This window comes from Perna viridis, chromosome 3 (genome assembly GCF_037379345.1).
Source record: "Perna viridis isolate PV_CMFRI_1.1 ecotype Kerala chromosome 3, ASM3737934v1, whole genome shotgun sequence".
Taxonomy (NCBI): Eukaryota; Metazoa; Mollusca; class Bivalvia; order Mytilida; family Mytilidae; genus Perna; species Perna viridis.
This window is the reverse complement of record NC_142447.1, coordinates 50,064,806-50,208,984: the sequence shown is the minus strand read 5'-3', so window position 1 is coordinate 50,208,984 and position 144,179 is coordinate 50,064,806. Positions and strand designations below refer to the sequence as shown.

The 144,179-nt window shown below is 33.6% G+C and overlaps 6 protein-coding genes, 1 long non-coding RNA gene and 2 pseudogenes across 22 annotated transcripts; 5 read left to right on the top strand and 4 right to left on the bottom strand.

Annotated features, from left to right (window-relative positions):
• Positions 1–1,231: 1,231 nt before the first annotated feature.
• Positions 1,232–16,393, bottom strand: LOC148622757 (tumor necrosis factor ligand superfamily member 11-like). The gene is made up of 4 exons (XM_088572929.1): positions 16,066–16,393; positions 5,369–5,432; positions 4,795–4,875; positions 1,232–4,385 (listed from the first exon to the last, which is right to left on the bottom strand). Exons 1-4 carry the CDS (start codon positions 16,300–16,302, stop codon positions 3,973–3,975), a joined length of 795 nt encoding a protein of 264 aa, XP_088429055.1. The 5' UTR covers positions 16,303–16,393; the 3' UTR covers positions 1,232–3,972.
• Positions 10,750–12,687, bottom strand: LOC148622758 (uncharacterized; annotated as a pseudogene).
• A 2,186-nt stretch (positions 16,394–18,579) lies between the features above and the next one.
• LOC148622756 (cyclin-dependent kinases regulatory subunit-like) lies at positions 18,580–25,726 on the top strand. The gene is made up of 3 exons (XM_088572928.1): positions 18,580–18,738; positions 22,664–22,791; positions 23,803–25,726. Exons 1-3 carry the CDS (start codon positions 18,677–18,679, stop codon positions 23,844–23,846), a joined length of 234 nt encoding a protein of 77 aa, XP_088429054.1. The 5' UTR covers positions 18,580–18,676; the 3' UTR covers positions 23,847–25,726.
• Positions 25,727–28,872: 3,146 nt separating this feature from the next.
• On the top strand, positions 28,873–38,426 carry LOC148622755 (kelch-like protein 31). 2 transcript variants are annotated; one of them, XM_088572926.1, is made up of 6 exons: positions 28,873–29,570; positions 30,012–30,266; positions 30,717–30,888; positions 35,444–35,626; positions 35,813–35,965; positions 36,774–38,426. In XM_088572926.1, the coding sequence occupies exons 1-6, from the start codon at positions 28,935–28,937 to the stop codon at positions 37,316–37,318; spliced, it is 1,944 nt and encodes a 647-aa protein (XP_088429052.1). In that variant the 5' UTR covers positions 28,873–28,934; the 3' UTR covers positions 37,319–38,426. The 2 variants fall into 2 exon arrangements, with proteins under 2 accessions (XP_088429052.1, XP_088429053.1); XM_088572927.1 differs by lacking the exon at positions 35,444–35,626.
• A 3,049-nt stretch (positions 38,427–41,475) lies between these two features.
• Positions 41,476–49,964, top strand: LOC148622754 (uncharacterized). 3 transcript variants are annotated; one of them, XM_088572923.1, is made up of 12 exons: positions 41,476–41,599; positions 42,591–42,776; positions 43,103–43,231; positions 43,561–43,624; positions 44,484–44,629; positions 45,805–45,879; positions 46,666–46,815; positions 47,116–47,185; positions 47,520–47,572; positions 48,427–48,608; positions 48,861–49,015; positions 49,492–49,964. In XM_088572923.1, exons 1-12 carry the CDS (start codon positions 41,512–41,514, stop codon positions 49,547–49,549), a joined length of 1,356 nt encoding a protein of 451 aa, XP_088429049.1. In that variant the 5' UTR covers positions 41,476–41,511; the 3' UTR covers positions 49,550–49,964. The 3 variants fall into 3 exon arrangements, with proteins under 3 accessions (XP_088429049.1, XP_088429048.1, XP_088429051.1); XM_088572922.1 differs by having other exon boundaries at positions 41,476–41,619; positions 42,485–42,776; XM_088572925.1 differs by having other exon boundaries at positions 41,485–41,599; positions 42,485–42,776.
• An 8,797-nt stretch (positions 49,965–58,761) lies between these two features.
• On the bottom strand, positions 58,762–98,712 carry LOC148622752 (semaphorin-2A-like). Of its 10 annotated transcripts, none has more exons than XM_088572919.1 (26): positions 98,494–98,710; positions 98,161–98,235; positions 97,663–97,786; positions 97,005–97,165; positions 87,811–88,077; positions 83,215–83,296; positions 79,590–79,641; positions 79,126–79,188; positions 78,362–78,548; positions 77,903–78,034; positions 77,519–77,640; positions 77,173–77,281; positions 76,881–76,932; positions 76,480–76,624; positions 74,476–74,656; positions 74,172–74,287; positions 73,742–73,941; positions 73,428–73,489; positions 72,731–73,036; positions 72,017–72,157; positions 69,869–69,897; positions 69,523–69,550; positions 61,412–61,537; positions 60,476–60,607; positions 59,332–59,400; positions 58,762–58,976 (listed from the first exon to the last, which is right to left on the bottom strand). In XM_088572919.1, the coding sequence occupies exons 5-26, from the start codon at positions 87,881–87,883 to the stop codon at positions 58,963–58,965; spliced, it is 2,421 nt and encodes an 806-aa protein (XP_088429045.1). In that variant the 5' UTR covers positions 87,884–88,077; positions 97,005–97,165; positions 97,663–97,786; positions 98,161–98,235; positions 98,494–98,710; the 3' UTR covers positions 58,762–58,962. The 10 variants fall into 10 exon arrangements, 9 of the variants coding, with proteins under 9 accessions (XP_088429045.1, XP_088429044.1, XP_088429046.1 ...); XM_088572918.1 differs by having other exon boundaries at positions 97,014–97,165; XM_088572920.1 differs by having other exon boundaries at positions 97,132–97,165.
• On the top strand, positions 80,967–87,482 carry LOC148622753 (uncharacterized). The gene is made up of 2 exons (XR_015920689.1): positions 80,967–81,033; positions 83,433–87,482. It is a non-coding gene; the product is annotated as an uncharacterized LOC148622753 (long non-coding RNA).
• Positions 98,713–104,105: 5,393 nt separating the features above from the next.
• Positions 104,106–106,687, bottom strand: LOC148622751 (uncharacterized; annotated as a pseudogene).
• An 11,848-nt stretch (positions 106,688–118,535) lies between these two features.
• On the top strand, positions 118,536–135,880 carry LOC148622750 (ceramide kinase-like). 4 transcript variants are annotated; one of them, XM_088572903.1, is made up of 12 exons: positions 118,536–118,665; positions 121,271–121,459; positions 121,752–121,880; positions 123,196–123,259; positions 123,811–123,956; positions 125,228–125,302; positions 126,825–126,974; positions 127,580–127,649; positions 128,527–128,579; positions 133,332–133,513; positions 134,981–135,124; positions 135,592–135,880. In XM_088572903.1, the coding sequence occupies exons 1-12, from the start codon at positions 118,581–118,583 to the stop codon at positions 135,679–135,681; spliced, it is 1,377 nt and encodes a 458-aa protein (XP_088429029.1). In that variant the 5' UTR covers positions 118,536–118,580; the 3' UTR covers positions 135,682–135,880. The 4 variants fall into 4 exon arrangements, with proteins under 4 accessions (XP_088429029.1, XP_088429031.1, XP_088429027.1 ...); XM_088572905.1 differs by having other exon boundaries at positions 134,981–135,135; XM_088572901.1 differs by having other exon boundaries at positions 121,271–121,507.
• Positions 135,881–144,179: the final 8,299 nt, after the last annotated feature.

Sequence of the window (144,179 nt, the reverse complement as noted above, 5' to 3'; positions counted from 1 at the left end):
GTACACGATTCAGATGGAGTCTTTACTTGGCACTATAACAATTAGTCATGGATTTGTCTACCAATGATCTCTTCCTTTTTACGCCAAATATATCAATGAAATGTTTTTGTCTATTGAACACAAATTTACTATATTTTTTTATACTTTTTCTGACTTTTACATTTCTTTAGAAAGCACAATATAGCATTTTTTTCTGAAGTAATTCCGTGTCATTTCATGTAGGCGTCAAACATAGCTGGAAATGTGGGGTTTCAGTAATCAACAAATCTGTATTCATTCTAACAGACCATAAAAGCGTACTGGAAAATTCCAAGAAAATGTGTATACTTCATTTGATTTGCACGGAAACCATAAACTAGTGTATTAGCCTCTGGAAAAAGTTTGAGAACAAACTGAATTTAACAGACGCCAGCGACAACACCGACAAGCTGATACCATTTTACGACCGAAAAATTTGTTGGCATTGTAAAAAAAATATTTCACCCGATGATTCGCCACACTCACACGTTGTCGGAAAACTTAACTTTCTTTACGCATACGCTAATTATACTAACTATGCATTTTTTCAAAATTTCCAACCAAAATTAGGCATTATTTGATATTAACACTTAACAATAATATATAATAAAAATGCAGTAATATTTTCCATTTTTTTATCAGTGTTTGGCAAGTTGTTGTATTTTTGACCAATAAAAAATATTTGATATTGTTGTGATTCTGCTTTCCTAACATTACCGTTCCCTAACTGATGGTCATATGTTATGAAGAATGAAACGGACGAATAAAATTGACGACGATCTAAAAAAGGTGGACACTTTGTCATTACCGTAACTGATGTGTTTTTATGTGCAAAGAAGTGGTGTACTTAGACGATCACAATTTTGATATTCATTTGTACCCGTATTTGAATCCCGGGCTTTTTCATATAGTTACATTTGTATCTGTGTTTATGATATTTTGTTTATGGAAAGAACTTTACCGCTCGGACTCTTTCCATAACAGATATAAGAACCAACAATCATATTTTTTATGCTTTAGAAAATATACATTAGTACCCTCCTTAAAATACCAATCCTTATATGTACTGGAAACACACAACATTTGAATAAATGGTACTAAGATACTGTGGAGATTGCAGAAAATGGCATATGTACCCTTGAAAAGATTTCCAACTGACAAGGACGCATACATGTAGTGGCAGGATGAACATTTTTTCGTTAAAGAGTACACCTCCAACAAACACACCTTTATTTTTTTACATGAAATAAATATGATCAAAGTACAAACACACACAAGCAATTTTAAATATGTAGAACTCCCCATTAATCTGAATTATCAACTTTTCATTACTGTTGATGCCAATAAAAAAGAACAGGAAACTTTAAAATAAATGGAAATTTGCTCTTTAATCTGTTCACAATCTAGTTAGTTTGTTACGGAACTTTAAGCATATGTTCTGTGTCATTTTTGCGAGAGAAAACGTTCTCTCTGACATCATTATGAGTTTCACATTATATTGGGACAAATAATAGGTAGGGTGACATTTTACACTATGGCATCCATATTATAGGATCTCCCTGATCTCTACATAGACAGTCTCTAAATCTGGCATTAAATTTATATGTTAATTGTAGAATTTATATATATATATATATATGATGTAATTAATAAAGAGTTATACATAATACCATATAGCCAGTACTTTTGGCGTATTTTAGCGGTCTTTATAGAACTGCCAAAATAAATTCCTCCAAATTTTACTCTGGGTTTACCACGTTTATCACTTAGCATCCACCTAAATTAAAAATCCAAAATTTTCGCACACCACTTTACCTCAAAACTGAAAAATTTTACACCCCCCAAAATAACCAGCTATATGGTGCTAGTCATCAGATGTTTGACATCTACTAAATTTTCTCTACTGTAACCTACTCTACACAGGGGTCTCCAAAATAATCAGTTTTTACCCCTCTTATTACAATCTAACATTGAGAGTATCAAAGAAGGCAGTTCTACATTTAAGGATATATTTAGGGACGTGCATATCTATCATTATAAACATTAGCTGAATTCACAAATATCTAAAAAAATAAAATAGAAAATACACAAAATTCAATCATAAAGAAAAGCAAATAAACACTAAAAATCTAATAAAAATTTGACTATAGTGAAGGATCTCACATGTTTCCAAAACATTGTCTGAGAAATTAAACATCATCAGTTTTCAGCAGCCTAATTTCAAGTACTGTAATAACATTGTGCCATTCAGTCATTACATGCTATGACCCCATTGAAGAAAAAGTAGGTCTAATTTTTAATAAAAATGTATTTCAAGCTTTAACATAAAAACCAAATTGTAAGAATATGCCATTATACTGGTATATACAACAAGACAACTTTAAGTAATAGATCTACTAAAACTATATTTAACCTGCATACACTTGTTAATCAATATTTTTAAATTTCTTTTCATTATAGGGTATTCCTGAAAGATTACAATAAAGCTGCCATTTTCAGCAACACTAAAGAAAATAATAGGCTCCCAGGAGCATGAATTGCTCACCTGCTTAAATTTTTGCCTTTCAAGGGCAATAACTCTAACAAGGAGTTGTTTGACAATATTGACTGAAAGAAGAATTTGGTAGTTCTTATAAAGATCATTTCATCAAATGAAAGCTAATTTTTATCTATTAGTTTTCAAGATATTGACTGAAATCTACTAAAAACATCATTTTCACCTTTCAAGGACAATATAACAAGGTGGTCCAACAACTGTGATCTCCTCAAACTTTTGTAGGCCTTATCATATGGACCACTTCAACAATTTTCTTTTAATCTATCATAGTTTTCAAGATGTTTGCTAATAAACTGTAAAAACATCATTTTTAACCTTTAAAGGGCAATAACTCTAACAAGATTTCATTTGACAACTTTGACCCAATGCAGTCTTTTGTAAGCCTTATAATGAGGATCATTTCAGCAATTGATAGAATTTGGCTAAACCAGTATTGGAGATATATGGGAAAAACTTCTGTCTGACCCCTGTATTCTATTTTTAGTAACGGCAGCCAGGTTTTTCGACGGATCAAAAATCCCCACATCTATTCTATGCTGAACACACTAAAGAACATTCAAACCAAGATTCATTCTGATTGGTCTAGTTGTTTCAGAGAAGATTTTTGAAAGAAATAACATTAAAAATAGGGGGGAAACAGTAAAAAAGGGCAGTAACTCTGAAATGGCTTATCAGATTAAAATGAAAAATTCACAAGTGATAGATTTTATCATGCCTAACATTTTTACCATATCAGTCGGAATTGGCCAAACCTAAAGGTTTTGGAGATACATGCAAAAACTTCTGTCTGACCCCTATGTTTTACTTTTAGTAACAGCGGCCATATTTTTCAACAGATATAATATCCCCACATCAGTTCTTTGCAGAGACATTCATATCATGTTTCATTCTGATTGGTCTAGTAGTTTCAGCGGAGAAGATTTTTGAAAAATTGTTAACGACGATGATGGATGCCAAGAAATGGCAATAACTCACATGGCTTATGGCCAGGTGAGCTAATAAATGTTACCCAACAATGGTTAGTGAATTATAATATTTTGCACATATACTGCAATAAAAAATCTACAAAATACATGAATATCTACATTTAACAAATCCACTCTCCTCACATAATGACATCATCATTTTTACACCATGCATATGGTCTTTTAAACATTAAGATACATGTTGTGTACTTGAGAAAAAGTACTGTAATACACACAAGTTTCAATTTCATTGATTTTTTGATTTTTTTAAACTGAAATAATTAATCAGTATAAAGTATCTGTCTTGACATACACACTGATTTTTATAAAAAATAAAATTTCTGACAAACATTATGACTTCTATAAAAGCAAAATTAGGAACAAAGTCTACTTTGCAGGTGTTCTGTGCATGTCAACAATCTGTTTCTTTACTTATATCATGTACATGCCAAGGACATTCTTGGGAGGACTATTAATGTATGAAATGTTGGAAACTTTAACGAAGACCTCATCACCGGCTTGCAAGTATATATCTGATCCTATGTAAGTGTCAAATCTGCCAAAAATTCTGTTTCTAGAAATCTCATATGGGTGACAGGTACTGATGATCTCTGTGTCACTATCTCCCTTTATGTTAGATTTATAGATGGAATGAACCATATAGGGAATCTGGCTTACAACTGTTACATTATTACCAGTAATCATATAATGGTAACTGACATCAAGCATGCTGTACACATGGTAATACCCATTGACAGGTACACGTAGACGACCATTGTACATTGACATTCCATTCAACAGCAAACAATTGTTACCTTTGTACCATTTTGTTACAGGCTTGTTTCCTAAAATAAAACAACAAACTTGTGTTACTCTATGGCAGAGTAAATTGAATTCTATTTAATATGTCAATATTACAGTTGAAGTACAGTATCAACATCAATAATTAGTACATTACTTTTAAAATGGAACTATTCTCCACTGACAGCAAAGTCACAGAGCTCCACCTAACACAGTGTGTGTAGTTTACCTCTATATACCTGGTTATATACCAAGATCTCTTTAATGATTCTGACAGCTTTATAACATTTAAGTTATGCCAGGAAAAATATCTGAAAAGAATTGAAAACTCCCATCACCCAAGTTTTTATGGAACGAATGAAAAAAAACAGATTCAAAATATTTTATGTATCCAAAAACAAACATTCAATTTCATCTGTGTTTTAAAGAGCTGGTAAAAGAAGGATAACTCACTTTCAGTTGATGGTTCTCTCTTCTCTCCTATCATGTGAGCAACTGGTTTGACATCACCAATGTACCCACCATATATCTTGGCTAAATAAAAAAAAAATGAATATTTACTGTACCCATTATACACTGAATAAAATATCATGTAAGCCAACTTTATCTAAACGCTTAACTCACTTACACACAAGGTTATTAACACTTGAAAAAATGGACAATATTGCTTGATAACACTTAAGTATTCAGAATTTCACAAAAAAATAAAATATAATTAAATGCAGGTCTATGATCATACTGACTTGAGATACGCAGTTAATTTCTATGATATGCTTAGTTTAGCCCCTTTTTGGCCCTTAATTCCAAAACACCAAAACAACCCTTCTTTTTATGGTTTGGAACCTTGAAAAATTTTGTAAAAATCAGCCGATTTCAAGTTATAATACAAAAACTATATGGCAATTATAACCACAGCACCAAGCAAACACACATTGCCTTAATAGTCACCAAAAAGCATCTTATTTCTGACTTTGACTTTTTTTAGATGTGGTTACAGGAACTACTACTAACTTTACATTGTACTTACAAATTCTACTATTGTAAATGTTTGTATATTCATCGGTTACGTGCTTATAGGAACTCTGGAAACTCTGAAAAATAACATACATGAAATTTATTTTGTACCAAGGCCATTGTAGAATTTCATTTGGAAATTAAATGCTTCACAGGGTGCAGCTTGATACAATAAAGCACTACATGTTAAAGTTTTAAAATGTGTAACCAGACAGAGGAAATGCATGTAATCAATTTATATTTAGTTTAGGAAACAAATAATAATATGGTCCTTTTTAGCTACAAGTTCCAAAATGGTTTAAGCAACAACTCTTTACATCAACAAAAACTTTTATTTTTTTAGGACCTTTTAATATAATTTTGTAGAGATCCATTCACTTTTACACAGATAACTAGCCAGAAGTAGTGGAGCGTTAAATAAGGCTGTCCCCTTCTCTCTCTAAGATCCCATTTAATAATATAGTATCTTTCTCTAAAGTGTCTTTGAAATAAGAAAAAAATCATTTCATTAAATACACCAAAAGTACAAAGTAATAAAAGACTATTCAATCCCACTGTAGATTTGATCAGCAATTTTTCAATCATTCTGGTCTCAAGTCAGAGTTTTATATATAATTATCCCCAACATCACTACTGACTGATCATATGCTGGAATACAAAGAATCTTAACTTCTCATGAGATGATCACATTATGATCATGCCACCTTTTATTCAAAGTGTTACATTGATGGCATTAAATTATCATTCCATTTTCAAATTATCTGCATTTAGAGATAGGTCACATCTAAACTACAACCCCGAAATCAATCCAATCCAAGTATGACACATTGTTGTACAATTTCAAAGAGATTGAAAATTACGAGAGTGAGACCCACCAAGACAATGAGCAGCACCTTCCCTACCCACCTTTTTTTGGATTTCAGTATCTGTCCTGTCCATTCACTTTTACTTAAGTTATTGTCAAAATATCTGACATTAGGTAAAAATGTACAATTTCACAGAAACTTTACACTTATACTAAATATTGTCTGGACACCACCTTGGCAAGTATCTTCAAATGACAACAAATTAATGGTTGATATCATTTGATGATTGCACAGGTATCAATTGATGGATAATAACTTGCATCAATATAAGAATATATATTTCTGATTTTATTTGAAAAAAGGCACCTCCAAATCTGGGATCACCCTTTTCATGTTTATATACTAGTTAAGACTACATATTTGATAGTAGCAGCAAGCCCCTGAGAGTGGACACTAAATGTGTTTTACAATTTCATTATTGATTTCCTATTAACCTTCAACCTTGTTTTCATTCTTAATTGGAGAAACAGCCAAAACTCAGAGGTAAATTATGGCAAAAGACATAAAAGAAAAATATTTTTAACTATTGTATTGTAACTGTCCTAAAGTTTAATAGTTTAAGCATATTTTACTTGTAACAAGCATTCTGACAATATTGCTGATGCAATACAGTGTCCCCTTTCGGTCTTTGAACTCATTGCCTTTATGAGATTTTTTTTAAATATGTGAACTAACAATGGATGGTGTTATTTTTTAACAATCAAGAGAAAATAACTCTTGAACAGCAAAAGCAAATTCCATCAAAATCAAACCTGATCTTCATTTTACAGTAGATAATAACATTTTTGTATTACAGAAAGCTGCATCAAGACATTCTCTTTCTATCACCTGGAAAGTTGAAAAAAACTTCCTTATTATGAATTAAAGGGTAAATAACTCTAGAATGACAGCAGCAATTTGCATCAAAATGATGAAACGTAAAATTTTATGTAATTTTCTATGTCAAAGGGCCATAAGTTCCATATAAACCATTTTGCCGAAATAATATTTAAATTTAATTTGAAACTTGTCATGATAAGACTAGCTAACAAATATGAAATCAATTGGATGAGGCATTACAAAGAAAAGTCTGGAAAACATAAAATTTTATGAAATTTTCTATGTCAAAGGGTCATAACTTCTGTAAAAATCGTTCAACCATAATGTCATTCAAATTTAACTTGTAACTTGTCATGATAAGACTATATCCCAAATATGAAATCAATTGGATGAAGCATTACAAAAATAAGTCTGGAAAACAAAATTTCATGAAATTTTCTATGTCCAAGGGCCATAACTTCTGTAAAAATCGTTCAAACATAATGTCATACTAACTTAACTTGTTACTTGTCATGATAAGACTATATACAAAATATGAAATCAATTGGATGAGGCATTACAAAAAAAAATCTGGAAAACATAAAAATTCATGAAATTTTCTATGTCCAAGGGCCATAACTTCTGTAAAAATCATTCTACTGTAACGTCATTCGAACCTAAATTGTAACTTGTCATGATAAGACTGTATACCAAATATGAAATCAATTGGATGAGGCATTACAAAAAAAAGTCTGGAAAACCAAGTGTGACTGACAGACTGACAGACTGACTGACAAACTGACGGACAGATGGATGGATGGAGTGCAAACTTAAGTCCCCTTCGGCATTTGCTGAAAGGGGACAATAAACAAAATGGATTAGACATGAGTAAAATATCATACTTATGGTCTTCTCCTGAAATAATAACAATTACAATAAAGTATAGGCATACAAATTCCATACAAAAATCTCTGTCTTAGAGACTGAAACATGTAATTAAATAGCTTCCAATGCAGTTTACAAAAGTATGTTGTCTAATGAAGTTTCATTTATGTTTAACAACTGTTATCATCATATTATCGAGTTGATTTTACTCTTCTAAGCAGTATACATGTGTATATAGTCGATAACAATAAAAAGCTTCGTTGAGGGCAGTATGATATAAACACAGTGGTCAAACAGTTGGGGCAATTGCGGACACAATATTAGTTTTTGACACTCTTAAGCATAGAGACTAACAATTTATTATGGACAAAACAAATGGTTTGGACACTATATTGCACATAATTTGAAATTCAATTAAAAATTTTCAAAAAAAAAATTGAAATGCACCAATGGATAGTTGCATCTCCATTTTAGAGAAAGAAATATTTCAGATAAATTAAATCAATAGGGTTCTCACTTACCTAGTATGTAACAATGTCCCAAAGTTCCATTTGAATTGGATGCATTTTGAGTTATCATCAGGAAAGTATATTTACTTCTTGTCTCAATAATTAACATGGTACTGGGTGCAATTATTTATTGCAAGAACACATGATTAACACAATACATAAACATAGCATTATAGGCAGGCTTAGACTAATAAAGTATGAACACCCCAGACCCAAGGAGCGATGTGGATATAAAGTAAAAAAAAATAATGATAATAAAAATGTACATTTCAAAGTTGCTAATGATGAGACCAATAGTGAAAGACTCAATAGCTCTTCTATGCACATACAGTTGTACAGTAATACAAAACTAATTGCTAGGGAGCTTCTGCCCAAACTTACGCATGATACCAATTTTAATGTTCAAGGAGGGTTCAATGTATCTAAGGTAAGCCTCGCTTTTCCACATACTGATGTCCTGAATCGCTTCACCAGGCAAACCAGCCTGGAACGCCCATGTAGCACCTCCTCTACAAAAAGAATGTCCTGTCAACAGAGACTTATTTCCTGACTTCAATAAAATAGAATTCACATGATCAAGAAATTTGTTGTAAGATAATGTTTTCACAACACTTCCACATAATAAGGGTGATTGTCCATTAGAACCTAACATAACATGTAAGCAAAGTAAATGGAAAATGGCTGAGGCTGGGCAGAGAGGGTGTCCTTGAATCAATGGCATTACAACACGAAACTGGATGGTCTTTGTGTAGTCAAACATGATAATGTAGTCCATATCATGAGACATATTTTGACAAATACGCAAAACCAGAACATTTGGGTCGTGAATAAGAAAATTTCCAGGTCTTAACATACCATAAAAGCCTATCAAACAAGCGCACCAAACTGATAGATCAAAGAGTCTAAAAAGATTTAACTGTTTCTTAATATCAAGTGCCATATCAGGAGTCAATAAAGTAGCACTAGTTTGTGCATCTCCCAAGGCGCGTTTTACTCCCTGTAGTACATGCTGAACGTGCCATTGGTCCTTCACTGGATCTGCCATACCGCATGGTTTGTGTAAATGCTTAACGATAACTAAATAATTTTCAATAGTCCTATAAGCAAAACCTTTAACATTGGCAAGAAAAGCAATGTATCTAGAGATGCCGACATAGGTAACGGAGCCAATGTATCTAGAGATGCCGACATAGGTAACGGAGCCAATGTATCTAGAGATGCCGTTATGGGACATAGGTAACGGAGCCAATGTATCTAGAGATGCCGTTATGGGACATAGGTAACGGAGCCAATGTATCTAGAGATGCCGACATAGGTAACGGAGCCAATGTATCTAGAGATGCCGTTATGGGACATAGGTAACGGAGCCAATGTATCTAGAGATGCCGACATAGGTAACGGAGCCAATGTATCTAGAGATGCCGTTATGGGACATAGGTAACGGAGCCAATGTATCTAGAGATGCCGTTATGGGACATAGGTAACGGAGCCAATGTATCTAGAGATGCCGACATAGGTAACGGAGCCAATGTATCTAGAGATGCCGTTATGGGACATAGGTAACGGAGCCAATGTATCTAGAGATGCCGACATAGGTAACGGAGCCAATGTATCTAGAGATGCCGTTATGGGACATAGGTAACGGAGCCAATGTATCTAGAGATGCCGTTATGGGACATAGGTAATGGAGCCAATGTATCTAGAGATGCCGTTATGGGACATAGGTAACGGAGCCAATGTATCTAGAGATGCCGACATAGGTAACGGAGCCAATGTATCTAGAGATGCCGTTATGGGACATAGGTAACGGAGCCAATGTATCTAGAGATGCCGTTATGGGACATAGGTAACGGAGCCAATGTATCTAGAGATGCCGTTATGGGACATAGGTAACGGAGCCAATGTATCTAGAGATGCCGTTATGGGACATAGGTAACGGAGCCAATGTATCTAGAGATGCCGTTATGGGACATAGGTAACGGAGCCAATGTATCTAGAGATGCCGTTATGGGACATAGGTAACGGAGCCAATGTATCTAGAGATGCCGTTATGGGACATAGGTAACGGAGCCAATGTATCTAGAGATGCCGTTATGGGACATAGGTAACGGAGCCAATGTATCTAGAGATGCCGTTATGGGACATAGGTAACGGAGCCAATGTATCTAGAGATGCCGTTATGGGACATAGGTAACGGAGCCAATGTATCTAGAGATGCCGTTATGGGACATAGGTAACGGAGCCAATGTATCTAGAGATGCCGACATAGGTAACGGAGCCAATGTATCTAGAGATGCCGTTATGGGACATAGGTAACGGAGCCAATGTATCTAGAGATGCCGTTATGGGACATAGGTAACGGAGCCAATGCATTCTGTTTACAAAAAGCCATATAAGAATTATAACACTTAAACTGTGACTTATAAACGAGTTGTGTACTCTCTGCCCATCCTTGCCTTCTGAACTTATCCACAGTCTTTTCGAGGGTGTGTGGACCTAGACCACCATCTAAAATGTACAAATTTATACATGTATGACATATGAAATAACAAATCAAAAATACAAAAGCTATCACTAACACATTGTAAACTCATAGGTAATAACTCATAGACTTTACTAAGTTTGTGTTCCTGGTGGTGCTTTCAAATGCTGTCCGCCAGGACGTTCCTCTTACCCGAAATAAAAATGGCAGTAATAGAAATATGCTTGAATGAAGAATAGAAGTCTCAGATATGTCATAACAATTGAATTTTTACTTGACATCTTACTGATTGTGCTTTTAGCTGTCATGTTGTCAGTGTACATTATTATCCTTTTATTTTGCAATGTAATTGACCATCTAGAAATTGTCAACACCATAACAATAATTTCTTTACATTTAATATGCAGGGGGTAAATATCTGGCATATCAATATTCCAATTGATGTACAAATAGTCTCAAGAAAAATAAGCACCACCCCTTCTGTACAAGCGTCACACTGAATGTTTGTAATGGGCTTATCATCCAGGATTTTTTTCTTGCCATTAAATTGTTTCATGAAAATCAACCACCATTTCAGATCAACAAAAAAATTGTCAATCGATAAGATCTTGTCCGAATGTGCCGTTAGAGAGTTTTTTAAATCAATGATGTGCCTAAGGAATGGTCGTCATCCTTTGAATAACTTGTGAAATACAATTTTTTGTGCTGGTCCATCACTTTTACTGTAATTAATATGAAAGCCTAACAATCTTAATACACCCAATAATTTATCAAGTGCACTTTTACCATTTTTCATAAGAACTCTCAATGATAAGAAAATCATCCAAATATGCTATCACAGTAAAATTTTGTAATTTCATAATTCTACAAACAGTGCTAGATAAAGACTGAAATATGCTCGGAGATTTGGCGGCCCCAAAAGATAGTTTTTATCGAAAAAATAAGTAGATTCTGAATCTCCCTTGAATTTCCAATGAAGGTCTGTGAATCGAATTATTCCCCTTTGGGACACTGCCTAATGCATTTGTAATCTGCAGTTTCACTTTTGTAACAACATAATTGCCATTCACAATCTCAGATTTTATTGCTGTTTCAACTAACATTTTGTTTGAAATTGCTGAACGATAATTTTCCCAAAAAACTATATCTTCTGAATCCGGGAATTGATCAACCATAGAAAACACATTTTTGACACCATCTATGATAAATTGAAATTCAGGATCGTCACACGGTAACAACAATTCCCAAGCTTGTAAATTAAGACAGTAGGTTGGCTTGGGTTGAATTGCTTTAACAAATGCTATTTGGTTGAATTTTGCATGATGGGGTTCTCCCTTTTTGAATGCTCTATCGCCTTATGATCCCTTGAGTAGCAAATTGCGCAATGATGAGCCATCCTACAATGTGTAAAACCACATGCTCCTAAGTTGAATTTGCGGCATATTTCACGACCATCTGGCACGAATGGGCCACGCCTTTTATTCTGTTGTTTAGCAGACGAACTTTCCTTGTTTGGGAACTTAGACATAGAATTCAACGTACGCATCGTGAGGCTATTCAGTTTTAGTACTAGGTGAAAATCACGAAGATCTTCCTGGGGTTTGCCCCACTTAAAGCCCTCTCTCGCCTGTGAATCACAATACTCCTTCTCATATTACAAGATGATGTGCCAAACGTGAACTGATGCTAAGCGGAAGATACTCTGTGTATCTACGATGTAACCTTCAATGTTTTGGGGGTCCAAATCTAGGTCTTTCATAATTCCTAAACTAGCATACCCCCACTGTTCCATTGTCACTTGGCTTAATGGAGTCTTCTTTTTATTGAATTTTAATTTAGCCCTGTGACCGATGTCTACCATGTATCCCTCATCGTCTATGGCATCAACAGAATTTAGGAACAAAAAATCGACAATGTTTTTTGCTTCTGTATTAGTTATGGCATTATTTTGATTAGTTAATGTGTTCTGCTGGACAGAAGTGGGTCCTGAAGTTCCACTGCTAGGGCACTAGCCAGGTCTGCCTGGTGTTTATCCAGCTTTGCTTTAGTCAATTGAAGTTCATGATTGTTACACTCGGCCTTCAGTGAGAGAATTTCAGCTTCAAGTTGGTTTTGGGCTGTTTTTGGCCTTAATGGCGTATCATATCTAACTTTGGATGAACTCTTAGGTCTCACTGGGTTTGGGCATGACTTGGGGATTGGAATTGAAGGCGTTAATGCCCAACACTGTTCTCAACTACGTTGAGGTCCTTGCTATCATCTGCATGCTCTGGTTGTTGACCGCATAACATGAAAGGGTTCAAGTTTGAGTCGCCATAGTCCCCTTTTAATGCCCTCAGTACATCGGCGTACCTATTGCCCACGTTTGGGTGAAGTTCCTGTGTCATTTTCTACACTTATGAGTCACAAAATCATGCTTTTTAAGGGATTTTTGCAAAAGCTAAGCAGAAGGCCTGGCCGTGGCCATAATGTAAATACTAATCATAAAAACAACACAGAGCGGACATGACAAAGATCCGTAAACATGAATTTACAAAAATTCTACATTAAGAAATGTTTTTTGACAGCTGTGACATTAACTGGAAACAAAATTGCACCAAAATCAATTGTGTTTTCATTCATGATCAGTTATGAAACAATATCCGATAGTTCAGATGTACACTTTTTAAATTATTGTCTAGAATCCTAATTTTTCTACAAAAATGTAAATTTTTCAGCATAACTGACCGTGACCAAATTTTTATCCAAATCAATAGGTATCTCACAATAAACAGGGATTGGATTTCAGAATTTTTTCAACTAGATTAATTTAGCAAATACTGAAAATTTATACTTACTAAATTTAAGTGTTTTTGGTTATTTCTGGAACTTGCCTGTATGACCTTCAGAATTTCACTAGAGAATTTTAGCAAGAGGAAATAATTTCTACTAGCAAAATTGAATTTCAACTTGCATTTAGCAAGAATTTTCCTTAAAATTTGATCACTGTTTTCTGGTACAAATGTATGTAACAATATCCTAATGTTTGATTTGAACCAGAGATAAACTATTAGAGTTATCATCCAGAAACCTCATATTTTTCCTGAGGAAGTGTTTTGACAACTGACCTTGATCTTAAACAAATTCTCCATAAACCAATAGGGATCTCACCTGGTATGTAACAATATCCCAAAGTTTGGTTTGAATCAGATGTAGACTTTTTTGAGTTATCATCTGAAACCTCAATTTTATGGAAAAAGTTAAATTTTTTGGTTGCTGTGACCTTGACCTTTCACGAAATTTACCTCACATCAATAAGGATCTCACTAACCTGGTCTATAAAAATATCACAAAGTTTCATTTGAATCGGATATAAACTTTTCCAGTTATCTTCCAGAAAACAATGTTGATTCCCGCCGCCATCATCAAACCAATAGCTGAGTTCAAGGTTGTTGCAACTCAGTTAATAAAAAAGGCAGAGATTTTTATGAGAAATCAATAACAAAGTTTTATTTGGAAAATCGAACCAAGTATTAAAATATTGATTTTTTAGGTGTGGCCCCTTTAACCCCTTATTACTCGAAACAATTCAGAGATATCTGAAATCAGATTGAAAAATGTAGGCAGGGATTTTTAAGAAGAATTCAATAACTGAAATATTTTTCGAAATTGGACCAAAAAAAAAAAAAAGTTAATTTTTTTTTGGTGTGGTTCCTTTGACTCCTTATAACTGGAAAACTGCAAAGATATCTGACATCTGATTGAAAAATTCAGGGATTTTTATGAGTAATCCAATTAAAAAAAATGTTTTTTTAAAATCGAACCAAAAATTTTTAAAAAGTTGAATTTTATTGACATTGCCCAGCTTTGACCCCTAAGGAACACAATAGAAAAGAGATTTATTAAAATAAAAAAAAAAAAAACAAACATTATACATAGATTTTAATAAAACACCTACTTTCACCATATTGGCCCCTTTTTCTAAAATGGTAGAAGCCATAAAATCAATATTAAAGGCTAGAAACCACTAATTCCACTTCCCATAGGCTTCATTGCTGGCTTATATATTCACTTCAACCTACAGAAGACTAATACCAACATGATTCTACATGTGTCAGCTCTCAATCTTCAGAATGGCAAATGTGGTTAGCAGACTAGCAATACAGCACTGGTCACCGGAAATGAAGGGTCTATAAACAGCAAGGGAAATCGTAATGCTTTCACAAGATAGGGGTATATTTAGAAATCATTATGGAGATTAGGCTTTACAGCACAAGAAGAAAATTGCACTTATAAAAATTATTAAAAATATGCAGAAATGATTTTCCTTTCAGAAACAGTTTTAAATTTTGAAATAAAATATAAACTTCTTTCACAGTGCTGTGAGGAACAGGAGGTAATTTCTGCCTAGAACTATTTTGGTGTACATTCCAAATGCTCATTGGTAGTGTGTAACATGAATAGGAACCTTCTTTTAGTGGTTAGTAAAATCATATCAAAATTTCTGAAAAATCAGTCAACAACAACTTAAGTTATTGCACCTTAACGAAGTGTCCCCCAGGGGTTTCATTAACTTTTTGCAATGCAGGTACATGTACATTTTGTACCTTTGGTTTTGTGGGAGGTACTTTTCATCATTTTCTTGTAAAATGTACGAAATTTAAAAATTCAGGAGGTACCTTTCAGTAGCTTAGGAGGGTAAAAGTACCTGGTACCGCCTCTTAATGAAAGGCCTGGTCCCCAGATGACAATGCCGATGCAAACAACTGTGCTATAACTTTATACGACCACAAATTTTTTGCAGTCCTATAAAACCTGCACTTTTTAAATATAAGTATATAAAATCCCAAAGGAAGCTTATTGGTTAAGAAGTTCAATAATGGTGAATGAAAGTTACAGATCCCATGTACTAAGCCCCCAAAAGTTTCCTCAAGGTTCCCTGCACATAAATTATTTATGACTTTGCCAATTCAGCAGGGAGTGGAAACCTAAACGACAGTTTCTGACATCAACAATACTTCAAAGAAAGCCTAAAGAAGCATTCCAGGTAGTGCCTGTCTCATATTTAAATGCTTAATACCTATTAATTTATACATAGTAAATGATACATGTACATTTTACTGAGTGATGAGTTGAATTATCAAATCAACCCTGGTTAGATACAAAATCGTACGCCATGAAGAAATCATACCTTCTGCAAGTAATCATTGAACAGTTTATCCCTACAACCACAGTTGATTTTTCCGTTTCCATTCTCAGGAAGACACATAAATCCACATTCTTCTCCGGGTGTTCTTGGCTCTGGCATGACCCATAATATAATAAGAACAGCGACTAAGATAACAACATCTGTAACGAACACTATTAAAGTTGTAAGTTTTGTTTTGTCTTTCTTAAAATTCGCAAATGCACCATTACTCCCTGCCATCTTTACTGGACTTGAAATATAAAGTGAAATCCGAACCAAAAAGGGATTTCGAAAACGAAAGTACAAAATTCCGAAGGAAATAAACGTCAACAAATAGATAATTCGTACCAAGGTTGTGACGGTCTAGGACCCCCGAACAATGTGAATCACGTGGTGCAGGAGGCTTTTTTTTTTTAACTATGAATGAAGTTTATAATGAGAACACTTCTACTAAAATTATTTTGACACAGGGACTTAATATACTCCCTTGTTTACCATTCAAAAAGGAAAATATATGTTGGTCAATATCCCTTGTATCATACAAACCCACGATAGACTTAATTTAACGAGCCTATTCATTAATAATTCAATGACGGATCAAGGGCCGGGGGAATTTAGGTGCAGGGGTTGGCAGTCCTCCTTCTTATTGGAAAATTTGTCATTTTCACATGTAAAATTGACACAAAAATGGCAAATAGTGTTCTAGCGCCCGCTTTTCTAAGGAACCCCGTCTGTCACATCCTTTTTAAAAGTGGCTGGATCCGCCCTTGTTGTTCATACCATCTGTGCTGTTTTGACTATTGATTTTACCTATTTTGGCTAGTGGCAGTTTTATCATGACTGCCTATTTATCTGTTGAACCGTAGTGGAAGTGTGGGAGTGCGCTATATAACCTGGTCGTTAAACGTACACACTTTTCATTTTAAAATGCCCATACGAAGTCGGGACCAATTCGGTGGTTTCCAACTTTTCCAACTTTTCTGTTTTTTCCCCTGATATTTCCTGGTCTTATACGGAAAAATATTAAAAAAAAACAATGCCCATAATTCCACCATCTTATAAAAAAATCAAATCGGGTAGGTCTTATAGTAAACTTTAATCTTTTTTATAAGATGGTGATATTATGCATTCTTTTGTGATATTTTCAAGTTTGTTTTATATTCAATTGATCTCAATTTAGATCAATAGAGGGAGTAAAGTATTGAAAATTACTACCCCAAAGAACTTGAGATAAAGGATATTACAGACACTGTGAATTCAACCTCATATCTTGACCTACGGGAAAGGAAAACGACCAAACTATACAACCAGCATGATGACTTTTCATTCAGAATTGTCAACTTTCCTTTCATCTGTGACAACATCCCTTGAGCACCTGCATATGCGTATGGAGTTTTCATATCACAACTCATAAGTTATGCCAGAGCTTGTCATTACTAAGCAGACTTTTTGTATCGCGCCAGAACAGGGTTATGTTGCTACAAGATTAAAGTCACCATTACATAATTTTTATGGTCGTCATCATGAACTCGTGGATCGTTACGGTGTATCCGTCTTCACCATGAAAACTGATTTGTTCTACGTGTCATAGTTTTCCTTTTCTCTTTCATCTATCTCGGACTTTTTATGAGCAACTCCGCGGTTGTTTCTAGAACAGCAGATGACGCTTAACTTGCTGGTGCACAAGATCCATGCTTCCAGTTTTTAGTGGAGTCCAACTTGCTCGTTTACTTCTGTTACTTTTTATTATTTTAGTTACTTTATGTTCTTTGTTGTTATTTTCTGTTTTCCATGTCTGGTCGTTGTTCTTGGATTACATTCTTTTGGTTTCCGCTAGAATCTTGGTTCCCTTGATTACTTTTTCAATCAATGGGCCTGGCGAAAATACGAATTTTAATCAAATTAACGAATTGAAAGAAATAAAAGCTCTCGAGAAAAAAAGGGGTCAAATCAGTGCCTGTGATTTTTTTCCGTCAGGAAATATACAAGTAAACAAACAAGTCATCAGGGGCGGATCCAGGATTTTAGATGGGCGAAAAAAGGCGAAACATTTTTTTTATGTTCATTTTTTGAAATATTCTTCTAAGAGTGTGTGCAATGTAGATATCTTTTGTGGTAAAATTAGAGAGAAATTAAAGTTTCAACCTAAAACCGCCTAAATCTACCCTGACAATCCATACTTTTTTGGGAGGGCCACACCTGAATCCGCCCTTGGTCATAATATTCAATTGTGCCGAATATTTACTTGACTCTGAGTATTTTGCATTGTTTAAAATTGAAAATACTTAAAAAAGCATGTATTCAAAAGATTGGTGATATACTAGGAGGAGAGAATGGAATTTCTAAGGGTAAGTAATTTTCAATACTTTTCCCTTCTATTGATGGAAAGACCTTGACATCGATCGAAAATAAAACAAACGTACAGATTATTTTTTGACGATGTCAGTGGTCAAATGGACGAATAAAAGTGGGGCGATATGAACAACCTAACCCACGTGACTTAGCCAAGCTAAGCCAATCAAAGCTGTGTATTCAAATTGAAGTTGTCAACACATGTCATTTTGGATTTTCTTTAAAAAAATCGAATTTAATTATCAGTTATAACCATTTGGTCATGGCACATACAAAAGACATATTTTATTCAGACAAATATAAGGACGACCAATATGAGTATAGGTTTGTGTCAAAATAGAAACTTCGTTTATTGTATTTTCGAGGAACCATATTCTTGATGACTGCAGGAATTTAGTCTTAGAGCACAGTAATCCCTTTTGGGATTCAGTGTCTGGCGGCCAAATCAGAAAACAGTTCCGGACACTGAATCCCAATAGGGATTAAGAGCACAGGGGCTTGCTTTTTTCCGAGAATCCCATTGCCTAGCGAGCATATAGTTTATTAAAAATACATTTCTCGAAGCGAGAGGCGCTTGTTTCTATAATGTTGAGAAACACTCGTCTATGAAAAGGGGGTTGACAATCAAATAGATAGAATTAAGCCTCTGTATGTAATAAGGGGGGTAGGATCTAAAATGTGTAACGGTGATCGTACCAACTAACTATTCCCTAGTCTACTCCTAGTAGTAGTATTATGCCAAGCTGAAAGTTGGTACACATGTAGCAACTGACATGATGGCTATGCTGGAATTAATTATTTTTAAAATATTTTTTGAAAAACTTGATTTTCTACTTTCAAAAAGTCGAAAATGTGTTATCCAAAATTTCCTGTATCCAAATCAAAGTAGTTTTGTTATCTGTACAATTTTGATGCATATTTGACATTAGTATGATTAGAACTGCATAATATTGTCAAAATAATATTCATTGACGATCAATTAAAATTGCGTAGGACTCCGTGAGGCTTTCTTTTTCGTCCTGGATAAGATTGTCTCCACTCTTTAGAAATTTGCTTGTGTGGGGATTGACGCTAGGTGCAGTACAGAATTCAAACCCAATCACTTCTTTTTTAAATTAATATGAAATCTTTCAAAACTTCATCCAAAGTCTTACGTGAAATTTTAACCTGGCAGTGTTTTCAGAAAAGCGTAAAATTAGGACAGGAAATTGAGTAATAGTCAAATATTAGTATGGTACGGTAACTTCTGGTGACTCATTTTATACCTTTTGAAATCAGAAAACTGATCAAACAAAAAATATTAGAAATATACATCATTTTCTTGACTAGAAATAAATTGAAATGGACTTAAGCACATCTCGTACAATTTTCAGTTCTTAACCTTACCCTAATAATGAATATTTTAGCAAAACATTATTTGGGTACAGGGAAAAGTTGGTAGGGGAACGTTTACAGGTTACACATTTTAGACCCTACCTAATATGGGTCCTCTAGATCTGAAGGAGCTAGTATAACATTTATTGATGCGGTTTTAAGCTACATGTAAGTATGGTTGACCTAGTCCAGCTAACCATGACATTCGCCGAGGCATTCTCTAAAATCTGAGGCGACCAAGCAAAAGAAAAATTAGCCTCCCAAGACGACATAATAATACAGCATATCAGCTACATTCAACCCATTATTATTCTGTTCAAGATTATTGCCTTTTATGATTTCATTACTGAGCCAGAGTTAGAAATAGTAGCCTGCCCGCCAGTCTGAGACTGGCTATTTTTTTGGCAGGGCTGGCTAATTTTAGCAAAAATCTATATAGCCATATAATAAATATTTTGAAAATTCTGTTCAGGAATGGCTAGAATTTGAGTCAGTTTCCTACCCTGACTGAGCTGTGGTGTACATTTGTAAAAAAAGTTTTTAATTATATTCTAACGGTATACTCCTATCTGTGTGGTTGTATTAAGGGGAAAAGCTCAGTCTGAAACGGGTACCTGTGTTCTGATCCAAAAGTCAACTTGTATTTGAATGGAGTCATAAATGTAGATCTGATGGTGCTAATTTACATTTACTGGCTTAACTTATTAACTTAATAAATTTATTATATTTTAACTGATTGGCATATAAACATTGCATCGGTTGTGTTGGCACACTTACAATGTATGACATTTTACAACATCACACAAAGGTGAAGGCTGTTCTTTGGAGGTATAAGAAAATAAACTGCCCCATATCAAGGCGGGGAGCCCCAGACTGACCTTTTGTAATAGTTGAGTGCCCTCAGAACAGTTCAATAACCATGCCTTGACAAATTTCTGGAAACAAAAATAAAATCACAATATATTGTTAAAGTGCTAAACATAAATTGTGTTACAAAAACGACAACTGTTTTCAAATCAATAAGTTTTGATGTCATTAATGTAAATAAAAAAAACCCTCTTACTAAAATCTTGATCAAATGGACCTATATGGTTTATTATTAGAAAGTTCTAAATATTTGAAAAAGGCTTGTTTCCCCCTTTGTACTCTCTTCTTTTATAGGCATCACTTCACCATCAAAATAAAAAGACCCATATAAAATGAAAACCCTGTTTTTATGTCTGTATCTGATTTTATAATATGAACAGTCACTGTAAATACAAACGACAAAAATATGATTTACATTATCATACAGCTTTATTCCAATTGTATTTATGTGTAACATTTTAAATGTTAAACAACATGACCGGTAACAGTCTACAGATTTATTGTCCAGAAATAATATTGTCATAACGTGTTAGCGATAACATTTTTGTAATGACAACTGGATTGCGCTAAAACATCTACCGTGTTAAAAACCACATGTTTTCATTACACCACATTTCAAAAGAGTACCATTACTGTCCTTATCTGTGAAATCTGGATGCTGACATTTTAAAGAAATGTTGTAAAATGGTTGTTAAAGATATTCAAGGTGTTGATTTGTCATAACCTTCCTCTCCCATTCCACACTCGATGGAAATATACGAAAAAAATATGTCTTTTTTGGGGTGTACCTAGTTTGACACATCGTTTTTCACAAGTTACTGAATCGATCCCATTGCTACATGGAACAGTCAAATAAGCATTCCTATGCGAGTTCAGAGTCGTATTAATTATCGTGAAAAGTGATGAATAAATAGCAGAAACTTACCATTTTCTGACAACATTTTTGGTTTTGTTTTCAAACATGTTAACGATATGTACCATGTTAACAATATCGCATTAACCCAGGTGATGCTGAACTATTTAGAATTTCACAAAATTAAAATATTTACTAGTTCATGTACATTTATCCTTAGTGTATATAAGCAGTTATTCGTACAGATATGAAAATACTAGCTCTATACCAGCTGTAACAAATTAAAATTTGAACTACATGTAGATGTACATGAATGTTAAGTTCCAACACGGCATTGGAAGACAGATGATCGACATGATTAGGACTAAGAATCACATTTACAACAGTGTTGCCCCAAGTTGAAACTACATGTATTGCTGTTTCTACAAATATCCAAGAAAATTAACAAATGTACATGATTAAAATGTAGATTGGTAGGATGTTCAAAATTCTCTGTCCACTCTACTGTATTGTAGAAACTGTAATGTTCCAAATCAAGGGTATTAATTGGAGGCTACATTTGTATATTAACATCCTTACAATCATGTATAAAACAGTAGGAAAATCATTGACTACATTATACACATACATGTATGCATGTATTTTTCACTTCTATAGTATATAAAAAAAAAAATCAAAAGTAAGATTTTTGTTGGAATATTTGAATTTTTTTGGCATGTTTACACATTTCTATTATCATATAAATACTGAAACTATTGTCCAAAAAAAAAAACTGTCATATACTATAAAAAAAGTTTTCCACTAGTCCTAATACAAAATGTATTAATTAAAAATTTTGCATTATGGGTAATGTGTTTTTTTTTCCAATTAAGTTTTGTCAAAAATCTGATTTCTTTAAAGAAGTTTTTTCATTATACTAAAGAATTTCAAATGGACTAATATACACACATTGGTTGTACACATGCATGTATTGCCATAAAACAGTTCCCTCTAAAAAATTAAACATTGACAAAGCATTGGTATATTATACATTGATACAAATAAGACAATTTTATGTTGAGTACATGTTACAAAATGCAATCATTAATGTACTATAGTAGTATTATTGTTGTATATAGTATACTAATACTTTATGTATTACTTGTACATTAACAGACATGTAATGTTGCCAAAAGAGATAGCAAAATTGGTACCAAAGACCCATTTGATGTCTGAAGCTGAATGGAGAGGTTTAGGTGTACAACAAAGTGTTGGTTGGATACACTACATGAGACATGAACCTGGTAATCTTTTACAGTCTTTATTTCTTAACTCTGTTTTCATCTTATATAAACAGTCCTCTCTTCAACTCTGCTTGGACAAACAAGATGGTCTCCATACATGCACAATATGTAGCTTTAAAGGTACATGTAGCCCTCTTACTTGGAACTATTCTGAGTAGGCTCCAAAAAGTGATTTTATGGGTTTTGTAAAAAAAAAGAGGCTTCAATCAGACTTGCTCTTATCAAGCATTGTAATTGAACTACATTTGTATTTACCTTATTTCATCTAAAACTGCTGAAAAGTAGTGAAGAAGTTGAATCTTCATGGTATCAAGTAAAATCAATGTGAAGGCACAAAGGACAAGAAACTGTTAAAAGCCCCTTTAAACAGTATTTAAGTTTAGCTCTCAATGTAGAATTTGAAGAAATCATGTTGATAGGAGACGTGACACAAAAACATATTTTTTTTTCAATTTTTGGTTTATTTGATCATTACATCTAATGTACAGGTATACATTAAAAATGTATAATTAAAGATAAATTGGTTCTTAATTCATAGATCGAGTGGTTGAAATAAGTAGGGCTTCTGCTTTTGTTGCATGAATTTAACAACTGAAAGCTGTTGAGAGTGAAAATATTTCAAGTTTTTGTTTACCAATGAATATATACTTACAGTTGTATCAATTTAAACCACTTCGATAAGATAATGATAAAACACTGTCAGAAATGTTAAACGGTTAATCAGAAACTTACAAATGTATAAGTATATGTCTATGAATACTGTACGTGTATGAAGACTGGACTGTGATATCCACGAGACATACCACTTCTGTTTGATTGAAGATTACATAGAAACATTTTTTGCTTTATGTTCTGTCATGTAAGATAGAACTATTTACATTTGATAAATTAAATTCCTATTCTGAGATTTTGAACTGTTCCGATCTGGATCTTCAATGAAAGAATTGTTTATTTGTCTTCATATTCAGATGACAATTAATTATTTAGTTATGATTTTGATTTATTTTGTAGAACCTCACATACTATTGTTCCGAAGACCCATTGCACCAAACTAACAGAAAAATGACAGTGATTGACACCAAAGAATCTACAGATTTCATAACAGTGACTTAGTCATGCTGTTGTGTGTATCATATCTGACTGTGAAAGGACACTTTTTGGGACGTGCATTTACCATGTTCTTTCAGGAGGTTAAAATTACGAGGTACTACACAACTTATCAAGGGATCATGTTTTGTGAAAAATTATGTTGCACTTTTCTACTTTCCTCAGTGCTGACACAATTAAGTAAACTTTTGTACATGTAAAAACCATTTTGTAGATTTATGCCTATGTTATTATAATAATCAAGTAATGTTACCATATACATTTGTATATAAAATCTGGTTAAAATTCTACTGTGATGTTATACAATGTTCATTTTAGAAGACTTTTTCTAGTTCACAGTTCATCATTCCACATGTTTGAAATGTAATTATCTAATTTAGAAAAAAAAACAGCATTTCACAATACATGTACATGTAGATTAAAAATTATGCCTTTTCCACTGTAAACTGGTCATATTGTATTCATTAAATATCAAAACAGTGACTCACCACACAAACCAGTTCACTAGTATTGAGGCTTATCAGGATAAAATCATGGCAGCCTGTATTTCATGAAAATGTAGAATTTTCATTACATAAACAAAGTTTACTTGTCTAGGTTTACTTCATGTACTCCAGGTTGTTATTTTTTAATGACAGATTGCCCTGATTTTCTTACCATGCAATGTTATAGAAAGATTAAAGAGGGAGATTATACATGTACATTACTTTCCTTTGGTGATAAATTGTACATGTTAATTTTATGTTAGAATGTTATTCCATTCATCTAAGTGCTTTGTTTTTTTACATTATTTTTACACAGACTATGAATTATGTTACATACATGTATAACCACATTACTTCTATTTGTCTATTATGTTTTACATGTAACTGCACCACCATTTCCATTCATGTTTGTACTACATGTATTCAATTTTTTATTTAGTCTTTTTACATGTATGTGGTAAAGTGTAAGAATAAGTTTGTACTATGAATGATTTGTTCATTAGCTATACTCTGACATGTAGGTCATACATGTACATGTAGTTCTTTATTATTTTTATTATTAAGTCCCATCATGATCAAACAATTTTTTTTGTGTAGGGGTGTATATAGGAATCACTATGTCTGTCCCTCCTTGAACATTTTATGCATTTCAATTTTTATACATTATGTATATGTATATTGCAAAGGGAGATGATCAAACTCCTGTTCCTAAAATGGGGTAAACTTGTTCTAAAGATTGTATTTAAGCCCAACTTCCTTAGATCCAATCAAAAGATTTTGAGAAAACTTTATACATGTTTCAAGTTTTGGCTTCATGAAACAGAATGATGTGTGGAATACTTGTAAAGGGAAATAATCCCAAAAATGTAATTCAGACTGCACCGTTGGGATTTTAATGAGACTCAGGGCTCATTGAGTTTGATGAAACACTTCTACATGGAATGGCATTCTCTTTTTTTACATGATGCTTTACTTTATTGTACAAAGACAAAAACAACTGATACTTTCCTATTCCCTTCACTTCAGGGAATCCCGTAAGTTGCAACCAGATGCTACCAGTAGTTTTTTGTTTTTTTTTAGACTAGCAAGATTCCCATATTTGTAACCTGAATTTTATTTCCCTTCAAGTAATTGAATCATTCAGATATCAATTTGGTTAAATTTTTTAACAAAACCATGATTAATAATTGAGTATCATAGTTTACTGGCCAGGTTTTGTAAAATTTATATATCTTTTCAATACATGGACAAACTCTGTTGTTATGTATATACATGACTTTTGTTATTGCTCTTTTTCTTTCCTCATTGCCATGTTTGAAAATGTCAATAAATTTTGTAAAATCTTTCATCGTTAGATCGTTTTCACGTCTGATATGCCAATTACTTGATTCAGAGGATGATGAATCAACAGTGAATAGGTTTATACCAGTCTAGATGAGGATTCCTGTAGTTATACTGGGTTGGAAATGGTTTGCTGCCACAGTATAATAAGTCACTAGTCATGTATCATAAATCCTTGATGGAAAGGAAACTGTTGATGATATGTTGTGAGGTACTAGTACATACATGTATGCACTCAATTATCTCCAATATTATTCAATTCACTTATCTACTATATAAATACATGTATGTTCAGCACCCTGCAAAAAGTGAGTCCCATTTTTTTATTTCCTCCTTAAAATCTATACAGAATTACTTTTTTCAATAAACAATAGTGAATCAATTTTATATACTTTTTCATGTTGTGAAAGAGAAATATCTAGACAATAAACCATTATTAGGGTTTTAAGTTTTTATTGCCAAGTTACAAAGTACCAGTGATTAAACAAGAAGAAAAATTATGGAGTCCCAATTTACCTAGAAAAGCATGTAAATTTGAACGTCATTTTTACTATGGAGTTTTCAAAGTAATCTTAATAAATTCAACCCAAATAGACATAAACTTTTGTTTTTTTTTATCTTTCTGTTGATGGAGATTGATGATAGGACAGCTTCACAATATTTTTCTTAAATGTAGATTTATATAGATTATGTGGGTAATTTTAAAAACTGGACTCGTAAGTTGACAAATGTTTCTAACAATGCATTTTATTTTGATCAACTATAGTCGTGTTCCGGAATACGTCTCTTAAATTCCTACTTAAACCAGGTCACAAATACTAGCATATAGAAATCATCCTATCTGTAGAAGTCATATATACTATTATCTATTTTCGATTTATGTGCATTTACCATACTATTAGTATATGGTGCCTAGTTTGTTATCCCTCACCTACCAAGTAATGTTAGTGTCTAATCATGTGCATGCTACATCACCTCAACATACCTCACTTAACCTCAGTAGATCTGACAAACTTTGGCACATACTTAGTCCTTCTTTACACGCTGCTGTGAAATGCTTTGTGTTGCCCTTGTCTATGTATACCCCTCGCTATAAAAAGGGGGTACATAGGAATCACTCCGTCTGTCTGTCCATCCCTGTACATGTTCACTTTTCTTGTAAGCGTATCTCTCCCTAAACCGCTCAAGGGATTTTGATGAAATAGTGTAGGAATGTTAGGCATCATACGTGGAGGAAGGAATGTAGTAACTGTTGGAGGATTTCAAAGGTAAATGATCCAATTTGAGGGTTTTATATGTTAATCTCGCAAGCACAGTTCCTCTTAAAACGCTCAAGGTATTTTGATGGAATTTTATAAGAAGGTTGGACATCATATGTAGATGTGCATGAAAGACTAAAGTTGCAGTCATAAGACTCCAGAGGGAGATAATTGAACTTATTGTTATACATTAAGGTTCACCATTACCTTTCGACAAATATGGCCTCATATGTAGGGGATACTATGCTTTAAAAGATATAAAGGTTTGTCTGCAGTCAAACGGAATTTAGTGATGAAATTTAGGCCATATTTGTCGAAAGGTAATGATGAATCTTAACTGCATTTGAGGCGGGGTATTCTTAGTTTTCTCACATTATTTCTAGTTACCGACCACCTTAGTCTTGTCATTCCTTGAATTCAAAACATTTACTTTCCGATATTGTTTCATTGACGGTTAAAAATGTCTGAATATAAACGCTATAAATTGTACTGTTTTTTTTTTTTTTTGGGTCAAAATTTATTAAAACACCAAACAAACACCAAACACTTTATTTCTCCTCTGACACCGAGGTGTGCAAGAGGTAAATCAGTTCTTTAAATACATCTTATAAATAGCAACAACAGACATCTTTGTAATTGGATGTCGAGGAAAAAACCCAAAACGTCTTCTCTCTATACCACCACAAGCAATTGCGTAAGGTAAATGATGCAGTCGTCATCTACATAGACAAGTTAAGCAAAATTATTCCTACACAAATTTTAATGTACTCCTCTACCTCTAAAATTTTCATAGCTATTATTAGTTTAAACAAGCAGCATTTGTCTTCTTCATGGTTAAACTAAATGAAATTAGCATTGGAGTCTATTGAAAGTGGCATTAGAGGTCTGTAGCCAATAGATATATGGATCCTTATAAAACAGTACCGCGAGGTTCGATAAGCTGAAAGTATTTTCTTTCACTTTTTAAAAGTAATCAAGGGAACCAAGATTCTAGCGGAAATCAAAAGAATGTAATCCAGGGACAAAGACCAGACATGGAAAACCATTTAGTAGCTGAAATAATACAAAGTAACAAAAGTAAATGAGCAACCCGTTATAACAAGTCTAGCGCGATTCAAAAAGTCTACGTTGTTCTGACATAACGTATGGGTTGAGATATGAAAACTCCATACGCCGGTGCTGAAGGGATGTTGCTATAGATGAAAGGAAAGTTGGTAATTATGAATGAAAAGTCATTATGTTTGTCGTAAAGTTTGATCAAAAGTTTTCCTTTACCATCGATCTCTAAGTGTAGGTCAAGATATGAGGCTGACTTCACAGTGTCTGTTGTATCCTTTATCCCAAGTTCTTTTGGTTAGATGCGATGTATCAAATCCCCGAAACTAGGATTGTTTAACGATAATACGTCATTAATATAGCGGAAAATGAGATCAAAGGATCTAGCTAAACGGTGTTCTTTCGGATCAGATCAGCTATAAAGTCAGCCTCATAAGAATGAAGGAATAGGTCAGCAAATAGAGATACACAATTTATTCCCATTGGAATTCCGACCATTTGTTTAAAAACGCGTCCACCACACTGGACAAATATGTTGTCGATCAAAACTTCAAAGTTCCTCGGCAAAGGGGGGGGGGTAGGCCATTATTTGCCTTTTTTGTCAATTTTACGCATGCAAATGACTAATTTTCCAATAAAGAGGGGTGCCAACCACTTTTCCACTCTGGATCCGCCACTGATTTACCTGTCAAGGCATTTTTTTTGTTTACCATTTTAGTTTCTAAATTTTATCTGTTACGTTCGAAAAATTACCGTGTGAAAAAATCAACAGTTGACTGAATGTATATACGTCAGGTTACCGATGATTTGAACTGACGTCACAAAATGATCCTTGACAGCCTGTGGTATGGAGGGAACTAATCTTGACGCCATGAGTTGATGTTGTAGGCCGGGGATGGCAACTGGGGGAACAGATAAGAATTATCCCTCTTCCAAACGGAACCCTGGCTACCTAGATCGCCTCATTCAGAAAAGGTTGAGTGTCAGACCAGAAACCGGTCGCTCCAGCACTAGGTCAGTTTGTAACTTATCAGATACGGTCTTAAATGGATTTGAGGTCTTGTGGCGACAAAAGCTTATGTGTGATTTAGTACTTACTTCACAAACAAAAGCTTTCAATGTTCACAAAATCTTATTAGTCACGTGTTCTGACTATTTTTATGAATTATTTGTTGACAAGAAGTATACTCCCAAAGAGATAGATTTTTCTGATATCCCACCCGATGTCTTAGAGGGAATTCTAGAATGCATGTATTCGGGCAAAGTTCGCCTCACAGATGGAAACACTGAAAGCATCTTATCAGCAGCAACAAAACTAGGATTTTTCATCGTCAAAGATGTATGTGAAGACTTTCTGGTTACAACAGTACTTCTAAAGAACTGCTTAAGGATGCTTGATATGTCGTTCAAATTTAATCTCAATCGCCTTGGAGAAACTAGCCTCGAGTTAGCAGCAAAAAGTTTTAAAATCATCACAAGACGTTCAAGATACAAAGAACTACCATTTGATCAAATTGTGGCGTTGCTTAAAGTAAGTTTTATCTGCCGAAGTTAATTATCAATTCCTATTCATTAAATGTCGATTTTAGTGGAATATGCATCAATATTTAAAAAAACTTTTGAAAAGAAAACAAACCAACATTCAATATAATCAACAACAAATTGGTAGTAAGTCATTTTCTGACTTAGTAACTGTATGTACCTGCAAACATTTAAAATTGATTTCAAGAAGATAAGATGAAAATGTGGATGTAGCGAATGGATTCAATGGGTTCGTACCATGTAAAGACGTTCGTCTTTCTTGCAATTTTAATGTTTCCATGATTTTATGACATGTACTTTATATTTGTCTTTGAAATTTTAATTAAATTCAATCCCTTTTTTTAATAAAACTAGTCGACAGTATCCCTTCAGGTATATACATATAAAACCTGTTTCATTTGTTTGTTTAAAACACTTTTTTCCAATGTAGAGAGATGACCTTGCCGTGGACAACGAGCTTGATGTTTTTCAGTGTATGCTACTATGGATTAACCACGACCGTGAAGAAAGAATACAACACGCACGAGAGTTAATGACCAAAATACGCCTACCATTGCTCCCCGCCTCTGTCATTGTTGATTCTGTAGAATCTGTTGAGTATCTGATGAATATTCCAGAATGCCAAGACCTTGTCAAGGAAGCCCTTCACTACCATTGTATGCCGGCAAGACAAAGTGTTCTTCAGGTATATATAAGCAAGGGCGGATCTAGAATTTCAGTTCAGGTTAGGGGGTCGTAAGTAGAATAAAGACCAAGCGAAGCAAGGCAATACCATTTCTTGGGTTAGAATTTGCGAAAAATCAAGACTTCATTTAATAAAAAAAATCTTCAGTTTTATGGGAGAGGGTGTACGCCCGGTACGCCTTTCCACGGATCAGCGCCTGATATGTTCAATATCTTGCAGAACCACGACACGTTTACAGAAGCATAAACATATTGTCGTCAAGAAATGTACATCGCGTCACAAATTTGAAAGTAAAACGATAGTTAAAATAGAGAGATGCGACTTTTTGACAACCTTTCCAGCCACAATATTATAATGTGGTGAGCAAATACATAACGAACCCGCTTACACAGATCTGATATTACTGGTACATGTATTTTTAATTTACTTGTACTTTGATTTATGCTTCAGTCACCAAGAACGTTACCAAGGAAACCACTTCATCTGCCATGCTTGTTGATATCTGGTGGAGCACCAAGGTTATTACGAGAAACGGTCAGCAACCATGTATCGAGGTACAATACTGTGAGTGATACTTGGGAATCTGTCTCATCAATTCCTGACGAACGACACCATCATGCAGGTATGTTATTTATATGATCTATACTGATTTAAAAAAAATATTTTGAATTGGATTTGAGTGTTTTTAATAACGTTTGGTTCCACTTTGACCTATGATATTCGACAAAACTACAGACCTTAGACTTAAAATAAATTGCAACAAAATATAACATCTTTCCGAACTTGTCTCTTTTTCGAGTACCTTCAGGTATTGAGATGATTTTTTTAACAGACAGTATAAGCACGCTCAAATTTAAATTCTGATTGAATGTTTTTTCCCCATATTTTAGTATTTTTTTTAATTTAATTTTGAAGCTGGTAAACGACAGTATAAATGCTTTATAACCTTGTTTACTTTGTTTTGTTTTTCAATGCTATTATACACGATTTTCTCTTTCACCTAATACTGTACTTCTTTTCAGTGCTTTATACAATCCGCCTTTGTCCATTGACATCCGAGTTTCGGAGATCACTGTTGTTGTTTTCCCGTTTTAAAATAATTAACTTTATTCCATATATCATAAGAACTACATCTTATAGGATTTACATAATCAAAATAAAGGTACTATAAATTCTCTTCCATTACGAATACAAGGCGACTGGTAGGGTAAACATGGGGAAATCCGGACAATTGGGAAATACGGACAAAATATTTTGCGAAAGTTTAAAAAAAAAAAACAAATATAAAATAAATAATAATTTCAAAACGAAATGATTTTCTTGGCATCCTTTAAAAATATTTCTTCTGTCGCCATCCGCGTCAAACGCGTAAACAAGAAAATATCACGTGACATTTCCGACTCAAGGCCGAATTCTTCCGTTGACATTGAAAATTAGAAGTTGCCGAGGCGGGAATTATAAACAACGACAATTTACACACTAGGTATGATAACTGCTATATATGAAACCTGATAAGTAAATTGGATAAATTGTTTAAGAATACATCTTAATGTTCTTGAAAAAAAAGCAACGTAGTCTTAAATCTTTTAAAAGTATAGATCGTTTTGATGTATTTTTATTTGTCCTGATTTCCATTGAAAAAAAAAAAGATTGGGGAAATCCGCACTCATCGTACTTACGCTAAAATATTTCTTAGAATAAAAAATCTGGGTATAAACTTAGTGGATTTGCAAAAAAAATAACCACGTGATTGTAAGCATTCATCTGTTCCAATTGGATATTATACAAGACCGGTGTTTAAAGGAGCGCTCTGAATGAAATACGCTGGTTTGTGAAACAGGCAAATTTCTGGTCGTTTTCGCATTTATAAATATGTTTGATTTCACGGAATCTCACCCACTATGTCTGCAAATAGGCCTTCCATCAAATGAAGGAATCTAAGCTCAATGCATGACTATTGACGGTTTTTTCATCTTTCAATTTTTACATCCGTTCTCAAAGGTATAAATATTGATCGACCATATAAAAGAGTAAACATGAGCACCAAGATTCTAGCGGAAGTCGAAAGTAATCCAGGAATAAAGACCAGTCATGGAAAACAGACATACACATAAAAGAAAACTGAAAAACCAGTACAATACATACAAAGAACAAAAGTAATTGAGCAACTTGACGGACTCCACTAAAATCTGGAAGCAAAATTCAGCATCTCTGGATTTAGAATCCGTTAAAAGATTCAGAGACAGAGCCTTACGTTTTTTTCTCGAAATTTAAGAATGTTATAAGAAAGGGTTAAATTATATGGTTTGTAGTTTCTCTCATTCGTTTTAACCAGAATTTGACATCTTATGAGCAACTAATTCTATCACGTCACCTGACACATCCTCATTTTACCTTTATCTAATTGCCGTTTTCCTTTCGACTTTTTGTGAGCCTCTTTTAGTTAATTGATGTATTGTTTTTGGGGAATCAAGCTCGTCTTCTCAATTGTTTTTACGACAATGGACACAAGAAAAGTGACAAAGATAAAACAGAAAGCTTAGATATGAAAGACTCGGAACCGCGATGGGACGCGGAGGTACGATGGTTGTGCGGAGGTGCGATGGTAGTACGCCTAAGTACGTTTATGATCATGCTGAACTGCGATGGTTAGACATGATTGTTGACTGCCAATAGCAACGCAGAAATGGTTGGCCACTACCAACGCACTTCCGAGCATTTGCGTTAAACATCAAACGCTTACTTCAGCGTTGACCATCGCAGATCAGCGCGACCATCGCACTTCGGCGTCCCCATTGCACTTCCGAGTCTTTCAAACATACAGAAAAAAAATATTAGTGCGTAACGGAAATTTTGTTTTGTTGTCCCTGTAGAAAAGCAAGATAATTGTTATTTAAAAAAACAAGATAAACTAACGTTTGCTGAAATGATTCTGTTTTTGTGAACTGAGTGGCATGTTGAAAATCTCTGATTATTGTTACCATATAAGTTTAAACGTCATTTTAGATGAAGTTACTCATAGTTCATAATTTCTGGTGTGTTGGAATGCACCACTGGAGGTCACGGAAATTAGTTGTGGGTGCAGGTTACAAACTTATCAGAGAAATAAAAAATTCCAAGGATCCAAATGCTGTCTGTATTTTGGATGGAATCAATATTAGAGCATACTTAAGAAGGGATGATGCCTATGTTATATCGAAAATTATAGATATGGGTCTGTCGCGTCAATGGTTGTTAAAACCGAAGGACGAACCCATCGTAAAGAATAGAAGAACAGGATCACAACAAAGATGCTCCATTGTTTGCAAGACATCAAGCCCTGAACTCGAAAAAGCTATAAATGTTTTATCCCAATACGGATATTCATTTGAAACTAATGATTGGTAAATCTTGAATAAAACTTTGACTTGGTGCAACCTGATTCGTTAAACTTCGTTATATTCAAATCAAACGTATAATAAAAATAAATTTCCATCAACGATTTCTTGTGAATTTGATATCCTTACAGTTTTATTACATAATGCCTCTCATTTTTCGACTCAAGTGGGATCAAAGCATAATTGGGTCAACATTACAGATTGGATTCACCGTAACACCAACAACATGTATACTTCAAACTAAGGATAATGTAGAACAATAAATAAACTCTACATTTAGGCTATATAGATATAGAAACTGTTTATATCTCAAGGAGGACCATAAGGTGCTTTAAAATTCGAATACCTAGTGTAGATCTATTTTGTTTTGTATATGTTTTTTTTTGTGTTCAATATTTCGTCCTTAAACTTTGAACTCATAAACCATATACAAAAAACAATATGGCGTAATATTCATGTAATGGGTCTTCCTTCTCTTGGCGAGTAAGAATAAGGTGACCAACGTTGACCAAAAGATAAAAAAAAAAAAAAAAAAAAAAAAAAAAAACGTTAGTGAGAATGGTCAAATTACCTCACGTGCCCACATTTACTCTTTTCAAAAATCAATTCTCTATACCCTTCCAAAAAAATAAGAACAATAAACAAACAAACAAACAAGCAATCTTCTTAAACCATTTAATGTAGAAAACAATCACATTTAACCTTTATTGCTACTATTCATTCACCTAAGTTTTACTAAAATCGGAAAAAAATGGAGGTGCAATGAGACAACAACATAACGGATGAACAGAAATAGACTTTAAAAAAATTCAGTATCCACTCGAGGGCACCCCTTTTTATTGGAGGATTTCTTATTTCCATGTGTAAAATTGACATAAAAATAGCGAATAATGTTCTAGCATCCCCTGAGGAACCGCGGCTGGCACCCATCCTTTTCAAAGTGTCTGGATCCGCCTCTTCGCCCCGATCTATGATATTTATAGATCTAGACTACGATTATTTCAAAATATCTATAACTACATACATGTGTTATATATCTAGAATAATTTAGTTTTGTGTGTATTTTTCAATCAATACAGTACCAAAACCAAGGGTCGAAAGACGTGAAACAATAGAAAAAAAATGCACTCATTAAACAAGGTATTGTATGCTTCGTTTATTCGTGCAGGGTGTCCGTTTTTCCCCATATGTTTGTCCGGATTTCCCCATCTATGTCCGAATTTGCGAATAGCTGATATATTTTACAAATGGTTCTTGATTCTCTAGCTAATCATAAGCAGGTACATGAAAATAGATATTTTATGCGCGGAAGATCCTCATCTTTCGCATGGAATGATTCGTCATCACCCGACGCCTTCCGAATAATAAAATTTGCATGCACAAGTGACGAATCTGTAAAACGTCCGAATTTCCCCATGTTTACCCTATAGCTGTCCATATATTAATTAATGTAAATGGAAATCGACATGCAATGACTCATACCATGCATGCATGCATATACGAAAACTAGATAGATACATTTATGGAAGACGACTGATGGTAGAGTAATATATAATTAGAAAAAAAAACAGTACTTTATGTGATTTGACATTGTTGTATTTTTGTAGTTGCTGTGCTAGGAGGGTTCCTCTATGTGATTTGACATTGTCTGTAATTGCTGTGATCGGAGGGGTGTCTTTATGTGATTTGACATTGTTGTATTTTTGTAATTGCTATGTTCGGTTTGTGTATGTTGTATTTTTGTTATTTGTGTGTTCGGATGGTTTGTGTATGTGCTTTGGCATTGTTGTATTTTTGTAGTTGCTGTGCTCGGAGGGTTTCTGTATGTTGCTGGTGGGGAAAGACGAAATGAGCACCGATCTCCGGAAAATATTGTACAAAGATATGACCCTCGAACAAACGCCTGGCATCAGGTAGCCTCCATGCTATATAACCGTCAAAGTTTTCAGCTTTTAGCACTGAATGGGATGTTGTATGCAATAGGTATGTACAGCATCGGTGTTTACACGGAGTAATTTAGTAAGAGAGATGTAACGAGTTAAAATACACATGATACAGAAACAAAACGGGTTTTCCATATTTGAGTCCTCTGTATTGAAGAAAAAATACGTAAACAAACATTTTACTGGTAAGGCTTCTATAATTACCGATTTTTTAATTTCATACTAGGTGGCAGAATGGATAAAAATGAATCTCTTGATGTAGTAGAACGATACAATCCTAACACTGACACATGGAAAGAAATGGCACCTTTAAGTAGTCCTAAAAGATGTTTGGCAGCGGCTGTACTAAATGGGAGAATATATGTCGTCGGTGGATCAGGTAATATATCGATCGGTCGACCTCAAGGTAGTATGAGTTATTTATTGCCCATCAAACGGGGTGCAGAAGGTCGACAAACCACTGTGTTTTCAAAAATATGCATATATATTGGTAATGTAACTATTTCTATCAAATCGACTACGGGTCTTGTCGTTTATTTCAGGATGGTCTGCATTAAAAGCGGCACGAAGGTTACTTGAATTATACGAAAAAAAAAAACCCAAAAAAACCAACGCTTTTGCAAATTGCTTAGTCGTGTCTTCTATCTTCATTAAATCACAAATATACACTACTACAGATGAAATCAGTTCTAACCTCTCAACTAACTACCCTAGAACTGTCAGAAGAACAATAATATTTAGAACAGTTTTATTACAGTTCTAGAGCTAGCTTTTCTGACAGTTCTATCAGAGCCGGCTCTTGTAGAATTGGTTCTAGTAGGAGATCTGTTCTCGTAGAAAAAACAAACTTCAAATTTACCTTTTTGTTCTCATATTTGAAATTTTCAAACAATGTTAGAGTGATCGCACCAGCATAAACTAACAAAGTAGGTCTAAATGCATTCATTTTATAGTTTTCATCCAATTTTGAGGTTTTAGTAGGAAAGTAAAATGCTCGATGTCATCAAAGGTGTTAAGAATTCAAATATTCCCCCTTGTCCGATAAAAATGATGACAGTGGTAGAACAGTTCTCGTAGTGCCGGCCCTTATGACAGTTTGACTGAGAGGTTAGAACTGATCTCATCTGTATCGTTTGTGTCTAGATTGTATTGAAAAAAAATATTAGTTCTTTTTATCGCTTCAAAAGGTAACAAGATGGTTTCCAGTCGAGTAGAACGTTACCATCCTGCAGAGAATAAATGGCAACAGAGGAAGCCTTTGACAGTACCAAGGTTCTTTTCTCAGCTAGTACAAGTGAAGGGCTCTCTACTTATATTTGGAGGAGCTACTATTGACCAAGAAGGTTCTATCTCCTGTGTAGAAGCGGTGGAGAAGTATTCCCCTACTGCTGACACGTGGTCTTTCGTCTGCAATATGCTAACCCCACGCGCTGAATTTGGCTGCGCACTTCTGAATGATATTGTCTATGTTGTTGGTGGATATGACTGGAACAGTGCTGAAAGGCTTACTTCTGTCGAGTGTCTAGATTTAGATACCATGATATGGTCAAAGATAAGTGATATTGACCAGCCACTCACTGGGATAGCCTGTTGTTCTCTAACAATGTTTTTTGATAAGGCAGATGAAGGGAGTACTCTTTTAAGAGTGCATAAGCCATCGAAGAGTGCTGACACGATATCGCCTTCAGTTGGTCAAGATGTCATGGATACTGCCGTGCCAAGCGAAGTCTAACTTTCAACATGATGGATGGGGCATATATAATTATATTTAAAAAGGCAAAGAAAAAAGCAAAAAAATTTTCTGAATGAAATCCCAGTCTTGTGCATATGGTCGACAATATTTTCTGCCGTAGAAATTTGTTTATTATTAGCTAGACTTGAATTGTGCAGTGCAAATTCTGTAGATATTGCCGATATCTATATACAAATCGTTTGCATTTAATAACATGTATTTGTAAATGGTTGTATTTATACATAGATGACCGAACGGATATGTTATACACGTAGTTATCTTTTTTTTATAAGACGAAATTATTCAAATTAGTAAACACTTTACTTTTATGTCAATAGCTATACGGTCTGAAGCTCAACATAAAACAACTTACTTGTACCGAAAGCTCTTATAAATTTGAATAGTGATATGCTAGGAAAGCTGGCAAATATGGTAGCAATGATGAATATGTTATATCTGATACCATATGCGGACCCAAAACGGGGATTGGTTGGATGGCGGCTCCTCACTAAGTTCAATATTTTTCAGAAAGTTTTTTTCTGTTTTTGAAAACAATGAATAATCAAATTCATTATTGATGATTGTATATGTATTATCAACACCAGTGAATGATAACGAGGAAAAAATTGGAACCCCGGGTTAAACCTCCCTTTTTTTGTAAATCTCTGGATCCGCCACCGGATGATGCTTTAAAAATATTTCGTTCATATATAATAAAGCGTTTTGAAACCGCAAAAATCCATAAGTAGTCGTGTCAGTGGGCAATGCAATATACAAAAAAATAAGGTTTATATACGCCAGTCTTACTGAAAGTGCGGGACGTACTACAGTATAACAGTGTCCGTCCGTCCGTCTTTCACACTTCTCACAGTAACTCAAAAGTGTTTCATCAATTTTGTTTGAAAATTTGGAGGTTGTTTAATTCTATTGACATGAGCTCTCTTTCGCTTTGTAAAACTTTCCGATATTTTGCTTAAATTGAATTATGGAACTTTTCGGATACTTGCTGTAATGTCTATAAACCGTAGATGAATTATTTATTTATTTATATCGTTCTAATCTCTCTTCCGATTTTTAGTCATTTCAAATTAAACAATTTTGAGTTGTGGGATCGACTTTGTTCATGCATAAAAAGGGAAAATTGTGTGCGTCCATTTTCATGAAATTTTTGGTATATAGTTTATATCTATTTATGTAAGCTCCCTTTTAGTCATTGGACGAGATGGATTTCCCATATTTGCGCAATAACTTAATTGAAAACGCCGCTTCTAGCAATTTTCATAAAACTTCAATACGCAGTTGGCTTCTATTAATGTAACCTCTCTTGATTTATTTTTTTCTATATATTTCGGATGATTCATTTTGAGTTATGGAACTACATGTGGCTACGTACGCTTCCTTTATATGTCATGTAATTGTGAATTGTTCATTTCCTTTGATGTTATGTTGCTACGTGAGTGAAGTCATCACTACAGAAGTTTTATGGTCGTCATCATGAACTCGTGGATCGTTAGGATGTATCCATCTGCACCATGAAAACTGATTTATTCAACGGGTCATAGTTTTCCTTTCCTCGTTTGTCTACCCCGGACTTGACTTTTTATAAGCAACTCAGCGGGTGTTTCTAGGAAAGCAGAGGGCGCTTACCCTACCGGTGCACCTGGTCCATGCTCCCAGTTTTTAGTGGAGTCCGAGTTGCTCATTTGCTATTGTTACTTTGTATGTATGATTTTAGTCACTTCATGTTCTTTGTTTTGTGTGTCTGTTTTCCATGTCTGGTCTTTGTCCCTGGAGTACATTCTTTTGATTATCGCTATAACTTTGGTTCCCATGATTACTCTTTAAATAGTTAATATATTTGTGTGCATTACTGATATTAACGCTACTGGACAATATTAAACATCTAAATATAGATTTTATAGAAACAACAATACATTTTTATACCACACGTAAACATGAATATATGTGTCAGTAATGAGATAATTTTTTTTTAAATTGATCATATCTATTACAGACCATTTTTTCCGACCGTCTTGCAAGGGTTTGAAAAATTCCCAACGATGTTAGAACTCAAATTTGCGAAGCATATTTTTGGTCGTTCCTTCCGCGGGACTCGAACTCGTACCGCTGTGACATCTATGGCAACATTAGGTTGCTAAATTTGACAGTTCTAACATCGTTGGGAATTTTTCAGACCCTTCTATACGTTTACGTTATCTTCCCTGTATCAATTTGATCCTATGGAGCAGTGTAGCGAATAGAGTCGTCACATTCTGAGACGTTATATATATATATATAACTGTATTACAAAAAAATGCAGATGTTCTATAGAAATTAAGGTAACGGGGATTTAAGTTCTTTTTTGTATATAACAAGAAAATAAGCCCAGTGCCTCCCAATTTCCTTTTTAGAATATGAAAGAATATCACTTAATTAATCTTTTTACATCATTTAAGAAATGAAATTAACAAGTAATTTTTTTATCAAAACAAGAATAGTAGATACTCTCCTTATAAGCTGTATGACCGCCAACATAAGGGCTCATTTATTCGGCAACATATTTTCAATCTAGATGTACAAAATATCAGATATGATATCCACCATGAAGAAAGCCCTAATTTTGCTGTACTTTGAAAAATATCATGAGATACTTTTCTCAACGCTGTTTGAGGAACAGAATGGGGACGAGCTAAAAAACAAAGACATCGATTTTTTTTTATTTTATCAAAACATGTTTCTATACATTGGTTTTTCATATGAGAATACTAGTAGTAAAAAAGGGTGGGAGACAAAAGAAAGGGGGTGGAAGAAAGGAAAAAGTGGCGGGAGATAGGAGAAGTAACCTCCTGTCCATCCCTCTATATTTGTCTGTTCATACCTACCTTTTACATCTTGGGAAAAGGGGGAGGGCACGTCCTAAATAAGGATATAGGACGAGCCGCTGGAGTTTTCTCGCTTGTAAATTTTGCAAATATGTGATAATTTGGTAGGGGAAAAGAAACATGATCGATAAGTCAATATATTACAAAGTTTACATTACAAATAATATGGATATATCTTAACATTTAACAGCTGCTGATGGGAGAGTTGATAAAACAGTATGTTAATTGTCCAACTACTGTCAGATTAAAGACAGTCACAAACGAACGTATTTGTAGAATAAACGCGTGATACATATGAATATGTCCTAGTGTATCATATTAAATCAAAGAAAATCCTTATATGGGGTTATGCTTTTTCCCCGTAACTAATTATGTGGACAGGTCTCCATTTGTTAAAAAAGAAAATATATGAATGGATAGGGTTACAGAATTTCAGTGGCACCCTTTAAAATGTAGTATTGGGGTGCCCCCCCCCCCACCCCTGAGTTTTATATTTAAATATTATATAAGTTATTTGACCATGCACACCAACTCTGGTCAAATTAATAAATTTCATCTTGTGTCAAACAAAATTCAGATCTATAATAGGTCGTATGGCAAGCCAAAGTGAACAAAAATCAATATCTTGTAATATTAGAAAATAATTTTTTAATATAACAAATCATTTTTTTTAAATATTAGAACATATTTTTTAAATATTAGAAAAGATTTTTTAATATTAGAAATTCACTTTGTAATATTAAACATTCATTTTCTAATATTACAAATTCCTGATTTAGTAATATTACAAAATATCACACATTTAGTAATATTACAAATTGAAATATTGCAAAATGAATTTGTAATATTAGAAAATGGATTTGTAATATTAAAAAAATCACTTTTCTCCATTGCAAAATCAGTAACATTTTTTTATATTACAAAATGATATTCTAATATTAAAAATAAAATCGTAATTGAATACAACAAATCCATTTTCTAATATTAGAAATTCGATTGAATTTTTAATATCAAAAAATGATTTGTTTTAATATTAAAAAAAGTTTTGTGGTATTAGAAATCAAATTTGTTATATTAAAAATGAATTTGTAATATTAAAAATCATTTTTTAATATTAGAAAACACTTATTTTTGTTCACTTTGGCTTGCCATAAGGTCGACTATTGTGTCTATATTTGCCCCAACTATTCAGGATTCGTCCTCTTTAGACGTATTTAGCTACGCCTCGCGAAGCATTCTATTTTTAATTACACGTGAGGACAAACAAGATTTCTCTCCCTTTCTATAAAACGTAAACAACATACACATAACATGAATTTTATAGTAAGAGTTAATGGAATTGACACTGCTATAGCAATAACGGAAACCGAAGTTGTGGTGTCTAAAGATAACGAAAAAGGCAAGTCTATTCTACATTCTGTAAGTACAATGATACACTAACTCATTCAACAATAAGTGGTTACTTAGACCGATGATGACACTACAAAAATATATAAATAATAATTATGAATGTTTATATAGTGAATAAATGCAAATTTCAGTTATTAATGATAGTTACATGGTTATAACATGTTGTTCATTGAAGTAATCTGAACAATATCAATTCAGAAACATCATCTAAATATCAATAATATAGAGGATCATGCACTCAGGTACATAAACATCATTGACATTGGAATGTGTGCCCCAGGTGGTTGAATGGGGTACCCCTGGCGTGTTTCATGCTGGGGTTGTCAGGCTATAATACGGAAAACCTGACCGCAAACCATAGTGGTGCACCGTGTTGGGAAAGATGCCACGTTCCTCGCACATTAAAGAATCATACTGTGGTATTCTCCCGGAGTAGGAACCATAGGGCTCCGTCACAGGAGGCTAAATTGCCCCACCCTACCCATCTCTCCCTATTTCCAGTGGCAATCAAAATTTGTCGACCCCATTGTCCTCGTGTCCCATCCCTTTTTCATTTCACCATCATTTCATGTTCATTTTATCATCAATTTCATGTTCATCATCATTTCATGTTCATTTTATCATCAATTTCATGTTCATCGTCTGAATATAGCTGAAATATTGCTGCTCGGACGTTAAACCCCAACAAACGAACAAACAAACATAAACATCATTAACACAATTCTATACATTCACACACTTATATGCTCTGATTTGGCCTGTTTCAATAATCTGCTTATATATCTTATTTCAATTCACTCATCAATAAAAATGGTGACATTATTTACTTATAAAATATGCAGTGTCATCACAATTTTACTAATCATACTTGCAGATAAAATACCCTGAAGGAGCATTAATACTATTACTGTATATGTCTACTACAAGCTTAAGTGAAACACTGAATTTTTCAAGGAATGTTGAAATTACTCTTGATTCAGAGTTGATCGCAATTGAAGATGTCATTGGATTGGAAGATGCATCCAACAGAACAGACTGTATTTTACACTATATTAAAGACCATCCATTCCCTAACCATAAACTGACCAAAGAGGTTCTATCCTTCAACACCGACAAGAAGACATTCTCAGATATCCAGACTGAAGTCAAAGATAGAATACAGAAAAGTAACTAGATTACTGTAGTGTAGTAACAATGATACATTGTACAATAAATGTGATAGGAGATATATCCTATTATGAAATATCTAAAACATTCTCCTCAGTTTAGGAAAAAGAGGAAAATTAATATTCTGTTAAATCTCGTGGATCACTGACATGAAAGCGGAATGAAATGAGAGCTATTATTGAATAGTCACCAGAACAAATACTATGAATGCATAATTCTCGATTTTACACTTAAACCCCTACCATTCACAATAACACCTGAATGTTCAAATTACACAACCGAATATATTATTAGCAAAATTAAGATATATACCCAAATATTACAGAAACTGAACGGCCCCGGAAACTGGCCGTCTTTGTAAATCCGATCAGTGGTAAGTGGAAAGGAAAGAAAATATGTGACCAAGAAGTTGTTCCTCTCCTGAACTTAGCTGGGATACAAACTGATGTGGTTGGTAAGATATCTATGAATTATAAATATTTCAAAACAGTTTTTGTTTTTAAAAATCAAACATGCAGATTAGTCTCTTGAGAAACACTTACTGATATATGTAAAGAGGACCAGAATTTTACAATCTTTATTAATTTCAGTATAAAGTGATTTTACGATATTTGACCAACAAAAATGCTTGAGCTGATCTTTTTTAACCTTATTGCCTAGCTGTATTGTCGTCGTGTTATTACCAAAAATTTAAAGACACTTATATACGTATCTTTTGCTACTTCACGCCATACTACTGTCTATGTTACACATTCATTAAAGAAACATAATTTATTTATATAGTGTCCGAAAGAGCTGGTCATTTCAAAGATGTAACTAAAAGTTATGACTTCAAAAATGTTGATGGGTAAGTATATGGGTGTAATAAAGAAGTATCGAAATCCCCACTCACTATATCACAGACAGTGATGCCCGTGCTGTTTATAAACGTCTACATGGTCAATCTCAGTCTATTCTGGAGATTGCACCACAACAATACACTTTGTAATTCTTAATGAATAGTTTTGTTCGTCTATACACTTATGAAACGAATTATTTAAACCATTCTAATTGTAGTTTCATTAAAATCTCAGCGTTAAACGCAGCAATTTCTAAAAGCAAACTTCTTTTACTAAATGATTAAGCTTAATGCTCACGATATCATAATGTATATATATTAAAAAAAAAAAAAAACAATTTAAATTTATTTTTATCTAATTGCTCACTATCCTATATTTCATAAATATCGGCATAAAAATACCGAAGCGTTAGTAGTCGGATGATTCAAATAAGTCAAATAAGTGACATAAGGTGCTCTGGAAGGGTAAGCATGTCCTGCTCCGCCAGCGGCACCCGTCATATTGCAAGTGAGTATAATCTGGTTTTAATCTAGCAACAATAATGCAGTTCTGCGACACAGACACGTGTCAAACACTTTTATCATTAGGGCAAAATCATTCATTTTTTTTAAATACAAATGGTCTTCTTGTAAACGTGATAGATGACTTGGAAATAGTTGACAAATATCCGAAATCGACAGTATTGGATATCAATTAAACATACGCCAATATGAATTATTTTTTTTTGAAACTGTCGGAATTTGATTGTTTTACAGGACATTCAGTATCCCTCAGAAATTCAAAGAACTTCCATTTACTACTTCAAGGTAGTGTTTCATGTTCGGACCCATATATGATAGTACATAATTTATACTTAATACCCGATAGATTGGTGATTATGGGTGGAGATGGTACTGTATCAGAGATCATGAATGTGCTTATGAGAGAGACACAGACGAAAGTTGGTATAGATTTTAATGACAGTAACAGAGAAATTAAAACAACAGAGTTTCCTATTGGAGTTATTCCTACAGGTCAGATTCAGGATACCACATGATCTAGATTTCTTAATAATTATAAAATCTTGAAACTTTATAGTGTCTACTGTATCATCAGATCAAAGAATGTTGCACACATTGTAGTCACTTATCAGAACTGGGAATCTGATATACTGACTGAAATTTGACTTAATTTAACCTGAGCAATTTTAAGTATTTATTTGACTAATATTGAGGTACATAGTGTTCATCCGTCAACTTTTTTGTAACAGTTTTCTCTGCAACTACATATCACAGCCACTTGATATTTGAGAGAAGTTTATTCCGTGAATGTCAAATCGTGAGATGCGATTTCAGACTTAAGTATGGCTCTGTCTGAAAACCATACAGGGGTGATTCATCATATCTCAAGGTAATTTATGAAACTGTTCAAATGCATTTGTTACATCCTAGAAACAACTCTTCCTATGTTCAATACCTCGGATCTGCTATAAATCATGAAATATTTTTTGACTGGTTATAGTGTAAAAATTCTATCGGCAAATTTTCCCGTCCTTATCTGTAGTAGAGCGTACCCCATTTAATACGTTAAGATTTTCATTAATCTTAGGCTCCTGTCTGGTCTTAAGGAAGAGGTACATGTACTTTAAAAGTGACATGAACTTCCTGTCTGACGACTTTGTTTTTATTTTGACCATATTGTTTCTGTGGTTGGGGGAGGGGTTGCTCTTTTACGCACAGCCTTCTCTTTTCTATTTATTTTGCTGAGTAAAATCGTAATGAATAAGAACAGTTGAACTGGATTTCTAAGGTCATTTACTTTGACACCTTCACTAAAGCAATCAACTGGTTTAAGGCAGGAAAATTTTAAGCCTGATTTGTAAAATGTGATGGTTGAAGATTTTTAACGTCTTTTTCTCATAAAATTCAATGAAATGAAGACACGAAATACATTTAAGTCATACTGCATTTGTATTTCAAATTTATGTTGCAATGCAAGGTCTTTTTATTTCATTTCCCTTGACTGTATCAATTTAATGCACATAGTCAAGCGATTGCTTTTACTTGAAGTGGTAGTCCGTTATGACCATTACAACACCCAAAGTCAGAGGTAGTGACGTTATATCCTAAACAACGCAAACACGCTTAAAATGCCCATCTAGATTCGGGTTTGCTGTACTGAATGTATTCTTGCATTTTCCTTGTTTTAGGATCGCAATGTGGAATCGTAAAGGTTGTTCATGGTGTAGGCGATGTGTTAACCTCAACATTACATATAATCAAAGGTAACTTCATTTATTTTGAAGTAACTTATATCAACATTTGATTAAGAAGCCGGTTTTTCACGGTTTTTAACTCGCATTTCTGATTCCGATAATTATGAAATTATCGAATGTGATCAAAATTAATAAAACGCAAAAAATAGGACAGTTTAGAGATCGCATAAACGTAAAATCAGGAAAAAGAGACGATTTACAGACATAAATTAGACAACAAAATACAAAACAAAACAAAACAAAACAAAAAAATAAACAAAAAAAAAAAAAAAAAAAAAACAAGAAAAAAAAAAAGAAAAAAACAAGAAAAAAAAAGAAAATTGAAGATTAAAGAAAACAAGGCAGCTCACAAAAAAAACTAAACACTTCCAATATGAACTCCTATAAAAATTCCGACACTAGGTGGTCGGGAAGTGTCCTGCTCCGCCATGATTAAAATAAGATGTTCAACATAAAAATGCAATGTTTTTGTTTCATGCTTTTCCCGGATAAATAACGATATCAGTGGTCAGACTTGCTGAACACGACCATATAAAATATAGTGAATAGTAAACCAAATTAGTGCATGAGGTCAAGAGATTTAGGATTTTATATTTTGTTTTAACAGGTTGAAATAGATTTGTTTTCAATCATTGCAAGTTGTATTTGAAGATTGTCTTTTACATGACCAATGCGTAATTTACATGCTTACCATGATGACACGTTCATTTCATTAGTTTCTGTACTCACTCAATTTGTTGACATGTAACCCTCCTGATTTAAATATTTCTAAAAAGACTACGTTACAACCAACAGGAAAGAAAGATCAATATAATGCTATAGGAGGTTTTAACAACAACACACTTCTTGGATATGGTTATATATGTTTTGGATATGTTGGATATGCAGACCTTATGTACGATACAGATGTTTATTTTAGATGGCTAGGAACAATACGATACCTATGTTAGTATATTATATTGTAATGTCATGACCATTGTTACTTAGAAAGTAATGCAAATATGATTTCAGTAGATTCATTAAAAAAAGAAAACAAACAAAAAACTAACAAACAATAATAAAAATAGTAATAGTAATAATAATAATAAGATAATATTAAAACGAAACTTAAATAAACACAAATGTGAATTGATTCCTTTCAATAAGAGGAGATACCATGTAAAAATGAAATAAAACATATATTGTACACTGAATGAATTTATGCAGTTTATAGAAGAACTTTCGAACTACTCATTTCTTTTATAGTTATATCTTTGTGGCATATTCTAATAAAGACGCAACGTGAAGTAGACTTAGAGGTAACTTACGAATATTTGTAAGTATCAATGGAAGGAATGATGTAAGATACTTTGTATAGATGTAATAACTTTTATACAATATATATTGCTTATTTGTAAATAGTACGTATTATCTGAATGTGCCCCTATTATAAACTAGTTCTTTCAGCGTGTAAATGTGTAGTATAATAGTAACCATAAGTTGACCTTTCAAAGTAAATTCTTTATTTGTCATTTGTTAATTTTTAACCACAGTTTGTAGGAGGCACACCAGTGTTGTATATAAAATACTTAACTACTAGGAAGAATTGTTATAAGAGAAATCATTCATTTTTATATGAGACATGTATAGCCTTTCATCATCATTTTCAGAGATGGGAATGAACAAGATGGCATATCAAAGAGTGAAAAGGCAGCTATGAAAGGTATTTCAAAATAGTTTTCATGTATATTTATAACAATTAACCATTACATCAGACATGTATTGTCTCCTACCAAAAAGCTGGCTGACATAGGAATTTCGTATCAGAAATATACTGAATATTACATGTAAAAATCTGTATTACATGCGGTATCGTCCGGAGGCTCCTATTTCACCCCAAGGGCCACCGGGCCGCGGGACGATATCGGTCGAGTGTTGATAACAGGCAGGCTGATATACGGATAAAACCTGATTTTGTTCTTTGACCACTGATACATGAATGGTAGTGCTGCATATCTTCATTATTTTAAAGAAGACCTTCATGAACTTTACATTTAACCCAGTGTGCAAACTGAACATTCTATATAAGAACATTGCTTTTTACTTGATAACTCTTTATTATCGTTATATTAACCTGGTCTTTGATTGTCGCGGAGAGCAAAATCCTGTTACGAGAAGACTCGTTGCTTTGATCTCCCATCTAGTCATTATATTCTATGTCTAACAGGAAAAATATTCTTCAATTGTAGAGCAAACATTTAAGTTTGACCTTCTACATAGTGATCTCAAGGCTAGAAATTATTGCAACCTGACCTTCTACATAGTGATCTCAAGGCTAGAAATTATTGCAACCTGCCGTTTAAGTATTTTTTCAAAAGTCAAAGACCCCCAACAAAAATAAACATAGAATTTAAAATTAAGATAAAAGGCGTTGCTTTCAATATAGATTTTTGTTCAAAAGTTGTAATTCTATATAAAGCGTTTGATCTATAATTCACTCAATTTAAGATAGATAAAGATATCTATATATATTTTTTATCTTTTTAAGTCAGTTGTGATCTTTTTTCTTTAAAATAGCGACTCGAAGAAAAAAAATTATTAACTTGATAGGATGCACGTATGATATGGAATTTGAAGATAGACAGTATGTCAAAAAACCTGAAACTAAAGACCAATTCAGTTGTATGGAATTTAATAGATGTGGCAGAGTGGAATTACTGAAATTCTTTGCTAACTTAAGTCGACTATCCCTCGAATATGTGAGTTATGTTAACAAATAAAATTGAATTTTAATCATTGTTTGTCGTTTAAAAAGTGACGAAATTGTATGTAAAGTCAGTAAGTTGATCACGACTTATTTATCATATTGTCAATTTACTATCATTTAGTGGCTTTAATATAAATGTTTTTTTTCCTGTTACAAATCTTTGTCTTTTTAAATAAAGTTGTATTCTGAGATTCTGAGATAACAGTTTTCATATGAAATAAAATCAGCTCGGTTCTGGTTTCAGTTTGAATCTGTGAAGCATTTTGTGACGCCCACCTATATAAAATCTCTGCGAATTCGAGTGACGGAGGACAATCCCCCAGACGCCAGAGATCTAAACCTTAGATTCAACATAGACGGTGAAACACATATGATGGATACTCCAGAGGTTTATATCAGGTAATGTGTGAACGAATTGAAAGAAATCAGCATGGGTGTATTATATGAATAAAACGAAGCTATAACGAAATAGACAATCTGTTCCTATTTAAACAGTTTAATTCTTATTAGAAATAAGTGCTTTGAGTCACAATGTTTATTGAAGTGAAATATTTATGAATATTAAAAAACCCAAATATACTTGATTAAATAATGACAACACTTCTTGACTGATAAAATGAGCAACATAAAAAGAAGTAACTTGAATTTCAAAGGAAGAACATACATTTTTGTGGATACATTTTTAAAAGAGTAACCAAGGGAAACAAGGTTATAGTGGTAATCAAAAGAATTCAATAAAGACATATTGCGATAATTCATTTTCAGAATTATGAAGATCGTTGTTAAAGAGTTCATGAAGATAAGCTAGTAAACAAATTCAACTTTATTATGCATTATGTTATATTTACATACTTATGAAATATTGTTTGTTGTAGGTATTTTCCAAAAAGTTTCACAGTGTACACATCGTATAAAGGATCCATACATTTTTAGTGTAAATAATCATTTTTATTCAGTTTTTGTACGAAGAAATTAACATTATTTCTATATATGTACTGAAATTTTATTTTTATTATTTTTACGTCTGTAATACCGTACGTCCGTCACCCTTCACACATAAATTCGAAACTCTACAACAATTTATATACGCTTTGGTGAATTGTTTTTTTCTGGCAACGTGAGTTTCGTTACGATTTTCATAAATTCTCCTTTTGTTTCAAGTTATTGGACTTTATTCTTGAGCAAAATGGACGACGTTCGGTTTACTGCAAAACGTTTCCTGCAGTTTCCACCAAATAAGGTGATTTGCTTATTTCTTTTGACGTAAGATCTTTCAATTTTTCAATTTCAAAATTAACATTTTCGAGCTATTGGATATAATTAATAAAATCTTCATATCTGTCATATCTATCATGTCAATTTCATACTCCTATATCCATGCGTATAACGTATTTGGATCGGTGCATCTAATGCAGGATGTTTATTTTGTATTTATGGTTTTTGGGGGTTGCTGTTGGGACATTCTAAAAAAGCAGTGCTCTTAAAATATTTCTATTATGGATACAACGAACTGAAAGGGAACGAGTGTTTATGTATTGATAACGCAGCTCTTCTTTTTATGTTTAATGAACAGAATTTATTGCCAAACTAGTTGCCGGTCAGCATAATCATAACACTCGCAGATCACTGCCATGCACATATTGTTTTTTGTTTTCAACATTAAAGCTTTGGATTTTGTCCGTAACGAAAAACAAAGAACGTTTAAAAATACATGTAAAAAATCCAAAGAAATAATTTTGTATTTCAATTATGCAGGTAATCGTTTGGGTAAAGTACTGCATTCTCTCTTACAAATGAACTTCAGCTCGCTCACAGACTATTTACTATCGCGAAATTTTGTGTCCCCCGATGCATATGTCGAAAAAAATCACTACCATCCCGTTTTCTATTAAACTGTAATCCATTCGCGGGTTTGAGAGACAACACTTTTCTATCTGTTACATTCCAGTTAGTTTTGTATGGGATACACACATACTGCTTCATATCCAGTTATCACAGTTGTGATGTAAGTAATTTAGAACGGATTTAAATGTGCAGTTGATAGATCCACAGCTATTGTGTATGGATATGTATGGTGTCTGTAGATTTATTATAAAGAACGGACATCTCAATCTTCGTTTTAAGTAGAAACACCGAAGGACGACATGACCTACTTGTGATCTATGATGTCGTCCTCCTTCCGAAATCGTTGTAATTGTGTAATTATGTCATTTTGCCTTATGAAGTCTTATACTACTATTCTACTAACACTGTAATGACTATAATGGATGAACACGATATGATTTGATGCTTAATTTGTGAATCAACGTAATATTTTGTCGTTGGAAGTGATTTTGTAACCTCAGGATCTTTGAACATCAATCGTTATTGCTTTTTGATACATTTGCACTACTTCAGATCATTGCTTTGTTTTCGAACGGAAGTTCTGAGTACTTTCAATTCCTCAGAAAGGGTGTCAACATTATTCTCCTTTCCCCGCTTAATATATTTGAATGGATTGTCCTTAAGTGTGTCCGTTGAATTTCGAAAACTGAAATTATAATTGATTTGTGTTGGCTGACGGTATAAAAATTCATTTTTGATATTACGGAAACCATTTGTTTATTATATTCAAATCACCCGTTATAACCGACGGACGAGACCGGCGAGATTATCGAAATGGAGAATTGTGTAATGACAGGCAATATTATTGTGACAGGAGCAGTCAGATATTCACCAATTTTGAGATCTTAAAATACGCGATTGAAGTACATGTTTAAAGTTTTGTAGTGAGTGAAATTGATAACATTAAAGATAAATCAAGGGAATCAAGATTCAAAAGAATCTGATATAGAGACAAAGACCAGACAGGGAAAACAGACACACACAACAAAGATAATTAACTAACCAAAATAACAAGTAAATTAGCAACTCGGATTCCACTAAAACTGGAGTATGGACCAGATGTACCGGTAGGGTATGCGTCCAATACCCGCCGACTTGCTCTTAAAGAGTCAGTCTGGAATTGACGAAAACGGAAAGAAAAACTATTGACACATTGAACAAATCGATTCTTATGCTGCAGGTGGATACACCATAACCATCCACGAGTTCATGATGACGGCAATGAAACTTCAGTAGTGATGACTTCTGTCTTGTAGCAACATAACCCTGTTCCAGAAGCTTGACTGTAAGAAGTCTAGCGTAATAGTTAATAGGTTTTCTTAGCCATCGATCTGTAAGTGTAGGTCAAGATATGAGGCTGACTTCCAAGTGTCTGTAGTATCCTTTATCTGAAGTTTTTTGGGGTAGATGCAATGTCTAAAACCCCGAAACTAGGTTCGTTTAACGATAATATATGATCTATATAGCAGAAACTGAGATCAAAGGATCTGGATAAATGATGCTCTTTCCTTTGGACAAAACGGAACAGGTAACAAACAAATTTTGCTTAGTTTTCGGGCGATAGCGTGAGTGAGAGTGTATGGATCCCTATGAAGTTGTACCACAATGTGTCATACCTCAGGAAAAGTTTGGTAATGGTTTCTATGGGTTTGGACTTGTGGTTTTGAGGAGTTATGGACAAATAAATCCAGATCTGTGGACAGTAATTTGAGTAGAAGTGTGATTTAAAAAAAAATAACATGCCCCACAACGACAGGAAATTGTATGTTCATACCATTAAAAGAAATGTTTTTGTGGATTTGAATAGCTATCAGTTTATAGGGACAAACACAATGCCAGCAAGAAAGATTTTTTTCCTTCGTCGAAATTAAAGGTATTGGCCTCTTTCTTTCTTATCAGAAGCTTATACTCTGTCGAACATTCACAATACCAATCCGAATGATGAATTGTATTATACTTTGCTTTAAGTGTATATAGTGATGATGAATTCCAATCCTCCAATTTTTAATTTTGCCTGTTGCACTTTGGTATCGCCAACCCATTTACACAGTTTTGATAAAATTGTAAAGCATTTTACTGAGCTTCCGCTATTCTTGATTAAATTTTTTATGCGATTCGCATAAGCATAACAAGGTTGGATAGGGTAAAGGGTATATCTACTTTGATTCCACAACTCGTCCTCAATCCTAATAAACTTTCAGAAAACTATAATCGATGGTTTCAAAAGTGTAAACGCCATTATTTAATCCAAGACATTGCGATCAACCACATCTTGTTGTCTCTGTTATCCATTTTTGTCAAAGACAATCTTGTAATGGCATTGTGCTGCTGTTATTTCATTATTTGATAGAGATGAATTCATGTATATTGTTTACTATGGCATTGTATTACCTTTACCGTTGACTCATGTGAACATAGTATAGCTGTTGCTCAAACGTCGTCTAAACGTTTATTCTCAAAGATTTCTCATCCAAATAAGCGTATACTATGGTTGTATGAAGTTTGTGATATAAAAATTCTTCTCAAATATTTAAAACATGCGAAACCTTGCATTACAAATTAATCCAGCCATTCTACTGTTTGACCTAAAAAAATGCAACAGAAACAAAATTTGCGATATATCTTTTTATGCATATTTATAAAGATCATATCAAAAATCGAAAAAAAAAATCGAAAAAGGGTAAAGATATCATTTAGGCAAATAAATATCGTCCATATATCCTCGAGTGTCCAAACTGCGCCCATTTATCGTAATGGCGATACCGCGCAGAACCGTAAGTATTTTATAAAGAGTTATTCAGTGTATTGTGAAGCTTGTACATTAAGGTATTCAAAACCAACAACAATAAAAACAATTCAAACGAAAACATTTAACGTACCTCGTATGTTCCTGTTTCATTCTTACCCAGGTCCTAACGGCACCCACTTATATACACTAATCACGTTGTCTTAATAAGCCAATTACTGCATATCATATGTTATTCTACACACTAAAATCAAAGATAAGTGGGTGACTAATGATAACACCCTAAACAGTTTCTATTTCCAAGATTGGTATACCAACAAAAATATGATATTATAGTGCAGGACTTTGAAACTAAACCGCTGTTTCCTTGGTTAACTGAAATTTTAATTCTTGAGCAAAGTATAATGAAGAGCAGTTTGACTACATAGTTTTTTCTTGGGGGTGGGGGGGGGAGTGGAGGGATAGGGTGGGGACAACTTTTTTAACTTGACGGACATAAATTTTTATTTTGCATTTACATGAAGAATATGGCAGTTTAAAAAAAGAAAAACTGTATTTGGTAACATTAGGTCATAGACCAATTTTCTAGAAGGGGGTCATTGGATTGTCATGTGAGCCAAATGATGTCTTCCAATAATCAGGGACTAATTTTCTTCTGAAATAACCCCCTTTGAAAAATTAATGGCCCATGTAGCTATAATTTGTTCATTTAAGTATGTAGTGCAGTTTACACATTCTTATTTTCATTATAATGACAATCACTGTAAATTGGTCAAAAGTATCAATTTTGACAGCACTAAATTGAAATTTAAAAAAATAAGCAATTTTTTACTGCAGCATTATACTCTGGGGGTTTTCACATTTCAAAAAAATGCTTTTGAAGGTATTTTTCAGAGGAGTAAGGATACATGAACAAATAAAGAACAGCGTCATATTTTCTTTGCAATTTAACATGGCATGCCTTATTTATATTTATTCAAATTTGTAGATATATTATATAGCAAACATCTATTTTTTTTTTATAAGATATCATATAAAATATATCAGATATTATGTATTTGATGACAGAAATAAGACATCTTATATAATTTTGTATATCAGATATCTTTATTTATATATAAGATTTCTTTCAAGTTTATAAGATATTTTATGTATTTTATGATATAACTTATATTTTTCATAAGATGTCTTATATACTGTGCAAGTTATGTTATGAAACCTATAAGATATCTTATGAAACTTAAAAGATTTCTTAAAGCCTTTTTGAGAGAGTAATCAAGGGAACCAAGGTTCTCGCGGAAATTAAAAGAATGTAATCCAGGGACAAAGACCAGACATGAAAACAGACAAAGAAACAAGAAAGAACATAAAGCAACTAAAATAATACATACAAAGTATATACTTGGTAACAAAAGCAAATAAGCAACTCGGATTAAAAAAACTGGGAGCATTGACCAGGTGCATCGGTAGGGAATGCGTCCTCTGCTTTTCTAGAAACACCCGCCGAGTTGCTCATAAAATGTCAAATCCGGGGTAGACAAACGAGGAAAGGAAAACTATGACCCGTTGAATAAATCAGTTTTCATGGTGCTGATGGATACACCATAACGATCCACGAGTTCATGACGACCATAAAACTTCTGTAGTGATGACTTCAATCTTGTAGCAACATAACCCTGTTTCAGAAGCCTACTCGTAATAAGTCTAACGCGATACAAAAAGTCTGCGGCAAACTCTGGCATAATGTATGAATTGTGAGATGAACTCACCATACGCAGGTGCTGAAGGGATGTTGCCACAGATGAACGGAAATTCGACAATTCTGAATGAAAAGTCATCACGTTTGTCGTAAATGTTAAGATATCTCATAGAGTATATAATATATCTTATATAGTATATAAGATATTGTTACTTATAAAAGAATAGAAGGTATATATTAAATTATATAAGATAGCTACAAATTGGAATAAATATAAGAATAAAAAAATAGAATACTGTCATTAAATGTACATAGAGTAAAGTAAGTTCAGGTTAAGGTTTCGAACCAATTTATTGTAAAAGCTAATAATTAAATAGTATATGGAATATACCAGTATGTTAGTAAGCAAAAAATATATTTTCTTTATATTTTTTCTTCAGAATCATGGTGAAGCACTACAACTGTATTTTGTGTAACGCCAGAATAAAACCTTAAAATAAAAAGAATATCAACCCTGTTGTAAAGAACTATCTAAAGAGAAAGTTTTTTTTTAATATCAGAAATTTCACAGGATGACAAGCTTTGCAATAAATGTTTACACATGTATTAAAAGTCTGAAAACAACATACTAGAATTAGTCAGAAAAACTACAGTTCAACCATATGATTCCGGTCTTGATTATGTGCCATCGAAAAAGCCAAGAATTTCAAGCCCCATTGCAAGTCCACCCTCTGTTTTATTGCATATACCAAGCAAGATGTTTTGAATGTAAAAGGCAAGGGTCAAAGATGTATGTTCTCTCACAAGATGCTCGATTCAAAGCTTTTATTGATGGTAACATGATCATACCAGCTGGAGCAAGATGTTGTGGCTTGCATTTAGATAGCCACAAATTGCTTACCCTTGAATCATTTACAAACATAAACACACAAGTCAATTCCTGACCAGCATAAAATTAACAAATGCTGATTTGTATTTACTTAATACATTTATTTAAAAATATGCAAAAAGAAATCTGCGTTACCTTTTACCTTATATATATATATATATATATATATATGTCACAATTCCCCTCCCACAATTTTGTTTACCAAAATTCAGATTATTAATCTTTTGTTGTAGGTCAATACCTTAAAGGAATATGTGAACACAAACCATTTGGAGAAAAGGTCAGCCAATTGGGTTGAAATTGAGGAGAGTGACATTGCATTCCTCAACTAAATGAGCTTCGAAGTTAACCCCTTGAGGTATACCAACTTAAACTCTCTCATTGATGGGGAGTCTTCCATATTTATAAAAAAAAACTTGATCAGTCAGAATTTAAAGTAGACATATTTCTGCCAAAAAATATTCAGTTTAGATAAGATTTTCTGTTAATGATGTGCAGTCTTGGTACTTCACATGTCGTACTGGATGTCGTGTAGTTGGTGTCTGTGCGCATGTAGCTGCTGTTGTATGGTATTTGAGTGGTGCAAGAGAAACAAGACAAGCATTTGGTGTACGTGATTGAAGTGTTTATTTGTCTGATGCAAGTGATTTGCCACCAGCTATTGATTCATCGGAATCTGAGACTGAAAGTGTAGCTAGTGTGATTGAGGAGTGAAAAGTTAATTGTGGTAGTCTATTGTTCATAATTTATGTATTTAAGAAAGCCTTCTTCATACTTACAAAAACTTTGAAATTGTTATTGTTTTAAATTCTTGTTATTAACATCACTTTAGGTTCATTTGTAAAATATTGTTTTATCTGAATTATTCCTCAGGTATTATGAATAAAACCAGTTAAACCAGATGAAAAAAAGATTTTTAATGAAACAAATATTTAAAAAAAAAAAAATAATGAATTGGTAGAATTTCACTGTAGTTAATTTGATTTTTTGACACTTCATAGCGTCTAACATTATCCCTGCTCATAAATCACACCGGCAAGTTTGCAACTCGTTCTAATAAATTTGAGAAAATGTTCACTACTATAAAGCTTCTCTGAAAGTAATTAATATTGAAACAATTTAAGGACAACATACTAAACAAGAGGCTGAATCGCTCATCTTGTGAAATTTTTGCTTTTCAAGGAAGCAACTATAGCAAGAAATTGTCCGACAATTTTGACTTCATGAAGACTTTGGTAGGACTTATCATGAGGATCATATCATCAATCAAAAGTTTCATTCTATCTATAATAATTTTCAAGATATTGACTGAAAACTGCAAAAAAACGTAATTTTTTGCCTTTCAAGGGCAATGACTCTTCTATGGAGTCGTGTGACAACTTTGATCCCTGGAGACTTTTATTAGGCCTTATGATAAGAATCGTTTCTGCAATTGAAGTTTCATTTTATCTATCATATTTTTCAAGATATAGGCTGAAAACTGTAAAAAGTCATTTTTCACCTCTCAAGGGCAATAACCCTTACAAGGAGTTGTCTGACAACTTTGATCCCAGCAGACTTTTGTAGGCCTTATAATAAGGATATTTCAGCAATGACAATATATTGGACAAACCTAACGGTTTAAGAGATATATGCAAAAAAAAAAAAAAAAAAACTACTGTACGACCCTTATGTTCTATTTTAAGTAATGACGGCCATGTTTTTTTAACCGATCATACATCCAAACGGTCATTTTGTTACGGATACCTTACAGAATAAAAGTACAAACTTTCATTGAATTATGCATAGTAGTTTTTGAGAAGAAGATTTTTGAAAGTAATATCATCAAAAACAGCAAAAAATGTCCAAAAAGGGTAATAACTCCAACATGGGTCAACAGATTTTCACCGAAATTTGACCACAGATAGATCTTATCATGCTGAATACTTTTACCTAGTCAGAATTTTTCTAACCCTAAAGATTTTGGAGATATATGCAAAAAGCTGCTGTCTGACCCCTATGTTCTATTTTTAGTAACGGCAGCCATGTTTTTTAACCTATCAAAAATCCAAATAATCAATTTGTTAAGGATACTCTAAGAAACAGTCATTATAAGTTGCATGCAAATCTATCTAGTAGTTTCAGAGGAGAAGTTTTAAATAATTGGTAACGACAACGACGACGACGACGGACGCCAAGTGAAGTCGTCATTGTGCTGGTTTAGAAGTAAGAAACGGTGATGTTGTTAAAAAATGATGGGTTTCCAAGGAAACATGAAAGAAACATTAGTTTTTATTGTGATTTTTATTCATTATACAAAGTCTTCTACAAAGTTATAAGGTAAGTCAATACCAAAGATGAATAAATTGGCCAACTATGTCATTTTAATGAAAGAAAATGTGAATTTCTTATGAATGCTTCAATCGGTTGCCATGGAAACGCATAATTGATATTCAGGCATTTGAATTTTTTATATATATATATTTCATCAATACCTATCCATCGATTAAGCTTTTGTCAAAATTGAGCTTGGGCCAAATTTGGTACTTAGTGAGCCTACCCCTTTAATCAGGTGAGCGATTCAGGCTTTTGGAAGCCTCTTGTTTTACTTTGTATATGTTATTTTGGTTATTTTTACACTTACTATTGTCACTTGTTATATGGACTTTCCTTCTTTTTTGTTTTGACCATTACCTAGAGCTTATCAGTTCGATAATTTTGTTATCAACCTATATTTTAGAATTTACTATTCATCGATTTGTGTGCGTTTCATTGGTTAAAGGACTGTTTTTTTTAATTAGTGAAGCAATGAAATTTATCATTTATTTGTAACATCGTTTTTTTTTCATGTTTAACTCTGTACAATCTGGAGTTTGGAGATCGGGAAGACACACACTTTAATCCATGTGACTTGATATTAGGTTTGATCACATGAAGTACTATATATGTTGAATAAAATGATTTACTAAAGGTGACAATAATTAGACATTTAGCTACAGTACATTTAATTGATCAATTATAAGTCAGTGTTTATGGTTATGATGGGTTTTTTCATTCACTACAGTATTTTCGTCATATATCGCACCAGTAGAACTATCCGATCCAACCTACCATATATTCAGGTCATGAAAATATGATTTCAAGGATCATTAAAACTTTGCAACTGAAAAATAAGGGAGACAATCATTGACGAAACTTAATAGATAGAAAAACATCACTAGAAATCGTTCAATGAACCGATATAATGATAACCATTGTCATGAATACAAGGATTTAATCAATGTGATATCATCAAACAAATGCAAAATGAAAATAACTTGAAACAATAGCAATATATTATGTTGAGAAAATAATTTGCACAAAATCATCGAATTTATAAAAATGAAACGCATTGCCTGTATACATAATTTTGGAATATCTCTCTCATATCAAGTATCATGTATATTATTCTGATAAGGTCTAATTATTGCAAATATTGATACATATTAACATTCAAATATCTTTTTACATCTACCAACCTTCATTGCAATTTTCCTTTTCATGACTTTCATTGTCATAACAAGCATAAAATTCTTTACTCTGATTATCTGTTAAAGATGAGAAAACAAGTATGTGTGTAACAAATTAGCATGTTTTTTACTTGATACTTATTTAAGTCAGAAACAAAAGGAGATGACATTTCAGTTTTTTAATTCCCCTTCAATTCATTTTCGGTAGCATTTTTGCATGCTTTGAAGGACACTCCATTCAATTTGAACCTTGACCATGAGTAGAGTTCAATTATTCATTATTCTAGCTCATTTGAAAGCTTTGGTGCCGTGTAAACATTTTTGACCGTATAAAAGTTTGTTTGAAGTACTATACTTGAAATAAAACTTCCAACTACAAGTCAAATGGAAGAATATCTGAAATATATATTTATATCATAAGCTACTATAGCCCTTATCATTGCTTATTCTTGTATCTCAAATGAAAGTGCACAAAATGTCTTTTTATGATGTTTTATATGCTAAAATCGGCATGTTTGATCTAAAGTTAGGTGTGACCCCCCTAATTAGACTTGACATTTTTCATCATAGTGGGGCTCTTGCATTATTGACATATGTGTTTGATACCATTAGACAACTGATTAGGTTGTCTAATGATGTACTTTCGTCGTTCTTTAGAAAGTTGATGTCTAAAAGAAAACAGTATAAAAAGTGGCAATAAAAAAAATACAAATGCTTGGTTTATTTTTTGCGACTAATTAGATCCAATGAGGTAATCTAGATGGCTAAAAATGATATATACTTTATTGATCGATTGATCGATCGTTAGGGTTTAACGCCCAAGCAGCAATATATAAGCTTTATTCAGCATGCCAGGGGTAACCCATTCCACCACCTGGGGCACACAACCCAGTTGTTCTATGGGAGGAGCGCCCTAGCCCCCGGCAAGGGTTCTGATCACTATCTAGTCGCCTCTTACGACAAGCTTAGCGCTGCTGTGGGACTATTGTTTTGACACCCGGACCCGCACTATACTATATATATACTTTATAAAATTTTATTTATTACAAATGTATGGTGGCAACAAGGATACATTAGAATTAAAGTCGAGTTTATAAGAACAAGAGTGGCATGTCTGCTATGTGCAAAAAAGGATTATTTTGGTGTTGCCTACCTTTTTTCTTCTTTTTCTTCTTATTTTCATTAGTCGTGATACATACTATTGGTGGGAATTGTTGACCATTGGTCAACTCTTTAGAAACTTGTTCTATTTCGGAATGTTGTCCATTTTGATCTTCGTTGCTCTCTATTATATAAATAATAAAAAACCTTTTTTTCTTACATAAAAAATATAACATAAATCATTATTATTTAGTTACTCACTGTGTACTACAAAAGTTCGAAGTTATAGTTTTAAATGAGTTCTATGATATACTATTATTAGATCTTTTCCTTTTTCTGCAAATTGGTAAATCTTTAAAATTATTTTTGTTCCATTTTTTCCTTCCTATCTGCTATTTGAATAAAAATGAGAACAAATAATTGCAAGAAAAGAATAATAAATGTCAGCCCTTCAAAATGACCATATCCAATATCTGGCACGCATTCCCCGTGTAAGTTTTCTTGTGGATGACAATCATTAACACTGAAATAATGCTCAGAAAGAATTGTATCGCACACGCTGTTAATTAAAACACCCTTTTAATTCTGGCTGTTTTATTTATATAAATGATATTTAGATATAGAATGACCTTCACCGTTATCAAAATCTGTTTCAATACCAAGAAATCTGTTAATATTCATGGAATAAATACTGTCTTTACACAACTAATAATAGAATAGTAACTTTTAATGTTTCGTTGGTCATTTTTCTTTGTAATTCGTAAATTAAAATTTAAATTATGAGAACATAGCTGAAAAAGGAATAGGAATCAAGTTCATATAAGGTCTAGGATCGGCCTATAAATTCTAAAATAGGGAGTGTTGACCAGAGGAATTATATTGAAAATTACTAGTGCTAATGTATTAAAAATATTGATTGCCAGGTTTATAAGAACAAGAGTGGTATGCCCATTATGTTGCAAAAAGGGATTATTTCGGTTTTGTCTACCTTTTTTCGTCTTCTTTTTCTTTTTCTTCGTCTTTTCTTTAGTCTTGGTACTTCCTTTTAATTGATCTTCATCTGTATGAACTTTTTCTCTCACTGAATGTTTTCCATTTCGATTATCATTACTATCTTTTAAACAAATATTAAATAAATCTTTTTTTTTTAATAAAATTGAAAACATATCTCTTATTTAAACGAGACTGAATTTCTTCATAACCCCGTAAAGAATACAAAAAATTAATAGATGCTAAATCCTTTAACTTTACATACAGATAAATTGATGATGTATTGTCGATCAACACCCTCCTTTTGGTAAATGGTTACCGTCAATATATCCACCAGAGCTCGAGTTAAAGGAGACTACAGAAACAGCCTGTTCTGCATCCTTTTTTGACCTACACCTGGAATTTTCCTTACCTGTGTAGCAATATCCCTTCGTCTCCTGTATATGGTGTTTTACAATTGATTCGCTACGCTAGAGCAAGTACTAACTACTCTGATTTTCTTGAACGCCATAAATATTTGAGTACTAGACTCCCAAATCAGGGGTATGAGGAAATGCGTCTTAGAAGGTCTCTTACACAAATCTTTTTTTAGATATCAGTCCTTAGTTAAAATAATACTCAGTTTCTTTTAAAACGATAAGTAATGATTGTTTTTTTTTGTAAAATATTCCTTGTGCTGATGTGATCTCTGATTTACCGATTATGACAATAGCATGCAAATGCTTTTTAATCACCACTGGTATAGTCACGCCGCAATGGATGAGGGAGGTTAAGCGCGTTGTAAAACCTAAATTTAACCCACCATTTCGCCTTAAGTGCCTGTACCAAGTCAAAACCATTGCAATAACAGCTGCTCCGGTAGTATAATATCTATTTCGCCAGATTTATTTTTGGACTTGGTTTGAGAATAAATCGGAATGGTGTTCGGTGATTTTGTTGTTACTCTTATTTAGTTCTTTAATTTGTTTTGCATTTAAAACATTATTTTTGTTCCACTATTTTTTCCTATCTGCTCAAATGTATGGAACAAAAGATGAAAAGTTGTTTTACTACCTGTTATGAAAGTAAATAATTATTTAAAAGAAAATAATAAATGTCAGGTCTTTGAAATGACCGTATCTAAAGTCTGGCACGCCCTTCCAATTTTTGCCTTTTTGCACAGTTTTTCGGCGGTTGACAACAATTAGCACTGACATTATGCTTAGAAAGAACTGCTATCACATACGCTCTCCAATAAAGCACCTTTTTCATTCTGGCTGTTATTTTAACTATAACTGATATTCTAATAAAGAGCTTCCATCATCATCAAAATTCAATTTCAAGAAGTAAATAATTTCTCTTCCAAGGTCAATTATATGATAGTTATTTTAAATGTTACCTTTTTAATATTTTAATACTTTATGTATTGGCATGCTCATGTATTGAGAATTAAAATTTAGATTTTTTAAATTTAATTGCAAAAAATATTTACTTTTACTTAGATAAAAATACAGGGATTAGGAAACCTGTTGATATAGGATCTAGGATCACAATATACATTCCAAAAAATAAGGAGTGTAGACTGAAAAAAAGTCTATTTAATTTCAGCAACACTATAATAAGTAATAGTGATAATGTATTAAAGATGTTAAGTACCAGTCCATATAAAATTCAGACACTGCCTATGGTAAGGTGATTCATGCTGTAGGAAAACCCACGGTTCAAACAATGCTTTTTCTGTCTACATATGCTATATGTTTATATGACAATAGTCCTTTCTGTATTTAGATCTGTAATTTTGAGAAAATTGCACTTCAATCTCCCAAAATGCATCCCAATCTCTTGCAAAGTGCCAATCTCATGTACAATCTATATAAATTTTATCTCAAAAGCACACAACAATAGAAAACAAAGACTGTTATGTAGTCTATAGATATTTGTGAACAATTTCTTTAAGCATTAGTAAGCCGAGAAAGACAAAACACAAAAACAAAAAATAAAACAAAACAATTAGAAGCGTCACATAACATTGATAAATATTCACAAAAACAAGCAGCAATAGGTCATTTCGAACGTGTTTGACTTCATACTGGGTATTTTCATTATCATTCTTTGGATTCAAGTTTTGTCATTTATGGGTAGTCTGTAACCACGGAACGGGCAGTCCAACAAAATTAATAAGCTGAAAGTTTTCCGTATTATAGCCTGACAACCCCAGCATGTAACACGCCAGGGGTACCCCATTCCACAACCTAGGGCACAGATCCCAGTTGCTCTGTGGGCAGAGCACCCTAGCCCCCGGCTAGGGTTCTGAGCACTATTTAGTCGCCTTTTACGACAAGCTTAGCGCTGCTGCAGGCCTATTCTTTTAACATCCGGACCTGCACGGGGCAAAAATCAATTTTAAAGAGACACATCGAATGACCAAAATTAACATATATGGCCTACAATAGAACCATTAATATCCCACAAAAGGTGTCAAAACAAATTAAAACATTTCACTTTTTAAAAGTGTTGGAGTGGTAAATGATCCATCTAAATTTAATAATTTTTCATCAGTGTAGCTAAAGATATTGGAGATAGTTCTGCAGTTGTAGACAAAAACCATCCTTACATACGTATGATAAATGATAATAAAACACATGTAAATCAACTTGTATTTAAATCAGTGTCTAAAGAATTTGTTACAAACTGTTATTGTAAAACCTATAATTAATGTCCTGTCAGTGTACTTCTTAGTATTTCTAAACCATTTGAAACAGACAATTTTGATCAACTTTCAGAATTTTTTCGATATTAAATTCAATCCACTGTTGTCAGGATTAAGAAAAGGTTTTGGGTGTCAAACTGCCTGGATAAAAAATGATGGAAAAAAACATTTGAACAAATATTTATCTGTTATACTAATGGATTTGTCGAAAGCTTTGATTGTTTATCTCATGATTTGATTTTTTTTTAAAATTGAAGCACATGGGTTGTCAGAAGAATTAATCAATCTTTTATCAAGTTATCTTACAAACAGGAAACAATGTGTTTTAGTAAATAGTACATGCAGTCCCTTTGAAACAATGCACAAAGGTGTTCCAGAAGGTTAAATACTGGGCCCTGTATTATTCAACATTTCTATAAACGATATTTTGCATATTGTAGATTTCAGTACTGTGTATAACTAACCAGGTGACAACACTCTATTTTATGTCAATAATTGTTTAGATTTGGTGGCAAAAATTTAGAGGGTGATAATTTAAAACTGCTAGCAATTGGGAAAAAAGTTTTGGTAATAGGCAATAAAAGATGTAATATTACTTGATATTACTATAGACTATGAATTAAAGTTAATAAACAGAAATGTGTATAAAGGCATCAAGGCAACTGAATATATTGAAATGAATAGGTAGTTATCTGAATAAAGTAGGTCGTTTTACCTTGCAATATTCTTTTAAATTATCAAATTTTAATTGGGATCCTATAATATTGCATTTTTGTAGTGCAAAAATACAAAGAAAATAGAAAAGATTCAGGAAAGATATCTGAAACTTTTCTATGTAGATTATGATCTGTCTTCTGAATAGTTATTAGAAAAATCTAAATTTCGATCACTTAAGTCAGACGCTTAAGATCTATAACAATTGAAACTTTTAAAATAATCAATAAGCAAAGTCCAGTGAATTTATAAATATAGGCATTCCTATGTTCGAACATAGGTCATACATGCTGGTACTTTGACGGATCCTTTCCCTGTAACAACTGGCGTAAGGCAAGGATGCATTCTCTCTCCCCTTCTCTTTCTCATAGTCATCGACTGGATAGCAAGAACAGCTTACAACGACCCTCATGGTATACAATGGACACTAACATCTCGTCTAGAAGACCTCGAATTTGCAGTCGACATATGCACACTATCGCATCGTCTTCAAGATTCCCAACACCAGGTCAACCATCTCGAAGAAACAGCTAAAAGAACAGGATTGTATATCAACACAGCCAAAACCAAAGCCATGAGAATCCAACAAAACCAGATGGATCCAATATTGGTAAATAATCAACAGATAGAGAATGTAGATAAATTTACGTACCTTGGAAGTGTCATGAGTACAACTGGAGGCACTGACGAAGATTTACAAGCCAGAAAGATGAAAGCATTACAGGCTTTTTCCATTCTAAAACCAGTATGGAAAAGTAGAACACTGAGAACGACTACTAAGATCAAAATTTTCAACAGCAATGTTAAGTCTGTCCTGTTATATGGTTGCGAGACCTGGAGAGAAACAGAAAACACCATGAAATCTATACAAGTCTTTGTTAACAAGTGCCTAAGAAATATACTGAATATTAGATGGCCAGAAAAAATAACAAACAAGAAACTCTGGCAAAGAACAAAACAACAACCGCAACGTTCCAAGTACCTCTCCTGAACATTTGTGTGTATTCTAAGTAACCAGTAAAGATTTTCTTTTATTTAATATAAAAAGTGACCAAGGGAACCAAGGTTATAGGGTAATCAAAGACAAAGTCCAGACAGGGAAAACCGACATACACAACAAAGAACATAAAGTAACTAAAATCATACATACAAAGTAACAAAACCAAATGAACAACTTGGTTTGCTTGTTTGTTTGTTGGGGTTTAACGTCCGAGCAGCAATATTTCAGCTATATTCAGACAATGAACATGAAATGGATGATATAATGAACATGAAATGAAAAAAAAAGGATAGGTCACAAGGATAATAGGGTCGACAAATTTTGATTGCCACTGGAAAAAGGGGCGATGGGTAAGATCGGGCAATTTAGCCTCCTGTGGCGGAGCGCAACGGTTCCTACTCCTATCGAATACCACAGCAGGGTTCTTTAACGTGCGAGGAACGTGGTATCTTTCCCAACACTGTGCACCACTATGGTTTGCGGTCAGGTTTTCCGTATTATAGCCTGACAACCCCAGCATGTAACACGCCAGGGGTACCCCATTCCACCACCTGGGGCACACATCCCAGTTGCTCTGTGGGCAGAGCGCCTAGCCCCCCGGCTAAGTTTCTGAGCACTATTTAGTCGCCTTATACGACAAGCTTAGCGCTGCTGCAGGCCAATTCTTTTAACACCCGGACCTGCACGGGGCAACTCGGTTTGCGCTAAAAACTAAGTGCACCGGTAGGGTAAGCGTCCTGTGTTTTTCTAGAAACACCCACCGAATTGCTTATAAAAAGTCCGGGATAGACTAAAGAGGAAGGAAAAAACTATGACACATAGAACAATTCAGTTTTCATGGCGCAGGTGGATACACCGCAACGATCCACGAGTTCATGATGACGACCATAAAACTTTTGTAGTGATGAGTTCAATCTTGTAGCAACATAACCCTGCTCCAGAAGCCATTTTTTTTTTTATAGAATTCTAGCACGATACAAAAAGTCTGCGTTGTCTAGGCAAGCTCTGGCATGACGTATGAGTTGTGATATGAACACTCCATGCGCGGGTGCTGAAGGGATGTTGCCACAGATGAAAGGAAAGCTGACAATTCTGAATGAAAAGTCATCACATTTGTCGTAAAGTTTGGTCAATAGCTTTCCTTTACCATCGATTTCTAAGAGTAGGTCAAAATATGAAGCTGAATTCACAGTGTCTGTAGTATCCTTTATCTTAAGTTCTTTGGGGAAGATGCGATGTATAAAATCCCTAAAATTAGGATTGTTTAAAGATAATACGTCATCTATACAGCGGAAACTGAGATTAAAGGATCTAGCTAAACGATATTCTATTTTCCGGATCAGATCAGCTATAAAGTCAGCCTCATAAGAGTGATGGAATAGGTCAGCAAGTAGACGAGCACAATTTGTTCTCATTGGAATGCCGACCGTTTGTTGAAAAACACGTCAACCACACTGGACAAATATGTTGTCGATTAAAAGCATATTGTAAGCATCTTCGTCTGTATATTTGGAAGATGATTTGGAATTATTTCTTACAAAGTATGAGGAATCTCTACCAAGAACTATATATTTGTATCTATGTGTACCATCTTTTTTTGAAAAACAACGATGTATAATGTTGTTAAGTAAGGATTTTAACTGAGTATGTGGAATAGAAGTATACAGTGTTGAAAAATCATAAATTTTAATGCTATTATATTCTGATAATAGTCTTGAACTGATTGTCTCCAAAAGATCTTTCGAATTTTTCAGGATCCGCATTGAATTAATACCACTACGGGAGTAACAAGTGTTGTGGTAGGACTGCAACCCTCTTTGACAGTTGTGAGTATAGAAGTTAAAAGCTTTGAAAGAGGTTTTGTGGTGGATTTCGCAGATCCAGCTATGTAACGTTGTTTGGATGAATTCTTATGGAGTTTAGGAATCCAGTGCATAGACGGTAAATCAGTCATCGTCCTTGGTAGAGAGACCAAAAAAAGATAGGGTAGAGTTATGGTTTTCCACAATTTCCTCTTTGAAGAATGTAGTAGCAGTACAGGTCTTATCACTGATATTATTTCCTACGTCTACCTCTGATAATAAACATTGGGTGTAAAACGTTTTGCATTGACACTTATTGACCAACTTAAAACTTTCATTCGTTTCAAAATTAAAAACCTCACGGCCTTTAACCACCCTGTCAGAGAATCAATGTCTTCTTGTTCTCGTTTTATCCATTTGTCTTGAGTAGTCCTCCACGGCATCCATAAAAACTTTAAAGTTATAATTCCAATTTATGGAGCGCGGTTCACGGTACTTGGGACCTTTAGAAAGGATATTACACAGAGATTCGTTTTCGATGATGGACAAATATTCCTTTCCGTAACGACGTGATCGAAGGACCGAATTTGAATGGAGAGTTTTGCAAGAACAGTCAGGTGGTTTAGCCTTGAAGTCCTCAATGTCGAGGTTCTGCAATAGCCTTTTATAATTGAAAATTTTGGATGCAATGGGTGAAGTATAGGAATATGAAATAAATGGTATGGGTTTGTCTTTGAAATATGGGGGAATTTTGTTAGTAACGTTTTTGTGATGGAGAATGTTGGATAAATTAATTGCATCTATACATTTGTTGACAAACAGTAGTGGAAGAAATGATCGTTTTCTTCATCTTGACTTTTCACACAAACTGGTTTAAAGAGTCTGTGGAAACCAAAATCTAAAATGATGGCAACAAGTCTGTATAATGATGAGGTGGGGTTAGAAACAGGATTGTCAAGACTTGTTTTGTAAAGGGAGTGTAGAAGAGTGAGAGGTATAGAATAGAGTTTGGTTCTAATGTGATGAAGTCTAAGAGGATTTTGTATGAAAGGAAGGAGATCATCTATTGAGATATCATGTAACTTATGTGACGTATAACGGCGATGGCCATGACTCCTTTCCCGTCTTGGAGTTTTGTCAAATAAATTCATCACATTTATGCTATATTGGCTTGAAAGGTTTCCTATTATTTTGATGTTGTCATTGCATCCGTAAGGTATTGCAGTACCTAGTCTGCGTATCCAGTACTCCTCTTTTTCCCTACGATAATTTTTACTTAGAACGGTACTGTTCGTAGGATGGTAATTTTTTCTAAAATACGAACTTTCATAGATAGGTTTGAATGATCTTGTTGATTAAAATGTTGATAAATTGTGGGGAATTCGGTGGTATTTATTCCCAAATGATGACCGCACATTCTTTTGTTTAATCGTTCTGTGTTTCATCGACATATATTAGACCGCATAAGTTGCCTTCTAATCCATATATTAACTTTTGATTTGCAACTAAAGTCATCGTGACTTCGTGTATGGAAGGTTTTGTTGTAAGGGAACTAGAGAAGGAATTTGCAATTTTTAATACCACATTTTGATAAAGTACAATATGGTTCATCATTGCTGTAGTTTCAAATATATCATTTGGAACATGGTTTGGTTATTTTGAAATAGTCTGAATGTTTGTACTGGAATAGATGGTCTGCAGACTGAACGTGTGATTGGGTACTTTTTTTTAATAGTCGGGGCACTATCCATACCAGATGTGAGCGTGCTAAGATTCCCATCTGGGGACACCACAGTCTTACAAGACAACAGTGTGTCCGATCTGCTCTCAGGACGAATTAAACATACCAGGACTAAAAATATTCACATACATATACATAACGAAGTTTTGTAAAGTTTACTTACTTTTAGTATCTTTTTGTGAAATTCTTTCCTTTAAAATATAAAGAAAGACATTGACCTTCATGGACATTTTTGAACAAAAATGATAAATATTGTTTGCTATGCGTTTTAAAATTATGTCATTTGATTTTCTAGCATTCAAACATTTAAAAAAAAATATTTTATCACAAGAGCTTTTAGTTGGCCTTGGGTAAGTTAAAATACTTTAAGTAGTTAAATTAATTTACTTTCCCACTAGAAATATAAAGACAGTCGAAATAATTCTCCATACCTTGTTTTTACAGCCACAAGTTAAAGGTAAGTGTACATAATTTAGTGTTACGTTCAGTCAGTTAAGTAAAATACTTACAGATGGGGTAATTGAATTTTTTTCTCTTGCTGTAAAATGCATAAAGCTTATTAAATAAAGTGCGTACAAAATAACGAAGTTTTATATGCTTTTGTTATTCAGACCAGATTAATGTCATAAACAAATAATGTTATTTTTATATTGATAATTATAACTAACATGAAATCAAAGTATTTAATTATTCAAGATAAATGGTATTCGTATATTATATCACTGTTTTCCTTATAAATAAAACTCAACAACTTACACAAAAAACTACTTTGACAAAGATAAGAAGCCCATAGATTTATGGTAGATCCTACCTAATATTTCTAGTAGATAATTTTTTTCAAAGTTTTTTTCAAAGATGACACACCGAACTCGTTTTCTTGCAATATTAAAAATTTCTTTATAACTTTACCATTCTAACTTTCATGTCAAAAAATATTTGAAATAATTTGAATACATTATTTTTACATAATTTCAAACACTGGTAGTTGATAGAAATTATATATGTCAAAACAGAGTGCTCCGTGTAATAAGTATGATCTACCTTAAGTCGTCTTTTCAAACGTTTTTGTTTTTAATTTTGTGTTTTTCCTGTACTCTATTGGTGATTGTTACGTTGTACTGTTGTGTTTTCCAATGATTAACCATCTTTTTATTAACTACATTGTAATAAGGTAAAAACATTTCTATTTCTATATACAACATATAATCGACCATGGACGTTTTTATCTAAAAACAAAAGTCGGAATCCAAATACACAAAATTGTTAATTATAACACCGTGTACACCGTTCCAAGTTCTGTATGTTATTAACTAAAACATTGTTGTAGGCAACTTCTTCTTCGGAATGTAGAACAATATTTAGGTGATGAACTTTTAATTATACGAAAGTACTCATTTGGTACTATTAACACAAAGTTTAACGCATATTAGAAGTATTAAAAACTGCTCTTAAGATCTAGTCCTTAGACACAATGATGTGTATTAACTATGTAAAGGGTATGTTGGAGATATCATTGAAACAAGTGAATCATCTTCAGAAATGCTTCTAGTATGAATCGCAATATCATCTTTGTTACTACATATGGGTCTATCAAACTTCATTTCAGATCTTACATAGTGGATTTCCTTTATGAATGATTGAGTAAGAATAAAGAACAAATGTGATACAAGTTTAGGCATGTCTTCTTATCAAATCACTGTTGGCTCACTAAAAAGCGAAGGTGATTTCAAATATCTATTTTAGCAAAGTTACAGGGACAACCAATGAAAAAAAATACAATAGAATAAAACTATTTTCATAAAGCAAGTTCTTGAAATACTTTTTTCGACTTTCTTGCATGCTACGAATGGGAACACTGCAAAACCATTATTAAATTAAAACAACCTTTACTGATAATGTGTTTTTATCAAAAGGGTCATTTTCGTCTTTCCCTTTTTCGCTAAGACCATAATTGAAAGGAATTTGTAGAAATATATGTAAAAATTACATTTTAGTCTTGCTACTGACTGAATGTGAAAGTTTAGACTTTTTTCAATTGCGAGTACCCTGATGTGACCGATCGTTTCATATCTGCATTGAAAATTACAGGAAACATCCTCAAAATACGTTTCTATAGAGAAACTAGTTTGAAAATGTTCTTAGTCTTAATAAAGTTCATTCAAAACACGTTATTTTTTCAAGCAGCAACAAAGCATTTTGTGAAAATATATAAATCTGAAAATGTAAGGAATAAAATAGTTGATATTTGATATTTTTTCCGTATTTAAATGTGCAACTACGATAAAAAGGTCAACATGAGGTTAATCCAATCTTAATAAAATAAAAACAAATTTTTTAGTGGTATTTTCATTTCCATTTCAAACATGTTATCATAATACATTGAACATAATTAAGTTATTGTGAAACCAAAGCATGTGTATTTGTACACGATAAAAGAACAAAATAAAATAAACCGTGGTAGACGCATTGAGTAGGTAAAAGCTATGAGTCTAGATAAGCCTTTGCATGATGAATAGACGAACAGGGAAAATAAAGGAAAAGTAAATGCATGAACACTAAACAGTCTGCTCCAGATTCTATAAAGGGAGGAAAATATAATGCAACATAGACAAATGAAAATAACTGCAAACAGTTTCTTATTTCTCGATTAATTTTACCTTTATTAGCAAGAACAGTGCACTTTAGATGAATGACCACACAAATAATCATACCAATAACTACACCAATAATTACACCAATAATCACACAAATCCCAAAATTCAAAGGCGTCTCCTCGGCCGGATTCGAAACCTGTAACACTAAAATTACATAACAATCTCACAAGTTTATTTGAACCTCCAAAACATTACCCAGCATAACTTTCGTATTACAAACTCTCATAATTTGAAACTCGCTTCAATGTACGTTATAAATATTCTCGCAAACAATTTAGCAAATGGCTCACTTTTAACCACGCACTGATATATGCAATTAAATAAACCACCTTTTAAGGCAATGAGTAAAATAGTACTAAATTAGTGCTAATGACACTATGTAAAAACAAATTACTTCAGTCACGTTTAATAATGATTTGTAGCGACACCAATTGTAAGTTTCTACTTGTTAGGAAACTTAGGAAACGTTTAATTACTTGATTAAACTATATCTAATGAGAGTTAATGATGACGATCACAAAACTTCTGTAGTGATGATTTCAAACATGTAACAACATAACCCTGTTCCAGAAGCCAACATATAAGAAGTATAGCGCGATACAAAAAGTCTGCGTAGTTATGGCAAGCAATGGCATATCGTATGAAATGAAATGTGAAAACTCTGTACGCATTTGATCTTTTGAAAAAGACCAAATGGCTTTTCTGACAATGAATTACCTTTTGTAGATAGATAAATAGGGCTTGTGTACGAGCTGTTACCAATCACATTCATTGAAAGTACTCTTAGCTCATATGATTTTCCCGGATATAAAGATTGGGCAATAGAACATCTGTGTACTGAGTTTGAAGTTGTCGGTAAAGTTCGTACATCGATTTGTATCTGCCATTCATTTGCAGATTCCTGGCGATATTCGATGACAAAGGATTGTCTATAACCACCGTCATCACCATTGATCCATTCTAAGTATATTTCTTCTGTTGACGCTTTTATAGAGCGCACGAATGTTGGGGGTGAGGGAGGGCCTATATTAAAATAGAACATAGTAATAGTTTTTTCTTAGCAACATATTGATCGATTTCTATTGTTAAAACACTAAACAAAGTATTTTGCCAATAGAAGAAGTTGGATAACTTGATATGAGAAATTCTTAATGTTATGCTCTGAAGATTTATGTGTTTAGCAAACGAAACATGACACCTATTTATATATTTGAACATTTTGGTAGAATATTCGGATTTAGTGTGAAGTCAAGACGCCGTAGCAGATTGCATTATGTGTGAAAAAAGATCATGTCTTATATATGCAATGTATTTAACGTTGACCATTTTTCTATTTCACAAATCAAATCACCAACACACTTTTTGCAATGTAGACTTTTGTCAAAAGTATATAAAGTTAATTATGTATGCTTACAAGTTAAAGGTGTACTTTGCTCTAGATCACTGTTCGTGTGTGTAAAAATACCATTTTCATTTCTGAAATGTACAATTAAACCTATCACATATTTAAAATGTATTGAAATTCTTAAGGTATCAATAAAGCAGAAAATAAGCTATGAACATTTATAAGCAAATATGTTAATAATTTATTTATATGATAGGCATTGTTGAATTTTTGGTACTTATTTGACAATTTGTCGACCCTAGAAATAAGGTTTTATTTACTTTTAATAATATTATGCCTTATTGCACAAGACAAACATAAAAAGTTCAAAAAGAATAACTTACAAATATCCGTTGGTTTGAACATAGCTAAGTGGCCGACATCTGTTGCGACAAATGTTTCCATTCTGTGGTAAAATGTTAGTGTTGTTTATCCAGGCACAGTGTGGATCTCTAACACATGAGTCAACCCATAGGTATTTCTCGCAGTTTATAATTTTAATCTGCTGAATGGAATGGTCAGTTCCTACATACAAGAAGTCTCCCTTTACGTGAAAAAAAAAAACAAAAAACAAAATTTACAAACAGATTGATAGGACTATCAAAATAACTTTCAAAGTTATGTGTGTAAAAAGGAAAAGAAAAACAAGAAAATTTAATCAAAAAACCATAATTCTGCTTTTCAAATTGCAAAGATTAGAAAACAATTCAGTCTTAAAAGGAACTTTTTCCCTAAACATAGAGTACGTTCATTAAACTATACTAGAGAACATACATGTTGTTGCAGAGACCAAAGTACAGGAGATTGGTCCGATAGATCCCACACTGAATAATTACTAACGAAGTACATGACGGATTCTTTCAGAAGTAATTTGTAGATCTTTCCTCGATCTGTAGAATAAATAAAAAAGAATCGTCAACAAACAGGTTTTGAAAGGTATTGATGTTAAAAGTTTTTTCAGACCATGTAGTGTGAATATGAATAGCTAATTTTCAACGCATTTTGATAGTGTGCACTTCTTTAACTCGAGGATTTAGTTATCGTCTTGTAACGTCTATAAATTCAATAGTAAACCTACTTGATGCAACATAGAAAACAAGTTCTGTCATATTGTCATGTAATTCTAACTTCTGAAACGTCTCTTGTTCCATGATGAATAACGGTTTGCCAGTCTGTGAATTGACTGTTCCATTCATAAGGGGTTTGTCGGCAATAAATTGTAAAATATCATCTGTGAGGTCTAATGAATTATCCACACACTATATAAATAAACCAAATATACCACTTATTAATCTCAGTGATTATAAATTAATACCTTATCAGTCGGTTAAGTAAACTTTATTTTTAAAGTTGGCAGAGTGGTCTAGCGCGTTAGACTTCGTGAATGCGGTATTGCCATAGATGACACAGTGGTGCGAGTTCAAGTCCCGCAAAGGAAACGACCAAAAATTTGCTTTGCATATTAGAAAGTTCTAAAATCATTTTCCTAGGAGAATTAAGATGGCTGCCCAAGAAGAGGGGGAGTTTTTGGTTAGTTTGCAGTTTTTAAGGTTTTTTTTTAATGTGTTTATATATTGAGTCATGATGTAAAATTTATACCATCCGATTCAGTTTCAACAAGGTTTACGATGATGCAAATATAGTGAACTAAAAGTGATATTGCAAAATAGTGGATAACATTAACTCCGTAACATTTATCTATGGTGAGGAGTGCACAGCTTACCAACCACTATCATGCCTAAAGATAAACACACTAGAGGTAAATTGTTAAGACATTATTAGCACATCTTAAAGGAGATGACAATGATTCAAGAGAAAGCAATGCACTTATTCATATTCTAAAGTGTCAGAAGAAAGTCTTGAAGGCATTGACATAATGAGCATTCAACAAGACATATAAAATATTGGAAAAATATCGCAAGGGTACACAATCTAAGGATGATCTGGACAATACAGTTTACTGTTTAGTTAAACAATCAGATTTAAATAATATTGTAATTCAGACATTGTGAAACAATTATTTATTTGTTTTGAAGACAAACTAACAAAATTCCTTTAGAGTAAAGTAAGGGAAAGAACGGATAAACTCCAACATAAGAAGGACCCCTTACTCATACCAATTAAAAAGCTTATAGAAAGTGTTTGCTCATAGAAAATATCTATATCAAAACCTGAAGAACAAATCAGGGGCAACAAAATAAGAAACATTACAACTGTGGCGGAGCCCTATGGTTCCTACTCCGGGAGAATACCACAGTAGGATTCTTTAACGTGCGAGGAATCTTTGCATCTTTCCCAACACGGTGCACCACTATGGTTTGCGGTCAGCTTTTCCGTATTATAGCCTGACAACCCCAGCATGTAACACGCCAGGGGTACCCCATTCCACCACCTTGGGCACACAACCCAGTTCCTCTGTGGGTAGAGCGCCCTAGCCCCCGGCTAGGGTTCTGAGCACTATTTAGTCGCCTTTTTACGACAAGCTGCTGCAGGCCTCTTCTTTTGACACCGGACCTGCACGGGGCGAAATTTCTTTTAAGGAATCACTTAACTGTTTTTGTCATTTTTGTGCAGTGTCTGGTTTTATAATGAACATATCCAAAACTGGTGCTGTTTGGTGGGAAGCATGATGTATTCAAGGTTTGCCCGGATAAAAATCTGAATTGATCTCTCTCAAATTTCAAATTGTTGGAAATCTATTTTTCATTTGATTAGAAAATTATGACTGATCCGAACTGTGCACAGAAATAAAGGAATTAGCAGGTATATTAAAAAGAAGGCAGCATAGAAAACTGATATTACTAGGCACGATTTCTGTTGAAAAGTCTCTTAATCTTTCTAAATTAGTACAACATTTCTTGCTTTACCTTACCTAATTTAAGAAAGCAAAACAACAGCAGACCAAAATTAGGTTGAGATTTTAATATTTTAAAACAGAAAATGAATTTGCTTTAAATAATCTAGTTGCAGACATGTTTTAAATTCCCATGTGTATAGGTTTATCTGTAGGCAATGGGAAAATTGAGGTGAAATTAAGATCATATTTGTCAAACGATGAAAATGAAACTTAAATTAACTTTACCTGACCAGGTCTTGGAGACAGGTTTGTGTCTATAGGTACCCAGAATGAGTCACTGTTGGGTTGATGTTTAAAAGCTCCATTAAATGACATTTGAATGTCAGATAAGGAGAACGCGCAGATTGCTGAATCAGATACATCTGTATTTCTTAAAGTATACACAAAGTATTATTTTAACTTCACCTAGTTCTTTGATAATTGAATAAACATAACATTTATTGTTAAAGTCATATAAGCTCCACTAACTTTATCAAGTAATTACAAAAAAATATTCTAGAGTCATTGTTTTTAGTTCCAGAAATTTATTTATTTTTTCGTATGTTATCTCCCTTTGATTATCAAAAGCATGTCATTAATTATAATATAATATTGACAAATAAGGTATGTCTTTTTTTTTGGCTTACCCAGATGTGAAAAGTCCATAAAATGTGATTCCGTCTGCTGTTTGTACGTCCTCTAACAAATATCAGAAAATAGTTCAATCCATCACAACATTTCTTCATTATCAAGTCTTTAATATATATAGCATTATAGTCTATATAATGTGAAAGTAGATAAAGTTGTACTTTTTTATATGTTCCCTTTATGGGTAACAACGACATTTTACCACAATTATATGGCTGTAAAATTTTCTAAATTGATAGTTTCAACCTGATATAACTGGAAGTTATGTAAAGTAACCACAAACATTCATACCTATTATGTCAAAATATGACGTATAATCTCCAGTGATTGAACAAATAAGCCTAGCTTTTTGGTATGATGTCCATTTGTTTCGTAGTTGTGTATTCCCTCCGACGTCTTTCTGTAGAAATGTTAAAATGCGAATTGTAGGAAGCATATCAATCCCGAAATCTTTATTTAACTCAAACAAAGTTAGTGATTGAAATCAATGTTTGATGAGATACTTTTTACTAACATAAGTTATTTAAACAACCAAATTTTAAACAACACTAGTACTTGCAAAATAAATGATGTTTCTACAAAGGAAGGCAGTTGAAATTATCTTGTAGACAAATTTACTATTATCTAATGAAATTACCTTGCACACCTTAGCCACTCTTGAATATATCCTTTCATTTGTAGGATCTACTTCAATGGCCTTTTCCCGGAAGAAGAACAGAACCTCATCACTGAGATCAAAGGAACCAACGAACTCAGGGTCTGAGAGAGAAAACGTTGTGTTGATATTGATAGGAGTTTTGGTAATATTTTTATTTAAACTTTACCCGAAACATCTATTTTATCTATTTACGTCTGACTGTCCAGTTAAGTTTTATATTCTATCAGCATATAAATTGAAAAGGTCATTTTTCTACTACAAATTACAGAGAAGATTTAATATAATAGATATCACTGTTTTAATTTTCTATTAATTAATTTGTTTTAGAATAACGCCTTCTTCTTAATTCTGGTATAAGACTACCTTGAAACCATCTACTTCTGTCAACGCCTTTCATGTAGTCATTTGTACCATATACAGGACGTTGTATGGTTTTATCGTTGTAGTTAACTGAACCGTAGTACATATATGGTTTATCATCAGTGTTGTTAAATTCTAAAACCAAGAAATAGGACAATTATAGTTGCATACCAATGTTTAGTGTTTGAAAAAAAACTGTACCATTTAGGTAGTGACGGAATATTGTTCCATTCAGTCACAATGTGGACAACATCGTTGTGTGACTCGAGGAAAAAACCCCAAATTTAGGATATGTTTTGTCATTGCAAACGATGAGACCATGAATGATTAATCTTTATATCAAATATAAAAAATCGAATACAATAAAAGGTGTCAGCCTCCTATTTTGGAAACGAATGATATATGTGCTAGTGCTTTTTTTACATCGTAACCTTATTTGACTTAAAACTATACGATACACACCTACAAAAACACTTGTAGAATTATGAAATGGATCATTAGAACACGGAACATGCCCAGTTTCTGTATAAGACCCATCTGTGATGTTGAACTCATATCCTGTTGGACTATCACCGTTTGTACCACAAACCAGAAATGTATTGTCAGTTTTTTTACCGAGGATTCTAAAATGATTCTGACAATATGGTGTCTGGAAAAAATTACAATATGGTGTCAGAAAGAAATGATATTTTTTGCTTATATCGTGAAAGTTCTAATAATCATTGGGTACCAATTTTCGTGGTTTTCGTGGGTGGGCCAAACCACGAAATTTGGTTACCAGCGATGATGATATTGGAATGAAATAGAAAATGAAATGTGTATACTGAAAACCTCAAATCCACGAACTTGTGTTTATCTTCCCTAATCCATGAAAATTGGTGTCCACGAATTTAAGTACTTTCACAGTAACAGGTAGCAAATTCACAACGATATATTTTGATTTCAAAAGTATTGAATAAGAGTTTTTCGTCAATTATTTCACAAACTCATTTCACAATGAAACAGTAGCGTTTTCAACGGTGTTTCGAAGAATTAAATGAAGACTTCTAATTCCGTATCGTTAAAGTAAATAAAATGACTTTCAGATAGATTAGAAGAAATCAGTTGGGAGCTAGGATACCACGCGATTTGACCAGTACTGAAATCATGTATTTTTATTTACATAATAGATATCACTTTTTTAAAGTAAAGTTTATGCTATTTATAGTGGTATATCATATACTTACCACAGAATGTGACAACCTACAGTTGTTAACATTGTCTGAAGATGGTTGTATGTCTGCAGATGTCTAACAATGTAGAAAATAACACACATGACGCAGGTGGAATATTAATAATTTGAGTTTTTGTATTATGATAGTGCTGCAATTACAACTGAATGTTCGACTAACCCTTGGCTAAATATAGGTAAGATAATGAGATTCCTTAAGGATTCATTTTAAGAAACATGACATAGATCTGGAAAAACGAAAAATTCAAAGAACTGACGCTTTCAAAGAGAATGCAAAGTTTAATATCATATATGATGTCTGTATATACAAACAACCGAAGTACATTCAATTGATCAAGGTTTTGTATATGACGTATCTAATTCATTTTTGTTTCAAGTAAATGTCAAGATTCTTAGACATATACAATTGCTGTAACATAAAAGTCTTGTCTTCCTGAAGAATAACTACATTTTACTTACTGATTTAACGGGGACAGATTTGGATGACAGATCGAATACTGTTATCTGATTCCTGCACAATAAATATAAATTAATCAATGATCAATGTGATTTCAGTCCTTAACGTCCTTAACCCTGGACAATAAAGAGATCTTTAAGGGTTTTACTTTTGCATTTAAATAAATTAAATGCATGGTGTGTTTTAACAGCAATTTACAAGATTTCATAATTGACAAATGTACGTAAATGAATGCCAGAAATGTTTAGGGGAAAATGATATTGACTTTATTCACCTGAAATATATTAAGTGCCGCCCTACGTAAAAGGATCTGTTTACATATTTGAGGCCTCAGATGATGTCACTCCCGCTGGTGTTTCTAGAAAAGCAGAGAAAGTCTACCCTACCGGTGCACCTGGTCTAGACTCCCAGTTTTTAGTGGAGTCAGAGTTGCTTATTTACTTTAATTACTTTGTATGTATTATTTTAGTTACAGTATGTACTTTATTGTATTTGTCTGTTTCCATATATGGTCTTTATCCCTGGATTACATTCTTTTGATTTCCTCTAGAATATTGGTTCCCTTGATTTCTGTTTAATGTCTTCAAAGGACAGAAATCTGCGAGCGATGGCTCTCTAGTAATACCCCTACTTTCAATCACGATATAAGGAAAATTAAACACGCAAATCCTCCTTCAATCGGAAGTTGTTGTCGAATATTTCCGAAAATGGGTTATATCAAATGGCATGCCTATAGGAGGAATGTGTTTAATACTTTTGTACCATGCTAGACTTCTTATAATTAGGCTTCTGAAACAAAACTATGTTGCTACAAGATTGAAGTTATCATTACAGAAGTTTTATGGTCGTCATCGTGAGCTCGTGCATCGTTGCTAAGAAGAATGTGACGATAATTTAACTTTGCCAAAATATAAAATCAAAAATTAAACAAAGTCCTCTGTAAATAGAAAGTCGTTGTCAAATTTTTCTTTGTCGACAAAAAAAGGTCCTACCATATGACACACCTACCGGAAGAATGTGTTAAAATTTTAAGCCACTGTTATGAGTATTTACTGAGGAAATTGTGACGAATACAGAGATACACGGAAACACGGACAAGGGTAAAACAGTATACCCTTCCTCCATCGTATCGGGGGTATGTTATGATACTGTATATTCTAACAAATGTTTTGTAATAATTATACGACTGTTTGGCCTAATCTAGTCGACCTTTATTGCTTAATATAGAAATAACACATTTGTAAACATGTTATTTTAATAATAGAATTTTCAAGAAATTTAAACAAACAAGAATTGTTTATTTGACTAATTAATGATTCATTGTTTTCTAAATTGTTCTAGAACTTTCGTAGTATTTAGATTTTTTAAATGATTTTTTTATATAAATACTGGACGTCTGAAAAGCAATTTAATCTAATTGACTGATGAATGACGGAATGCTGTTTTGTGAGTACATTAATTCTTTAACACTTGACTTTTGGGGACACCTTCGTAAATTGGATTAATTGCTTAAAATGTCACTGGACTCTGTGTCGGACTATTCAAATTAAATTAGAGATTCCTGCTATATAACGCCCGTGCAGGTCCGGATGTTAAAAGAATAGGCCTGCAGCAGCGCTAAGCTTGTCGTATAAGGCGACTAAATAGTGCTCAGAACCCTAGCCGGGGGCTAGGGCGCTCTGCCCACAGAGCAACTGGGATGTGTGCCCCAGGTGGTGGAATGGGGTACCCCTGGCTTCTTACATGCTGGGGTTGGCAGGCTATAATACGGAAAAGCTGACCGCAAACCATAGTGGTGCACCGTGTTGGGAAAGATGCCACGTTCCTCGCACGTTAAAGAACCCTACTGTGGTATTCTCCCGGAGTAGGAACCATAGGGCTCCGCCACAGGAGGATAAATTGCCCGACCCTACCCACCTCTCCCTATTTCCAGTGGCAATCAAAATTTGTCGACCCTATTGTCCTTGTGTCCCATTCCTTTTTCATTTCATCGTCTGAATATAGATAAAATATTGCTGCTCGGATGTTAAACCCCAACAAACAAACAAACATCCTGCTATATAACAGAATTCAAAAGTGGACGGATTAGCAAACTTCCCAGACTATGTATTGATAAATAACTTTTGTAATTATAAATACTGTAAATTGTAACATTATTATTCTGTAAATTCATGTTCAATCATTTTAAGTTAATTCTATATGCATGCATCATATTCTGCTATTGATAAGCTGAGGCATAGCACATTAACATGTGTATGTTTAGTTCGTACATAGTGAGTGTTGATGTTTCATGTTTTTTTAATGCTCACCTTGCCATAGGCCATGTGAGCTATTGCTATCACTTGGCGTCCGTCGTCGTTAACAATTATACAAAACTCTTCTCCTATGAAACTACTGGACTGATTAGAACTTGGTATAAATGTTTCTTGGGGTATTTTGCATAGAACTGAAGTGGGGATTTTTGATTTGTCGAAAAATATGGACACCGTTACTAAAAATAGAACATAGGGGCCAGACAGCAGATTTTTTTCATATATCTCCAAAACCATTAGGTTTAGCTCAATTCTGACACAGGTAAAATTATTTAGCATTATGGGATCTATCTCTGGTCAAAATTTGGTTTTAATACTTTAAGCCATGTTGGAGTTAATGCCCTTTTTCAACGATTTTTGGTATTTTTAATGTTATTTCTTTCAAAAATCTTCTCCTCTGATACTACTTGATCAATTGTTACCAAAATTGTTATGAATGTTCCTTAGAGTATCCTGCATATAACTGAGGTGGGGATTTTTGATTCGTCGAAATACATGGCCGCTGATACTAAAAATAGAACATAAGGGTCAGACAGCTGATTTTTTGCAAATATCTCCAAAACCGTTAGGTTTAGCCGAATTCTTTCAGTAGCTAAAATAATCCTTATTATTAGGACTTAAAAAGGCTTCAGGGATAAAATTTGTCAGTTATTGAAAGGGGAAAAATGACTTCAGTCAATATCTTGAAAACTATCATAGATTAATAGAAACTTTCAGTTGTTGAAATGATCCTTTTGATAAGCCCTATCAAAGACTTCTTGAGTCAAAAATGTTGGACATCTTCTTGTTAAATTTATTGCCTTTGAAAGGCAAAGTTAACCAGGTGGGCGATTCAGGCTCCTAGGAGCCTCTTGTGTTTATTTAAATTCATCATACTATAAGTATGAAATTTTGAAATTGAAGCATTAAAATTATTTATAAAATTGAAAGTCGTTTAATAAAAGAAAAGAAAGAAAAAAAAGGAAACAAATCGTTGCCTTGTGAAAAAAATATAGAACTATTTTGCTTTTCGTTCCATAATTTTCGTGTAAAATGTTAGACGAAAATCTCACAAGTGGAGAAGGTTTCAACAAAATCGAAACTTTTTTGTTATAATAATTCATGAAATTGACAAATTAAAGTGTGTTTTATTTCCTGATTTACGAAAACTGGTCAAGAGCCCCGGAACTGGCTCTCGTAGAGCTGGCTTTACAAGAACAGTCTTAGCGGGCTCTTTAGGCTTAGAGGTTAGAACAGATCTCATTTGTATTTTCTTTGACTGTTCTATTTAATTAAACATGCAAATATTTATTAACATATGATAAAAGTAACTTACATGGATCCTGCAACTAGTATTTGTTTGACATGATCTATTTTCAAGTTGCGGTAATATGAAGGATTTTCAGAGGTAACCAGTGCTGAAAAATGGACGATAACTGAGATGTTCATATTTGGAAATATTTATACTAGTAAAATTGCTTTACTATGATTTTTGTATTACATTGCTGATGTGTGACAAGGAGGAGACAGTTTTGAGTGTTTGTTTTTTTTTAGGTCAACGTGGGTCATTTTTCGTGAAGACACCATTGTATAAAATAATTCGTTAACACCATAATAGTTGCGGTGCGTTCTGCGAATACTGACTGGTTCGTTATAAATAAACCATTTTTGTTTTTCTCTACATTTATGGGTTCATATTCGTCGAAAGTTTGGGTGATGTAATTATCCCCGTGTTATCACCGTGTCTTACCTCTAACGCAGGTTTTAAGTTTCAACACCTTATTCACGGTTTTTCTAACGCCGGACTTTGAAAATCAACGGTCATTTCCTGAGAAAGAATGTGGGTAGCGTAACTGCTATTGTTAAAATTCTGTGTAAATAATTTCATAAATATATTAGGTGTCGCTTTGCCTGTAATTTTGTGTCATGTCCTTCATTGTCTATGATTAAATTGAACCCGAGGATTCCCCATGCAGAAATCGTATATTTTAATATAATTTATGGCCCCGTGCAGGTCCGGGTGTTAAAAGAATAGGCCTGCAGCAGCGCTAAGCTTGTCGTATAAGGCGACTTAATAGTGCTCAGAGCAACTGGGATGTGTGCTCCAAGTGGTGGAATGGGGTACCCCTGGCGTGTTGCATGCTGGGGTTGTCAGGCTATAATACGGAAAACCTGACCGCAAACCATAGTGGTGCACCGTGTTGGGAAAGATGCCACGTTCATCGCACGTTAGAGAACCCTGCTGTGGTATTCGATAGGAGTAGGAACCTTTGCGCTCCGCCACAGGAGGCTAAATTGCCCGACCTTACCCATCCCCCCTTTTTCCAGTGGCAATCAAAATTTGTCGACCCTATTATCCTTGTGACCCATCCTTTTTTTTCATTTCATATTCATTTTATCATCCATTTCATGTTCATTGTCTGAATATAGCTGAAATATTGCTGCTCGGACGTTAAACCCCAACGAACAAACAAACAAACATAATATAATTTATGAAAATAATTCGGCTGTGGGGCATTACATATGAATTTAAATTGAATAAATTCTCCCTTTATTAGAAACATTTTTAACGCTTTTTTTCATTGAAAACAAAGTTGTGTTATTCTTTAAAGTACAGCCTTTATGTGTAAGCTTGAATTTTGAATATTAAAAAAATGTTGCAGAATGAGATTCACGACAGCCATGTGTAGAAGATATGCATTGAGGTGAAGAAAACGGTCTTTCAAAACATGTTTTGCTGACATTTTTCATCCCGATGGGATTGTTGTTTCTTTGATATATTCAGCATATCCATTCTTGATATATTCCAACGAACAATTCTTCATTTTTTGTCTTGTTGTCTTGATGCACACAATGGCACAATAGGTTGTTTTCCATTGATGTAAAAGATGATGATTTTGATTCCACTTATTTTTGAAGCATACGTTATAGTTTCATACATTTTAGTTAAACACCGAAATATTTATTATGCAAACGACTAAAAGCATTCCCGGAACTAAAGCACAGTACGTGATATCAGTAATAATCACTGAAAGGCCGAGAGCTTGAGGTCTCACTAACCACTTCCGGGTCAAATGGCTACCCCATTTGTATTACCAAAAACACACTGAACCTAGATCAATGCATTGTAAGTGCATTATTTCTGTGTATTCTGATCAAAAGTAGTAAAAATTAAGCAGAGAATGTGTACTTTAAAATCGTTTTTGTAATTAACTAAAAAAATGTAAGAATATTGTTTACATGCGTGAGTAATTTGCCTCCATACTGTAAGTTAGCAGAAAAGGTAAGAATGTGGATTTTCAGTATCATTTATTCAAGTAGTTTTTTGAAGAATTTCTACAATCATCGTACCATTAGCATAATAGCTTTGAAAGCCTTATTTTCCATTTTCGTAATGGTATGCAACATTAAGATGGATGTAATTTGTCCTGGGAATTCACTGTTAAACTTTGAAAATTACTTTAATTTTGTAATGGGAACGTTGGAAGGGTTTAGTGAGACCTGAACTTTTAAGAATTTCTTTACTACAGATAAGATATTTGGAGAGCGCTGATGGAAATTCTTTATTGAACAAAGCGCATATCAAATATGGGCAATTTAAAAAAACCGCTTCACATCAACCTATTTTACTTTTTATTGTTTTCATTATACCGTTACAACTGTCGTTGTAAGAAAGTAAAATATTCAAACCCGGCGTTTAGTTATAATTACGTGATTTTGTAAATATGAGAGCATTCATGGGGAATTTGGGAACTCTGCAGACTAAATATTGACAAAAGGAGTGCATTATATGCATTTGAGACTAACAAATAAGGCAAAATTCGCTATATGTAAATTTATTTTCATGAATGATTGACAAAAGCTACATTTGTATTACTGTAGACAAGCATATGCTTGAAGGTTGATTATTTTAGCACCGCATTCTCATATTGCTATCTAGATTTTAACTAAACGGCGATTCATAACAGTAATTTACTCACGCTTCCCATACCGGCGTTAGAAAAACCGTTGAAACCGTAAAACCTGCCTTAGATGTTATACATGGTAGTTAAAGGTGTCATTTAGATTCACCTTGTCAAATATTTTGAAGTATAAATGTATTAGAAACATTTTAAATATGGTACAAGTTTCCAGTCATTGTAGCACTTATTGACATACATGATTATACGAAGAATATAGCATTTTTATTTTGTTCAGTTATGGGTAATGTTCATGTGTTAAACAATGGCTATTCTGGTAGTGTAACAAACAGCGTGTTAAATTCTTCGTATATGTTGAAGGTTTGTCCAGTGATAACTAACGGTTCATATTAATGTATGTTGTATTCATAAATAAATAAATTATATAAAGTAAGCTAAGCTGATAGTCAATTTCAGACTGGTTGCCTTGCTCTAAAAGTGGGTATATGTAAACAATATTTATTCATTAATAAGGTTTTGTAGTTTAATGTAACAGAGTTTTGAAACAATTAGTTTTGTAAACGAATTTGTCAGACCCGATTTATATTTATAATTCGAAATTTTCTAAGTTTCTAGTGATACTAAATTCAAAAGCACTAAAATATTGAGGAGGTTTCGTTCATAGTATAACACTTGGTAGAATCATAGTGTTTTGAATGATTTAATTGTGAATTTGGAGATTTGGATCCATAACAAATGAGAAAACATGAAGATTTCTGATAATTCTTGCATTAATATGACGAAATAGTTATTTTAAGTTTACAGAAATCGGATATTCTATCGAGTTTGCTCTTTTAGATAACTTTTTGGTCATATTATATCATGAAAAATGGTGTCAACAGACATTTTTCAATTCTCACCAGCAGGTTTTGTTGTCAACAACAAGAATCAATTTCAATATAAGTGAAGAACATTTTATAGGAAAATAAAAGAATTTTTGTCCGTAAAATTACATTATATAATAGATTGGTCAATCTATTAATGATTGTATCGGATTTCATGGTTCATGAGTGTAAGATCGATGTATCTCTGATGTACATGCATGATACATGCGTGATCATGTACATACATTCAATCTGATTGGTCAATTGGTACATGCATCCTGGGGTTATCAGGTTACAGCAAGAGCTGACCCACGCTGTCAGTCGGCGTAAAATTTCCTAAGGATAAAGTCTGTATTTAACAAGTTGTGGTTATGCTTTTTAATTGGTAGCGGAAAACCCTCCTTCATACCACCCTACGAAGATTGGTTTGCTCGTTTTTTGCATTTGTTTTTATTATATTATTATTTTTTTCTTTCCAAATATAGTTTATGTATACATTTATGTTATATATAATGGGGCACTTTTAGTCCCCACTTTTTTCATATTTTGTGGTAAAATTGAATTGTGTGTGTGGAATTATGCTATATAATTGTTTGGGGCACTTTTAGGTCCCACCGTTGCATCTTGTAATCCCATTTATTCATGTGGTTTTTCATTATTATGTAATATATTCTTGCTAGAAATCAAATATTGAATAAATGATCTTTCTCTCAATTCTAGTCTTTGTACTGATGCAAACAAACAAAAACAAAAACAAAAACAAAACAAAAAACAAAACAACAAAAAAAAAAAAAAAAAAAAAAACAACAAAAAAACAAAAATACATTTATTATTACAAAGTTTATTATATGTGATAATTTAAAGTGGTTACGGGGTGTGAACATAGGTTTATTGATGTAATTATGTCCAAAAAGACAAATGTTGTATATGTTGTATACAATTGGCACTACAATGACGTCGTTTCAATTAACTAATGCAACAAAACATTATTTTTCCTTATATTTATACATTTTACTATCTTGTGGACAGGTTTTTTTTATGTAATTGCAACTACGTTGATGTATGTATGCCATATTCTTTGCCTATTGCCCCTACATCTTGCAATCTGATATAGTGTTATGTTTGTATATACAATTACTTGTACTGTACCTGGTATTGTTACATTAAACTGTTTCTCGATGATGTCATTTTTTAAACATTTGTAAATTCCCCGATCTTCCATCTGAATATTGATGATTTTCAATTTGCTTCCGTTTTTATAAGGTCGGTCATCAATAGAGTTCGAATCATCATATATAGTTCTGCCATAAGGACATTTCCAATATAAGTCATCAGAAGTGACTTGACAATCGAGTTCAATGTTTGATCCTAGAATATGCTCTTCAGTTACAAATGTTGCTACAGTCCCAACAGTATCTAAAACAGAATCACTATATACTATATCATTTTATTTAACGTGTTTATGAAGGAAACTAACTGCTAATAACAAGATGTTAAGAAAATTAACTATAATGCAGACATTCATTTTGTTACATTGTCGGTTCAAAAGCAAAGTTGAGACATGAAGCGGACAGAGCCGAATCACGGCTGTGCGGTATATCAAATTCTTGTACATGTGTTAGTGGTCAAGTAATTATAAAGCATTCTTATAGTAGACATTGAGATCAAAGGATCTTGCCAAATGTCTTTTATCAATATAAATAAAATATGATAAGTTAATCCCATCTGGATAAAAAAAAAACACGGACAAAGTATTGTCCAATTGAAAAGCTAATTGTTATTTTAAAGAGTATGTTATCTGAATTACCTTCTCTTACTTTACAGATAATGTTTCTGCAAATAATATATTTTCATGAAATCTCTTGCGTTTCAAAGTACTATTTGTTAGATTATGTTTCAGCAATGTTTAAGGAATAGGTGTACATGGGATTGGAAAATGAAAGAGCTAAATGCTGTTAACCTTCTTTCTTGCCATAATTCCTGGGTAAGGAGCTTTTTCTAAAAACAAAATTTTGCATTTTTTGTTGAAACATCAAAACAGCTTTTGTGATCCTCTTTGACCATATAACTGCTTCTTCGTTACTTTAAAAAGTCCATTAGAGCACAAGGCCATAGCAAACAATCCACAACTAGGAGCTTAATTTTCTCATTTGTCCAAAATATTAAAATGATGCTCAACTCTAGTATTGATTTATTTGACTCGGTGACACAGAACGTGCTGTTGAATATGAATATTGAATTTCCCACGATTTAGGTTTCAATATCATGATAAATCAAACTAATGAATTTAATAAACTTACACCAAAGGCAATATAGAACCCCTTAACATTTTGTTTGGGTTGATCAATAAATAAGTAACTGAATTATTCATTTTTTCCTGGATTCACATTCCGATATTAGCAAAATTTGGTGGAAGAATGGTTGTAAATGAATCTTCTCAACGGCTATATGAAGGACGACATGAAGCTGAATGTCGAACCTTGATCTTCTCTAACGCAAGTTACTGTATAAACACACGGTAATTCACACCAAAGAGTGACAATATGTCTACATTTTATGTCATACAACCTTCACTTGGCCTACAACAGCTCTAAAGCTCTAAAGTAGAGAAATGAGGTAAGAAATCATTCACATATTACATATTTTCTTTCTATGCCTACCAAAGGTCTTAAACCTTGAAATTACACATCGATATATATATTAACGATGCTATCTCCATTAACAATCCTTAGTTTGACGAATGGCTTCTGTCATTGATAAAAAAATTGTCTATTGAAAAATAACATGAATTTTCCATGTGCATATTGTTTAATACGCATAATCTATTTTTCAATAGACAAAATTTTTATTATAGCCAATTCTTAATGAAGTTCAATGACGATATTAGTCCATGAGCTAACTTCAAAATCAACCAAATACATTGTAATTTTGGTTTGATTTCGAAAGTACTCTGCATCTTAATCATGTGGTATTGACTAAGTAAATGAAATTAGTAACAACTATCGTTTGGATCAAGTTAACAAATAGTAAGAACAATAATACATACATACAGCCCCCATATACAGTAAAATTATAACGTATCGTGGTAATGAATTTACCAATATGGAAAAATTAAAAAAAAGGAACAATCTCTTTTGCAAAGTAAATGAATGATAACAGGACATGGTGACTGCGATATTTTTTTATGCCTTATTAATAGAATTATTAAAAAAACCTATATCCCTTTCCTGACAAAGAAATGTTTTTCTCTTTATTAATCGTTTTAATTTCTGTTTCTCTGTGTAATTTAATGCAGGGTTCTTTAGTCACCGAAATCATCTAGGACATAGTTGATAATGTTTTTCTTGTTTTGTTTTGTTCGTTTGTGTTTTATTTCTTTTCTTTTCTTTTCGTTTGTTTGTTTGTTTTGTTTGATTTTACCGGCAATTTTTACATATTTTATATTTATTTTGGTATGGCTTAAAACATAACTTTACAAACTCTCTTCAGTTTTTTGACAGTGTCTGAGGTATCAGCAACTTGTCAATGACGGTACAAGAAAGCAAACAAGACATACATTAGTAAAAGTTGTTTTAATAAATTTATTACAGTTACATACACGACAAATATAATTTCAAATCCTGGTAAATACTCTTGTATGATTTGCATTGGCGTTTCGAACATTCAAAATATATACGAATGAATTTGTAACAATAATCTTACCGACAAGAACATTTGACATGACTTTCTAAATATATGTCATATAGAAATAAAAAAAAAAACACACATGATATAGGTAAATAACAAAACAGAAATACGACCGCACAATAATACACTAGAGAGTATTGCTTCTATTCACAATAAAGAGTATTCAGTATCCAAGAGAAAATTCAAAACTTAAGACGATGACTTACTAAGTGTAGTCCATTTATTTTTCTTTATAGCTGTAACAACAAACTGGACGTAAAGTTGGTATATAGATAAACTATTTCAATATTTGTCTTTGTAATAAAACGTACTGTTTTTGCTCTTATGAATACTTTAATTTACAGATAAGATATGTTTTAAACTTTAGGTGTGAAAGATATTGTTTCATATTTGTTTTTTTTTAATTATGGTTTATGTAACCTTAGTACCATCCTACAGGGTTCCAACTACTTTTTGTTTGTATGTGTGGTATACGTGTGATTTCAAGTACTGTCTGACAAGGCTGTTCAATGTATACTATTTCGCATATCTCTTAATCAATTATCATTGATAACTTTGCGCTAATGAAAGGGGAAAGGTGTTAATACCTACATGTATCTGAGAAAATATATTGCACTTACATGAAGTTGTATTTTTAGCAAATCTCATAAAAATGCAAGATTATTTAATAATTTAACAAATATATCGATCACAAAAACGTGGAATGTGACTTATGGAAATACGTCCTCCCTTACAGTGACAGAGCTCACTAGAATAGCACTCAAATATTGTATAAATAACGATTTAAATAGCAAAACTTGATTAAATGCTCTGTAATTTAGCAAGATTCCTTAACGTTGTCAGAATTTCTGGTGGTGTGATGAAGAAATATATCTGACCTAAAAAAACCTTTTGTGTTTAAACGTAAGAAGTCAAATGATTCAATTTGAAGAAGTTTTAAGTAGCAGTCCGCCTAAGAATCATGCCATTTTCACTGAAAATGATTTATTGATGTCAGATATTTTATCCTAATTGACTTTAAATCAGTTGCATATAAGAAAAACAATGAATCAAATGAAACAAATGAAAAATGTTTACACCATTACCATAGCAACAACCACTCCTTAGTAACCGCGAATTTAGGGCCTAATAATCACAAAAATGTCACAATTTGAATGTATTTTTTTAAATATCTAATGGTGGAAATCTACCAAACTAAATAATTATATTAATGAAGTGTGTATTATGGAAAACAATTTACAATGAAGTACAAAGCAATCTGATTGGTTAACATTTGGTTACCATAGCAACCAAAATTCTTAATTTCTGACCATTTGAAATATACGAAAATAGGCTATGTTTAGACCCATTTTGCTAACAAGAGCAAAAAGATATTATCCAAATGTATGCATGGATGTGTAGTAGGTGCTCTCCACTGAAACATATCAAAAATAAAATTTATGTAGTATATCTTTGTTTTTTGCTCATTTGGACCTTAAATCACATAAAGACTTTTCTTCTTCTTAACGCTTTTTATACAAACTTTGTCCAGACCATAACTTCTTTGTCTTTTGATCTAGACTTCTAATATTTGGTATGTTTTCCGGATGTTTTTTTTAAACACTTGCAGATATTGAAATGATTTTTATTATAATCATTATCTGCAAGCGTTTAGGAAAAAAGTCCTTAAAACGATTATTTCTGTAAATTTTGCTAAGTTCAAGGCCCGTAATTTCTGTAAATCATCGAAGTGAAAACAAACACAAACTTGTATTGTAACTCATCAAGGTTAATTTATAATGAAAATCATGTCAATTCAATTCTGCAAATGTTTCATACGGACGGGTCAAACACATTATACCCTGCGCAACTGCATTGCATGGGGTATAATTATTTAAGCTCAGAGTTCTTCTCCTTTGAGAACACATATTCCATAACAGATGTAAAAGATTAGTACTGCTACTGGATTTACGCACAATCAGGTGATGAAGGGCAAGTGATTCTTTACATTTACAACATACTGTGAGGTGAAAAATTGCATGAAATCAGTCATTAAGTTAAGCCAAAATTTTGTATGTCATTTGACCATCAGGTCAAAGGTCATGTTCAAAAGTCACACACCTTGGTACATGACACTCAACCTTGGCGTGAAATACACACATACCAAATGTCAGATATCTTAGTAAAAAGGCAAAAAAGTTATGGCACAGGCAAAACTGGGTGGTATTTTGCCAAAATGTGTAAATTATTTGACCATGAGATTGATAAGTTAAATACCGGTAAGATTTCATCTATTCTGGTACGCAACACTCCACCTTGAGATGATATATCAACAAACTAAATATTACAAGTCTAGGTCAAAAGACAAAAAGCGTTATGGTAAGGACAAATTTTATATGAATAGGTCAAATTTGGTATGTGATTTGAACAAGTTCAAATGTCAACCCCTTTAGTAGGTGATGCCTGGCCTTCGGGTTTTATAATCCCATACCAAATATCAGATGTCTAAGTGAAAAAAACAAAGCAATATTTAGCGCAGACAATTTTTTTTATGCTATTTGGCCAAATTATTGTATATCATTTGACCTTGCAGTCAAAGGTCAAGGTCAAGGGTTAATCTATCTTGAACATTACACTCTATCTTAATGTGATTTACGTACATACAAAAAATCAGATATCTTGGTAAAAGACAAAAAACAATATGGCCAAAACAAAGTTTTTTTATCGTATTTTGCCAAAACTTTTATGTTATTTGTCCTCGGGCCAAAGGTCAAGGTCAAAGGTCACCTACCAAAATATCACTCCCTGCCTTGGTGTGATAAACTTAAATGCCAAAGATCATATATCTAAGTAATAAGACCAAAAAATAATGGCACAGACAAAATTATGTATCATATTTAGCCAAAATTTGTATGGTATTTGACTTTGAGGTTAAAGGTCAAGGTCAAAAGTCTACCACTCTGATATGCAACAATCTACGCTGAGAGGATATACCAACATACCAAATATTAGAAGTGTAGGTCAATAGACAAAAAAAAATTATGGTCTGGACAAAGTTTGTATGAAAAACGTTAAGAAGAAGAAAAGTCCTTACAGGGAGTGATTTTGGGTCCAGATGAGCAAAAAACAAAGATATACTATATATTTTTATTTTTGATATGTTTCAGTGGAGAGCACCTACTATACATTCATGCATACATTTAATTAATATCTTCTTGCTCTTGTTACCAAAACGGATCTGAACATAGCCTATTTTCGTACATTTCAAATTGTCAAAAATTAAGAATTTTGGTTGTTATGGTAACCAGATCTAAACTAATCTGATTGTTTTGTACTTTATTGTAAACTGGTTTTCCTAAGACACACTTCATTTATATAATTATATACTTTGACAAATTCCACCATTAGATATTAAAAAATACATTCAAATTGTGATGTTTTGGTGTTTTTTAGGCCAAAAATTAGTGGTTGCTAAGGAATGGTCGTTGCTATGGTTACGGTGAAAACATTTTTCATTTCTTTATATTAATTCTTGTTTTTCTATTAAATCCTACATATTGCAATTTGGTTCAAATGTCTGACATCGATAAATCACCCACTGCATGATTCTTAGGTGGACTGCTACTTAAATGATTTTATAAAACACAGAATTAATAGAACGTCAACAACACTATGGTTCAGGCGTCGATTTCACAAAAAGTCGTAAGTGTGAAATTGATCGTAAATAATGACGCCACAATGCTATTTTACGATGTGACGTCACAACTTACGATCAACTTTACACTTACGACTCTTTGTAAAATAGACGCCAGGCAGGTGCTTAAAGTACATTAGGGTTATAAGCTGGTGAGGATAATTCTTTTGGGTTAGTTTTTATGCAGTGTCACGGAAACAGTTTGTACAGTTTTCAGGTTATTCAAGATGTAATAGAAAAAAACGTTAACTGGAAGTGTTTGACACGATCGATTAAAACCAAATATTGATGTTGTTGAACACTTGTCAACTCAAAAGTTTTGCGAAAGTCTACATTTCTTCACTTTTAAGAAAACCTGTTTTGTAGTTGATTTATTAAAATTCCGATTCGACTTTTAGTCCTAAGAAATATTACTCCATATTTTTAAAATAACAAGAAAACAAAATCATTCAAGTTAGACCTAAACAATTAACTTACCAATTAAAAAATTAACAACTTTGAAAAGCTGCTTCTATGTAGAAATCTGCTTCAAAGGTCTAAACCAGTATAAAAGTTTGTTATGTTAAATAATAACCTGAACATTGTTATTTAGATTCTTAGTACTATTTTTAAATAGTAATCCATACAAACCGGGGTAAATTGAAATAAAGCTACGATTCTTATTGTAAAAGAGAAGGGACACAAGTTAAAGGGTCATGAATTATATTTGATAAACAGATTCAGGAAAATACATGTACGTCGTATGGGATCTACTAACGTTCCCAAATTTGGATATAAGATGTAATAACCTTAAAGTAAAAAGAAAAATGAAATAAGTCAAGTCACCGAAGGTATTTAATCGAATTTAGTTATATACATCAATAAGCTTAACTGTAGACAATTTCAAGGTTACATGTATTTGTATCAGACGCAATTGCCGTCGCTTGATGCAATTCTGTTAATCAGCTTATTTGTGCAGAATAACTCAATAACTAAACATGGCAACTTTGGAGTGACGTGGAAAGGTATCGTCCTGACTGGTACAAGGCAAAGGCAAGACACTCTTGAATCCTTAAGTTCGAACGAAAATCACTGTATTTGTCCTTTTCACCAGGGATGTACACTACTTTTAACAAACTGTTACTTTTTAAAGATTAAAATATCTATGATAAAATCATCAATTCCTTTTCCTGAGTTGTGAAATTGTTAAAAACATAGAGTAGAGCTTCGTTGTCACAACGGAACTTTTGTTATTCCCACCAAATATGATTTGTTATTAGACTGTTACAAAAAGTCTTTTCCAGACTTGTTAGTGGTCCATACCTCTTCACAATTCAATTCTATGACTCAAAAAGATGAATCACAAATCACTTCAAAATGGACGCCCTAATGATGCAAAGATAAACAAACCACACAAATTTTCGAGTCATAAATACATTAATATTCTCTATACAAATTTCAATTTTGGCCATGTGACAGAAGAATTTCCTCTTATATCGTCTAGATCAAATCTTAAAATAGTATATTCTGATACTCATTCCGCTCCAAATCAACCCTAAGAATCTGACAAGATGATGTACAACTAATTGTCAATTGATAACACGTGAAATCTTGGAATAAGGGTTGAACAAAATAGTTTCATTAAGCGCAATTTTTCGTTGTTTTACAGCTGACGGTATTTTATTTTCATTTTTACAAAAAGTGGCCATATCATTATTGTCACCAAAGTTCAACTTGAAAAGTCTTGAAACCCCCATTTAACACATATTCTGATTCTAATTCTTATCAAACTTTCAGAACTTTAATGAAAACAATGTATTCCTTCCCCACCGAAAATGGGTGATAAATTGCCACAATATCAAAATTCTTAAGTTTTTTTTTAGTAAAAAATGGCATAATTTTCAGTTCAGTAGATCACAGTTTTTGCTGTTGGGTTCTCTTAGTTATTTCAAATTATACCCCTGTAAAGCATGGCTCAGTATGAAAAAAAAGATGTTCATTCAGAGCATACTGTTATACTTTTAAAGGTGTAGCGATGTTGAAGCATCCTTCACTTTTCGAGTTTGAAATGTCACGTCCGTGGTAGACGTAAGAGAAAAGAAAACTTTGACACTATGAACAAATCGCTTCTCATGGTACAGATTAGTACACCACAAAAAATTAACTAGTTTATTTGATGCATACAAATATCTGTAGTGATGACTTTTGTAGCAAAATATTCCTATTCAAGAAGCTCAATTGTTAGAAGTCTAGCACGGTACAAAAAGTCCGCTTACTTGTATTTGTGGCAAGATTTCGGTAAACTTGTTGTCTAATAACAAAAACAAAACGCAGGTAGTGAAGGGGTGTTGCCAAAGATGACAGGAAAGTTGCCATACGGAATGAGAAGTCATCGCATTTGCTGTGTCGCGTCGTTGGTCATGAGTTTTCCTTTCCAATGGATCTCTAAGTGTAGGTCAAATTATAATACTGAATTCACTCACAAAATATTGAGACTTTCTACCAAATACCACGTATTTTTACCTAGGGTTTTTCAGTAAAATATATTGTACTTTTGAGTCGGGATCTCAACTGATAATGAGAAATAGTACTTTTATTATTTGTATAATGGTTTTCGTGGATTGAGTACACCACGATTTTTTTTATCCCAACGAAAAGGAAATTTCCCATTCATTTGTATGGAAGAGTTGTCAAATACACGAATTCAAGAATCTGCGAACTGGTTATTTTTCCAGGAATGAAAATTCTTTCGACCGTGATTGAATCCTTGAAACACATTATTTTAACGAAAATATTATTTCAACATTGCCTGGGGGAAAATTGTCACCCTTCACCTAAATATTAAAGATATTGTTTATTTTTAGTGTAAAACACTATAAAACACATGTTGGATGTACGCTTTATCCAGCACATTTTCTGATTCAATTTTTCACAATATGACTTATACTTAAAAGAGGTTTGCATTTATATATAGATTTAATGCAAAAGTTACGGCATGATTTACTTTATTTACTCAATTTGTTCTGAAATAGATCCTTCTTTTTCTGTCATAGATCTGTGCTGTATGAATTGTATTATTAATAATGTCTTGCACTCTGTTCATATTTATAAATAATGCCTCAAATACGCACCAAAGTTTGAAACTTGTATTTCACATCATGTTACCTGAAATATCAAAATACTGCATGTATCATGAAAAATATTAATAATTATGGAAACAATTTGCGAGTATAGTCTAATGATGAAATAAGTGAAGTATGAAAGTCCATGTATGAAAGGAAAATTAAACTTTAAATGAATCAGATATCCTGTATTATGTTAGACAGACAGTAAAAATATTAATATAAGTAACAAATTGAAGTATATTAGCAAACCTTTACATGTTATGCAAACCAAATCTTTTCTTAAGGCGGGCATGCAGTAACATGCGTAGTTAAGAGCATGTATACAGATTACATTAACGAGAACTTGTGATAAAAAATACCCTTCTCCTTGAATAGATCAATAAATTATTGTCCTATTTTGACGGTACTTGTTATCATTCTTCTTCGTCACACATGACTTGTTTTTACATTGCAATCAAAAACGTATTTTGAAAAATGTACATTTCCACTGTATTAAGGAAAATATTTCTTATTTTCGCGTAATCTATAAACACTTACCATTAATTAGTTTGCACGATCCAGGTTATACTATCAAAATGACATCACTGCACCGTGGCTTTCTACCAATGTCGGACTTTTCCCCCAAAAAATATTTCTTCAAAGAAGTCGCCGATTTACAAATCTTTAAGATAGGCGACAAGACGAAAAAATATAATTTATTTTTGTTATAATGAAATGGGGAGGTAATTCGTGTAGCTATCTGCCTACACTTAATTTGACTGATCACGTCATACAAGGAAGTTAATATTGTATAAAAAATGAGGAAGTAAACCATTTCTTGTACTAAACTGATAAACTTAATTCAACATTCTATTTATCATTCAGGCTTATCTGTATTTAACCAACCACCGATCGTTGTTTTCCTTAACTGTTATATACTGTGCTTCAATGAATAAAATTGAACCTATTGACAAATTATTCACACACTATTGTATCATATTGATATCTGTGATCTAGGTACATATTTAAAAATTTTATAAAATAAGGGTAACTTACCAAAATATATCAAGAGCACTGATGAAGCTAAGACAACAATCCACATGCCTTTATTGATTTCCTATGTAATTTTACCTGTATTAAATAAATTGGGTATCCAATGGTAGTGTGTACACAAACAATAATCATATAAAAGTAAGGTATTGGTTAGTATAATCATAAGGAATATCTGTAAAAATAGATTCTACTTTCTGATCTTTTGTGCCATAGGAACACAAGACAAAACACAAAGCAAATCAAAATAAAATTTACAGGAAAACTCATCTCAGTCGTTATTACCAAGGTTTTTGCCAGAATAAAAAAAAACCGATATACTTGAAGAAGAAATCCTACCTTGTTAGCAATTCGAAAGGCATCCTTCATGGAGTTTAGCAAACAAATTACGAACACAGGCCACTTTTCACATCTCAGTGAGCCAAAAATACAATTTTCATTTTTCTTCTCTTTTTTGTTGATATTTTTACAATTTAGTTCAGGAAGTTATTCATCATGTAAGCGGTAATCTGAAGTACCACAATTCGAGCGGAAATCAATAGAATAAATTAAGGATTAAAACTATACAGGTAAACTACACAAACACACCAAAGGACATGAAATAACAAAATCACACGTATTAAATTTAGAAATAAAAGCCGGACTCCTCTAAAAATTGGAGTATGGATTGGAACATCGGTGGGGTCAACGTCCTCTGTTTATTTTTTCAGAAACTCATGCCAATTTGCCCATTGAAAGGCATGGTAGACAAAAGAGAAATGAAAGGACAATTATAGCACGTTGAACAAATCGGTTCTCATGGTGCAGATTACTAAACTATAATGATATATGAGTTCATGTTGATGACCATAGAACTTATGTAGTGATAATTTTGAACTTGTGGAAGCAATGTAAAGTCTATTCAGGGGCTGAAAATGCACCGATCCCAATTTTCATCATGTTGCGACATGACCTGAACCTGAACATATATATTTTTTTGTGGAGTCCGAGTTGCTCATTTGCTTTTGTTACTTTGTATGTATGATTTTAGTTACTTTATGTTATTTGTTGTGTATGTCTGTTTCTCATGTCTGGTCTTTGTCCCTAGATTACATTCTTTTGATTACCGCTATAACCTTGGTTCCCTTAATTACTCTTTGTGAGGTTGAAACATAAAAAATAAGTTACCTTGCAATGGTAACAACGCCGCTGAAAATTGTCCTGAAAAATGACCATTTCTTTAGCAGACAATTGGTTTTGTACGTGGTCAAAAATAGATAGAATCAAGTATTGTAGCATTTGGAAATTTTTTAAATATCAACGTTTTAGAATTGTGATTGCATATTTAAGGTGTTTTAAGCTATAATTAAAAATATTATGCCATGATTTTTAATTTGGACTGTCTTTAATAAATTTGTGACTTCCATAACCTTAACCCATGAAAATTAAAATTTTGATCCAACTTCTTTCACTTGAAGATGTAAAAGCAGACTAAAAGGAGCTCTCTGAAGTATTTTTTTTCTAAAATACAGTGATTTTTTAGTTTTTTGAAAAGAATAATTGAAATTACTTTCCATGGTTTATGTTCATAATATCTCACAACTACTAAAGGCATAAAAGTTAAACGGATAGACAAAAATGGTTGAACAAAAGCATTGTGAAATATTTCTAAAAATGAAAATCAACACAAAAATGCTAAAGGTGGAACTTTTCCTGGAGTTTTACAGTGGGAGATTAGGGGGCTGGGGATAGTAGCGATTTAGCCTCTATATGTCCCAGTCCTTAATTTCTTGGCAAGTCAAGTTGATGCAGTTTCAATCTATGTATGAGTTATACAATGAAAATAAACCAAACTTCTATGGGTTCCAATTTAATTTCTAACATCATGAAAAGGCAAAGGTCCCCCTTTTTTTAGATACATGTATATTTGTAGTTTGTCTGGTTCTTGAAATGCATCTATATGTACACTAGAAGCCTGCGGAAAGGAGTTTAAAATGCAATCTCCATATAAGTAATCATAACAAAAAAAAATGGCTTTGTAATGAATTTATGTGTCTGAGTTTAAATGATTCGGATTTGGTTTTAGAAAGCTAGCTTGTGTCTATTTAAAGGATCACGTCGGCAGTAACTTTGGAATTTCGCCTTAAAATGTACTTTTGGAGTCTTATTTTGGCAATTTAGAATTCAACATTTTAAGACAAAAGCTTAAACCTGAACCTAAAACCTGTTTTAATGTCTTTTACTTTCAGTAAATTCTGTATAAACATGAAATCTCAGCTCACTTATCACACCAGTAACATCAGAATACAATAATAATATTGACAGATTGACGAAAAAACCTTAACACAGAACGACGATTTTATTAAACTTTACTATCCCCACTTGAACACTCTTCCTACATTAAGAAAATATTTTTTATAATATTTTACAGCTTCTTTCCATGTGTACATGTTATTTTGTTTTTTCAAACTTTTGACTTCTCAACTCTTTACACTACGTTACCACATGATAAATTGAGGACTCGTTTGAAAAGACTTATTTGTAATTATTTTGCTGTGTCAGAAAAATTATGTAATTCCCGGTTACAAATCCACATTTTATTCTAAAACATCGCAGAAGGGCAAAATGTGCTACACAGAAAAGCCATTTGTACTAATTGATAATATATTTGTCACATTTGGTGGAGCTATTTTTCAACAACAAATTGGCATTCCAATGGGCACTAACTGTGCTCCTCTTCTAGCCAATTTATTTATATTCATACGAGACTAAATTCTTCAGAACCTCGTAAAAATAAAAAAATAAAAAGATGCTAAATCCTTTAACTTTACATGCAGATGTATTAATGATGTAATGTACATTAACAACCCTTCTTTTGGTAAATGTTTACCGTCAATTTATCCACCTGAGTTCGAAATAAAGGGGACTACAGAAACAGACTGTTCTGCATCTCGAATTTGACAAAGTAGTCATTTTATCACTAGGACTTACGATAAAAGAGACGACTTTAATTTTAATATCATAAATTTTCCTAACCTGTGCAGCAATATCCCTTCGTTCCCTGCATATGGTGTTTATTTCACAATTGGTTCGCTACGCTAGAGCAAGTGGTAACTACTCTGATTTACTTGCACGCCATAAATATTTTCGTAGAAGACTCCTAAATCAGGGGTATAAGGAAATGCGTCATAAAAGGTCTCTTATAAAATTCTTTTTATATACCAGTCCGTAGTTGAAAAATACTCAGTTTCTTCTAAAGCAATGAGTTTTGATTGTTTTTTGTATAATGTTCTTTGTGCTGATGTGACCGCTGATTTACCGATTATGACAATAGCATGGAAATGCTTCTTAATCACCACTGCTATAGACACGCCGCGATGAAAGAGAGTGGATAAGCGCGCTGTCAAACCTAGATTTAACCCAGCATTTCGTTTGAAGTGCATGTACCAAGTCAAAACAATTGGGTACCAGCTGCTCCGGTGGTGTAATATCTATTTTGCCAGATATATTTTGGACTTCATTATGAATCGGATTAGTGGTGGATAATCTTGATGTTACCCCTATTTATATAAAATTAAGCACATTAGTGCTGCAAATTTACAGAACAGATGTTAGTGAGACTGATTTTTCTTTTTGATGGCAACTTCAGGAAAGATAACTCTATTTTGCAAACATTTTATGGAAACTTATTTGTTAAAAAGACTGTTATAATTAATAAAAAATAAAAAAAAAAAAAACTATACCCAGAACGGCAAATTTATTGAACTTTGATTTCCCCTAGAATCTTGGTTCACTTGCTTACTCTATCGCTGGGTCGATGTTTCTGCCGGTGGATTTTGTTCCCGAGAGTATCATCAGCCCAATAATATAACTTATGGTTTTAAAACAAGAGAAATGACTGCGAAATTGGCTCGGACGTCCCTAGTCTAAATTGGTCCGAACCTGACAACAGACCGGACACACTCTTGCCTTTTAAAACTGTGGTGTCCCCAGATGGGAATCTTAGCACGATCATATCTGGTATGGATAGTGCCCCGAAAATTCCAACAAAGTGTACCCAACCCCACGCTCAGTCTGCTGACCATCTATTTCAGTACATAATTTCTGACAATTTCAAACTGATCAAACCATGTTCTATCACTTTGAATGACATATTTGACTACAACGATGATGAACCATATTGTACTATATCAACATGTTGAATTAAAAACTGCAAAACATGCAGCATTCTAATAACCGACACTTTCTTCACTAGTACATTTTCGAATAAAATCTTTCACAAAAGAAGTCATTATGACTAAGTTGTTAATCGACAAACTTAGTCTGCGGATAAGAATGCGACTTACGCGATCTAGTATATGTCGGTGAAACACAAAAACGATTAAACAAAGGAATGTGCAGTCATCGTTTCGAGAATTAATATTACCGAATTCCCGACAGCTTATCGACATTTTAAACGACAGGATCATTCATTACTCTCATTGAACGTTCGTATTCTTGAAAAAAATATATCATCCAACGAACAGTCCTGTCCTAACTGAATGCTATCGTACGGAAAGGGAGGAATACCGGATACGCATGAGTTTCAATGATACATCAATTTTCAAAGACCCATACGTAGCAAAAATTATAGGGAAGTATAAAGACGAAAGCGAATTACGTTAGCGTCATATGTATTCGACATAACAACTAATTACAAAAACGTCATAGACGTATTATTACAATTCACTTGCACAAAATTAAACAGTCCATGTTCGGAAATTATATTTAAACATTCCATTCACTTTTTTATTCGAAATGTTCACTTTAGATTTAACCACTTTCGAATTTTTTCTTTAGCTTTGATTCTAGCATTAAGTTTCGGTCGCTCGAAAGTTTCTTCAGTTTTACTGTTTTCATCATCGCATGTAACTTCAAGAGGATACAGTTTTATTATTGGTCTATTGGTCTCGTAGTTTCAATATTCTTAGTCCATATCTTTGCTGCACGGAGTCCATCGTTTCCCTTGATTAAATCTGTCACAACGGCAAACTTCCATGTTGATCTAGGTGTCTCATCGTATACTTGTACCACATCCGCTTCTTTGATCGTCTGATTGTTGTTCCCTGATGTGGAATTCTCGCAGCGATGTTAAATATTCACTGATCCACCTTGTTCAGAAATGTGTAAGAATCTCGTATTGTCTCTCAGATCGCTTGTTAAGCGCCAAGCGATTTAACGGTGTGTTTGATTCCTAAATATCAATTTGTGGATACGGTAAAGATGTAATCCTACTGCCATATAAAAAGAGTGACGGTGTCAGCGCTTCACTGTCTCCGAAATCGGACGAAATGTATGTCAGTGGTCTGTCATTGACTCTCTTTTCTACTTCCGTGACAGCTGTGTGTAGTGTCTCCATTTTAATTAAAGAACTTCCTAGTATCTTCTTTAAGGCAGTTTTTGAAAGGGCAATCAGTCTTTCCCAGAAACCACCAAACCATGGCGCACGCTTAGGAATAAAACGATTATCTATCCCGAAATTCGTTAAAGTTCCTTTCACTTTTTCCGATTCGCATAACCGATTTAATTCTCCAGACGCGGAAACAAATATAAGGGCATTATCAGATATTATGACCTCAAGGCGTTGATTTCCGACTAGTGAATCGTCTGAGTGCTTGTAGAAAAGAGTCGTCGGTCAAATTAGGTACTATTTCGAGATGTACAGCCCTCGTCGATGTACACGTAAATAAACAAACATACGTCTTTAAAACGTTACCATTTTCATCCTTCACGTAAAGCGCACCTGTAAAATCAATCCCGATAATGGTGAAAGGTGGTGCCTCCTGCAATCTTAATTTTTGCAGCGGTGGTGGATCTGGTGCTTAATACGACGGTCCGTAAACTTTTCGGCAGGTGACACATTTTCTTATCAGTGTCTTGACGAACTGGCGTATTGAAGGTATCCATATAGTTTGTCTTATATGTGTAATTGTTTAATTTACTCCAGAATGCAGTAACTGTTCGTGAGCTTCGTTCACTATAAGTGTCGTTAATGGCTCATCTGGCGGCAGAAAAATCGAATATTTTGCACTTTCCGGTATTGGCACGTTTTGCATTTGGCCTCTACATTTCATAACGCTGTTTTCATCCATATAAAGTTGTAACTGTCTCATTCTCGGTAAACTTCTTGTTGGTTTTTGTTTTCTCATCAGTGTAAGGTATTCGTCCAGATACGCTTGTTTCTGGCAGCATCTAATCCATATTAATGATGCCTTCTGAATTTCTACCGTAATACAAAGTCCTTGTCTCCGTGATTCTTGGCTAGTCCTACAATCGGAGATGAAACGCAAAACATAGGCCGTAATATGTGTAGGTATTCTCATGTTCAGTGAAGTAGCTTCTAAAGAAGGTTGATTTTATGGATTCCTGAATATCCTGTGCTAGTTCAATCCAAATCGTCTGGAAATTTTGTGGTAAATGTTCATCCCATTTAAAACTTCCTTCCACATTTCCTGAATGAGTAGCTTCGCTCTTATTGTGATTGGACTTAAAAGACCAAGTGGGTCGTAAATTCGTGCTGAATGTTTAATACCTCACGTTCCGTGATGGATATCTCTGGTGGCGGAACGATAACTGGTTGAGCAAATTGAATTTGGTCGGTTTCACATTCCATCGTAAACGAAGTATTTTTGTAATCATATTGTTGTCAAGTATATTGTCTCTGAACATTTGACTATTGGGATGTCCATGATCGTAGGTTAAAGCCTCCCTTTGACATCAGTTGTTTTGCTTGGTCGTTATACTGAAGGGCATCTTTTTTTTTTTCATTTTCCACACTAGAAAGGATTTTGTCCACCTACAAATCCCTTTCAATTGTTCCGGCAATTTCTGAGTTTTCTTGCTGTAGGTGTTTTAAAAAGTTGCACTCAGAATGAATGGAGAGCAAGTCGCTCCAATATAAAGGATTTAAAACGGTAAGTAGTTAACTCATTAAAATGGTCTGTCGGATTTTATAACCCTAAAAATCTGGTTGCATCGTGGTCTTTCCCATGCAGTCCGACGCGTAAAAATGCCTTCTCGATGTCCGTAGATATCGCCGTTGATTGTAAACATAATCTTAGAAGGATTTTTGACAAATCATTAAGTGCAGGCGGTGTGTTCATCAAACACTGTTTACAACTAAAATTATAGACTATAGGGTATGTAAGTTTTGTCACGGGATTTCGTGATTTCATAAGAATGGGTCCTCGTCTACCATTCAAATGCATGGAGATTCATTATTAACACAGCATTGAGTTCAAAATAAAAAAGCAAAATATATTTCTGTGTAAATATACCGACTAAAATGACAAATATCTTGTTCTACAGGATATAAATGTTAAGAAAAGCATAAAATACAGGATTTAGAATTGTGATGCAGCGTTTCGATTTCCCGGAAGTGAACAATAATATGCAGATCAGTCTTCGGATTTCAATACGGTCTACGTCGGAGATTTGGGCAGGGAAACTGAAACTAGAACGAGACTTACAAACCCTATTCGTACGGGGGTTGTAGATGATTCCGTAACAACTGGGTGGTGAGGTATGTAATGAATGGACTCGATTTCTTTGACTTTTTCGATAAATTCTCTACGCTCCTGATCAGTAATAATTGTACCATATGTTGTTAACATTTCCGGATATTTGCTGAGGTTTCTGATGACTGATTTGGTTCTACGTTTCGTGATGTTACAGTTCGTAGGTAGTGGTTTATGCTCCTGTTTCCATGGTAACTTCGCTATGTATTTTTCTTCTTTAAATTCGACACAAGATGCTTGGTAATTTCTCACGTACTCTGTGTTTTCTCCTTCAATCTCTTTTGAGTTTACGCCTAATGACTCCAGCTTCCAGAATGATTCTATATCAAACTCTTCAACTTTGTGTTGTGTCAAAATGTTGTACATTCCGCAAGTTTGTCTTTTCTGTGTGTCAATTGAATAGGGCCTGAAAATAAGTATCCTACTTTCGATTTCACAGCGGTTGGTCCGTCTCCTCTTATAATCTGATCTTCTATGAAATCCCAATAATAGTCTGCCCCGTTAAGATGATATATGAAATGCGTCGTCACATGATACGGGATGGGCAAATTTCAAATTCTTAAAATATTTCAGATTGGATATAGCGGCTTGTTTATGACTTTTCAACAGTCCAACAATCGTCGGTACGATCAAAACTTCTATGGGAATTCGATGCACCTGCTCAGATTCTATGTAGATTAAGGATTTCGGAAGACGTCTTACTTCTCCTTCATGGATCCAAATGCGGTCAATTGAATATTCTCAGTGCTAGTAGTCGGCAAATTCATAAATACCTCAAGCTCCTCCGTTATAAAAGATTTCTGAGCTCCCTCATCAAACAATATGTTGGCTTCAGAACGACAATTTTCATACCATACTGGCGCTATAGCAGTTTTTAGTAATACTTCTGTATCAGAGTTTGAGTGAAAATTTGCGATCTGCATAGCGTGTCCATTCTTCGTATTTTCTTTAGCGTTCTCGTTTTCTGATTGTGTGTTTACTAAATGCACTTTGGTCATTGTGTCGTCAATCTCGGGAGGTATATTGTCGGAAGCACGTCTATTCTTTGTACATAGGCTGCTGTGATGCTTCTTTTGACAATGTCGACATCTGAATTGAGATTTACATTCAGCCAAGCGGTGTGAGCCCAAGTTTCTGTTTTATACATGGTTACCTGATTCTGAATTATTTTCTCGATTTTACGAGTTTTATTTCTCGCGTTCGTTAAAAAAAAAACAAAGCAGTTGGTTGATAACTCTCCATTGAATCGGCACACTTACCAGCTCCTAATATGTTGATCTCCTTTAAGATACCACGGCGTAAATCATCTAGTTGCCAGTTATCGGCTCCATTCCCTCTTGCTAGATTTTTGCGTACTTCACCGGGAAGTTTTTTCAATATAATAGGTATCAATAATGCTCCAAAACTGTCTCATGATTGACTAAAAGGCTCTAAACCTCTAACCTTCTAACTTATCATCATAATGGCAATGTCTTGATTTACTAAATTTTTGTACATCTGACAGCGCCGGATTACCGTAAACGGCGGACTCGAATGAGTCCCAGAATGTTTGCCAAGCTGGTATGTTGCCGTGAAAGTGCGTGTCACGGAAAATATAAAATAAATGTCTTGTTTGTGTTTGTATACGTTTATCGTATTTATTATTTTTATTTTTCATTCATATTTATCGTTCATTCATTCATTCATCATACATCATTTGCATATTCATTGACGAATGACTAATGACGTATCGAGCACACCTTGCATAAACTAACTTGGTCCAACCCTAACTAAAGCTGTCTTCAAATTCATTCCATTATATGGCGTTGACTTGAGCACTGGCTGACACCACCATAAATTGCATTTTTTGCAGAATAAGATATGGCATCCTGAATTCGAAATATTATTTAGCCACAAGGTAATGACAAAAATACCGCCGGCAAATTTGGAGGCTCCAGCGAGATGCCAGCTATACATTCTGCTTGATTTACTAGTTAATTTCATCATTTCCTTGGTTTATTTCGTCGTTCAACTTAGTTTGCCTAACGACTGAATGTTTAATTTTAATCGTAATTTGGCTCATCGACTAACGACATATATTAAGTTTGGCCCAACGACTCAATATATTTATAATTTTTGTCGTAGTTTCGCAAAACGACTTTTATACATTCAACGACAATTTGTAATCGACGACAAACTTATTTCAATAGATGGTAATGCAAATTACTGAAATATTAATTCAGCGACAATGAAATTGAAATCGTCGTCATGAAATGGTGGAAAAATTGTCACGTATATGTATTTATCAAACGAGTTTCGTAACATAAATGGTGTGTTCTATAGCGAGTGATTATACTTACGGAGGCTAGCCAATTTAATATATTATATATTAAATTTGAGTACTCAGCGCTGTAAACTGTGTGTAAATATTTGTTGTTTATGTAAATGTCTTCGACCGACAGTATACGAGGAATCACCGCCTTGTAAGATGCGCGTCTTCTTTCAACTTTAAAACTAGTGTCTACTCATCGTAGTAAAGAATCAAACCTGCGTAGAACAATTAACAACGCCCTGGAAAATAATGTACAATAAAATTTAATCATTTTGAATAGTAAAGACATTGTTTATTTTATATATTTTATATATTATAGACAGTTACATCAGTAAGTTATTGTTGAAACTGATATTTTTTATTCATAGTTGATTGGTTTTCTTTTGATTATAATAACCTGTATATGTTTATAACATATTACCTGTATTTTGTCAGATTAGGTGTACATGTTATGTGTAATGCATGATGGAAGCAGGAGTCTTTGCACTTACATTTTTGCACTTTTGACTGATGACTGAAATTAAGGAGAGTTGATCATGAACTGTATCATAAGTCATTAATCCATCAATCATTTGGTGTATTGTTTTGCGTAATTTGTAGAGTTTTGTTTATGCACAAATACTTTTGGACTAGTTTTCAAAATTATGGCAGATAATAAGTCTAGATTAGAGGTAAAGAATGAGAAAGCATTGGACAAAAAAGATGTTCAGAAAATGATTTAGTAACTGAATATACAAAGTGTAAAGTGGTGACTGAGGATGAATTTAATTCGATGTTTCTTAGACACAGTACCCCAAAACAGGTACTGGGACATGAAAATGAGGAAAATGCTCCTCCTAGACCCCCTCCTCCTAGTTGTAATTTTGAACTTTCAAAAATATCACCCGCTACGCCAGTTAGAAAGTTGACGTCGTATGCTATTAATAATAATTTGTCAAACTGGCAGAGACCCAGGCTTCCTACGTTTTCAGGTGATCAAAAAGAAGAAATAACTTTTGACGTATGGAAATTTGAAGTCAAGTGCATTATAAGAGAGGGAAATTATTCCAATACTGCAATCAATCAGAAGCTCGCTGAAGGGACAAGCTAAAAGTCTATTGTTGACTTTACCTGAAACCGCCATCCCTAATTAAATAATGGAATAATTAGTGGCCGTTTTCGGTAATGTCTACAGCAGTGAAGCTTTATTGCAGAAATTTTACATGGAAAAACAGGAACCGAATCAAACAGTTGCTGACTATGGTATGAAATTAGAGTCGATTTTGCAGTCGGCTATTGAAAAGGGTCGTATTAGTCCTGAATCCAAAGATGAAATATTGAGGTCTAAATTTTGGTCGGGTCTTAGTGATCCTTTGTTGAGAAATGCATGTAGGCATAAGTATGACATGATTAAGAATTTTGACACGTTTAGGAGAGAAATACGAGCAATTGAGTTGAATTTAGCGAAATCGTCGAAGTTGAACGTTTCGTCGCCAGTTCAACAAAATTCTAGTTCTGTCGAATCTCAGAAGCTTACGGAAGTATTGAAAAAAGCTTGACTGCTTCAATAGGCGAATGAATTCGATGGAAACGGAATTCAAAGAACTTAAAAGTAAACAATCTGACCATCAAAAATTTACCCCTCCGAGTAATTACAGAGGTCAAGGTCAAAGAGGTTATTTTAATAGATCATGTTGAGAAATGGAGAGATGCATTTGAGAGAGTGTCTGATATTTCTTGATGATATTATCATTTTTTCAATGACTGTTGAGGAACATTTGGAAAGGTTAGTTCTGTTTTTCGTCGTTTGAAGGAAAATGGTTTGAAGTTGAAGGGTTCTAAGTGCGAATTTTTCAAAACTGAGGTCAAATATATAGGTTTTGTGGTTTCAGGAGAAAGTATTAAACCAGATGACGAGAAGATTGAGGTAGTCAAAAATTGGCCAGATATTTAGAATGTAAAGGACTTGAGGAAATGTTTGGGATTCACCTCGTATTATAGAAAATTTGTAAAAGAATATGGGAAAATAGTGACACCTCTTAACGATCTTCTTGTGGGTCATTGTACCAATGTAAAGGGTAGGAAGAAGTCTAAGGCTAAACCTAAACCTTGGCAATGGGGTGATATGGAGGAAAACGCTAAGAAAACTATTGTAGAAAAATTGACCAGTCCTCATATGCTGACTATAACCTCCCATTCATAGTGCATACAGATGCAAGTAGTGATGGTTTAATTGCAGTTTTGTATCAGTGACAAAGGAGTTGAAAGGGTAATAGCATACGCAAGCAGAAGTTTGAGAGGTTCTGAAAAGTTATATCCTGCACATAAGAGGGAATTTCTTGTCCTCAAATGGACCGTTACAGACATGTTTCATGATTATCTTTGTGGAAAACGTTTTGAGGTAAAAACGGATAATAACCCTTTGACTTATGTCATGAATAAAGCTATGCTCGATGCTACTTCTCATCGATGGGTTGCTTTATTGGCAGACTATAATTTTTCTATCACATATAGAAGTGGTAAATCAAATGTCGATGCCGATGTTTTGTCTAGAATAGATTCAGAGAAGAGTATTAAAAAGTGAGGTTGTCAAAGCAGTTTGTACGTCCATAGTTGTTTCTGAGAATCCTTTGTTAGCCCAAAGTGTAAATTCAGTTGAGTCCGATGATGTGAATGGTCCTATAGATTTGTGAGATATAAATTGGGCCGATGAGCAATTAGCCGACCCGAATATTTCAGAGGTCCTTAGGCTTTTGAAAACCGGCCATAAGCCAAGAAAGCGTGTTATTGTACATAAACCGCGTGAAGTAAGAAAGTTGTTGAATGAGTGGGAAAAGTTGTATTTTAAGGACGGTGTTTTATACAGAAGTGGTAGTTTACAGAGTGATTAGGTCCAACAACTAGTATTACCCGATGTTTACCGTAATGTGGCTCTCACGGGTCTTCATGACGATGTCGGTCATCAGGGGCGCGATCGAACATTATTTGTGGTCAAATCATGATTTTTCTGGCCTGGCATGGATAAGGATGTTGAAAATAAGGTGTCCAATTGTCCAAACTGTATTTTGGGGAAATCAAAGGCAAAAAATGCTGCTGAGATGGTTAGCATCAAGTCATGTCAACCGTTAGAACTGATCTGTATAGACTATTTGAGCCTGGAGAAATCCAAAGGAGGTTACGAAAACATTTTAGTTATAACAGATCATTTTACGCGATTCGCACATGCTATACCCACGAGAAACCAGTCTGCGTATACAACAGCAAAATGTCTTAGGGACCATTTTATTCGGCACTATTCATTCCCTGTGCGTATTCATAGTGGCCAAGGTCGGAACTTCGAATTTAAAGTTATACGTGAGCTTTGCAAGTTAGCTGGAATAAAAAAATCTCGAACGACACCTTATCACCCACAGGGAAATTGCCAATGCAAGAGATTTAACCAGACTTTGTTAAATATGCTTGGTACATTGAATTACAACCAAATGTCTGACTGGAAAAGTTAAGTCTCGCCGCTTGTCCATGCGTACAATGCGACACAACATGAGATTACGGGTTATAGTCCTCATTTTTAATGTTTGGATGGCACCCTAGATTAGCGATAGATGTATTTTTTTGGCACACAGGCTGGACTATTATCTGATAAGAATCCTGATAATTACGCTGCGAAATTCGAAAAACGTCTTACGTTTGCCTACAAAACAGCCTCTAGCGAAGCCGAGAAAGCTAGTAAACGTCACAAAGCCAGATATGATCCACGTGTTCGAAATTCGGTGCTAAAATCAGGCCATCGAGTATTAGTCAAGAACGTTAGTTTGCGGGGCAAACATAAGCTTGCGAACAAATGGGAACGCTGTCCGTATATTGTACAATCCCAACCAGACCATGGTATATGCGTAAATACACTGAAATGCGAATTCGATCAAGGAACAAAACGTACAGTTCACAGAAATGTATTGTTACCGATTGACAATACAGATATCTCATCACCTTCCGACAATCCAAGCGATATATCGTTAAATAATCGCCACCGAAAGAGTAGTAATAATACTAGAAACTTAATCGCTCCGAACAGCGAGGGCACTAGGTTGTCGATAGACGAAGTACGGACTGATGGTGATCTTTCTGATAGCTCAGATGATAGTGAGGTGTGTTTGATTCCAACGGCCAAATTAGTGAAACAAACGAGTCGTCTTGATCCTTTTGCTCCCGAGTTTACTCCTGCTTTGCTAACGAATACTAGTTCATCATATTCATCTCGTTTGTCATATTTAAACTTTCAAACATCTGGAGATACATGTATGCACACTACAAGTTCAGAAGCAGAAGCAAGCGTTGTAAATGAAAATGCATCGCAAAATTTAAGAGTTGAAAATGAACGATTAGAATCGTTGGAAATTAGTAGAGAGAGTGACAGACAGTTGAATGAAAGTTGTAGAAATAACAATAATATGGTTGCAGAACCAAAACAAATTGTAGTTCGTAGGAGTAATCGAGTGTCAAAACCGCCTGAACGTTTCAGGGATTACATCAGATACTGAAATTTTACTATTGTGAGCGAAAATCGGTTCGTAGCGAGGCACTTGCTGATTTTCCCACATAATTATGATACTTTTTTTAAATTTGATTTTCAATTTGTTTTTTTTTTATGATTTTTATTCTGTTTTCTGTAGATATGAGTTCCTATGTTTATGCTTCAGGTAGAGGAAAGGGTATGAAGGATATTGAAAATGACATCGTTTATACTAAACCTGGTGGAAAATACTTGGACTTGTTGAATACAGCGAAAAGCAATTTGTAATATTCGAATGGTAGACAATTTGTGTATATCGTGTGGCATACCAGACATTTGCAAACTGGAAAGAGATAAAGCTTCAAATTATGAAGAGTCGTTTTTTTCTGATCTGGACAAAAGTGTTGATCAAGTATTTGATGACATTGTTTGTAAAATTAGGCAGGTTTATGAAGGTTTGAATCAGAATGGTTATAAAGTTGTCTTTTGTACAATATGTACCAACTTTGATAAATGGAACCACAGTAGATTGAATCAGGGTAAAACATTATTTTTGAAGTATGAAGACAAGTATGTCGTTATGCAAGAGCATTTGAATCGTCTTTTAAGTAGGTTGAATCAGTTCATTACTGAACTGTATGTTTCAAATGGCCTATGTACACCATTCATTCATTCATATGTTCACCAGAGATGTGCGGGTAGTAAAATCCGTTACAAATATTCGAAACTTGTTGATGGTGTCTATCCTTCTCCTGAACTTAACAATCAATGGTTGACACATTTGCAAAAAGTTATCTATGATAATAATGCTTTTTGTGGATTTTATGAATGTGTAAATTTTGACTTTTTATTTTTTTTTATTTGAATAATTTTCCTTCTATTTCAATTTCATAGCGCGGCATTGCCACATATGAAGTTGGTATACTTTATATATTTTTGAAGTAAATTTTAATCTTGTGATATAGAAAATTCGAGGACGAATTCTTCTCCGAGGGGAGGACTATGTCACGGAAAATATAAAATAAATGTCTTGTTTGTGTTTGTATACGTTTATCGTATCTATTATTTGTATTTTTCATTCATATTTATCGTTCATTCATTCATCATACATCATTTGCATATTCATTGACGAATGACTGATGACGTATCGAGCACACCTTTGATGAACTAACTTGGTCCAACCCTAACTTAACCCGTCTTCAAATTCATTCCATTATAAGGCGTTGACTTGGGCAGTGGCTGACACACCTCAATTGTACTTTTGCAGAATAAGATATGGCATCCTGAATTCGAAAATTTTATTTTGCCACAATGTAATGAAAAAAATACCGGCGACATGCGGAAGGCCTAGCTTCGGATGGCGGGAATGTGTGCTATTGTCTGATGAAAATGAGGGCACTATCTGGTGGGGTACATATTTGATGCGAAGTTTCTGTCTGTGTTTGGTAAATTAACTGACGAATTTCTCGGAACATTTAAAGACTGTTGGCAAAATTTTCTACAATGATTATCTTTAGTGTCTAACATTTGATGATACTCATCTGTTTCAATTATATCTTCTTCCATTGTGTATTCACTTGTTGCTTCTATAATCTTCTCATTCAGGTTACAAAATGTTCTTTGTTTCTGCGATATTGACTCTATCAGCAAAGATATCTCCTCACAGTCGATTTCCGTAGTTTCCGTCGCATCTTCCAAATTTCGCAGAATTCTAGTTGTTCCAGCTCTGTGTCCTGCTCTGATAGACTTACGTTTACTGATATCCATCTCATTATCCTATGGTCACGGCACCAAAAATAGGGAATTATAAAGACGAAGGCGAATTACGTTAGCTTCATATGTACTCGACATATTAAGTAGCAGTCTTCGTAAGAATAATGCAAAATCTGAAAAATGTGATGCACCCCAAAAAAGGCTAAATATTTTTATTTTTGTAATTAAGTTGTTTATGGGTCTATACTATGAAATGTGTAATTATTCATTCAAATCTGCCTGCTCTTAGGAGGTAATCCGCATTGAAAATCCAGTAGATTCTATTGTATTTTAGTGCCATTTACAGAGTTATCTCCCTTAATTTTGAAATATACAGTGTATTCTATATAATTTTTATCTTCTAAGAGCACGGATTATATAAAAAACCACATGTCAATTCCTGTTTACTATGACATTTCAAATAAAATATCAAAAATAAAAATATGTAGGTTTTTTACCCATGAATCACATTTTGCATGATCCTTAGCTGGAGTCCTACTTAACTAATTACAAAGACATATTATATGTTCTAGTTACAAAACGTTCTACGTGATGTTCCCGCGACATTTACAATAAAAATATTGTCTACTATACATGACAAATATGTAGTTATACCAGCAGACAAAGCCCAAAACAACATAGTTTTTTGTTGAAAACGTAAAACACTCACTGTTTATTATTAGAAGTAAGCGAAGAAAACAATAGAAGTAAAAAAAAGACTTATACTGCTACCACACTATCCAAAGAAGGGATAATAAAAAATCATAAATCTGTGCTATCCTCTTTTGGTCTCTCGACCAAAAAAGATGATTGTGATCTACCGTCTGTATAGTGGATCCCTACCAACTTTTACAAGAATCCATACAAACAACGCTACATAGCTGGAATTACAAAGTGTACAACCAAACCTCTTTCAAAACTTTTAACTTCTATACTCACAGCTGTCAAGAGGGTCCTAACAAGACAGTTGTTACTCCCAGAGTGGTATTAATTCAATGTGGATCCTAAAACATTAGAAAGATCTTCTGAAAACCCTCAAGATTGTTATTAGAATACAATAGCATTAAAACATGATTTTTCAACTCTTTAAACTTCTATTCCCCATGGTCAGTTAACATTCCGACTCCACATATTATACATTGTTGTTACTGCAAAAAAGACACTTAGATATAAATATGTAGTTCGTGGTAGAAGTGCTCTATACTTTGTAAAACTAATTCCAAATCATCTTACAAATAAACCGAAGAGAATATTACATATTCCTGGGCGGATGTACGTCAAAGCATGGAGGCTAAAAAATATAGTGCGCTTTCTTTTTGCCTTTTCCTGTTATTGTTTCTTGGCAAATGACTACCATTTTTCATCAAAAGTACAGGGTAAATATCAAGCTATGACACTAAAAACTTGTTTTTGAGGAAAAACACTATTTTCATGAAAATATAATGCTTCAGAAAAGGGCTCTATTTTATGAACTCAAAATAAAAGTGAAAGTAGAAAAGTCTATTTTTAGTTCGACCTGTCCTGGTGTACCAAAGTTCGTGCCTTTTCTTTTTCTAAAATGGATCTAAAAATTATTTTTGACACTTCCTTAATCATGGAAAAAATTGTCCACTCCTTGCCTATTTCTTAAAAAATCATGAAAATTTAAGGTATACTACAGAAGCCTATGGGGCAAAGAATACAAGACTGAGACCATATAGATAACGTATTATCATTAAGTTAGTTTCGGGAATTAGATACATCGCATAGTACAGGCACTGTGAAGTCAGCATCATATCTATAGTAATTAACATTTAAACACGTATAAGCAATTCTAATATTAAGATAAGGGGGAAAGGGTGGGTGAAAATTGTAGAATTTTCTAGATTGACCGTATAAGTTTTAACATTAAAGAGTGGTGTATTGAAGGAGGCTTAAATCTAGCTAGCAGTCCCGCACCCGCACCATAAATTAAATTAACGAACCTTAGTGAGCGCGCTCACATACCAAACACGTCCCCATGTTGGATACTCAAGTAAACTTGTTTGTAAGATAAATACATGTAGAAAAACCCGATAAAAAAAGAAATAAGAGTATTTTTTGGCTATAGACGTTTATCTTCTAACTATATTATGTTACTCAGAATAGTAGCTTCAAACTCCAGACTGTGATTTCTTTGCGTTTTAGTTAATCCAAAGTAAATATCATCGTAGCGAAACAAAACGTACACTTGACCTGTAACTTATCATGGCGAATTTATGTACCAAAAAATCATGTCATAATCTGCAAGCGTTTAGAAAAAAGTCCGAAAAACGGTTATTTCTGTGAATTTAGCTAAATTCAAGGCTCGTAATTTTGGTAAAAATCATTGGTGTGGAACCAACTATAAACTTTTCACGTAACTTATCGTGTTGAATTTCTGTACTGAAAATCATGTCAATATCATGTCATGTTTGTTTGTTTGTTGGGGTTTAACGTCCGAGCAGCAATATTTCAGCTATATTCAGACAATGAACATGAAATGGATGATAAAATGAACATGAAATGAAAAAAAAAAAGGATGGGTCACAAGGATAATAGGGTCGACAAATTTTGACTGCCACTGGAAAAAAGGGGATGGGTAAGGTCGGGCAATTTAGTCTCCTGAGGCGGAGCGCAAAGGTTCCTACTCCTATCGAATACCACAGCAGGGTTCTTTAACGTGCGAGGAACGTGGCATCATGTAAACGTTTAGAAAAAAAGTTCGGAAAACTGTTATTTCTGTGAATTTTGCTAAGTTCAAGGCCCGTAATTTCGGTAAAAATCATCAGAGCAAAACAAACCGTAAACTTGACTTGCAACTTATCATGGTGAATTTAGATACCAAAAATCATGTCAATATCTGCAAGTGTTTACAAAATAAGTCCGAAAAACTGTTATTTCTGTGAATTTTGTTAAGTTCAAGGCCCGCAATTTCTGTAAAATTCATCGGTGCCGAACGAAAGTTACACTTGACCTGTTACTTATCATGGTCAATTTATATACCAAAAATTATGTCATTGTCTGCAAGCTTTTAGGAAAAAAGTCCGGAAAACTGATGATGGACTTACGGACGGACGGGTCAAAAACGTTATACCCTTCACAACTTCATTGCGTGGGATATAACAAAATGACATTTGCATTACAGTGTGAACAAATGGTACCAATAGAACAGAACTTCTTAATATAAAGGTTATAGAAAGAAACTTACAACATAGAAAAAATATCAAAGATTTAAAAATGTATTTTAAGCACTTTATCTTTTCCGATAATTTAGTGTTCACAATTGATACGTTAAGGTCTATCAAACATTTTGGGGGTTAAAATGCGTTGTTTTATTGTTGTTGTTGTTTTCGTTTGTTTTTTTGGTTGTGTTTTTTTTTTTTCAAATTGTTAAAAAAGTTAATCATAAAGTCTTAAAGATCCGGAAATCAAAGGAACCAAAATTACAGCGGAAATCAAAGGAATGTAACCCAAGTATAAAATCAATGTTTTTTTTTCACTTTCATCTCGAGATGTAAGGATCTCGAGCTTTTTCATCTGAAGTTGACAAACACCAAGTTTTTTTTATGTAGGTAAAAATCTCCCATCTTGCAGGAAAGATTAATCAAGGAAAAAAAGATTCTAGCAGAAATCAAATTTAAGGGACTTAGTCCAGGGACAAAGACCAGACATGGAAAACTGACTAACACAATAAGGAACACAAAATTAATAAAATAACATATACAAAGTAACAAAAGTATATGACCTACTCGGACTCCACTAAAATTGGGAGCATGGACCAGGTGCACCGATAGGGTAAGCGTCCTCTGCTTTTCTAGAAACATTCACCATGTTGCTCATAAAAGTTTTGTCTAGGGTAGAGGAAAAAGGAAAGGTAAACTATGATACGTTGGAAAAAAATCAGTTCTCACGGTGCAGATGGACAACCGTGATGATCTTCTAGTTCAAGACAGTTAGTGAAGACTTTCAATTACCTACTTTCACCTGTTTCACTGCTAAAGTAAATGTGTCTATTTCATAAAATGACCATATAAATTAAGCGCCGTCATTACTAATTCAATAGTGGAGTTTACCCAGCAAAAGCGGTATTTATCTCGGGCTGTTTCAGTTCAAAGTGGTCAGAAGTCACAGTCAATCGACTGTAACACATGCAGAAAGATTAATCTAGTTCCCTGGACAATATCATAAGCGATCCTAGGATCGCTAAAATAAAATATATTATGTTATGTCATGTTTGAGAGAAACTTGTGGAACGAAAATATTACCCGGGCTTCCTGGTTAACAGAAAGATAAACAAGATTTATCTCCCTTTCTATCGGACAAATGTGGACAAGGAAAGATGGTTGTGGTGAAAGTAAATGGTATTGACACAAATATAAAAAAAGCGGAAACCGGATTCGTGATATCTTCAAATTATAATGATGGCAAGTAGTATCTTAAATGAAGTGTTTTTATTTTAAATGTATTATATAATATATATATATATGTCATTATAAGTGAGAATCAATTACACACAAAATCTCTACGGATCAGTCTTGCAGATAATTTACCCATCAAGTAAAGTGTATAACATATTTTAAAAAAATAAGTAAACTGAAGCTTTTATTTATGTGGAATTTCTAAGGACATGTTGAAAATGAGTTTCTCGCAAAAACATATTGTAGTCCATAAAGATCAGAAAGAAAAGTAGTCTTGAACTATAAATAGCCTTTTCTCTACTTTCACTTTTGTTTTGCACTCATCAAACCTACCTTTTCAGAGGAGAAGTTTTTTTTATTATAATGTTAATTTTCTTATCAAAAAGTTTGTCATCTAATAGTGTTATGTTTGCTCTATTTTATAAGTTTTTTTTAACAAAACATTAGTTTGTAAAAGTATCATGTGTCTGACTAGGCATTGCAAATTGAATTTGAATTTTTTGTTTTGCCTTTCAATATTAATGTAACCTAACAGCATTACAAAAACAGAAATAATGCCACTCTTCATCCTGTGTTTATGTCCTTTAGAAAGTAAAACCGAAGTAGATGGAGGAGGTAACACACAATAAATAAAGATCTGATTAACAGCAGGATGTTAATTTGCATGTAACAGCACATACAACAACAATCAGGAAATTTGTCATGTCAATAACATTGTATGTGTGCATATAAGATTACCCTGTATTTTTTTTTCAATTTGTTTTCATTGTTTTGCTAATGTTTTATAATCAGTTATGAAGTGTGTGGAACCTGTCCATGTTAGGAACGCGGCCGTACCGGTTTATTGATTTTTCTCAAAACATATCACATAATCAAGGGAACTAAGATCCTAGCGAAAATAAAATAGAATGTAATCCAGGGACAAAGACCAGACATGGAAAACAGACAACACAACAAAGAACATAAAGTAAATAAAATTATACATACAAAGTAACAAAAGTAAATGAGCAACTCGGACTCCACTTAAAGTGGGAGCATGGACCAGGTGCACCGATAGGGTAAGCATCCTCTGCTTTTTTAGAAACACCCTTCGATTTGCTCATAAAAAGTCAAGTCTGGGGTAGACGAAAGAGGAAAGGAAAACTATGACATGTTGAATAAATCAGTTTCCATGGTGAGATGGATACTAACTATTGCTAAACATAAACATAAGCCTGTTTATCTTTAAATTAATCAAAATCAACTATAACAAAAAATCAATAAATCTTGATTGCTCTATCTTAAAATTTAGAAAAAAAAACTCAACATTTGTTTTCATATGTTTTTGAAATAGATAGTTTATTATTGTTTTCGAACCTCCGTAAAAAAGTTTCTGACCAACGAACTCATTCATGAAACAAGTCAATACAATCGTACATGTAGGATCAGATTTCCAATTAATTCTCTCATGTTAACAAAGTAACCGAATTCCGGCGTTGAAACCGTGAAAACTGCAATTGGGGTCAGACACGTAGCCTTCAAATGTTTAAATTACAGCTTCGTCAACTAACTAAGTTTATGTATCCTGTGTTTTTTCCCACGACAGAATGATTCTGTCAAAACAGATAATAACCTTTTAATGTACAACAAGCAAAATAAAATGTTAAATTATCAGCGCAAAATAAGATATATATAATACGTGTGTAAAACATTTGACATAAAATTTCATTTTGTTTAGTTCATCAAATGAAAAAAAGACAAACTTAAATTATCTATGTGTGCAGCACTTTATTTTACTTGATATATATTCATAACAAGAGGCTCCAAGGAGCCTGAATCGCCCACTGGTTAAAGTTTGTCTTTTAAGGGCAATAAATTTGACAAGGAGTTGTCCAACAATTTTGACTCAAGACGACGTTAGTAGGACGATCATAAGGACCATTTCAGCGATAGAAACTATCGTTCCATCTATTATAGTTTTCAAGATATTGGCTGAAAACTGTATATAAAAACCTGTCATTTTTCATCTTTGAAAGGCAATAACTCTTACAAGGAGGCACCTGACAACTTTGATCCCTGAAGACTTTTGAAAGCCTTATGATAAGAGTCATTTCAGCTATAGAAATGATTTTGCTAAACCTAACAATTTTGGAGATAAATGTGAAAAAGTACTGTCGGACTCTTTGTTCTATTTTAAGTAACAGCAGCCATGTTTTTCGAAAAAGTCGAAAAAGGGCAATGTCACCAACATGGCTTAACAGATTAAAATAAAAAAATTGATAAATCTTATCATGTTGAACACTTTTACCCCAAGTCAGAATCAGAATTTGGCTAAACGAAACGGTTTTGGAGATATATGTTCCATTTTAAGTAGCGGCGGCCATGTTTTTCGACGCATTAAAAATTCCCACATCAGTTCTATGCATGATACCCAAGGACCATTCATACCAAGTTTGGTTCTTTTTGGTCCAGTAGTTTAAGAGGAGAAGAATTTTGAAAAAGGGTTAACGACGACAACGGACGACGACGGACGCCTAGTTATGGCAATAGCTCACATGGACTATGGCTAGGTAAGCTAAAAATGGTAAAGTGTGTATTAATAGTCTTTAGCTGAATCTTCGTTTTTTCACAGTGAAGACATTTGCTTTTGAGGATATCATTGGTTTGGAAAAGAAACAAAATGGGACAGACTGTATTTTACACTATATTAAAGGCCATCAATTCCCTAACCACAAACTGTCGAAGGAAGTTCTATCCTTCACCACCGACAAGAAGACATTCTCAGATTTCCAGACAGAAGTCAAAGAAAAAATTCAAATTGGTAACATTAAAAAAGAAATAAAACCAGTTACAACAATCAGTGCGATAAGTAATTTTTTCTCGAAGCTTCAATGCGATAATTAGCGTCTTTATACAAGTTTTTTTCCTCAGTGGATTAACATGTACAACGTATTTTATATAATAAATTTCTTGTTGAGAATAAAAGTAAGATTACAGTATTATGTATTTAGAAGAAAAGTGTGATTTATTCGTAAATTGAATTGAAGAATCTGTTTTGTGTTATAAAAGAATGAAACGATTGGTCACAATTACTTTTTAAATATCAATAACAGAAACTGAACGACCACGGAAGCTAGCATTGTTTGTCAACCCTATTGGCGGTAAAGGGAAGGGAAAGAAAATTTGCGACCAAGAAGTTGTTCCTCTTCTGAACTTGGCTGGGATACAAACTGATGTTATTGGTAAATCATACAAACACATAGTTTGAGAAAACTGCATGCTAGCAATGATTATTTGTACCGGTATATTAAGTATATATACACACTTAGCTTTACCACACATGTGTCTAGCTACAGTGTAGTAATCGTTGAGAGAATATTTAAAGATATAAAAGAAAATGTGTATTTAGTGAGGTTTGCTTACAAAGTTACTAAGTTCTAGACAAAAATATAAACAAGTTCTTGAAAACGCACAGGAGTGCGTTTTTATCATGTTCCGTATATAAAGAAGATGATGTTTTCAAAATGCTGTTTTTTATCGACAACATATTTGTCCAGAGTGGTGGATGCGTTTTTTATCAAACGGTTGGCATTCCAATGGGAACAAGTTGTGTTCCTCTACTTGCTAACCTACTCTTTCACTCTTATGATCTGATCCGAAAGAACATCGTTTAACTACTTCCTTTGATTACAGCTTCCGCTATATAGATGACGTATTATCGTTAAACGATCATAGTTTAGGGGATTCAATACATCGCATCTTAAGAAAATAACTTGGGATAAAGGGTACTACAGACACTGTGGTCGGCCTCATATTTTGACCTACACTAAGAGATTGGTGGTAAAGAAAAACTATTGACCAAACTTTACGACAAACGTGATGACTTTTCATTCAGAATTGTCAACTTTCCTTTCATTTGTGGCAACATCCCTTCAGCACCTGCGTATGGAGTTTTCATATCACAACTCGCACGTAACTATGCCGTAACTACGCAGTTTTTTTTTATCGCGTTAAACGTCTTACAATTAGGCTTTTAGAACAGTGTTATGTTGCTACAAGATTGAAGTCATCACTACAGAAGTTCATTGTCGTCATCATGAACTCGTTGATCTTTACGGTGTGTCCATCTGCACCATGAGTACTGATTTGTTCAACGTGTCATAGTTTTTCTTTCCTCTTTCTTCTTTCCGGGACTTGACATTGACGAGCAACTCGGCGGGTGTTTCTAGAAAAGCAGAGGACGCTTACCCTATCGGTGCACCTTGTCCATGCTCCCAGTTTAAGTTGAGTCTGAGTTGCTCATTTACTTTTGTTACTTTATATTCGTTTGATTTCCGCTGGAATCTTGGTTCCCTTGATTACTCTACATGAGTATTTTTGCTGCACATAAAGCAAATTGTTTATATTATTTGGTGTTCTATATGTCATAATCGATTATTAACTGATATAAACGTGTTTGGTATTAAGATTTAAACCAAAAACTCTAGATGTTTAAGGAATTCAAGAAGGTCGTGATTCTTAAAATGAAGCTTAATAGTGAACTTTTCCCCTCTATAGTTTCAGAGAGAGCTGGCCATTTTAAAGATCTTGCAAAAAGTTATGACTTCAAAAGTGTTGATGGGTAAGTCAATCGCAGATTCAAAATCCTGGAGAAACCCTGAATCAAGTATCACAATCGTCTGTTAGTCCCTACTTCTGAGTACAAGAGTTCATCCAACCATCAGTCAATTCATCCGTGGATACCATATAGTTTTTAGCACAAGATGTTTTCATTGTGTCACCGTGTGATATAGTTAGTTAGAATTTAAAAAAAATTTGAAATGTACATTTCAAAGAAGATAATTTAATTCATTGTTCTATTTTAAGATCAAAATGTCGTAAAATATCCAAGTTTTATCAGCAAACTGAAAGTTTTCAATTATTATTACAGCGTAATATGTTCTATATAAAGCTTTTGACGTGATAATTTCAAATGAGAACATTGCGTCAAAACTGATTTGTAAACGAAATAATGCCAATTTTGAACAAAAACAAAACATCAAATCTTACCCTATCATGTTCACTGTGGTATTTTTTGTCTGGGCTTAAAAATCGCCCATTCTCTTGTTTTCCTTATACTGTTATTTTTACTGGTAAATAAAGTAAGTAATATGAAGGATTTGAATCCGACAGTTTGGTTATTATGGGTGGAGATGGTACTGTATCAGAGATCATGAATGTACTTATGAGAGAGACACAGATGAAAGCTGGTATAGACTTTAATGACAGTAACAGGGAAATTAAAACAACAGAGTTCCCTATTGGAGTCATACCTACAGGTAAAATAAGAAAACATTCTTAATAATTTATTCAGCAATACAATACAACAGAAAACGTATGGCTTTCGTTAGATACGAATAAATGTTTGCTCATTATATGGTTACATCTTGAAAGTGTTCTGTATTACGACTAGAGGTTCATGGACTTACCTAACACTTTTTCCTATTTTTGTTGTGACTTTTTTTTTAACAGAAAACTGTCTCTTTCATTAACTTATCATATACAATGACTTTATGTCTGTTTTGTTTTTTACTCATAATTACTCATATTATACTCATTAACAACAAAAGTCACCACTATCTCAATACACAATTCACGATTTTTTTGTTCAGGTATTAATGTGAGACCTTCAAAATGACATTTTTACCATTATTATGTTTTACTACAGTCCACCGCTGAGGTCTTGTATGGTTGTCTACGAATATTGAAATATTTCCTCACAGTGAATACTGTTGTGCTCACCAACTGATTCAATAAAATCCACGATGAATTATATGATACAAATAAACTAATCTTATGTTTCAATTGGTAACTTCCGATAAGCAGTTTTAGGTCTTAATCCAAATATTAATTGCATACCATAAGAAACCAAAACTAACTTTAAACTTCGTAAGATATCACATACTATTATGGGAAGGTTCCCGAAAAGGCCAGAAAAAACGCAGATAAGACGTTTAAAATATACTTATTCGTTAATTGGCGTGGCAAAACTTTCTGCCTCGTTTGTTTATAAATAATAAATACCATTATCATTAAACATGCGAAACATAATATGTATGAATGCTTGTGGAGACTGCCTATAGATATTGTCGGGTTCTTAGTAGTTAAAATAAGCTCATCAAAATATTATATTCCGAGTCAATATATTGTTTAACATTATTTTTTTTTACTTTCTAGTCACGGTCTCTATATTCCACATTGGTCAAATATGTTGTGATAATTATCAGTTTCAACCAAACAAACACAATGGCATACCACTTTTGAAGAATCACAGTTGACAATAATTGTTTCTATTTCCATGAAAGAGAAATCAAGGAAACACAGATTCTAGCGGAAGTCAAAAGGAATGTAATCCGGGGATAAAGACTAGACAGGGAAAACAGTCATAAACAGCAAAGACCATGAAATAAACAAAACAACATCCACAAAGTAACAGAAGTCGATGAGCAACTTGGTCTCAAAGTGCAGAGTTTTCAATATATATAAATACATATATTATTCAAAACATGTTATGTAGTATTTATATTGTAGAGATTGGCACTTGTTTCAGGATCGGCATGTGGTGTTGTAAAGCTTGCACATGGTGTAAATGATGTCATAACGTCAACATTACACATAATAAGAGGTATTTGAATCAAAATTATTATTATGAAGTATAATGTTTTACTAATTGATCCTAACAAAAACGTATAAACTGTAACAATAAATGAAGTGAGTGTTTGTGTCATTGCAAATAGACTAGAATAGTTGAAGGTTATTTTTAATATGTATACTATAACATTTTAAATGTAAAAAGCTATGAACATGATGGTCTTTTTAATGAAAAATGATTTTTTTTTAATCCTGTGTTTCATAGTTTTATTGACACAGAAGTTTTAATGTGTGTCCTTAACACCAAAATATTTGAAAAATTACCCCCTGTTGTCTTTAGAGCTAAATACCTACTTTATTTAAAATATCTATTCATGAAAGGGTCACCACCCCCCAAAATAGTAAAACTGTGATACAGGGTAAACCAGTCGTCAACCTTCCTTACAGTGCAACCTTTAAACAAAAACGTATAAACTGTAACAATAAATGAAGTGAGTGTTTGTGTCATTGCAAATAGACTAGAATAGTTGAAGGTTATTTTTAATATGTATACTTTACAAAAACCCTACCAGAAGTGGTTGACTGATTAGTTTATAATCTACATTTAAGCCTGTAGCCTACTGCATATTATCACAGAGCGACTATTTGTAAGGGTAATCAAGGGAACCAATGTTCTAACGGAAATCAAAAGAATGTAATCTAGGGACAAAGACTAGACATGGAAAACAAACAAACACGACAAAGAACATAAAGTAACCAAAGCAATACATACAAAGTAGCATATAATTAGATGAGCTACTCTGACTCCACAAAAAACTGGGAGCATGGACCAGGTGCACCTTAAGGGTAAATTTGTAAATTTACTTTAAATATATTCAAATCATGTAGTTATAGTGTAATATAACGTCCGATTCTGATGTTCATGATTCCTTCTTTTATTTTGAAGTTTCGGTATATTTTGACTACTTATAATAACGCCAAGGTAAGGTTGTCACATAAATTAATTTAATTTTGGTTTTGTCATGTCTTCGGATTATTGCTCTAAATCACAGTGACAGTGACATGTTTATGTAACTCTCTTAGATCATGGATATTTATTATCCTTCAGTAATGAGTAGTTTAAATTATTTCTACACTTGAGATAGTTAAATTAAGTTTTTCAACATGGAAGCTGTAGCGAGCATTTTCAAATCCCTTTTCAATAGAGCGAGTGGCGAAACAATTTTAATCTAGAATTTGATGCAGGAGAATCGGTTTCTCTCATGAAATCATTAATAAACTAGGAGTGTGTAAATTGGCGCCTGGTGTTTGAACAATTCATGTGCATTTTTTTATCCCAGGTCTAGACTAAGAGAAAATGATTTAAAAGTGTATAAATTTCAGGATATGTAAATTTCATTTATGACCAACGAAATGTTGACACTAACCTATAAAAAACTTACAAATGAAGTTATTATCTGAGAAAATAAGCATGTATACTTAAGAAAGGTATAAATGTAAAGTATAAAAGAAATGGCTCATATGCGTATTGTTTTAAATCACCTAATGTTTGACAGGGAAGAAAGGAGTCTACAACACTATTGGATGTTTTAACAACAACAAACTGTTAGGGTATGGTGTAATATGTTACGGATATGCTATGTATGCAGATCTTCTGTATGACACAGATATCCATTTTAGATGGTTGCGGACCCTGCGATATGTCTGTAAGTAAGATTGTCAAAGTGAAACACAGGGAATTGCTCTTAAAATACTCATTATTATGCAACGTGCTGATTTCATGAAACAGGCAAAAATCTCAGATAAGCACCGAGTAGAAAAGAGAGGAAAACAAGGATGATCTCTAAATGGAAAATTTACAATATTATTTTTTTACTCATAAGGAATCAAGAACTATTAATTGGATTAAACTCATTACATTATACCCTCTCCCTTCTATGGGAACAATAATTTATAAATATAAACCAGGTCGCCAAGCAGGAGTTTAATGTCACCCGAATCTGAAATCAAATCCCACAATATGGCATACATATTTTAATTTTTTGTATAAAATATCAAGTGGGTATGGTATTTATTATCTAATAATACTGTAAGAAATTTGAAGACGAACGAAAAGACACACGGACGAACGGGAGGACGGATATCAGGGTAAAACTACACTGTACGGCTTCAATGTGGGCGTATAATAAGAAAATAATGCTCAAAGACAGAGAAAAACATTTTCCGGTAAACGAAATAAGAAACAAGGTAAAATTTATATTTCACACGAAAAGGCAAGACTAACAGGTATTTTTATTTTATTTTACAAAAGTTGTTCCTTTGTGGCATTTGTTATTGAAGTCACGCCGTACAGTTAATATAGAAATCACATATGAGTATCTGTAAGTATTTATTTATTTATTTATTTTTGTTTTAAGATACGTTTTTATAGTTTCTTTTCTCAGTTTTAGTGATCAGATACCTGACGATAGTCGATATTTCAATCGTTTTGTTGAGTAAATTATATTTAGATGCATGTGTAGGTGAAGCACTTTTAGGAAATATATCTTAGAGGTGAAAACGTGCCAATGCAGTGGTGGGATAAAAAACAAAACTCTGTACTATCTACACTCCATAACATAACTAAGGTATCTTTGTTCAGAACATTTTAATATTATAATATACATTGTAAGATGTTTTCAAAGAGTAATCAAGGGAACCAAGGTTATAGCGGTAATCAAAAGAATGCAATCCAGGGACAAAGACCAGACATGGAAAATAGACATACACAACAAAGAACATAAAGTAACTAAAATCATACATGCAAAGTAACGAAAGCAAATGAGCAACTCGGACTCCACTAAAAACTGGGAGCATGGACCAGGTGCACCGGTAGAGTAAGCGTAACCCGCCGAGTTGCTTATAAAAAATCAAGTCCGGGGTGGACAAACGAGGAAAGGAAACATATGACCAGTTGAATAAATCAGTTTTCATAGTGCAGATGGATACACCATAACGGTCTTGTAGCAACATAACCCTGTTCCAGAAGCCTATTCGTTAGAGTTCTAGCTCGATGCAAAAAGTCTGCGTAGTTCGGCAAGCTCTGGCATAACGTATGAGTTGTGATATGAACACTCCATATGCGGGTGCTGAAGGGATGTTGCCACAGATGAAAGGGAAGTTGACAATTCTGAATGAAAACTTTAGAAATAAGGGTACTCAGTGCCGAACAAATCCTTTAGTTGATACTTTGTTAGTAATACTATCAATTTTTTTCAGAAATGGAAGCGAACCTAATGATCTATGTGAGTCAGAAACGACCTCATTGAAAGGTATTATTTTTTTTTACTTTATTGTTTTAGCGCTCTGAAGTATTATAGCCTGAACTGCAATTAAAAAAAAAACTGGAGTTATAACATTTCACCTGATGATTGATAAATTGAACAAATAAACCTATGAGTGAAATCAGGTAAACTTAATTCGTCTGCTATTGGCATTTATTTATGTCGATTTATTTGTTGCCTTTAAGGTAGTAGACCGGGGGTACCCCCAACATTTTCCCATAATCTAATTTACTTCAATTTGTACATGATATTACACTAATTGTGACGCATCATTCGTCATTTTTTTAAAGAAAATTCACCATGCAGATTTTGAAGAGTGAAAATTAAAACATTGCTATGTTTAGAAATCTGAGTCATTAGCCAAACTGAACCATAACTGGTATTTTTGGTTCATATTCACTTTAAAAAGATTAATATATAATTTACATGAAATTTTATTTTATCCATTTTGGAGAAGAGATACCAGGCTTTTAATTAACCATAATAACAAAAAGGAAGGACATTGTTTTAGCTATTTGCTTATATAAAAACCTCTGTTTTGCGAAAAATCCATAATTCAATTTTCGAACAAAATTGATATTATATTGACTATTCATAAACAAATTTTCAGAAAAGTTCACCGTGTAGTTTTTTAATGGAGTCCGAGTTGCACATTTACTTTTGTTACTTTGTTTGTATGATTTTAGTTACTTTATGTTCTTTGTTTTGTTTGTCTGTTTTCCATGTCTGGTCTTTGTCCCTGGATTACATTCATTTGATTACCGCTGTAACCTTGGTTCTCTTGATTACTCTTTAATGATTGTAGGGTAAGGCATTGAGATATTGTTTTTAATAATTGATCATTAAGGCTAAAATCATGTTAATATTTAATGAGGTTATCAAATATCAAATTATGATGACTTATATTGATGAAAGAGCATTGCCGGGCACAGCTTGAGCCATAGTTCAATGCGGGATAGGGTCATATTCTGATCAAAGCAACAAAATGAAAACAGGAAGCTTAAAGTCTTATAAGGAATTTTAAAAACCTCTTAAAGGTTAAGGATTTATAAACTGGCAAGGTTATTGATTAGTCGTACTGTCTCATGGCAGAGATTATTTTCGTATTTCAGTTTGAATATTTTGTCTAAAGGAATCTTGGTTTGCAGAAGAAGGCATCATTTCAAACATTTTCCCACCTAATAAAAATGTATTCCTCGATGCCCCCATGTGAAACATTTGAAACATGTAATAAATACTTCAAAAGATCAGAGTTACTGTAACAGACATATTTGTTCTAGAAGTTGAACCCTGTCTTGAAAGAGTAATCAAGGGAACCAAGGTTATAGCGGTAATCAAAAGAATGCAATCCAGGGACAAAGACCAGACATGGAAAATAGACATACACAACAAAGAACATAAAGTAACAAAAATCATACATGCAAAGTAACAAAAGCAAATGAGCAACTCGGACTCCACTAAAAACTGGGAGCATGGACCAGGTGCACCGGTAGGGTAAGCGTCCTCTGCTTTTCTAGAAACACCCGCCGAGTTGCTCATAAAAAGTCAAGTCCGGGGTAGACAAATAAGGAAAGGAAAATTATGACCAGTTGAATAAATCAGTTTTCATAGTGGATATACAATAACGATCCACCAGTTCATGATGACGACCATAAAATTTCTGTAGTGATGACTTCAATCTTGTAGCAACATAACACTGTTCCAGAAGCCTATTTTTTAGAGTCCTAGCGCGATACCAGAAATCTGCGTAGTTTCGGCGAGCTCGGGCATAAGGTATGTGTTGTGATATGAATACTCCATACGCGGGTGCTGAAGGGATTTTGCCACAGATGAAAGGAAAGTTGGCAATTCTGAATGAAAAGTGATCACATTTGTCGTAAAGTTTGGTCAATAGTTTTCCTTTACCATCGATTTGTAAGTGTAGGTCAAGATATGAGGCTGACCTTACAGTGTCTGTAGTATCCTTTATCGCAAGTTCTTTGGGGTAGATGCGATGTATCAACTCCCGAAATTAGGATTGTTTAAAGATAATACGTCATCTATATAGCGGAAACTGAGATTAAAGGATCTAGCCAAACGATATTCTTTCTTTCGGATCAAATCAGCTATAAAGTCAGCCTCATAAGATTGAAGGAATAGGTCACCAAGTAAAGGAGCACAATTTGTTCGCATTGGAATGAATGCCGACAGTTTGTTGCAAAATGCGTCCACCACACTGGACAAATATATTGTCGATTAAAAGTTCCAGCATTTTGTAAACATCTTCCTCTGCATATTTGGAAGATGATTTGGAATTATTTCTTACAAAGTATGAGGAATCTCTACCAAGAACTATATATTTGTATCTAGGTGTACCATCTTTATTTTTTTGAAAAACAACGATGTATGATGTTTTAAAGTCGGGATTTTAACTGAGTATGGGGAATAGAAGTATTCAGTGTTGAAAAATAGGTTTTAATGCTATTATATCCAGATAATAGTCTTGAACTGATTGTCTCCAAAAGATCTTTCGGAATTTTCAGGATCCACATTGATTCAATACCGCTTCGGGAGTAACAAGTGTTGTGGTAGGAGTGCAGTCCCTCTTTGACAGTTGTGAGTATAGAAGTTAAAAGTTTTGAAAGAGGTTTGGTGGTACATTTTGTAGATCCAGCTATGAAACTTTCTTTGTATGGATCCTTGTGGAGTTTAGGAATCCAGTACATAGACGGTAAATCACAATCATCGTCCTTGGTAGAGAGACCAAAAGAGGATAGCATAGATTTATGGTTTTCCACAATCTCTTCTTTGGAGAGTGTGGTAGCAGTATAGGTCTTATCACTGCTATTATTTTCTACGTCTACCTCTGATAATAAACATTTGATGTAAAACGTTTTGCTAACAAAACCAATGTTGTTTTGGGCTTTGTCTGCTGGTACGACAACATATTTTTCATGTATAGTAGACAATATTTTTGCTACATCGGGGTCTTTGAAAACCGATGTAGCCTTGACACTCATTGACCTACTTAAAACTTTCATTCGTTTCAAAGTTAAAGACCACACGGCCTTTAACCTCTCTGACAGAGAATCAATGTCTTCTTGTTCTCGTTTTATCCATTTTCTTGCATAGTTCTCGACGGCATCCATAAGAACTTTCAAGTTATAATTCCAATTTATGGAGCGTGGTTCACGGTACTTGGGACCTTTAGAAAGGGTATTACGCTGAGATTCGTTTTCGATGATGGTTAAATCTCCCGTAACGACGTGATCAGAAGGACCATATTTGAATGGAGAGTTTTTGCAAGAACAGTCAGGTGGTTTAGCCTTGAAGTCCTCAATCTCGAGGTTCTGCAATAGCCTTTTATAATTGACAATTTTGGATGCAATGGGTGAAGTATAGGAATATGAAATAATTGGTATGGATTTGTCTTTGAAATATTGGGGAATTTTGTTGGTGACATTTTTGTGATGGAGGATGTTAGCCAAATTAATTGCATCTATACCTTTGTTGACAAACGGTAGTGGAAGAAATGATCGTTTTTCTTCATCTTGACTTTTCACACAAACTGGTTTAAAGAGTCTGTGGAAACCAATATCCAAAATGTTGGTAACAAGTCTGTATAATGATGAGGTTGGGTCAGAAACAGGATTGTCAAGACTTGTTTTGTAAAGGGAGTGTAGTAGAGTTAGAGGTATAGAATAAAGTTTGCTTCTAATGTGATGAAGTCCAAGAGGCTATTGCATGGACGGAAGCAGACCATCTATGGATACATCATGTAACTTAGGTGACGTATAGTGGCGATGGCCATGACTCCTTCCCGTCTTGGATTTTTGTCAAATAAATTCATTACATTTATGCTACTGTTATATTGGTTTGAAAGGCTTCCTATACTTTTAATGTTGTCATTGCATCCGTAAGGTATTGTAGTACCTAGTCTGCGTATCCAGTACTCCTCTCTTTCCCTACGATAGTTTTTACTTAGAAGGGGACTGTTCGTAGGATGGTATTTTTTTTTTCAAAAATACGAACTTCCATAGAGAGTATTGAATGATCTTGTTGATTAAAGTGTTGATAAACGGTCGGGAATTTGGTGGTGTTAATTCCCGAGCGATTCAATTTTTAATTCAACATTTTGATATGGTACAATGCGGTTCGTTTGAAGTTATTTCCCTTTAACATTAGTATCACTTTGAAGCTTGCATATTAGGAGTCATTCAAACGCTCTAGTGACTAAAATCGTTTCAATTTGGATTACCTCCCTTAGCACAGTTCGACTAAATTTGTCAAAAATGTAGATGCATTCCATTTTACATTCAAAAAGAAATATAATTCATGGTTAAGGCTTACTTCTTGTTATGCACAATTTTGCTAATTATAGAATATATGTAAAATTTAAATTAATTATTATTCTTCAGTAAGTAACTTAATGATTACATTTGAGTTATACAATTTGACTTGTACTTGTACGCATATACGAGTCAAGTATTTTTGTGTAATTTCTATCATAATCGATTCCGGTTATTTTTCTTTATATATCAATACTTTGAGTTGATTTATAGTTTCGTTTAAAATTAGTTCATCTGCGAACACAACATCCATGTAGTAGCATAAATGATCATGTAAAGTAAAAATGTTCTCACTGTAGAAATTGACTCTGTTTACTTAGAAGCAGGAAGATGTAATGCTAATGTTTTGTTTAACTTAATCATTTATAACATATTTTGTATCAAAATATTTTTATCGGTTTTTCTTGCACAGTTACTCGAAATAAGAGTATAATAAATGTAGTTGGAACAGCACATGACTTAGATTTCCAGGACAGACCTTACGACCAACAGCCCGAACTAAGAAATCAGTTCCAGTGTTTGGATTATCTTCAGTGTGGCCGGTTGGAGTTAATCAAACATTTCGCCCATCTTTACCATTTATCTATTGAGCATGTGAGTTGTATAGCTTTACCTCCTTACCAAATTTCGTGGTTTGACTTACTCACGAAAACAACAAAAATTGTTATCCCACGAACAACAATACTTTCACAGTATACTCAGTTTTGTAACGTTTCCAGGCGCGCCGTAACTATATACCCTTTGTAACGTCACGTAATTATATTTAATAGCTGAGTATACATTACGTTTTTGAGTTGAATACACTCATTGAAAGAACTAATATACGTCTTTGTAATTCCTGTTTTACGAAGATTAACACAATATATCCGCGACAAGTTAACTGACTATAAAGTTGTATAGTCTGTACCAATTTATAGGTGTCGTACATGCATGTTTCTGCATAAATTTATATGATTTGTTTTTGATATGATTAAGTACATTCTTTTACATACTTAATTCTGACATCATTTGGGTAAATTATAATTAATTTGAAAAATAAATGTAACAACAATGAAAATACTATTTACATTTTATCAATATATCAGACAAACATGTAATTTTTATTTTTTTTAAAATGACTATTTAATTTCAGTCTTTGAGTACATGTGGTTAGCTTAATTATTTGTCATAATTGTATCATCTTTTCATATTTCTATAAATTTGTATGTGTTTGGTAAATTTGTTAGAACATGTATTCCAACAAATCTTTATTTTTTTTTTAGTTTTTGCAAGTTTTTTTTAATAATAAGCATGGAGTTTGTGAACGAACTTTGTTGAAATGTGCATAATTCCTTATGTTCCCTTGTAGCAAAGTAAGCCTGGAGTTATATTGCTACATAATTGAAGTCATCACTACAGAAGTTTTTTGGTCGTCATCATGAACACGTGGATCGTTACGGTGTATCCAACTGCACCATGAGAACTGATTTGTTCAACCTGTCATAGTTTTCCTTTCCTCTTTCGTCTACCCTGGAATTTTAAGAGCAATTCGGCGGGTGTTTCTAGAAAAGCAGAGGACGTTTATCCTACCGGTGCACTTGGTCCATACTCCCAGTTTTTTTTAGTGGAGTCCGAGTTGCTCATTTACTTTGTTACTTTGTATGTATTGTGTTGGTTATTTTATGTTCTTTGTTGTGTGTGTCTGTTTTCCATGTCTGGTCTTTGTCCTTGGATTACATTCTTTTGATTTCCGCTAGAATTTTGGTTCCCTTGATTACGATGTCAATAGTCATAAAAATCTATACAAGAATTTACAAGTAAACAATAACTACATATAAGAAACAAACTTTAATTGTTAAACAACACAACACCCAATGTTTATTAATGCCTGCAATTAAAAGTGAGAAAACCAGGACGACACCCTTTCAGAGCTGGTTAAAGCTCTGTTTACACAAGTTGGAGCCCTTTGAAGACATTTATTGATTTAGATTTAAGTTATTTGCTGGAACGTTTCAAAAGTTTGGTTTTTTTCTATTGCAGTTTGTATAATATAACAACTTAATGTGTTGAACGTATTTTTAGCTTGAGTCTGTGAAGAAGTTTGTAACGTTTAGCCAAGTGAAATCTCTTCACATTCGAGCTACTGAGAACAACCCTCCGGAGGATAGAGATCTTAATTTACGGTTCAACATAGATGGCGAAACACACATAATGGAAACACCGGAGGTATACATCAAGTGAGTGATTTTCATCACTTTTTACTATTACATATTAAATACCAACATTGATTCAAGATTTAAATGCCTACTAGTAAGATAGAATTTTTAATGGTTTGTTTTTATAAAACAATGACGTATAAAGCATAGAAATGGTATATAGAAAGATTTTGTCGTCACCTTTTCTCTCATTTTTTAAGATCTCACATTGTATATTTCTTTGAAATAAAATTTTATGACTCAAACATTATGCAAAGGCTGTGAATAACCATGAATCGACGAGAAATATAGAAGTGAATAATTTGTAGTGTTTGCTCTGAGTTTATCACTGTTACAAAGGTAAATTCTTGTGCTATCGTCTGTTATTTGTATTTGTTTTAGTTACGATTTACTGCTCGTTTTTGCGCTCTATGATTTTTAAATATGTTTTTTTTTCACTTCTCAAAATTTGTAATTATAAGTTTTCAATTGTTGTAGACAGGTACCACGCAGCTTTACAGCGTTCACGTCCTACAAAGGCTCGAGACATTGGTAAAGGAGAGATTGACTTCGAGTTTATTTCAGTAACGTTTAACGTAGTTTAACATGAACGAAAATAAGTAATATTCTTTATTTGACGTATAGCTCCTGATTTATTGACCATTATTCCTGAAATGAAGGTTAAATTTTCATAGATTACAATATAACAAAAGACATATACACAGTAAACCGTGTTTAAATATCTTCACATTTGTATTTTATCAAATAAATAATGTATGATTACAAACAGCGGCTGCCCTTAAATATGCGCGAATGTTTCTGAGAGAAAAGAGCCATCGTATATAGTGAAAAGTAAGTGGTAAATAATATAATCTATAGAGACATACAATTAATACTATTTCATTAGCTTACTTATGAAAAGCTTCATAAGTTTAAAACCGTTAAAGTCAGTGTATTTTGTATTTCTACGTTGATTTTAACTTAATTTCGTTATATCGACTTTATTTATAAAGTAGTAAAAGCAAAGAAACCATTAAGAACAGTCAATAGAACATTGACAATTCGGGAACAACTAGTAAACTGTGAACACAGCCAAAACATCATAAATAAAACTTTTAAATAAAAGGATACATTCGGAAACTGAAAGAATATCTCCACTTAACACTGGAAGTATGGACTTGGTTGATCTAGTATGATAAGCGTCCTCTGCTTTTCTCGAATCACCCACCGAGTTGCTCATGATGTCAATCCAGGTTTAAACGCTATTGGTTTACTACGACGTTATGAACAAATTTGTTCTGATGGTGAAGACAGCCAAAGCATAACGACCTATGAACTCGTGTTTTCGACCGTAATTGTTTTGAATTAATGGATGTTTTATTTATATATAGCCTTGCTGGCTTAGTGGTCTATAGCCCTTAACTTAGTGCAGGGAATTTTGCAATAGATGTAACAGTGGTACAGGTTCGAGTCCCGCCGAGGGGACGACCAAAAATTCAAACATTTTAGCTAAGGAATTTTTTTTATTAAAAAACGCGGTGCGATGGTGCAGTGTAGTTTATTGAGTGGTCCCATATTGAGACTTTTATGCGGTATTTATTACTGCGACAGCAACAGTTGATATGATCCCCTATTTTACATATTAACTGATAAAAAATGTTTTTCATAATGCATGGGAAGATAATGTATACATATCATTGCCAGAAAACACTGCCAACTCTAAAATGTGCATACCGACAACTGTGAGATTACAAATGTATTGTTGTGACGCAAAAGTCAACATAAGCTTAACGACTAACGCACTTGACCACTCACTTTCGTTGACCAGTAGATACTTCCTTGTAGGTTTACTAAGTACGTGATATAAAGTTACCCATAGCATATCATTTAAGTATGGCTCTGCCAAAAGCCAGGCGGGGTGATTCATCATATCTTAAGATCAATTAAACTGTTTAAATACATTTGTTAGGTCCGAAAAACAACTCTTCCTATGTTCATGCCATTGGATCTGCTACTTATAATGACATATTTTTTGACTGGTTATAGTGTAAAAATGCTGGCGGGAAGTTTTAATTGTACTTTCTCTGTAGTAGAACATTGTCAAACTCTAAGTGTTGATATCTCCAGTGGGCAACTTTCATTTGCACAGTTTTTTATGAGACCTATTGAAGGACTTCCAATAAAAAATATTTGGAATTTCTTGTAAATCTTGAATTATTTTGTGACAGCTTTTAGTAAAACACAACAAAATTTTAAGTTTTAATATCTCCAGTGGACTACTTTTTATTGCGCTTATATTTCCCAATAAAGTTTCTATGGGGCCTACAGAAGGGGTTGCAATAAAAAATATTTTGGATTAGGAAATGCATGAATCATTGATTATTTGCATCTGCCGGGTTATTAGGCATAGCTGTACTTAAGTAGGTTAAATTGTAGGTTAAAGTTCATATTAGCAATACTTTACTTTAAATAAGTACTTTACGACCAAGTATGTGGCTGACCTTTCTACTAGATACACTGCTCCATAGGATTTTCATGGGAAGGAAACATAAAGTATGCATGATAAGGTCTGAAAATTTCTTGAAGATGGTTTAAACCACCATCTTTAACGTTTATTCGTCAAAATCAACACAAACAGAAATTTCCATAAGAATTTGCGCAAAACTACCAACCCCAAATTTATGTTGCTTTCTTATGGTATGTAGCCTACGAGATATCAATGTTTTACACTCGATACATGAAGTTTTTCAACATTTACATTTGATAATTACTAAGAAAAAAAATATTCAAGAGTGATTACGGTGTAGAAAATTTTGCATTTACGTAATTTAACTCTCTTGCAGTTTTTATTTTATTGTTGTTGTAAATTTATCTAGTAGTTTATTTGTAGGATTGAAATTTTACAAAATTTGTTTCCACTACAAATAAAGAATGAACAATGAATAGAAGGGATGTTACGGAATGTTTTTTTTTTCGAACCCCCTGATTTCATCCCCCCCTTTTAATTACACGCGGATTCATGAATCTCGGGCTGAATGTTGTATGAGTGGTTCTTCTTGCGAGTATAATTAGTTCTTTTGTTTTATCTTATCCATTTACAATTATGTCAAATAGTTTCACATGAGAAGATTTTAGAAATTTTAACATCAAAATATCGTAAAAAAAAAACTTCCTTAAAGGGTAATACCTCAAACATGGCTGAATAGATTTTCAAGAAAATTTGACCACAGATATATTCCATCATGCTTAAACATTATCATCAGACAACAGAATTTTGCTACATCTAACGGTTTTGAAGAAATGTGCTAAAAGCTGCAATATGGCCCCTATGTTCTGAAAATCTGCTAGAATAACTTAATGACCAGTGTTAGAGGAGAAAATTTGAAAGAATTGCAAAACAACGTTCAAAAGGGCACAAATTCCAACATGACTTAACAGATTCACGCAAACATGCACAAATTTGATCACAAATAGATCTTATCATACTAATCACTACCACCCATGTCAGAATTTGGCTAAACCTAATGGTTTGGGAAAAATATGCAAAAATCTGCTGTCTGACTCCTTCGCTCTGTTTTTAGTAATAAAGGCCATGCATTTTGATGAATCAAAAATCCCAACATCAGTTTTAGGCAGAATACCCTAAGGAACATTCATACCAAGTTGGTCCATAGGTGTCAAAGGATAAGTTCTGAAAACTATGGTTAACTACGACGATGGATGACGACGATGGACACCAAGTGATTGCAATATCTATAAAAGAGGGTATGCTATGTCAAACGTGAGCCTATTGGCCAATTAAAGGTCATGCGACTTGTGATAAAAGAAAGAAATGTTTTGTCTTAATATGACCGTTTAGTAAAGGTATGTGTTCTGTCCTACACGATGATCTTAAATGTTTAATAGATTCAAGACAGTAAAATCGTTCAATAAAAATTATGACCAGAACGCGGTTCAATAAAAAACAGCGAGAGATAGAAAATCTAAAGTTAAATATATAGATATTGAATAGAGCGAATATAGCAAAAAATACTTCCATTAAAGGGGGTTAATGGTGTATAAAAAACATGCTTGACAAAGAAAGACTAAAAATCGATACTGCACTAACGTGACGCTACATCAAAAAGAACACAAAAAGAGAGGAAAACCACTTGCAATGTCGTGGATTCACTGTATTGACAGAAAGAGCAAAACAGAATCGTTCATGATATAATACTATGGAATAAAATCATACAATATCCTACAGCACCCAACTGGTTGGATATACCAGGACAGTGTGTAATCTTTCTCGTTCTCAATGGAGGTTTTCTGCACATATGTAATGCCAATCGTAGAAAGCCATCTATGATTATAAATGGACCGTCAATATATATTTACGTAGTGGCAGTGGATGAACTTCGTTCTTTGAATTTATTTGATATATCAATAGCTTTCTTACGCTTAGCACCTATAAAAAATACACTGCATATGAAAGAAAATGAGATTTTATCGAGTGTTATAAAATGACTTGGACCAACTTACATAAACAAAGGAAATTCAAATAAAAAGCTACGTTTGAGCGCAACATGATACAACCACAGCCCTTTGAACCCAACACGAATGTTGGATTAGTTTTTTTTTTTATCATATTTTGGATCATATTTTATTTCAAAGAATGCGTCAATATCATAGATGATATGACAGTGTAGTAAATAAACACAAGGATTCGGAAACAAGCCCTATGGCATATGCTAATCTGTCTCCAAATAAAGGACAAAACACATCTCAATGTCAAACTGAAAATTCAAAGTGTGAATAGTGGTACGTCGTAAACAAGAATAAATATTACATTCAAGTAAGAAATGGCTGTTTGACTCAATTTGTCCGCTAACACAGTTTGGGCTACCCACAAGGTACCGTATTCTAGAATAGGTCTGATAAATGACATGTATATCTTTTCCAAAGTAAAACGGTTGAGAACCAAACGTACACGCCGAAGTATATTGGTCCTCGAATACGCCTTTTTAACAATATAATCAATATGATCATGCCATGAACCATCATCCGAAAAGTAAACCCCTAAATTCTTGTGATTGAAGATCTCTTGAAGATCGAAATTATTCAACTGTAGAGCAGAATGTACCTGTCTGATATTTTTACGTGATACAAACATCGCTTCCTTCTTTTGAGGATTAAACCGTACAAGCCATCGTGAAGCCCACCGGTGGATTTTTTCAATATCTCTATTCAATACTAGTGCCGCGTCGTCAGGAGTCTCCACTATAACGTAAAGACTAGTGTCAATATAAGCATCAATGTCATCAAAGATATCGTTTATGAAAATTAGAAATAATAAAGGACCAAGTATAGATCATTGCGGAACCCCAGCTCTCACTGGTTTCCAACCAGAAAAACCGCCGCTTAAAACAACGCGTTGTAGTCGATCCGATAAGTAACTACGAAAACATAGTAACAGGCGTCCGTTTAGTCCATACTGTTGTAGCTTAAATGTAGCCTTACCGTGATCCAAGGCTTGCCCAAACGAATTAGAAATGTCAATTAACTGATTCACAGCCGAATCGCCATGCGTAAAGGCAGATTGGTGCTGAGTGATGATCTCAAGTAAAAATTTACATGCTTGTATACGCAATGTTCCATACATTTCGATATGATACTGAGTAAAGAAATAGGCCGATAATTTCCAACCTCTCGCACGTTCCCGTTTTTGAAAACTGGCGTTACGTTAGCTCCCTTCCACATATTGGGAAAGAACGACTACGAGAGCGATAAGTTGAAAAGTGTACATAATGGACCTTTCAATTCGGAAAACGCGGTCTTTAAAAGTCTCGGACTGACAAGGTCAGGGCCAAATGCCTTACCAGTATTAAGGTTTTTGATTACCTCTTTTACCTCGGATTCAATAATAACGATTTCGGTAAGCTCGTTATCAGACATGATTGGATTCGGGAAATGAACGTTAGAGTCATTCAGTTAGGTTTGAAGAACAAAAAATTCGTTAAATTCGTCCGCTTTGGCCGTCCCATCGGTAATGAGACTACCATGTTTTTAAATAATGGTGGAATACCAACTTGTCGTTTCTTCATATCAGATTTTTGGTTGCATATATGCCACCAGGATAGTTTTGTTTCAACTTGTCTACAAGTTGATTTTGATAGCTATGTTGGGCCTTCCGCACTTGTAAGGTTTCTAAATTCCGTACACGTCTAAATTTTGCCCAATCGCTTGCCAAGTCGCTTTAGAGTGCAAGCGTCTCTTTTTACGGATTAGTCTCCTTAACGCGTTCGTCAGCCATCTCGGGTCCGACTACCGAATCGTCGCCAGTTTATTTGGAAGATGACATCTGAAAAATCGGAAACTGTTTGGTCAATATCGTCCGACAAGAACACACGGTTCGAGTTAGTATCTGATAATAATTGCCTGTATTTATCATAATCACCTCTGTCATACAACCAAATTCTACGCCTGAATGAACAATGGGTTGGTTTTTGCGAATTTAGTCTCCCAATAATGGGACAGTGATATATAACCTGGTCTAATAAGGGAGGACCCATCCGAGTATAAGGCACAAAATCTATGCTACTAGTGACAATTAAATCAATGACAGACGATGAGTTTTCAGTAACATTTGTGGGATCATTAATCATTTGCTCTAGACTGTATGTAGTATAAATATGATTCATTCTCGGATTGGGATTTTCCTGGTTATCATTAAAATTTAATGTGACATAGTCACAAGAGACATCATTGACGGCTGATTCCACAGAATGTTCTATTTTTCTCCATACCTCGTTACTACTATGAGGCGGAACGTAAAAAATCCCAAATAAAACGTGTTTGTTACGGATCTTTAACTGGATCCATATAACCTCAAGGTCTGGTAACTCTAAATCAGGGCGCCTGACGGCGTTAATGTTGTCCTTGACATACACTATAACCCCACCCCCTCTTATATCTCCCTCCCTGTCTCTACGAAATGGTTTTTCATAATCAATCAGTTTTGCAGACTCATCCGTGTCAGATTGGTTTAACCATGTTTCTGTAAAATATAATATGTCAAACTCACTGTATTCTGCTAATACAATGTCTAATTTGGGTAATAAACTCTGCACATTCAAATGTAAAAACGACACTGAGTTAGATAATAATTCAAAAATGTGTGAAAACTCCGAAGCATCGCTATCAGATATGAACATACTATCCCCAGATTCGCTATCATGACCAAAAGGACCTGGATCGAATTCTAAACCAGACATAAGAAGCGACAACTCTATTATAAATAACGGTAGAACTGTTATAACAATATAACATGAACAAGATTTTGGATAAAAAACCCATTTCTCATTTTGCACAGAATTAATATGATGATGACTCAATTCTGAATGTAACAATACATCAATATAATGGGTAAAGAATCAAGCTTGTAAAGCGCAAAAAGATTAATACATATTACATCTAATAATAACAGGTTCTGTGCTCTATTGTATTTCATGGATATATTAAAGAGACCCACTTTCATTTTATATTGTTCAATACCGATATCCATAATTATGTCACACCAATTAGGTACAGGTTAGCGGAATGAGAGTGTGATAAACATAATGTTGATGGATACATACAAATACAAAAATCATAAAAAAATCATAAATGGGTGTAATTTTGAAAATGGATATAATACAATGCATTTCATCAAAAATATGTAGGTAGGAAATATGTACATGATGCAAGTCAAACAGGTGGGAAAGAATAAGAAAAAAAAATATTTACAATGGTTGTTACTGCGTTTAGATGCATTGTATAGCTTAAATGTTGAAAATAGTTGATCGTGTTAACAATTGTTCTATGATTAATTTTTGCAAGATTTAGCGTACTTAGGTACACTTGGGATACATTCAATTAGTACAAAGTAACCGTAAAAGCAGGGGGAATTAAATCATCATAATTACGATCGTGAAGTCTAGACTAATGATGTGAAGAAACCAATCAATCGTGTCAAAATAGTTTGTAGATCAATTGGTTTCGCTTGAGCGAAGAAATATACTATGAAAACAAGGTGTAGTACTACTATCATATGTCATCATCACGTAATCACCAGCCTGCGTGCATGCACGTAATGCGCCGTTACACACTGGATTGATGGGACTGGAATATCACAACAGCAGAGGTCTAGGACATGTTCAGCAATCCATATGCGAACCCAGTGCAAGCAAACTTAGTAGGTAAAGTGACAGTTAGGGACAGAAGTTGTCAAAGTATTAATATTTTTTTATCAGTAGGTATTGATTGAAAAATGATTTAACTTTAGAAAGTGATGTGATCGGGTATTTGAAGTGACCCTTCCACTCTAATGACTTAATAATCAAGAGTAATTCAAGTTACTGAAGGTCAAGTAACATGAAAACCTATTTGATTGGGAAGTATTACATTTCAATAAGAAAATAACATTCAATACAATATGCATTGTAATTAAATAAAATGTTAAACTACATGAGTAGCAGTTGGGAATATTTAGAATAATACTTTATTATACAATGTAAAGTTGATGTTAGTTTTATGAAATTACTGCACCCGTTGGGTGCTGCTACCGGCAGCAGTACCATATGAACGCCGGAAGTCCATACTAGCAGCACATGTCTCTTCCTCGACGTCTAATACAGGGAACACCAAATTCATGGATTGTGGAGGACATCTATCATGAACAAATTTCTTAAAAGCTGAGTCAGTGTTGGTAACTACTATCCTGTCATTGTTTTCCTTCACGAAAAGTTTACCATCAACTGACCAAGTTTGTTTAATGTAATGGTTGTTCTTCAATTGTCGACATTTATAGGCGAAAAGACTTCGTGTTTTTGTCAGATCTTCATTTATCAGAACTTGTTTGAAGTTTTCACTATCCTTTAAATTATTACTCGACTTGAGGATTCGCTTTTTTGTCAAAGGGACTTTCACACGTACAATAATTTACCGAGGTGGCAACGGCCTTCCAAGGCGATCCTTTCTATTAGGGTTGCCCACGCGGTGAGAACGGACAATATCACCTTCTTGGTAATCTTCAACAATACTTTTGACTATATCAGTTACTATATCAG

Coding starts and splice junctions, on each gene's coding strand:
- LOC148622757 (XM_088572929.1), bottom strand. CDS start 16,302: ATGGCAGGGAGTAATGGTGCATTTGCGAATTTTAAGAAAGACAAAACA. Junction 5,433..16,065: donor TCAATGATTACTTGCAGAAG/GTATGATTTCTT, acceptor GTTATTTTTCAG/AGTTTCCAGAGTTCCTATAA. Junction 4,876..5,368: donor CATTTACAATAGTAGAATTT/GTAAGTACAATG, acceptor TTTTTTATTTAG/CCAAGATATATGGTGGGTAC.
- LOC148622756 (XM_088572928.1), top strand. CDS start 18,677: ATGGCACATACAAAAGACATATTTTATTCAGACAAATATAAGGACGAC. Junction 18,739..22,663: donor GACGACCAATATGAGTATAG/GTTTGTGTCAAA, acceptor GTACATTAACAG/ACATGTAATGTTGCCAAAAG. Junction 22,792..23,802: donor CTACATGAGACATGAACCTG/GTAATCTTTTAC, acceptor TTTATTTTGTAG/AACCTCACATACTATTGTTC.
- LOC148622755 (XM_088572926.1), top strand. CDS start 28,935: ATGGCAACTGGGGGAACAGATAAGAATTATCCCTCTTCCAAACGGAAC. Junction 30,267..30,716: donor CAAGACAAAGTGTTCTTCAG/GTATATATAAGC, acceptor TTTATGCTTCAG/TCACCAAGAACGTTACCAAG. Junction 35,627..35,812: donor TGGGATGTTGTATGCAATAG/GTATGTACAGCA, acceptor ATTTCATACTAG/GTGGCAGAATGGATAAAAAT.
- LOC148622754 (XM_088572922.1), top strand. CDS start 41,512: ATGAATTTTATAGTAAGAGTTAATGGAATTGACACTGCTATAGCAATA. Junction 44,630..45,804: donor TATTGGAGTTATTCCTACAG/GTCAGATTCAGG, acceptor TCCTTGTTTTAG/GATCGCAATGTGGAATCGTA. Junction 47,186..47,519: donor GAGGTAACTTACGAATATTT/GTAAGTATCAAT, acceptor CATCATTTTCAG/AGATGGGAATGAACAAGATG.
- LOC148622752 (XM_088572912.1), bottom strand. CDS start 98,206: ATGTGGATTGTTGTCTTAGCTTCATCAGTGCTCTTGATATATTTTG. Junction 76,625..76,880: donor TATGGACTTTTCACATCTGG/GTAAGCCAAAAA, acceptor GTATACTTTAAG/AAATACAGATGTATCTGATT. Junction 74,657..76,479: donor TGTCTCCAAGACCTGGTCAG/GTAAAGTTAATT, acceptor TTATTTATATAG/TGTGTGGATAATTCATTAGA.
- LOC148622750 (XM_088572901.1), top strand. CDS start 118,581: ATGGTTGTGGTGAAAGTAAATGGTATTGACACAAATATAAAAAAAGCG. Junction 123,957..125,227: donor TATTGGAGTCATACCTACAG/GTAAAATAAGAA, acceptor CACTTGTTTCAG/GATCGGCATGTGGTGTTGTA. Junction 126,975..127,579: donor GCGGACCCTGCGATATGTCT/GTAAGTAAGATT, acceptor ATTTTACAAAAG/TTGTTCCTTTGTGGCATTTG.